Genomic DNA, 103,662 nt, shown 5'->3' with positions numbered 1-103,662 from the left:
GAACCTCATGAACAGTATGAAAAGGCAAAAAGATACAAAACTGAAAGATGAACTCCCCAGGTCAGTAGGTGCCCAATATGCTTCTAGAGAAGAGTAGAGAAATAACTCCAAAACCAATGAAGAGACAGAGCCAAAGCAAAAACAATGCCCAGTTGTTGATGTGAGTGGTGATGGAAGTAAAGTCTGATGTTATAAAGAACATTGCATAGGAATCTGGAATGTTAGGTCCATGAATCAAGGTAAATGGAAGTGGTCAAATAGGAGATAGAAAGAGTGAACATTGACATTTTAGGAATCAGTGAACTAAAATGACTGGAATGGGTGAATTTAACTCAGATGACCATGATATCTACTACTGTGGGCAAGAATCCCTTGGAAGAAATGGAGTAGTGCTCATAATCAACAGAAGAGTCTGAAATGCAGTTCTTGGGTGCAATCTCAAAAACTACAGAATGATCTCTGTCTGTTTGCAAGGCAAACCATTCAATATCACAGTAATCCAAGTCTATGCCCAACCAGTAATGCTGAAGAAGCTGAAGTTGAATGGTTCTATAGAGACCTACAGGACCTTCTAGAACTAAACCCAAAAAAGATGTCCTTTTCATCACAGGGGACTAGAATGCAAAAGTAGGAAGTCAAGAGATACCTGGAGTAACAGGCAAATTTGGCCTTGGAGTACAAAATGAACAAGTCAAAGGCTAATAGACTTTTGCCAAGAGAATGCACTGGTGATAGCAAACACCCTCTTCCAACAACACAAGAGAAGACTCTACACATGGACATCACTAGATGGTCAATACTGAAATCAGATTGATTATATTCTTTGCAGCCAAAGATGGAGAAGCTCTATACAGTCAGCAAAAACAAGATCAGGAGCTGACTGTGGCTCAGATCATGAACTCCTTATTGCCAAATTCAGACTTAAATTGAAGAAAGTAGGGAAAACCAGTAGAGCACTCAGGTATGACCTAAATCATATCCCTTATGATTATACAGTGGAAGTGGCAAATAAATTCAAGGGATTAGATGTGATAGTGTCTGAAGAACTATGGACTGGGGTTCGTTACATGTATGGGCAGCAATCAAGACAATCCCCAAGAAAAAGAAATTCAAATAGGCAAAATGGTTGTCTGAGGAGGCCTTACAAATAGTTGAGAAAAGAAGAGAAGCTAAGGGCAAAGGAGAAAAGAAAGATATACCTATTTGAATGCAGAGTTCCAAAGAACAGTAAGGAGAGATAAAAAAGCCTTCCTTAGTGATCAGTGCAAAGAAATAGAAGAAAACAATAGAAAAGGAAAGACTAAAGATCTCTTCAAGAAAATTAGAGATAACAAAGCAGCATTTCATGCAAAGATGGGCACAATAAAGAACAGAAATGGTATGGACCTAATAGAAACAAGATATTAAGAAGACATGGCAAGAATAGACAGAAGAAATATACAAAAAAGATCTTCATGATCCAGATCACCACGATGGCGTGATCACCCACTTAGAGCCACAGATACTGGAATGTGATGTCAAGTAGGCTGTAGGAAGCATTACTACGAACAAAGCTAGTGGAGGTGATGGAATTCCAGTTGAGCTATTTCAAATCCTAATAGATGATGCTGTGAAAGTGTTGCACTCAATGTGTCAGCAAATTTGGAAAACTCAGCAATGGCCACAGGTGTGGAAAAGGTCAGTTTTCATTCCAATCCCAAAGAAAAGCAATGCCAAAGAATACTCAAACTACCGCACAATTGCACTCATCTCATATGCTAGCAAAGAAATGCTCAAAATTCTCCAAGACAGGCTTCAACGGTACTTGACTCATGAACTTCCAGATGTTCAAGCTGGATTTAGAAAAGACAGAGGAACCAGAGATCAAATTGTCAGCATCCGTTGGATCTTTGAAAGAGCAGGAGAGTTCCAGAAAAACATCCACTTCTGCTTTATTGACTATGCCAAAGCTTTTGACTGTGTAGATCATGACAAACTGTGGAAAATTCTGAAAGAGATGGGAATACCAGACCACCTGACCTGCCTCCTGAGAAATCTGTACATAGGTCAAGAAGCAATAGTTAGAACTGGATGTGGAACAACAGACTGGTTCCAAATATGGAAAGGAGTATGTCAAGGCTGTATATTGTCACCCTGCTTATTTAACTTCTGTGCAGAGTACATCATGTGAAATGCCAGGCTGGAGGAAGCACATGCTGGAATTAAGATTGCTGGGAGAAATACCAATAACCTCAGATATGCAGAGAACACCACCCTTATGGCAGAAAGGGAAGAAGAACTAAAGAGCCTTTTGATGATAGTGAAAGAGGAGAGTGAAAAAGTTGGCTTAAAACTCAACATTCAGAAAATGAAGATCATGGCATCTGGTCCCATCACTTCATGGCAAATAATGGAAACAGTGAGAGATTTTATTTTCTTGGGCTCCAAAATCACGGCAGATGGTGACTGCAGCCATGAAATTAAAAGATGCTTGCTCCTTGGAAGAAAAGCTATGACCAACCTAGAGAGCATATTAAAAAGCAGAGACGTTACTTTGCCAGCCAAAGTCCATCTAGTCAAAGCTATGGTTTTTCCAGTCATCATATATGGATGTGAGAGTTGGAGTATAAAGAACACTGAGCACTAAAGAATTGATGCTTTTGAACTGTAGTGTTGGAGAAGACTCTTGAGGTTCCCTTGGATTGCAAAGAGATCCAACTAGTCCATCCTAAAGGAGATCAGTCCTGGGTGTTCATTGTAAGGACTCATGCTAAAGCTGAAACTCCACTACTTGGGTCACCTGCTGTGAAGAACTGACTCATTTGTAAAGACCCTGAAGCTGGGAAAGATTGAAGGCAGGAGGAGAAGGGGATGACAGAGGATGAGATGATTGGATGCATCACCAACTTGATGGACATGAGTTTGAGCAAGCTCCGGGAGTTGGTGATAGTAAAGCCTGACGTGCTGTAGTCCATGGGGTCCCAAGGAGTCGGGCACTACTGAAGGACTAAACTGAATTGAACTGGTATTTAAAAAATATATAAATATCAAATAGTATGTAACCTTTTGGGATTGGCTTTTTGTCACTTGGCATAATTCTGATCTAGGATCCATCGAGTATGTTGTTGCCTGTATTGTTCCTTTCTACTGCTCAGTAGAATTCCATGGTATAAATGTGCCAGATTGTTTAACCACTGTTTTCCAGAGAGGCTGTACCATTTTAAACTCCAGCCAATAATATATTAGTGATCCAGTTTCTCTGTATCCTCAGTAGCATTTAGTTGTGTTATACAAAGATACCGTATATATATATGTATATATGTGTGTATATATGTGTGTGTGTATATATATATATATATAATATATATATACAGTAGAGTGTTGGATACCAGTGAGGTTTTAAGATGAGAACTAAAACTGTCTCTTGCATATATCAAGTGCACATACCTTAGTAACTAAGGGATTAGTGTTCATTTTTTGTTGGCAGTTTTAGTGGTAGAAATGAAGGCAGAAGCCTTGGAATAACTGATTGAAGCAAAGTAAGGAAGCAGAGACGAGGAATGAATACCATTCTTTGGAAAAGGATGAACAACAGAGTATTACTGCAAAAAGACTATTTTTAACTGGGGGAAATATTTTTAGGCTGAGGTTGAATCAGTGGAGAGAAACAGGTTGAAAATAGAGGGAAAATGTTTCACAAATTGTCAACCATAAGTGTAATAATACTCAATTCATTTTAATGAAAAATACAGAGATTTGTGGAGCAAGGTCCCAGGGGAATGGGAGATTAGGTTCAGACTGGAGGCAAGGAGGTGTAAAGCAGGGTAAAGTGAAAGTGAAGTTGCTCAGTCATCTCTGACTGCGATCCCATGGACTGTACCCTGCCAGGCTCCTCCGTCCATGGCATTTTCCAGGCAAGAATACTGGAGTGGGTTGCCATTTCCTTCTCCAGGGGACCTTCCCCATCCAGGGACTGAACCTGGGTCTCCTGCACTGCAGGCAGACTCTTAACTGTTTTAGCTACCAGGGAAGCCTGGTAAACAGGCTTAAAGCAGAGTAAACAGATTAATTTTTGTTTCAGTGATTAAGCCTGCTGATTTTGTTCATCTTTGCAGGACTCTGTGGAAAGAGAGGGAATTTGAAAAGAGTCTTGAGGGTTGGAACAGTTGCTGAAGTGATGCTGAGCAAAGGAAAGGAACAGGATTTTGGGGCCTAAGGAAAGAACACACATTTGTAACGGTATCAGTTTTCACATTGGGTCAAGGGTAGACTTGAGAAAGGACTGAAAAGTGATTGAGTTGGAAAATAGGTGTAAAGTAATTAAGGGAGACAGAGACGGAAGACAAGGTCTTAAACTGAAAAGAAGATATTGGAGTTAAGATTCCAGAGGTCAAGGAGTTTTAGATTCATGAAGTCCAAGAAAGTAGGATAAGGAAATAGTGTGAAGATGAAAGGCACCATGTTTCATAAAACCTTGAGTTAGTAAGGAGTTTGTAGTTTGTATTTTATCTTGATAATTGATGAGAAATCATCAAGGAAGGAACATGACAGTATTAATCTGTAAGAAACACTACTCTATGGAAATTCAGAGAATGGGCAAAACTGGAAGCAACCAGAGACATATTAGGCACTTTTGCACCTAGCTGAAGGACGTGATCCCATTTACAGCCCCTGTAGAGGGGAGAGTGATCAGGCTGCTAAGTTTTCTACCACAAAATTTCTACCTTCTTGATTGAACCCAGTTAACTGAACCATTGTTTCAATTATCTGCTCTGGGAAAGATCACACCTCTTCACATGTATTTTGCCCACAATCTTTACAAGTGTAATTAAACTTTTTCAGAGTAACCTCAGGGACAACTAGCTCCTTAATATTTTTATGCCATTGAAATTTAGGGGCCGGATATGGCCACAATGGGTGGAGACAGCATGCCCTTTCTTGCCTTTCACTACTTTTCTGAGACGATTTGGAAATTTTTCAGAAACTTTAGGCCTATAGTTTCTCTGATCTGGAACAGTTACTTTATATATTTTTGTTTATATTTGTCTCTTCTATCACACTGTGAGTTCCTTCTTAGTAACCTGCATTGAATTAATTTTGTTATAATGTGGTACCTAAGTATCTCGGTACTCTAGCTGAAAAATACATGTTTAAAAAACATTCAGGATATGAGTGAGTAACTGAATGAACGAACGATGGCTCCCACAGAGACAGCTTTGCGCTAGTGGTAAAGCACCCGCCTGCCAATATAGGAGACACAGATGAGGGGTCAGTCCCTGGGAAGGGAAGATTCCCTTGGAGGAGGGCGTGGCAACCCACGCCAGTATTCTTGCCTGGAGAAAACCAATGGACAGAGGAGCCTTGTGGGTACAGTCCATAGCGTCGCACAGAGTCGGACACGACTGAAGCGACTTAGCACGCACGCAGATCATCTCAGTTGTAATACCCAAAGAATTTTCAGACTAATAAAAAGTGCCATTCCACCCATATATGCTTAATTTGGAAGCAACTGTAAAGAGACACCTTGCGAGCTTGATTCTCCCAAAGGAAAATGGCAGGAAGTTCTTTTCCGTAGGGCAGCACGACGACCGCCTGTTGGAGCTAGTGAGCAGGTTTCCCTTCTGGAAAGAAGCCGAGACCACTTTCCGTACAGCAGCATGGTGGCCGCCAGAGGGAGCGGCCATAGCAGCATGCCCGGGGGAAGAGGCCGCCGTAAAGGAGGCGCCGTTTCCTCTTCTTACTTCTCCCGCCTCCCACCGGTGTCGTAAAAGGGTGAATGGAGAGCGAGTTGTGGGGGGTAGAAAGGGAGGACAAGGGGCGCGGAGTCAGAGTGGCGCAGCAAGTGGCTGCAGGTGGCGACGGTGGCGGGGGGTGAGGAGTGAGGTAGTTCAGGGGTCGCGGAGGAGGAAGCTGAGAGGGTCAAAAGAATAACTAAAGCGGCAGTCTGGCCTACTGGTCCGGGGGCCGCGGAGCCCCCACCTGGGGAGATGGACCTCAACCGGATCATCCAGGCGCTGAAGGGCACCATCGACCCGAAGCTGCGGATTGCGGCCGAGAATGAACTCAACCAGGTGAGGAGCGGGCCCTCCGCCGCCTCGCCGGGCTCTCCCTCTTCAGCGCCCCTGATCTCCACCCCCACCCGGGCCCCGACCCGGGACCCCGGACCGCGGACCTCAACGTGTCTCTCGGCCGGTTCCGTCCCCGCCCCCGCCCCCGGGTCCGGTGGTACCGTACTCCCCGGATCTTTTCTCAACGGCTCACGCACCTGTTGGCCGCCTTTGCATCTTTTCTGTCGTTTTTCTTCCCGGTGCAGTTTGTTCGGCTCGCCTGGTCCGCAGAAAGAAGCTTTAGCAAGCTTTGCTAGTGTTTTCGGGACGTGATTTCTTTTCCTTAAGTACGCCGAGTTGGTGGGAAAATTGACTTAAAATGCAAATCTGATTTCTTTTTTTCTGCAGACCCAGACCTTTTTAGGTGTTGCTGTAGGAAACCCTGTCCATTCGCCTGCTTCTGTGGGGTTTGGCAGGACCGATTACACTGAGTGGCAGAGTTTGTTGGAGCGCTGGGGAAATGCTGCCGGAAGAGTGCTTTGGGAAGAATAGGCAGTTTTTATGGTGGTAGTTCTTTGCGAAAGCCACGCCGAATAGTAAGAGTTGGTAGAGGTTTTTTAAAAAACGGTAAAATGTGTGAGACTTTCTTTTATCCCCTTTCCTTTATTCTTGCCAACTAGCTTTGACCTTGTTCCAGAGATGTCACCGACATTGGCAGATTTAATGATCCCAAACTCTAGATTGTATTTTCTTCCTCACCTGTAAGAATGAATCATAAACTGATCACTACAAAGTATGAATTAAGGTCTGCCCCTAGGATAGAGTGACAGGTTTGAGGTTGCAGTAATCCTTAAAATGTAAAGGAATATACCTGAATTAGTGGTTCTCAAAGTGCTGCCCAGAATGGGCAACGTCAACATCGTTTGGGAACTTGATGGAAATGCAAATTATGGGGCTTCACTCTAGACTTAAGGAGTTAGAACTTCTGGGGATGGGGCCCAGTTGTGTTTTAATTAACTAGCTAGGTGATTCTGTGCTTCCTAAAGTGTGAGAATGACTGTCTTAAGTAAATGTCCATGGATGGAATTGACTTTGAAGTGCAGATATCTCTTGTGAATCTTTGAAAGGGATTGTTTTAATGGGAAATCTGGGTGGAGTTAAGTGTGAATCCAGGATGAGAGAGTGAAAATAACTGACTCTGGAGAGAAGGTTGAGTTCAACTGACGCCTAAAGGGAGTGTATTAGTGCTTCAAAGAGAAAAGGACTCTCTCTCAGAATAGGGGAAAGTTAAGGTCAGTACCTGTCTCAGGCTTTGCAGAGTAAAAGTACTGCGTGTTGCTTAGTTGGAAGAGTAGTAATCCAGGCGTTGGTTAGGAGGAACAAAGCAAGAGCTGAACTTGCATTCTGCTAGTATGAACAGGGGAGTTGGCCTGTTGATGACCCCCTTCTCTTCACAATGTGGCCAGATGTTATTTTGATAGTGTGGACAGGGATCGTATCTTTTCTCTCTTGTTGTACTGCTCTGCCTCTGTTAGCCTATGCTTGTGTTGTTTCTGAGTCATCAGTATGTTAAGTGCAGCTGACTTTATAGAAGTGGAAAGGGAAGGTGGAAAACCTGCACACCTGGGAGAGATATTTAGGACCCCATCCCCTTTTCTTCGTGGCGTGTGCATGCTTAGTTGGCTCAGTCCTGTCCAACTCTTTGCCACCCAATGGACTGTAACCCACCAGGCTCCTCTGTCCATGGGATTCTCCAGGCAAGAATACTGGAATGGGTTGCCATGCCCTCCTCCAGGGGATCTTCCCAGGGATCAAAACAGTGTCTCTTAGGTCTCCTGCATTGGCAGGTCGGTTCTTCACCACTAGTGCCGCCTGGGAAGCCCCTTTGTTCCTGATATTTCAATCCAAATCCATACCAACCTAACTCTGCCCTGCCTCATATCCACCCAACTCATTACAGACAACAACTATGTCTGCAACTTCTAAAAGTAGGTTATTGCTGTGTCACTCATTTAGCATTTATATTTAGTATAATATAATGCTTTGGATTGTAATATGCTCTAAGTATTCTTTTGAATTGTAAGTAGAAGACCAAAGTATAATGTCGCATAACCTTCTAATAAATATGGTTTTAATGTCGCGTTTTGTATGCTTTATCCTTTACCACCACTGTAACATCCTTCTTTGTTGGATAAACCAGTGGGTAACCTACCACAGGGATTAGGGTCCCTCATTTATTTTAGTGACTGAACAACAAGCGTAATTTTTGAATTATCTTGTAATTGTTGTTCCTTTCATTCTCTATAAACTGCAGAATCTTAAATTTTTGTATATGAAGTAAATTCTTTATCTATAATTGAAACCACTGAGTTGTGTCTGACTCTTTGTGACCCCAAGGACTGCAGCATGCCAGGCTTCCTGTCCTTCACTGTTTCCCAGAGTTGCCCAAATTCATGTCCATTGAGTCAGTGATACCGTCTGACCATCTCATTCTCTGCCACCCTCTTCTCCTTTTACCTTCTTCAGTCTTTTCCAGTGAGTCTCTTGAGGCTCTTCTCATCAGGTGGCCAAAGTATTGGAGCTTCAGCTTCAGTCCTTCCAATGAATATGAAAAGAGTCAATATTTTAAAGATGTCAATTTTCTCCATTTTTTTGGTTAAACATTTTATCTCAGTGAATGTTATCATAAATAATAGGAAAGGTGATAAATTTAAAAAAAGGAGTAGTGTGCATAAACCTAGTGGTGCACCGAAAGGGATGCCACCATAGATCCAGGTTCTAGGGAGGAAGTAAGCAGAACAGACTCCTTGTGACATCGTCTGGCTTAGTCTCACTGAGAGTTTATGAGTCTTTTCTGGGAATGTCAGCAGGCATGGCCAAGCGTAAGCTCTGGGAATGTGGCAGGCCTGTAATGTGGTCCAGGTACTGGACATCTGGAGGGAATATGGTCAGAAGGAATAGGCTGCTTGCTCTCTCTGTTTTTTTTTGCATCTATAGTCATCCATGGCCACACTCAGGAGTAGGTCAGAGTAAAACATGTCTATGGGGAGAAATGGCCCAGGCAGTAGGCACTTCATCAGTGCAGGCTCACTTGGACACTGCTAAGTTTAAAAGATGCTCTGGCAGCAGAGGGCAGCTGGTGAAAGAGCTCTCAACCCTGTCTCTTGAGGTACATACACTGTTGCAATCTGGACTGGCATATGCAGAGCCATTGTTCATTTTCTCTGTTGGACCTTCCATTTTCTGTAGCCCATGTTTTCTTTTCATCAAAAGTACTAACAAAATTGAAGCACAAATAAGCTGGAAAGAAACACTTGTATAAGTCACTCGCCTGGAAAACTGCATTAACAGAGGAGCCTGGCAGGCTACAGTCTATGGGGTTGCAAAGAGTCAGACATGTCTTAGCGACTGAGCACAATGTATGAGTCAAATAAAAATTTGAAGTTTTGAATTCATAAAATAGCTCCTAGAATTTATTAAGAATAAAACAAATATTCCTTTTACAGAAGAGTGAGGGGAATAAAGATTTTGTGGAAGAAAACAAATAGCCAACCGACAGGAAAAAAAATTCAAGCTAGAATAAGTGTAATTTAAAATATGAATAAGGATGAAAAATTTTGAAGGAATGATAATGCTAACTAATCTCTATATTAGATAGATGGGCACACATATAATCTACTGTGGGAAGCATAAATTGCCACACCCTTTCTGGAGAACATTTTGACAATATATATCTAAAAAAACATGAAAGTGTTCTTACTCTTTTATTCATCGATTTATTCTAAGTAATTTTTTTTTGTATTGTAGTAATCTTTATTTTGCTTTGGTGAGTTTCTTTTCCTTTAAAAGTTTTTCTTTTGTTTGGACAGGAATGTATTCATAAGTGCTGACAGTTATTCACTTGTATTACCCTATTTTTAATAAAATATTTCTTTGTAATTTCAGTCTTACAAGATTATCAATTTTGCCCCCAGTCTACTTCGGATTATAGTGTCTGAGCATGTGGAATTCCCAGTGCGCCAGGCAGGTGAGTTGGTTTTTTCAGTCCTGTCTAAGATTATTTATGGGTAAAACTAGAACTAGAGTTTTATTTCATTTCTAAATATTTGCTTTCTTTGAAAACATAGGAAAAATACATGAGGTATTTCTCATGGCTTGAAAACTGACTCTTTTTTTCACTGGAAATTTAGAGGTTCATATGGAGCTCTTAAATCTCCCATAGCTTTTTCTGTCCTCTTCTCCCTTCTAGCTATTAATACAGTTCCTTTTCTCTATAACTTTGGCATTTTTCCTCTTAGTTTATTCAGTTTTAATAGCTTTATCTCCCTAATTTTTAATGATTCCTGGTGGCTTTGTGTTTAGACCCGTAGATTAACATCATGAATTTGTGTATATGAATTTGGCTCCATTCCATGTGTCAGATCATGGAGGAGGAAGGTTTGCACAGGTGTTCCTAACCACATGATGGGAAGCAGAACTTTTGTTATAAATGTGAACCTTGCTTTTGGGTCTGTGGATCTTAGGGTAGTTCCTTGATTTTTTTTATTGTTCTTCTTCCTTTTTTAAATGAACTGGTCATTACAAACCAGAAGGTTAAAAATGGAGCATGAAGAGTCCTGGAAAGAAAATAATTTCAAGTGAAGGGGATAAAATGACAGTAGCTAATTTATATGATTGAAGAGACTTTAAAAAAATTATGTGACTAAAGTAAAATAAAGTAAAAATAAAAATAAAAAAAATTATGTGACATACACTCATAAATAAATTTGGCAATATAGAAAAATACACAGAAAAAAGTAAAAAAATTACCCTACATTCATTACTCAAAAATGACCCATTATTAACATTAGGTGTCCATTACTCTGTGCATGTGTTCAGATAGAAGGATAGATGAACAATTTTATAGAAATGGAATTACACACTACATGCTGATAAAAGTAGTTTTACTTGAACATAACAGAATAAAGTAGGGAATCATTAAATTTTGGAAAAATATGTATGATTTCCTAAATGATCCCTTTGTGGTTAAATTATCTTATGGAAAAGATAAGTTTCTTATGAAAAAACTACAGAAAAACATTCATGCTGTAATTATTTTTACTTTAATAAGGTTTATGAGACTTCAGTGTAAGTTTTTTGAAATCACAATTCTTAGTTTAATTTTTGTTTTATAAAATAGGGCTGTTTTGAAACCACATTTTGCTAAATGGAACTTACTTTAATAACCTAAGTGTTTATAGGGCCATTGTGAATTTGCTATAAAGCTTTGCAATAGAAATAGTATTTTTAAGAATCTTAAAGCAGTTTATTAAATTAGTAAGTCTTATTTATATGACATACAACTGTTTCAAAAAAACAGAATTTATATTATTAGATTGCTCTTGAACCTACCCCAAGAGATAGCTACTACCAACTTTGGTGCATGGTTCTCTAATTCTTTTTCTTTTTCTGTAGATATGCTGATTTTAAAAAGTAATAAAAATCTGTTTGTACTACACATGCTATTTTGTAATTTTCTTTTTTTTTTTTTTCATTTAACCATATACCCTTGGGAGATCATTCCATATCAGTGCACATAGATACACTTCATTCTTTGTACAATTATTTAGTATTTCTTTTTTTTAAAAGAGACAGTATATTTCTGAGATTTCCATACTCCCATTCCTCTATATATTCTTTTTTAAAAAATGTTTATTTTTGTTTGGAGGATAATTGCTTTACAATGTTGTGTTGGTTTCTGTGGTACAATAACATGAGTCAACTGTAAGTATACATATAATATTCTCTTGAACCTCCTTCCCACCCCTTTACCATCCGACCCTTCTACGGAGCACTGGGCTGAGCTTCCCGTGTTATATGGCAGCTTCCCACTAGCTATCTGCTTTATACATGGTAATGTATATATTTCAGTGCGACTCTCAGTTTGTCCTATCCTCTCTTTCTGTATTTCTTTGAATTAGAACTACCATAGTGTATTTAAGCCATCTGATACTGGTGGGCATGTCCCTTATTGCCCCTTTTTATTGTTTTTCTTAGAGGCAATGCTAAAATGAACATCTTTGAACACATATCTCTGGATACTAGTGGAGATATTTTCACAGGATGAAACAAATGGAAATGCTAGGTTAATGATATTAACAATATTAACTTTTACAATTTTGAATCTTATCACCAAGTTGCATTTGCTTACTTTTTCTATCAACGGTGCATTAGAATGCTGGGTTTCCCATATCCTCACCAATTCTATACAACTTTGAATCTTAATAACTTAGGTAATTAAGTTTTAATATAAAATGTAATTAGCATTTAAAAGCAATTTTTATTTATAGTTTATGTAGATTTTAAATCTGTTAGCCACAGGACAGAGTTTCTCTTGGTTATTCATCATGTCCTAATTCATTAGGACAACTTTTTACTTTAGAGCATCCATTTTATTATACAGTCTGTGTATATACTGTGTAGAAGTCTACATTATAACTATCCTAAATTTAAGTGCCATTTATAAATTTTCTCTTCTGTTTAACCTATTATTAGAATACAAAGGTACCCCAAGAATCATGGTGATAAATTTATCATTTTAGCATGACATTTAAAACAGAATGTTGTGATCTTTGATTTTAAAAAATCAGCCTGTTCGTAAAAGTTATGCTATAATATTAAGTGGAAAGACATGGTTCTGTGAAATATTCAGTTTTTGATTTTTTTTTTTTTTGCTTGTGGGCAATTAATATTCTTGCTATTATCAATAAAGCTTGTTAGTAAGGGTCCTTTATTACTTTACTGGTAAGAAATGGGAAATATTTTAAATATTTTAAATATAATAGGAAAAATTCTTAATATTTTGATATTGGCAAGCTAAACAAGATAAATTTGTATGTTTGCTCCACTGTTTCCCTTTTGATTGGTAAGCTTAGTAGCATTATCAAGGTGGTAACTTCAGTGTTTCAGATTACAGAACCTAGAAATTAACAGGAAGTTGCTTGATTAGTCCAGAAGCCCTTCAAGATTCTCTTTTGTTAAAATTCATGTGTCTTATTTGTATGAAACTCTATGGCTCTTACTCAGAATCTATTTAATCTTGTTTTAGATATAATTTACACACTTCAGGACCTTATTTCTTAGCCTTTAACAGATTAATAACAAGAGACAGAAGGGGACAAGGGCTACCAAATTACTATGAAAAATAGAAAAACTTAGAAATATCGACTCAAAAAGCATAGCATTCCGCTTCACTAAGTTTGATTGCATCCTTTCCACTTTGATATTATAGAACTCAGTTGATCTGTGTGGTGGTGGTGGCTCTGGGTCCAGAACATAGAGCATACGTGATGATTCATTGTGTTTCAAAAGGGGAGAAATGCGTGTATGTTTTAAAGTTAATTTCAAACTTAAGATGCTGAAGTTATTTTTGCAGAAAAATTTTAATACTTAATTTCTTTATGAATGAGTTAAGATATTTGTTTTTACTTAGCTCTGGCATATGGTTAGATAGACATTTGAATTAAATGATTAAAGGGATATTTTTAGATTATTGGTAGAGTTTCAGTTATTTTTGGTACTTTCCCTTTATTATCTTTAGTAATCCATGATCATAAGCATAATTAATATTCTATTTTCAAATTATTACATTAAGTTCAGTTTTATTTTAACTAAGTGCATGTTTCTTGCAACCTATACAGTTTGTCAGTGTCTTTTATATAGTCCATCTCTTGTGGTGTCCCAGAATAAAAATATTTTTAGTTATAAAATTAATAGCATTTAATGAATAAATTATGAATAGGTCCATGATTTTACCATGTCTGTATCTTTGCTGACTGAAAATTGCTTTTTATTTTCAAGACTAGTTCTGTAGGGATTAAAATGGCATTGTGATTTTTCTTTTTGCAAAGATTAATCTCATGAAATCGGTCTGAACTGCTGACAGGTTGGACCATATTCTTAGATCATTTATTCATTTTTTCCAACAGTTTGTGTATTTTTATTGCCGATGACGGTTACATAATAAAATAAGTATACTGGGGTAAATGATGGTACTTAGTCCAGAGCCTGTGTGGTCTGACTTAAAAAAAGATAAAAACCCAAACTCTCACACATAGACACATTTCTCTCTCTCTCTCTCCTGCCTCCCTCCCTTCCCTTTTCTCTCCCTTCCCACCCCCCCACTTGCCCCCCCGCTTTCTCCTTTTCCCTCTTTCTTTCACTGTCTCAAATAATTTTTGTTTTTATTCTAAAAAATGAAAGTCTTAGGTGAAATTGTCTTTTTCAGACCTTTGTTGAATCAAAACTAATGAAAGAGGAGCTTATAGGATATCAGGTTCATAATTTCACTGGATTTCTGTTGTATTACAGCCAATGTAGAACATGTTTTGATTTAGTCTTTGTGGTATAATGCTTTTATGAGCCAGTTTAGCTTATGTTAAAATTGAGATGAAGGGAGGAATGGGGAAGAAGGGAGAGGAGAAACTTAAGGGAAGATAGTTATAATGCTTTGCAGGTCATCTCTCTTTATTTTTATATTTTATGTATAGGTAAGAATATGACATTATAAAAACATATGTATTCCCAGTGCTCAGCTGGGTTAGTGAGAAAGCTTTGCATTCCCTGTCAGAACTCTGTAGCAGTATATTAGCTTCTTTCAGAAGTCTTTTGTTAAATGTTACTGCTGCTGCTGCTAAGTCGCTTCAGTCGTGTCCGACTCTGTGTGACCCCATAGATGGCAACCCACCAGGCTCTGCCGTCCCTGGGATTCTCCAGGCAAGAACACTGGAGTGGGTTGCCATGTCCTTCTCTAATGCATGAAAGTGAAAAGTGAAAGTGAAGACGCTCAGTCATGTCCGACTCTTAGCAACCCCATGGACCGCAGTCTACCAGGTTCCTCCGTCCATGGGATTTTCCAGGCAAGAGTACTAGAGTGGGGTGCCATTGCCTTCTCCCTGTTAAATGTTGAAGGTAATTAAAAAAAATAGGAACCAAATCATTGATGATTGTACTTTGATAGAAATAAACAGATAAGAGATTTCCCGAGATTTTCCAAAAATGTTTGAAAGCTAATGTTCTTTTGTCTATTGTTATATTTGCAAGTGGCAAATATTTCCAAAGGGTTAGATAATAATTACCAATACTATAAAAAGCATACAAATTTCAAAATGGTAGTGTGGGATAATAATACTCAGTGAAAGAAAGAGAAAAGGCAATCTATGTGAAGGGCTGTAGAATTTCACCTGTTGTCAGTTCAGTATTGGACATTATGAACAGTATGACGCTCATGATCTGAAAATTTTTTAGTAGAGTTGCATTTAGACCATTTTGTATTTAGTATATAGGTACATACTTGAGTTCCTAGGTCATTTTTCTGTCATGTAAACTCTGGAGCTATATTTAATGAGATGTTTTCTGCTTAGATTTACTTTACTAGCTAAAGAGAAACTTTAAATTCTTATTCATTTTCCCTTCTCCATTTGGCTATTTATAAGATTTTCCATTTTTGCTGGGTGTCATATTTAGCATTGAAGGGTTTAGCCTTTCATGCTGTGCAAGGCTAAATGAAAGCCATCTTTTCACTACTGCTACATTAGCTTTTATTTTTCCTCTAATTTAGCTGCCATTTACTTGAAGAACATGGTGACACAATACTGGCCGGACCGAGAACCTCCGCCCGGAGAAGCAATATTTCCATTCAATATTCATGAAAACGATCGCCAGCAAATACGTGATAATATTGTGGAAGGAATAATTCGGTCTCCAGATTTAGTGAGGTACATTATACTATATCTGTGTGCTTTGTGGGAAGCACAGACTATGTGGATGGGGGAAATTAGTTTAATCATCAGCCTCAAGTTTGTTTTTTAAAAGAGATCCAAAGTAATGAAGATGGTCGCTCAATACAGTTTTAATTATTTGTTTTTGCATTTGTAATTCTTTGCTTTTATATGTATATATATAGAGAGAGTTGTTTTTTTGGCTGCATCATGTGGCATGTGGGATCTTAGTTCCCCAACCAAGGATCAAACCCGTGCCCCCTGCAGTGGGAAAGGAGGAATCTTAACCACTGGACCACCAGAAAGTCCCTGCCTCAAAATATTTTGGAAAGGATTTAGTTGCTATCAGTAGCCATAAAAAGAGTTAAAGCAAACATGTAACTAAAATTGTTGTGTAGATCCCTGTATGTAAATAACCTATGTTCTCAGTTAGAGCCTTTGACTTTTCACTATTTGCTTTTCTTTTCCCTGATACAGGGAAATTGACTTCTGGGGGTTTTAACTTACCACTTTTGTAATACTCTACCTATCTTTTTATTCATTTTTGTGAGCTGAGCATCTGTTCCTTTGAAGAAGATAGGATGGAGAAAGTATAAACTAGAAGTATCTCTGGTTTTTTAAATTTAGATTAGCTGCTGTAGAGTCCCGTCGACTTTCTCCGGTGATGGAAATCTTCTGTATCCATACTGTCTGATCCTTAGTCGTGTGGCTTAGAAGCCAGTGGTGTACTTGAAATATGGCTAGTGTACCTAAGGAACTGAATTTCTAATTTAATTATATAACTGGTGGCTGCCCTTGTTGGATAGCACAACTATAGAGTCAAAAAAATTATGCAGTCTTAAAATAGGAAAAACAAATTCTTTTCAACATGAGAGAGTGATTAGATTTCTTTAGAAAAGGCAGGAGGGAAACAGATGAATCCGAGGTAGGGAAACAGATGAATCCGAGGTAGGGAAACGAAATTAAATTCAAGAGATTAGATATAACTTTATCCCTGAGTGTGACAAGCATTGAACTCCTCTTTGTGCAGTTGTTTCATTAAGAGGAGAAAGGAGTTGTACTGATGAAAGAAAATAGTCTTTATTCTTGTTGGTTGCCCACATGCCCGTCTGGCACTGGCTTCCCTGTGGTACCATCATGTGTCCATTTCTTGGCAAAATCTTTACATTTTAAATCTCTCTGAATCTTGCAAGCAATGCTTCTACACAGTAATATATGAAAGGATGGCTGTTCATAGACATCCTTTGCTTGGCTTGGAATGAGAAAGGATTAAGATGGTCAACCTGAAGATGAAATTAAAAAAATGAAGCTTTTCATTTTTATTGAATACATATATGATCTGTTGGTTGTTTAGGAACAGCTGCTGGTGGCATAGGAGGTTATCTTTATCTTTATTATGAGACAGTTCTTTGTGGCTTTGCTTCTTTTATGTCCTGAAGGCTTAACTGTAACCACTCTTAAATAAATATTCTCAAAGTTTATTTAAAAGTACTGCAAAGGATCTTTTGCAGATAGATTTGGAGACACAAGGAAAAGGCATTATTTTGTTTGTTTCATTTCAGTGAATTCAAGTTTTTGGCTGTTGAACTGAATACGTATCTTTTTCTTGGCATAGTGGAATCCTATTTTAGCTTGATTCACTTTCTGACCATTTGCAAGTGACCATGTAAGGACACACTGAGAGTTTGTAGGAGAGAAATTTTTTCCCCTCACTTTCTTTTCAGTTGTGACTGGGATCCAGTTGAGGAAATGATTACTGACCTAAGTGTTATGAGATCACATCTTTTATCACTTAACTTCGTGGTTTTATTGAAGATATTTCTTTTTTTTTTTTTTTTCTGTTTAATGTCTTGCCTGTTGATTTTTTCCTATGTTTCTTTGGAAATAGCTCTTAACATTCCACTTCAGGAATTTCCAGCTAGTACTTGGTACTTCGTATAAAATTTAGGATCTAAGGAAGCTTTGATAGGTGCAAAATACTGCGTGGCTGGAATTGCTGATGACTGATTCATGGAGATGCTTCCCACTGTTATGTAGGCTTCCATTTTACTTACTGTGACCATTTTTAGGTTAAGTTTGTCTAGTTGAAATAATAAAATACTTTGTTTTTTTTTCCCTGTAGGATATGATAACCAAAATACAAAATATGACAAGGTGGGAAATTTTATAAGAGCTGGGGTTGATTCATTGTCTTTTGTTTTCTGGAGACTTTTTTATGAATTTATTAAATTTTTTTTTTTTTTTTTTACAAAGCTTATCTTTAGGATAAGACCATTTGAAAGATTTGATACATTTTCGGCAATCACTCATTCTGTTTATTTTCATTAAGTTTGAGTTACTGAGGAGGTGTTTTTTTTAATAGGACCACTCTTTTTCTTATCACCCTAGATAAATAACTATATAATGTAGACAAATAGGAATCAAAGTGCTTTTGTGTACAGTACTAGAGGTCTTTGAAGCCTGATATTTATAACTACTTAGATTGTGGACTTTTTCCCCCCACCTTATAGAGTCCAGTTAACAATGTGTCTCCGTGCCATCATTAAATACGATTTCCCTGGTCACTGGCCAGCGGTAGTCGACAAGATAGACTATTACTTGCAATCACAGAGCAGTGGAAGCTGGCTTGGCAGTTTGTTATGTCTGTATCAACTGGTGAAGACATATGAGTAAGTTGATTTCTATTGGCTGAAGATACCAGCCTTGTGTTACTTAGAAAGAATTACATTGCATAGAGGGGTCTGCTGTGGGTGTTGTGCAGAATCAGGTTAGTTTGGGAAATGTTGGATTAAACACAAATGTGGTAATTTACTACAGTTTTTCAAAGAATCTTTAATCTGCTAATGTGTTAATCTTTCAGGCAGTGCTTCTCAAACTTATTTATTAGTTTCAGAGGACCATTTATTTAACAGCTTTCCTTGGAAATTTTGATGGAGAGGTACCTTAACATTTGTCTTCAAGTGAGCACATTATTAAGTAGACCAAACATTTACCTTTTTGGATGCAAGGTAGAAAGTGTTCACGTTTCTTTGCTAATGAGCTTCGTTTCTATAAGAATTGCTTGGGAAGTGTGGGAGTAGTGTCACGTTCAATAGCATTGCTTTCTAGTTTCGAACTGCTGCTCTGCACACAGAGTTCTGTAGTCCTCCTTTTAAAGTGATTTTTAGAGGATATTTTAGACTTACACCTATTAAAGTGATCTAAGAGCACATACATTTGTAAACTATTTTAACTTCTCAATATACAGTAGAGACAACTGTTTTTTTCCACCATTATTTGTTATATAATAGGAATATCTATTTAAGCTGGCATATCAGCCTGTATTTTGTGGCAAGAATTGTGGTATGATGAAAATTAATCTAAGTACTAGAAAAATTGATTTAGAAAAGTTGCAAAGCTGTTTTTGATTATTTTGAATTAGTCCAACTCTTTCTAAAAAGATTTTAGGTATTCTGCCTGAAACAGGGATGTGCTCTTTTAAAGTCTGTCTCAGGTTTATTCTAACAATCCAAAGTGAAATGTAATACAGTGTTTGGAAAGTTATTGTTTTAGTTTTATATAGTTTAGAAATACTGTTTTTCATTCATTGCTTATAGCTCTTTTGTGGGGGGAGAAATTATTGTTCTCTTGTTTTGTCTTTGCTCATGTAGATATAAGAAAGCAGAGGAAAGAGAACCTCTTATAGCAGCAATGCAAATATTTCTGCCTCGTATTCAGCAACAAATCATGCAGCTCCTTCCTGATTCCTCACATTATTCTGTATTAATACAGAAACAGATTCTGAAAATCTTTTATGCACTTGTGCAGGTAAGTTTCTATAGCAGAAGACAAATTTGATGCCATGTGTTTCTGCCTGGCACATTGAAAGTGCTCATAAGTGTCAGTTATTGTTTATTGTTGAAAACTACATATTATATATTCTCACATGTATTTCTTAAAAAAAAATAATCCTTATGAGAGAACAGACTCAGAGAGGTCAACTTAATTGTCCAAGGTTATCTGAGTGGCAGAGCTGAGATTCAGTGGCCATATGTCTTTCACCCCAGTGTCTGAAGTCTGAGTATGGAAGAAACAAGGCAGTTAACTGTCCTAAAACCTGATGATTTGACTAATCTGTCCATAGCATTCTGCCTGTAGATTAGTTATAATTATAGGAGAAGAGAAAGGAAGAGAGTTATTTTTTTATTGAGAAATCATGTTGATGGCAGTTTGTTTGCATTTGACCCAATTTAAAGCTAACAAATGAGATTGAGTGACTCATTTACCTTCATTTAAAAATTTCCTTTTTCTTAATTGAAAGCTATAATGAACATTAATATGGAATGTTTTAAATATAAAAATATTTAAAATTTAATCCTTGAAAGGCTTGGGTAAGATATTTAGATCTGAGTGGAGAAAGAATAATTGCTGTCAGTTTAAACTATTTGAGTGATGAGTGGATTAAAGCTTTATTTCATGCTTTTCTTTTAACTTAGTCATGGCAAGAGGGTAGTTTCATCAAGGTAGAGAGTCAGGATAGTTTGGTTTTGTTCTTGGCTTCTATCTGACTGAAGTACTTTTATATTGTTCTAGAATATTTCTCTTTAATAAGGATTTATATTTTTAGCCTCACCTTTTAAACATTTAATAGAGACAGTCCAGGGAGGATATTTGTGTTTTTTTCAGCTTTGCCTTTTTGAGGGGAGTGGGAAGGGGAAAGGAGGCACCTCTGAGAAAAGAGAAGAAACTAGAATACTAAGAAAACATATCCCTTCACCTTTTTTTCCTTTTTTAAAAAGTAATAAACTAGGAAGATGTATGATGCTTTTGGTTTTTTCTGTTCAGAAATCTTTCTCAGGAGCATCACTTTGGGGCAAACATTTTTTATTCAGTGAGATGTCTTACCATTAGACATAGTAATATCCCATTTATTCAGAGCCAGACTTCCCTTTCCCACTGGGAGAAGCATAGCCAGGAACTGTAAGTAAGACAGAGGATGATGAAATAGTTTTCTTAAAGTCTCTACTTCTACTTGGTTTGCTAAGAGAGAAAAATCTAATTTTTTTTTCTTAACATGTATGTGCTAAAAACCTGAAAAATCTGGGGAAAAAAACCCTCGTCATTTTAAACCATTTCAGTAATTATTATGTGCTGATATAATAATATTCTTCAGTGAGGAATCCTGGAAGCAAAAATTTAGAAGGCTTTAAGTGGCATAGTTCCAGTGTTTATGTAAGTAAAGAATGATTATCTATAAAGGAAAAGGCAGAAAAATTTTTGTTATAAAAAGTATGATATAATGAAATTGATTTTGTGTAAGCATTTATTAAATATTTATTGTGTACAGGGCTCTTGAATATTTCATACATATTTCAGAACTCATTTGTCCAGAAGTGAACTCATTATTATCTTCCCCCTAACCCTGAGCCTGCTGTTCCTCTTTGCTCCATCTTACAACCAACTGACTGCCCACTGCATTTAGAATAAAGTGTTAATTTCTTCACCTGGCCTATAAAACCTTTCATCTCTCACCTCATCTTATGCTGTATTTAGCTTTAGCTTTGTTCTTTACACTCCAGCCATATGGAAATTCTTTTAGCTTCATGAGCAGGTCATGCCCTCTTGTCACTGCTGAGCCTCTAAGGCACCGTGCAGCCTGGAGCACCCTCCTTCCCCTTTCTGCCCTGGTCCATTTGTGCTCCTTCTCTGTGTCTCGGCTTGCACATCACTTCTTCCAGAGATTGTCTCTTCTATTAGCAGGCTGCGTTACATGGTCCTCATGGGTGCTCTTATCAACATTGTAATGCTTTTATCTGTTCTGTTTATCACACCATATTGTAATTTCTTATTTAAATGTTTCTCCCCCCTCAATTAGAATGAAGCTTTACTTATTATATCCTTAGCATGTAGCAGGTTTTGGAATGCATGGATGCAGAGGTGCTACCCTCATCTGTAGCTCAAGGTGTAGTTGGGAGGGGAGTTGTACACTGTAATATAGTGTAGCGGACTGTGATATCATGCCACAGTGTAGACAAAATTAATTGAAAAAAGTGTTTCTTGAAGGAAAGATTTTCATTAAAGTCATTAAAATGAGTTTGCATCACAAAAAAGATAATTATGGGAGGAGAAATTAAGGAAACATCCCTATTTACAACTGCATCAGAAATAATAAAATGCCTTGGAATAAACTTATCCAAGGATGTAAAAGACCTATATTCTGAAAGCTATAAACACTGATGAAGGAGTTTGAAAACAGTACAAAGAAATGGAAAGATATTTTGTGTTCTTGGATTGGAATAAGTAATACTGTTAAAACGTCCATACTATCCAAAGCAGTCTATAGATTTACTGAAATCTCTATCAAAATATTGATGACATTTTTCACAGAAGTAGAACAGATAATTTACCCAAAACCCTCAATTGCCAAAGCAACCTTGAGAAAAAAGAACAAACTTGGAGATATCACACTCCCTGACTTCAGACTACACTACAAATACACAGTAATCAAAACAGTATCATACTGGCACAAAAATAAGCGTATAGATCAGTGGAACAGAGCAGAGAACTCAGAAGTAAACCCATGCACATATAGTCAGTTAATCCACAACAAAGGAAGCAACAATATACAGTGGAGAAAAGACAGTCCCTTCAGTAAGTGGTGTTGGGAAAACTGGACAGTCATATGTAAATGAATGAGGACATTTCCTCATAGCATATACAAAAATGAAATCATAACGGATTAAAAACCTAAATGTGAGACCTGGAAACCATAAAACTAAAAGAGAAAACAGGTAGCACATTTTGACATGAATCATAGCAATATTTTTTTGGATTTGTTTCCTAAGACAAGGAAATAAAAACAAATGGGACCTAATTAAGCTTAAAAGCTTTTGCACAGCAGAGGAAACCATTGACAAAACAAAAAATATCTTCTCCCCTAAGTGGGAGAAGATATTTGCAAATGATATTAGCAATAAGGGGTTAATATCCAAAATATATTAACAGCTCATATAGCTCAATAACAACAACAAAAACCCAATTAAAAAATGGGCAGAAGACTTGAATAGACATTTATCCAAACAAGAAATATAGATAGTCAACAAGCACTTGAAAAGATGCTCAACATTGCTTACCACCAGAGAAATGTAAATCAAAGCCACAATGAGATACCACCTCATTTCAGAATACCTATCATGAAAAAATCTTCAAATAACAAATGTTGACAAGGATGTGGAGAAAGGGGAATCTTCATACACTGTTAGTGGGAATGTAAATTGGTACAGCCATTATGAAAAAGTATATGGCATTTCCTCAAAGAACAAAAAATAGGACTACCATATGGTCAGCAATTCTACTGCTAGGTATATATCTGGAAAAAATGAAAACACTAATTCAAAAGATATATACACCCCAGTGTTCGTAACAGTATTATTCACAACAGCCGTATTATGGAAGCAACTTAAGTGTCCGTCAATAGATTAATGAATGAAGATATTGTATGTTTATGTACATGCATATACATACAATGGAATATTACTCAGCCATAAAAAGAATGAAATTCTGCCATTTGCAGCAATGTGGATGGACCTAGAGTGTTTTACACTTAGCGAAATGTCAGGCAAAGAAACACAAATACTGTTATCACTTACATGTGGAATCTAAAAAATAAACAAGTGTTTGTAACAAAACAGAAACATACATAGATACAGAGAATAAACTAGTGATTAACAGGAGAGGGCAGTGGGGAGGATCAAGATGCATATGGGATTAAGAGATATTAACTACTGTGTATAAAATAAATGAGTAACAATGATGTATTGTACAGGGAAATACAGCCATTATTTTGTAATAACTTTAAATGGAATATAAGTCTATAAAAATAGTGAAGTCACTTGTATACCTGAAAATAATATAATATTTTAAATGAACTACATTTCAAAAATAAAAGGATAATTATATGAGGTAATGGAAGTATTGACTAACGTTGTTGTAATTTAACAATATATATGTGTATCAAATGATCATGTTGTGTACCTTAAACTTACATAGTGTTATATATCGATTCTATCTCAATAAAGCTGGAAAGATAAAGTTTGACACCTAAAGTGGTAAATGGTAAAAAATCACTTATCTAGAGTCTCATGCTGAATAAATGACCTCTTTCTGTATTATTTTTATTATTTTTTACCTAAAAATGTACCAGGGACTTCGTTGGAGGTCCAGTGGTTAACACTTCATGCTCCCAATGCAGGGGGCATGGGTTTGATCCCTAGTTGGGGAACTAAAATCCCGGATGATGCACAGCATGGCTGAAAAAAAAGGAGGAGCTCAGAGAAATAATTTATAGCATGTATATTTTCTAGATTTAAAAAATTTAACTTACACACATATGCTTATAGAGCTGTTTTAAGTTAAATTTTAGGTTGAATCATCTGAAAATACTATTTTCATGGTCAAGTGTTAGCTGTTCCATGTTTTTCAATCTTTCTATATAGATGAGTTGCAGATTTTTTAGAGGGGAGGAATTATTGTCTGATATTGTTGTCTTTTGTTTTCAGTATGCATTGCCTCTTCAACTGGTGAATAACCAAACCATGACAGCGTGGATGGAGATCTTCCGAACTATTATTGACAGGACTGTTCCTCCTGTAAGAAAGGGCTTCTGTTTCTAAGAAGAATTGGGAAAAGTTGGATTTGGGTTATTTGTGGTAGACTGATTATTATCCCAGACTGGTATTTGGGGAAAAAAAAATTACTGTAATAAAAATAATTTATGATACATACTCAGCTACAGAAAATTCAGATAAACAAAATTAATAAAATAACTGTTTAATCCTACTAAAAATAGATAGCCATTTTTAAAACTTGATAATCATTCTCTTTTTTTCTCTGCATTCATATACAACATTTTTTCCTACAGAAAATACTATAAAATCTTTAAGGAAGAAGTGATTAAAAAGGCTCTACTGACAAAATCCTATTAAAAAGTGATTAAAAAGGGTATACAGGAAAAGAAGCATTAACGAAATCTGTCAGGAAGAACAGCTATATTTTACGATGAGTGTAAAAGCGACATATATACATATAGACAGTTGTGTGCATGCGTGCGTGCTCAGTCACGCCTGCCTCTCGTGACCCATGGACTGTAGTCCACCAGGCTTCTCTGTCCATGGCATTTCCCAGGCAAGAATACTGGAGTGGGTACTGTTTTGATATTAATTTTCACTTAAAATTTCTTAGAAATATTTTGGACGATTTTGAATTTTTTTGTATGGTACATTTTTGCTTAATGCTTCATTTGCTAGATATTTAGCTTGTTATAGGTTTAACTGTAAGGATGTAGTTAGATTTCTATGCACATATATGATTATTTTGTCTGGGTAACCTCCTTGCTGTGTTAAGGCTTTGACAGATCTTTAGCTAATTAGTAAATTAATTAATTGAAGTAGAGTTGATTCACAATCTTATATTAGTTTCAGGTGTTTGGCATAGTGATTCAGTATTTTTATAGATTATAGTTTATTAAAAGTTAGTAGAAAGTAATGGCTATAATTTTCTATTTTGACAGATCTTGAAAACAGCTTTCTAGAAACATTGTATTGGCTTATACTTTAATAAACAGTGACTGATACTGTTTTGTTAAATTCTAAGTTTGCCAGTTTGATAGGTGAAAGATGGTGTCTCATTTTTATCTGCAATAAATGTGATACTATATTTCATCTATCAGATTAACTCAGATAACTAATCAGATTAACTAACTTAAAATATATTAAAATTTAAAAATTATGTATAAAATTATATTAAATATATTAAACATTATATTAAAATATAAAATTATAAAAATTATAAAATATTTTAAGTTTTGAGTTTGTCTCCAGATGTTGTCTCCACATGTCTCAATATTCCTTCCTTTGTCTATATCTTGGGACAAATTATGTTGAGGTTTAGTTTATACACATTAATGCACAGAAATTAATGAACAGTTCAGTGAATTTTGACAGACTGACACTTGTGTTACTGTCTCCCAGATCAAGATATAGAACTTTTTGGTATCCCAGAGAGTTTCCTTGAGGGATGTGATGTTTTGTATTTTGTTTTCTACTTATTTGGGCCTTTTAAAGATAGGAGATAAATGTGAACAATAGCACTAGTTAGTTGAAGTTTTGTTTGTTTAATTCCTACCTAGCAATCTGTAAAGTAAGAACTTGCATTTGTATGGCAATCTGAATTCATATTTAATATTGCTTAATTTATAACAACATTTATTCTGCCTTTGTTAGTCACATAAACCCTTTCATTGTAGGAGTTTTATCTGGGTGTTTTGTCCTCCTAGGAGACTCTGCAGATTGATGAGGATGATAGACCAGAACTAGTCTGGTGGAAATGTAAGAAGTGGGCACTACACATTGTAGCTCGACTCTTTGAACGGTAATTCTGGTTATTTGATTTACCATCTGTGCTTAGCATCTCAGTATTGGATATAATAAAATTGAATAGGTCCCCTTGATGCTATATGGTATTTGGTTATTTTTCTTTAGAGGGCAAAAAGTTACCCTGTGCTTGTTTTAAAGCAGGCTTCACTGTGATCATAGGCTTTGAGATCGTAATGAGGTGAATGGTCTTCGCTGGGTCTTTCTAGTCTCTTTAAAAAAGGATGGAGAGATGATATTTCTGTCTGAAATTTTAAGTATGGCCTGGAGTCCAAGTGCTGCTTGTCATAATTTCATTTCGGGGCTTTTAAATAAAAGGGAAAGTGTTAGTTTTCTGCCCCAGTAGAATGTATCTATCAAAAAGTATTTAAACTAATGAGCATGTTTTGTTTACAAAATTCTCAATATTTAAACATTTTCTCTTTGTGTTTCAAGATATGGAAGCCCAGGAAATGTCACAAAAGAATACTTTGAATTTTCTGAATTCTTTTTGAAAACTTATGCAGTGGGAATTCAACAGGTAATAAACTTAACATTTTTAAAATAAAAGGATGATTACTACTGAAAGTAGTTAAAGTCACTTTTGTCATTTAAAAGTAGATTATAAAATATTAATTAATACATTACCTATTTTTAAGGATGAAATGGCAGCTCTGGGAATCTAATGCAATGCTGTCAGTTTTAGAAGCAAATGTACTAGGGTAGCTACTGCAAGAATTCCCCTCCCAAACAAACAAACAAAAAAAAGAATACCCCTCCTTGATGCTGGACTCAGCCCTTTCAAGTATGTTGATTGATACTTGTACAGCAGTCACCAGTATTAGATCATGTTCTTCAGGTAACTTTCTGACCTCATGTCAGGAAACAAAGATTAATCAGACATAGTAAAAGGCTTTAATGATAAAGAAAGTGTTTCTAGATTTTTATCAGTCTCTGCATATTAGTCTTCTTTATTGTCAGTGATAGAAAGTTAAATACTTAAAACCTGACATCTTAGATGGAGTAATTCCTTTTATGGATTATCATTTCTAAAAATTACCTTGCAGTGTTTCAGGAAAGCTATGGCTATAATTTTCTCACAAATTACTTTATTGGCCCATTAAGTTCAGTTCAGTACCTCAGTTGTGTCCAACTCTTTGTGACCCCCACAGTCTGGAGCATGCCAGGCCTCCTTGTGTATCACTAACTCCTGGAGCTTGTTCAAACTCCATGTCCATTGAGTCAATGATGCCATCCAACCATCTCATCCTCTATCATCCCCTTCTCCTCTCGCCTTCAATCTTTCCCAGCATCAGGGTCTTTTCCATTGACTCAGTTCTTCGCATCAGGTGGCCAAAATATTGGAGTTTCAGCTTCAGCATCAGTCCTTCAATGAATATTCAGGACTGATTTCCTCTAGGATTGACTGGTTTGATCTCCTTGCTGTCCAAGGGACTCTCTAGAGTCTTCTCTGACAACACAGTTTAAAAGCATCAGTTCTTCAGTGCTCAGCTTTCTTTATGGTCCAACTCTCACATCCTTATATGACTACTGGAAAAACCATAGCTTTGACTAGATGGGACCTTTGTTGGCAAAGTAATGTCTCTGCTTTTCAATATGCTGTCTAGGTTTGTCATAGCTTTTCTTCCAAGGAGTGTGCCTGCGTGCTAAGTTGCTTCAGTCATGTCTGACTCTTTGTGACCCTATGGGCCATAATCCACCAGGCTCCTCTGTCCAAGGGATTCTCCAGAAAGAAAACTGGAGTGAGTTGCCATGCCCTGCTCCAGGTGATCTTCCCAATACAGGGACTGAACCTGAATCTTTTATGTCTCCTGCATTGGCAAGCAGGTTCTTTACCACTTGAGCCACCTGGAAAGTCCTTCCAAGGAGGAAGTGTCTTTTAATTTCATGTCTGCAGTCACCATCTGCAGTGATTTTGGAGCCCAAGAAAATACAGTCTGTCACTGTTTTCATTGTTTCCCCATCTGTTTCATGAAGTGATGGGACTGGATATCATGATGTTAGTTTTTTGAATCTTGAGTTTTAAGCCAGATTTTTCACCTCTTCCTTCACCCTCCTCAAGAGGCTCTTTAGTTCCTCTTTGCTTTCTGCCTTAAGGCCCATTAGACAGTTTGCATTTCAAATCCTGAAAGATGATGCTGTTAAAGTGCTGCACTCAGTATATCAGCAAATTTGGAAAACAGCAGTGGCCACAGGACAGGAACAGGTCAATTTTCATTCCAATCCCAAAGTAAGGCAGTGCCAAAGAATGTTCAAAGTACTGGACAACTGCACTCATTTTGCATGCTAGCAAAGTAATGCTCAAAATTCTCCAAGTGAGGCTTCAGCAGTACGTGAACCGAGAACTTCCAGATGTTCAAACTGGATTTAGAAAAGACAGGGAACCAGAGATCAAATTGCCAACATCTGTTGGATCATCTTAAAAGCAAGAGAATTCCAGAAAAACATCTACTTCTGCTTTATTGACTACACCAAAGTTTTGACTGTGTGGATCACAATAAACTGGAAAACTCTTTAAGAGATGGGAATACCAGACCACCTTACCTGCCCCCTGAGAAACCTGTATGCAGGTAAAGAAGCAACAGATGTGCAGGCTTCAACATGGAACAGTGGACTGGTTCCAGGTGGGAAAGAGTATGTCACGGCTGTATGTTGTCAACTGCTTATTTAACTTATACGTAGAGTACATCATGTGAAATGCCAGGCAGGATGAAGCACAAGCTGGAAACAAGATTGCTGGGAGAAATATCAATAACCTCAGATACACAGATGACACCACCCTTATGGCAGAAAGTTAAGAAGAACTAAAGAGCCTCTTGATGAAAGTGAAGGAGAGAGTGAAAAAGCTGGCTTAAAACTCAAAGGTCAAAAAATGAAGATCATGGCATCCTGTCCCATCACTTCATGGCAAATAGAGTGGGGAGAAATGGAAACAGCACCAGACTTTATTTTCTTGGGCTCCAGAATCACTGCAAATGGTGATTGCAGCCATGAAATTAAAAGACACTTGCTCCTTGGAAGAAAAGCTGTGATGAACCTAGACAGCATATCAAAAAGCAGAGACATTACTTTGCCAACAATGTTCCATATAGTCAAAGTTATGGTTTTTCCAGTAGTCATGTAAGGATGTGAGAGTTTGACCATAAGAAAACTGAGCACTGAAGAATTGATGCTTTTGAACTGTGGTGTTGGAGAAGACTCTTGAGAGTCCCTATGACTGCAAGGAGATCCAACCAGTCAATCCTAAAGGAAATCAGTCCTGAATATTCATTGGAAGGACTGATGCTGAAGCTGAAACTCCAACACTTTGGCCACGTGATAGGAAGAACTGACTTCTTGGGAAAGACCCTGGTGCTGGGAAAGATTAAAGCTGGGAGAAGAAGGGGATGACAGAGGATGAGATGGTTGGATGGCATCACCAACTCGATGGATATGAGTATGAGCAAGCTCCAGAAGTTGGTGATGGACAGGGAAGCCTGGAGTGCTGCAGTCCATGGGGTTGCAAGGAGTCAGACATGACTGAGTGACTGAACTGAACTGAAACATATACTTCGTTGTGGATACCAGGATAATCAGGGAGCTGGTCAGCTCTCTTCTCTGCTCTTTCCACTGCTATTAAAGCCTCAGTAAGCATCCTGAAATTGATGCCTTCTTATAGTGTGTTCAGTAGAGGTTTTCCAGTGTCACATAAACATGTGTAAATACACACACATTTAAATTTCATGCGGTTGCATCCATGCCGTGGAAGCCGTTCACAAAATGGTGCTCATGACTGAACAACTAAACTGAACTGCATCCATGCCATAAACTGAACCTTGATTATTTAAGGTATATATTCCTGACATTTTTTAATGTTTTTTTTTTAAATCAAAAGCTGTTCCTTTCGTTAGTGTTGTGGCTCACCTGCTACCACCCGCACTTCGCGTGAACCACAGCCATATTAGGGAGAACTGTGTTCAGTAGTGTCCCTTTTTAGTCTGAATTCCAGAAAGAGTTTCTTGGTGATAAGACTTCTGACAAATTTTATAAGCCTGAATTTTATGTGACTTGAACTGAATTCATGTTCTGAATTTATAAATTTTGTACGTGTTTTAAAAGAACACTTATAAGTTTATGCATCAGTTGAGAGTTAAGCTTGCTTGTAGTGAAGGACTCTGGAGATCAGGAACCAGAATACTTGGGCTATGTGGTAGTGCAGCCTCCTGCATGGGTCATGGCAGTGGCTTTGGGCATGGTTCCTTCCTTAGAAACAATCTTTAAAAAAAAATAAAATTTAAAAACTCAGTTTTGTGTTATTTCTACAAAGACTTTCCATGGTCTGAGATTATAAAATAAAAAATTTCCACACTCTTTTAGTTATTCTATGGTTTCATTTTTTTGTTGCTGTTGAAATATTTTCCCCATCTAGAATTTATTTTGGTGTGAAGTTTAGTTAGGGAGCTACATTAATTTTTTAGGAGCTACCTAGTCAACTATCCCAGTACTGTTTTGTTTTGAATGACCTTGTTTCTCTTCCAGTTGAAATGCACCTTTGTCAAATATTAAAAATCTGTTTATGGTGTCTCTCACTATATGGATATAGTGTTTTCAGTGTTCATTTAGTCAAGTCTATTATTTTACAGTAGTTTTAATTTATTTGAAGAGCTAGTATGTGGAATAGAATATAGGCTTATTTTGAATACTTCCACAGGTTAGAAGTAGGGTAAATGGCAGAAAATCACAGTGAGATATCTTTCAGTTCAGTCTAACAAGGACCTATCTAAGCTCATGTGATTTCTCACAAAATATTTATTTTTCTAAAAATCTGTTAGTTTTTTATTTATCTCTGTAACCTCTGACTTGATTTTATGTCATGCCTAAAATGCCCCTCCTGTTAACTTTAAAATTATTTTTTCTCCTATGTTTTCTCTTCCTATTTTCCTGTAGGTACTACTAAAAATTTTAGACCAGTATAGGCAGAAAGAGTATGTAGCTCCCCGTGTTCTTCAGCAAGCTTTCAACTATCTCAACCAAGGAGTTGTTCATTCTGTGACCTGGAAGCAGATGAAGCCGCATATACAGGTTAGTGTCAGTGAGCAGGTCTCCGAAATTATCCTCTGGTTAAAAATTTTCAAGAGAAGGTCAGTGTTAACTAATCCAGTATTTTATATTTAACATATTTTTGTTTTCATTAATAATTTCAGAAGAGTATCTGATGTTTCATATAAAGAGTTTAGAAGTTTAAATATTTGAGAAGAATGAGGCCTTCAAGTTAAATGAATTGATCTTGGTTGGAATCTCATTTAGCCTCTGTTTTTCCTCTGATACGTCAGATAGTATTTTTCTCCCCTCCTTACCTGCAAGTTGCTAGGATCAAATGAGGTATTTTGTATAACAGCATTTTGAAACCGGTCGCCAGGGCTGTAGTTAAGGTAGTGTTCTTTTGTAGGAAATGCAGCCTGATACATGATCGTTTTCTTTCGTAGGTTTTTATTTCTTTTTTTAGGTTGTTAAATTCTACAGCAAAAGTTAAAGTTTTCTGTTTGTATCAATTTTACTTAAAGGTAGAATTCAGCATTGTTAAGCATTGATTAATTCAGCATTGATAAGGAACAAATCAATGAAAAGTTATGGACCATTGATAAATAAAATAACTGGATAATTTGAAGATGTTAGGAACTAAATTTTTTCCTCTTAAAGTATGCATTCTTTAATTCTGTAATCTCTAAGATGGTAGCTGAAAGGTAAAGCAAATTCTTTTATCTTTGGTGTCTAGGATAGATTTTGTTTAGTGTTATCTTATTATAGATCTTAAAGATCTGTTAGAAACATTAATATGACAGTTTGGAAAAATGACTTCGTAAAGCCTTTCATATTCCCCAAATGTGAATACTCTATATCCATTTATTGGTTTGTTTTTTCTCTTAGAATATCTCTGAAGATGTGATTTTTTCTGTCATGTGCTATAAAGATGAGGATGAAGAACTGTGGCAGGAAGATCCATATGAGTATATAAGGATGAAATTTGGTAATTGAAATTATTTTATTCCTCATCAGTTCCTGGTTATATGAAGTAGTATAACTAAATTTATACTTTTGAGTAGATTTATTACTTTGTGAAATTCCCAGAGTTTTGCTTTGCATGATAAATTCCAAAACTCGTGAAAGTTTGGTGTTCTGCTGAGCCAGTGGTCTTGAGATGAGAAGCTACTTTATTTATCTAACCCTCTCAAGGACGCTGAAGCAGTATCAACTCTATGCAACTCTTGCTATTGTGATGCTGATCTGCAGAGTCCATTCCTTTCTATGACTTTTGGGCTACACATTTGGGTTTGTTCTTGGTCTGGGAGATCCTTTGCATTTCTGCATATTTTAGGAATGCTGCAATATAGTTTGTGTCCTTATCCTAGGGACTGAATATTCCTCAGGGGAATGAAATTACTTTTGTTGACACCAGTGTGTGGCTCTGTTCTCTGTGGGTCCTTTTAACCTTGGGTCTTCCTGGAGGCTGCTGAACTCTGTAGGTTGCCCAAATTCATTCCTCTTTATTCCCAGTATGAATTAATCACTTCATGTGTACTCAGGCAGTTAGTATAGGAAGATGTTAACTTGTGTACCACTGTTTCTTCCACAGTGAATAAGCTATCTGGGGGCAGGGACTATCTTCAGTTCAGTCCAGTTCAGCTGCTCAGTCGTGTCCGACTCTTTGCGACTCCATGAATTGCAGCACGCCAGGCCTCCCTGTCCATCACCAACTCCTGGAGTTCACCCAAACTCATGTCCATTGAGTTGGTGATGCCATCCAGCCATCTCATCCTCTGTCGTCCCCTTCTCCTCCTGCCTTCAATCTTTCTTAGGATCAGGGTTTTTTCCAGAGAGTCAGTTCTTTGCATCAGGTGGCCAAAATATTGCAATTTCAGCTTCAGCATCAGTCCTTCCAATGAATACTCAGGACTGACTTCCTCTAGGATTGACTGGTTTGATCTCCTTGCAGTCGTAGGGACTCTCAAGAGTCTTCTCCAACACCACAGTTCAAAAGCATCAATTCTTCAGTGCTCAACTTTCTTATGGTCCAACTCTCACATCCTTACATGACTACTGGAAAAACCATGGCTTTGACTATATGGAACATTGTTGGCAAAGTAATGTCTCTGCTTTTTGATATGCTGTCTAGGTTCGTCATAACATTTCTTCCAAGGAGCAAGTACCTTTTAATTTCATGGCTGCAGTCACCATCTGCAGTGATCTTGGAGTTGAAGAAAATAAAGTCTGGTGCTGTTTCCGTGTTTTCCCACTCTTATTTGCCATGAAGTGATGGGACTGGATGCCATGATCTTATTTTCTGAATGCTGAGTTTTAAGCCAGCTTTTTCACTTTTTCCTTCACTTTTATCAAGAGGCTCTTTAGTCTTTCTTCCCTTTCTGCCATAAGGGTGGTGTCATCTGTGTATTGGAGGTTATAGATATTTCTCCCGGCAGTCTTGATTCCAGCTTGTGCTTCATCCAGCCTGGCATTTCGCGTGATGTACTCTGAATAAAAGTTAAATAAGCAGGTTGACAATATATAGTCTTGATGTACTCCCTTCCCAATTTGGAACCAGTCTGTTGCTCCATGTCTGGTTCTAACTGTTGCTTTTACCTGCATACATATTTCTCAGGGGGCAGGTAAGGTGCTCTGGTATTCCCATCTCTTGAAGAATTTTCCAGTTTGTTGTGATCTACACAGGCAGAGGTTTTGGCATAATCAATAAAGCAGAAGTAGATGTTTTTCTGGAACTCTCTTGCTTTTAAGATGATCCAGTGGATGTTGGCAATTTGATCTCTGGTTCCTCTGTCTTTCTAAATCCAGCTTGACCATCTGGAAGTTCTCGGTTCACGTACTGCTGAAGCCTCACTTGGAGAATTTTGAGCATTACTTTGCTAGCATGTGAATGAGTGCAATTGTGCAGTAGTTTGAACATTGTTTGACATTGCCTTTCTTTGAGATTGAAACAAAAACTGACCTTTTCCAGTCCTGTGGTCACTGCTGAGTTTTCCAGATTTGCTGACATATTGAGTGCAGCACTTTCTTGGCATCATCTTTTAGGATTTGAAATAGCTCAACTGGAATTCCATTACCTCCAGTCACTTTGTAGTGATGCTTCCTAAGGCCCATTTGACTTCACATTCCAGGATGTTTGGCTCTAGGTGAGTGATCATACCATCATGATAATCTGGGTCATGAAGATCTTTTTTGTATAGTTTTCCTGTGTTTCTTGCCACCTCTTCTTAATACCTTCTGCTTCTGTTAGGTCCATACCATTTCTGTCCTTTATTGTGCCTGGCTTTGCATGAAATGTTCCCCTGGTACCTCTGATTTTCTTAAAGAGATCTCTAGTCTTTCCCATTCCAATGTTTTCCTCTATTTCTTTGCATTGATTACTGAGGAAGGCTTTCTTATCTCTCCTTGCTGTCCTTTGGAACTCTGCATTCAAATGGATATATCTTTCCTTTTCTCCTTTGCCTTTAGCTTTCTTCTTTTCACAGCTATTTGTAAGGGCTTCTTAGACAACCATTTTGCCTTTTCCATTTCTTTTTCTTGAGGATTTTCTTGATCACTGCCTCCTGTACAGTGTCACAAACCTCTGTCCGTAGTTCTTCAGCCTCTCTATCAGATCTAATCCCGTGAATCTATTTGTCACTTCCACTGTATAATCGTAAGGATTTGATTTAGGTCATACTTGAATGGTCTAGTAGTTTTATCTATTTTCTTCAATTTAAATCTGAATTTGGCAATAAGGAGTTCATGATCTGAGCCACAGACAGCTCCTACTCTTGTTTTTGCTGACTGTATAGAGCTTCTCCATCTTTGGTTGCAAAGAATCAGCCAATCTAATTTCAGTATTGACCACCTGGTGGTCTGTCTTGCTTTATTTTGCATTCTCCATTCCTCTGCAGCTCTACACTACTTTGCAAGTTCTTGGCACTAGTCTGCATTCAGTGAAATGTTTAAATAAATAATGATAAGACTAGCATTACCTAAGGCATGCTGACGGGACTGTGACCACAGTGCTTCCCTCTTCTTGGGACGTGTGTTTCTGGTTACCTGAATTAAGCCTACTAGCATAGATGCCAGATTATTGGTCCATGTTGTTTTCACAGTGCTTTATGTTTAGTATTATTTGATTCGGTAAGTGAGGAAGTGCCTCTTTCCCTTGGAGACAAAGTACAGGAAAAGCAGAAGTGTGAGAAAAGTAAATGCAAAAGTATTTACCACTGGTTTATCCTTCCATTCTATCATTTCCTTTTCAAAATCATGATACATAATGCAGGATTTATTAATTCCCCTTCCTAATGCTTTAATGGGCTTCCCAGGTGGCGCTAGTGGTAAAGAACCTACCTGCTAATGCAGGAGACTTAAGAGATGTCAGTTCGATCCCTGTGCCGGTTGATCCCCTGGGGGAGGGCATGGCAACCCACTCCAGTATTCTTGCCTGGTGAATCCCTTGGACAGAGGAGCCTGGTGGGCTTCAGTCCATAGCACCGCACAGTTGGACACGACTGAAGTGACTCGGCACATGCACAGTGCTTTAAATAGCACAGAATTACTTGCCAATCTTTCTTCTGTCTTATTTAAGGCATTCTTTTTAGTGTTTGGCTTTTCTATACCTGTGAACTTTTATAAGTGCAGGGTATTTGTTTAGCTTTCTGAAAACTACTGTTACTTTACTTACTCTTTATATTAAATAAGAAAGTACTTAAGGTTTTGGAAAATATAATAGTCAAGAGCTCTGTGTGTTACGTTTTATTGATTAAAAGAGAATATGGATAACTCAAGACTAGGTTGTCTTTTTTTCCTTAATAGTTTCCTTCTGTGGACTAGAATGCAGTGGCTAGTGTGTGTATTTTACTTTTAGAAAGCTATTGGGGAAAACAATTACTACTCTCTTTTTTATATTTTTGTCATGTGCAGTTATTTATATGAACAAAATACTTCTAAGTATAGACTGATATTAATAATGGTGTTTTTAGATTTGGTAAAAACTGAAGGAGAGGGACTTATTTGCCAGTCCAGTGGCTAAGACTTCATGCTCCCAATGCAGGGGGGGCCTGGTTATGATCCCAGGTCAGAAAACTAGATCCTGCATGCCATAATTAGAATATCCCACATGCCCCAACTGAGACCCAGCACCGCCAGAGAAATAAATATTTAAAAAAAGAACAGACTGAAGGAGCTCAGGCCTTGATGTTAAGACAGTCTGGATGTGAATACTGGCCTAGTTGCTTACTGTGTAATTGTGGACAAATTACTTAACCTCTCTGAGATGCGGTGTTTTCAGCTGTACTGTCTTGTGTGCATTTGTGTGTAATCAGTTTGTTTCTTTCTCTTACTGTGTAAGCAAGATGAGAACCTTTTTTTGATATTTGTATATCCAGAGCTTAGAACAGAGCCTGCACACAGTAAACAGTAAATACATTTTTATTGTTTTCTGATAGAGGTAAAGCATTTTTCCTGTCCTCAGTGGAACTGTATTGTTTGTTTTAATATGATTATTTAAAAGGACAGCCTATAGAGTTTGATAAATATTGTTGTGTATGAGAGCAGTCATGATATGTTCTTAGCTTATAACCAGTGTTATATATGGACTGTTTTATTTCTGTGTTCTGGAATAGTGGTCAGTCAGGTTTAAACTATAATAAGTAGTTGTATTTTTGCTAACATGGTTTAAACTTTTAAAATCTAAAATCTTAGATATTTTCGAAGATTATGCTTCTCCTACCACAGCAGCCCAGACTCTCTTATATACTGCTGCAAAGAAAAGAAAAGAGGTATGTAGTTATTCTTTTTAAATACAAAACTGAAAGGTGACCTGTGTTGATTTGACATTCTAATGAATGCCCCTTGTAATTGAAAAATTATGTTAGTAGTTATAATCTGTAACTTAAAAAAATTTTTGTATCCTCATAAGGGAAAAGAAATATTTTTTCTTAATTGTAGTTGCTTGATAGAACACAATAAAATGTCTTTATTTTTGAAAATTTGTACATTATTTTTAATATGATAGTAAAGCAGTGAAAGCTCATGTAGACTAAAGTGGATTCTTCTGTTTCTTTAGGTGTTGCCAAAAATGATGGCATTCTGTTATCAAATCCTAACAGACCCGAACTTTGATCCTAGGAAGAAAGATGGAGCCCTGCATGTGATTGGTTCCCTAGCTGATATTTTACTGAAGGTTACGCTACTCAAATTTACTTTACTTAATAACACTGTGAAGCATAGGCAGATGAGATAATATGAGAATTATGGATAATTTAAAACTGCTGACTCTGCATAATTGAGTTGACTAAAATTTTTCTGTCATTTTAATTTTTTAAATTTAAATGGCTTTTTATTTACTTTTTCAGTATGAAACTGTTGTTATATAAAAAAGATGATACAAAATAACTTTAGGGTTGTTTCTAGAAAGATCAGTTGATACCAAGTTTCTATCTAAAGACTATTTCTCTCTTGTTTTAAAACATGCATTATGTAGGTCAATAATTTTACAAAATTTAAATAGAAGTATATTAAGTGTTTCATAAGAAACAAGCTTTATTAGGAAGTGATTTTTACATATGAAAAAGACATTAATAAGTTAAACTCAATTTCTATTTCCTAACAGAAGAGTTTATTCAAGGACCAAATGGAATTATTGTTGCAGAATCACGTATTTCCATTACTATTGTCTAACCTGGGATACCTTCGAGCCAGAGTAGGTTTTTCCATATTTCATTATAGTGTCTCGAAATCTTCATTTGTAAGTTAATTATTGAACTAAATACTTTTGGACAAATTTATCTTTTACCACTCTGGGACAAAATGAAGTCAGTGAGAATATCTTTTATAGTCATAAAAGCTGAATAAAGAGCAAATTAGTAAATAAAGGGATGTATAGATTTTAACTCCAGCTGCCCCCCCTTGCCTCACTTGTGCATATGCAGAACATACTGTGAGAGGGATGGTGCTGCAGCAGTGGTACCATGTAAATTCATAAGCTGATTAATTTTTAGTGTCCAAAGCAGCATGAAAATTATATTTTGGCTAAACTCTTGATTATGATTTCCAGTATAATAGTTAGAGACACTTTAATAACATGGAGAAAATAATAATCCATGTAAATTTATTTGTATTCTAAGTATATATTATTTATAAAAGCAATATATTTTATGGAGAAATAAAAATAGAATTTTTAACAGCCTCGTGCTTACTTTTGTAACTATATCAGCACATGCTAAAACCAATATATGTTAACAATGCCTTGTACACACCAAGGCATTTTATAAATAGAAGACAGGGACTTTTCTTTTGGTCCCACTGGAGGACCACTGTGCTCCCAATGCAGGGGGCCTGGGTTCAATCTCCGATCAGGGAACTAAGACCTGGAGCAATCAAATAAAGAAAGAAATAAAAATATTTTAAAAGAGATAATAGTCACTAGAGAAATATTTGTGTGAATATAGGTTAGAAATGTAGAGGGTGCACAAGTATTTCTATAAGTAGGTTACTGTTTGTACAGACTATTAATTGTATTTCTCTTGCAAGTCGTTAGTCATTCAAATTAATTACTGTCAATTGTATTTTATGCAATAGAGATTTAAAAAAAATAATATGATTTAGTGGTCTAATAGTTTAAAGTTTGGTAATTTATACAAGGTTAATTTTTTTTTTTATCTTCTGTGACTGAAAAAGTCAAGTTTCTTAAGCTGATTAGTGTAAGGGAAAATAATATTTTATTCATTTTTGCTATGAAGACCAGTAAATGAATGTCAACACTGGCTTGTAGTGCTTTTACATATAAATAATAAGTTGTGACTCATAATATTTATTAAAGCATTGACAGGATTTTTTTTTTTAGAGACACTTAAGTTGGGCTCTGTTTAATCTTTCTTATGAATAATGATATTGCATAAAGGTAATTTAGAAGTAATAAAATTGCCTTTCTTATAAGAAGTATGGAATCGTGAAGTCAGCAACTGAGACTAATATGTTTCCCTCCAAAAAACAAATAAATAAATAGTACATGGTAGGATTAATGATGTTTTACTTAGAAGTTTTTATATTCATTATTACATAAAACCATAATCCTAATAGTTTCCTACTAACTTTTTCCTTATAACATAGTCCTGTTGGGTACTTCATGCATTCAGTTCTTTGAAATTTCATAATGAGCTCAACCTAAGAAATGCAGTTGATCTAGCAAAGAAGAGCCTGATTGAGGATAAGGAGATGCCTGTCAAGGTTGAAGCTGCCCTTGCTCTTCAGTCATTAATTTCTAACCAGACACAAGGTAAAGCCAAAATTATTACTAAATTAACAAAATTTAAAATTTAGAATAAAAATACATTTTTAGAGGGTATTTTAAATTAAAGAATAATTTTGATGTTGTCTTCTCAAATAGTTTTGTTTACTTCCTTGTCTTAAAGTTCAGAGTTTGGGTTTTTGAGCTTTTGCCCCCTCAGAATTTTATAAGAGTTTATTCCTGCCACTTTTAGGAATGTCTGTTAACTGTGGTTTCCAGAAGAATTTGAGATTAGGAAACAAGTTGATGATCGTTAAACATTAGGGTAGATGGGGAATCGAGAGACCTAGGAGTCTAGTTTTGACTGAGCTCCTGCCTTGCCGTCTAGACCTGGGCAAGATATGTGATCTGTAAAGGCTTAGATTGCCATATATTTAAATTTAGGGGGATTGGACTAGATGGCTTCAAGATTCCTTTTAGCTCTAGGATTCTGTGATTCTGCCAGTTCTGAAAGCAGCAAGTTGCATTTCTAGTGAGTGATAACATATATCTCCTTTGTTTGTTTAGAAGAATGCTCTGTTCAAAATTCAAATAAACCTTTAAAAGTAAATTCTGCATTATGAAGAACATTAGCCTTTATCCCTATACAGCAGTGTTCCAATGGAAGGCAATATTAGATAAACACATGTGGGGAGAAGGATGGTTGGAGATTGGGGTGAAAGAGTGAATGAGCGTCATCAATGTCGGGCATAGTCTTTATGTAAATGGTTTTTACACTTGTATCATGCTGTCATATTCATGTTTGATAAGTCATGCTGATGACAGAGGATACATGTGATTCAAATTTCTCAAGGGAGCTATTGGCATTTGGGGCAGGAGAGTTCTTTACTGTGCAGGACTGATTGTCCATATGTTACTCATGGGAAAATGGATACATTGGTGAACATTATTTTGGTACAACTTTATAACTTACTTACCATCAGGCACATATGTATCTGGAACCTATTACCCTGTGTTATTTACTTTGTGACCAAGTAAGTTTCACTTGTGAATCACTAATATTTTTTACTGAGTTTGTTTTTTATTGCATTAGCCAAGGAATATATGAAGCCACATGTAAGGCCTATTATGCAGGAGCTGTTGCACATTGTTAGAGAGACAGAAAATGATGATGTTACTAATGTTATCCAGAAGATGATATGTGAATACAGCCAAGAGGTAGCCTCAATTGCTGTGGATATGACTCAGCATTTGGTAAGACTGGGCATAGTTTTATGTTAGTTTGGTATAAAGGCTTTAAATAATCTAAGTAAATTAAACTCCAAAATTTGAAGTTTAGTTTGTATGTAACTGAAATGCTAATGTAAAAGTATTTGCTCTAATAATTCTGATGGTTAATAATTTCAATGTATAGTTTTCAGTTTTCCCAGATTTTGGATTTATTCATTTAAAGACAACCAGAAGTTAATTATTTGCTGTTTGATTATAATAGCTAAAATATATTTCACTTTAGTGACCAGATAAGGGCAAAGTGGCTATATTTAAAACATGACAGTTTCTATCATCAGTATTCACTTGGCAAACTGCATATCTTAAAGTTTGAGCAGTGGTGGCATTTGGAGATGTGACACTGTCCTTTTGCTCACTTCTCATAGAGAAGTGTGAATGTAGCAGTACTAATTGTTGAATGTGTTTGCTGTTTTTGTAGGCTGAGATATTTGGCAAAGTTCTTCAAAGTGATGAATATGAAGAAGTTGAAGACAAGACTGTAATGGCTATGGGAATTTTACATACCATTGATACTATCCTGACAGTTGTAGAAGACCACAAAGAGGTAGGATTTCCTTGTGTTTTATGATGTCATTATAGTAACTGAAATTTGTATTATCATTGGTCATGAATTTTAAAGTCTTAACCTTTAAACTGCTGTTTATATTGCTGGATTTTAAAACTTACCCTCAAATTTTAAAGAAAAGTATTAAAATGATTGAAGGGAAATGTTACATGTGATTTTAAAGTACATCGTATATCTCTTTTGCTAAGCTTAGTTCAGTTCATCACATCTGCTATGTGCCAGGGTAGGCTTGGGGGAAAACCAAATTTAGTAGGACACAGCCCTGTTGTTTGGAATCCATAGTCTGGTCTTCTTGGTAGAGAGAGACTGCCATTCAGTTACAGAGGCAAATTTTAAATAATAGAACAAAATACTGATGTAACAAATACCCGAGAATGGAGGGGAAGAAGAGCTTAAAACGTCATCTTTCCTAGGCTGAATTCAAGAACAACATTGGATTAAGAATTTGCGCAGATGTTTGTCAAGCACTCTCATATCCGTTCAGTTCAGTTCAGGTGCTCAGTCAGGTCCAACTCTTTGCGACCGCGTGGACTGCGGCATGCCAGGCTTCCCTGTCCATCACCAGTTCCCGGAGCTTGCTCAGACTCATGTCCATTGAGTCAGTGATGCCATCAATCATCTCATCCTCTGTCTTCCCCTTATCCATTAGCTGATAGAATGTTACCATGTCCCCCTGCCATAGCGCGGGTAATGGTAATGCCCTTTTGCAGAAGAAGAGCACAAGGTTCAGGTAGTGTCTCATGTTTGCAGAGTTGGGAATTTGTAGATTTAGAGTTGCAGTCAACTGATATATCCTGATAATACATCAATTATTGCCTACCTAAAACCTGCTGCTCTCCTCCGCAAGTATTATATATTATATAGCCTTTACTTAAATTATATTTGTGTTCATTACTTCTGCCAGCACAGTTGACTTGTTTGGCAATGATGGCAGCTCTCGTTTTATACAGTGGGACTTAGGAAGCAGGTGCTGGTTCTTTAAATAGCATTGTTAAACCCTGTGGCTGTTGACTTATCGTGTGTTTATCACATACTAATGGATGCTTACCAGGTTCTTAAAAATGGTTCAATTTTCTTCTCCTGGGCAGGCCTTTCTTTGCCTAAAAGACTTAATGTAAATTTTTGTTTTCATATTCATTATTGTATGTCTGTGTCCTTGTTGAAAGTATATGGGCCTCTCTGTAATGGTGAGATTTTCAAGTTGAATTGCATGTGTACTTAAGGATTATTCTCTCTGTTTATATGTAGAACTTGTATTTTAAATTTGAAGAGAACTTAGAAATCGTCTTGTCAAGTTTTCCCAAATATGTTTGTCTGGAGGATGGGTAGTAGTAGGATAAGCATCAGGATTAGTTTGAAAAACAAAAACAAAACAACCCCACCATTTTATCTTTCTGTTTTAATTTTTTAATTCTTGATATTACTTTTATTTTGAATTTCAAATAAAGTTAAAGGAGCATGTGACCTTATTGTGATTATCAAAGGAGGAATGGGTTAAAGTTGAGATACACTAATCAAATCTAGCTTCCCTAACCTATAGATGAAAAACCTTAAAGCCTTTGGCTAGATGGCTTTGCCAAGGTCATAGGTAACTAGAGGCAAAACAAGGACTGGAATCTTGGTCTCCTGACTGCCAGTCGTATGATTTTGAACTTTGACTTACTAAAAGCAAGCTTTGAAAGCAAGATTTCCTTAAAAGAAATATTTACATGTGTACAAATACTTAATGTATGAAGAGTAAAATTAGAAATCTGAAAAAGATGGCTAGTATTTTTATGTCTTCACATAGAAGTCCTAGATATATTAGGAATTAAAATATTGGTATAAAATATGAGATAAGAAATTAATTTAACTTGTAATTTTATTATGATTTTAACCCAAATTTCTATCATTAGCCCACTTTTCAGAATATCCTGGTTATTCTTTGATGTTTAATTTTTCACATGGAATTTAGAATTAACTTCTTAATTTCTCTTCTCAAAAAGGTCCTATTGGAAAAAAAAATCCTATTGGTATTTTTATTGGGATAATATTAAATTTACAGATTAAATTAAGGGTTATGATGAATTTTAAACTAAATGTTTAAAATTTGTCTTTAGGTTACTCAGCAGTTAGAGAATATCTGTCTACGGATCATTGATCTTGTTTTACAGAAACATGTAATTGGTAAGTTCAAAGATAGAATAAAAAGGTAAACTGAGACTATTTTTAAATTTGATGAAAAATGCATTTTAGCCCTTCAAATTCAACAAGATGGACAGTTTTGAGAAAGAGAAGCTTGCCTTCTGTTCAATTTTTAGATATACTTTCTCATATTAGATTTCTAGATTTTCATTTAGAGGTAAGCTTAACATACCCAATTAAGAATTTTTGTTGTTGGAGTTTTTAAAGAACAGAGATTTTAAATGTTTTTTAGAAAGAAAGAACTAAGATGAGGTTCAAGTGAGGTTACTTTAGGATTGAAAAATGTGAGATGATAGGCATATATTCTATCAGAAGTGTGAATTAATTGTTATTCTGTTTATGTTATGGTACCTGAATTCTGAGTAGAGTCAGTAGTTAATGCTGGATGTTATAGATTGATTGGGATTTGTAGAAGAGGCAACTTTTCATAGTATCCAAGTATTTTGAAGATACTAGCCACAAGTCTTGTGGGTAGGAGAGAAATGTAGCCTGTATAGTGTAAGAGATAGAAAGATGGAACAAAAGCAGGTTACCACATTAGAGCAGCCGTCTCCAAACTTTTATCATTCACACCATTAGTAAAAAATTGAGCATGTACTTCTAATGTATATGAATTATAATTGAGGATATATTTATATGCAATATACATGTTACTGTGCTACATTTACATACATAAAGAGAAATGTAAAACATGAGATTGAATATAAATGAATATGTTTATCTCTACTAAGTGTTCTAATGCATTCTTCTCCCATTTTAGAGGATTATCCTCTACCCTGCCAACCTAGTCCTTACTTTTGAAATCATCACTATAAAGCAGTTGTTCTCAAACTTTGATGTGGATAAGAATCACTGAGGATCTAGTTAAAATGAAGCTTCCTGGACCATAACTTCAGAGATTCTGATACACTCAGAAAGAATATATTCACTTATGTCCTTTTTGTGAAGAGATGCAACTGAAAATTCTCCATTAAAAATTTTCTTTTAAGGACTTCAAACATGTGAAAACATTTGACTTACAATATTGTATTAGTTTCAGGCTTACAACATAGTAATTGGATATTTTTATAGAATATGCTATATACAAAGTTATAAAATACTGACTATATCCCTTGTGCTGTGCATTACATGCTTGTAACTATTTCAGGTCAAGGGGATTAAGAGGTACAAATCACTAGGTGTAAAATAAATAAGTCACAAGTATGTAATCTCCATTGAAATTTAAAGTAAGTAGTCTTGAGGAAAAACTGTGAAGTAAAGCAAAGTGAAGTGGTTTATACCAACTTTCTGTAATCTGCCTATACCAGATTTGTAATTTGGGCAATTACAACATCAGGATGTTAAGAAAAGAAAAGGGGCCTATTTCTTGAGTGCAGTGGGCCGAGGAGAAAAGTTTCAATTGCCTCTCTCCTCTAATCTCATCTCTAGTGCCAAGGTGATCTCTCTTGTGTTTTTAGCTGTGATGCATGAACTGTTAATGGCCCTTTTTTTTGAACCAATATTTAGTCATGTAAGATTTTAGGTTAAACAAAAAAAAACCTAATTCTGGAAGATATTGTGGGCTGTTAATGCAGGACCCCACCATAGCAGTCTGACCATGTTTATGTCCATGGTCCAGTCTTTTTCCACTGTCCCACTTTTGCCTTCTTCTTTTGCCTGTTTTTATTGCTAATTTACTCTTGAACTTCATGTATTATTAAAAGCTAGGCTTAGACATTACTGATTTAACTGCTCTATCTTATGCAATAAGTCAAAGTTAGTATAACCATCCTACCCTAATAGTCCGTTGTCTTGGCTGATACTAAATGAAAAAAACTTCTGGTTAATTTAAACATAAATGGAATTGGTGGAAGGGTATTGGTAGCTCACCAAAGCAGTGGGAAGGCTGGAGTTGGCCAGAGTCAGCCAAGATTCTGCGATAAAAATGGTCTGCTTAGAAGGCCTGTGCTGCCTTGCTCAACACTGGGTCCTACACTGCTGCCCACCATAGTCCAAACTCCCAACACAGACTGTGATCCTCCTAATTATTCCCCACCCCCACAAAAAAAACTGGAACAGCTTTCTGCCTTTTAGTTTCTCCCTCAGATTCATAGTCCTGGTCTTGAGCATCTTGAGTGGCCTGGTAAAGTACACAGGCTGTAGCCATCAAGAGCATGAAAGAAAATACTGGGCCTCTTTTCTTTCTTTTAGGCTTCATGTTAGGAAGAGGCATTTGCTTTCCTGAACAGAACTTTCAGAAATTTTTTATTCAGGCCATTGGTTGTATTTCAAGTGATTGTCTATCCTAAATTATTTCCCAATATCTATGATTTCTATCTTATTTTGCTTTTGGTAAGGCAAATATCTGTATTGCTAGCTTTTAAATATATTAAAATTTGAATAATGTTATAGAAAAAAATTTTATTCAAGCTTCCAGGGTGAATATTGGTTCCCTTGAATAAGAAGAAGGAAAAAAAAAAAAAAACCAAAACTTTGAAGTTAGACTTTTTTGTTCAGTGACATGGTAGGAAATTTTTGAAATTCTTGTGTTGAGGTTTGTGTTTTCTGATTGTATATTTAGATATAATTTCCTTCTGAATGAGGGTAAGAATAATAAGTATATGTACAAATGCAAGAATATTCCCTTTGGACTCTTTTAATAGTAAGTATAATTATCTTGAAGTAAGTTGAAAAGCATTGTACTAATTTTCCAAGCTTTGTAAATTGGCAAAATATATTCTGTATATAGTTTGTAAAAAATACATGCAGCAGATGGATATTTTCACCTAGATGAATTAAGTTCTCTGAAGAAGATTAATTGTTTGTAAATTTAAAATCCTGTGCATGAGACACATACAGTAATTGTTCCTTCTTGTATCCATTTCTAATAAGGGTTTATATATAAACTTTATTTTCTATATTACAAAACACAAAAAATACAACTTTTCAGTGTTACAAGTAAGTTTAGTCAAAACAAATCTTTTCCATATCTTATTGAGTAGGGAGCAGATCTTAGTGAGAAATGGAAGATGACAAATATTAATAGAGATAGCAAGAGATGGGAGCTGAGAAACAGATGCTCAAAAGTATGTTAGATATAAGATATGTGTGAGTATATAGCCTAAATCCTCTTCTGTGTGGTCTTTGTGTTTAATTTTTGCTATTTGCTAGGATTCTAACTAGAGATTTTCTTCTTTCTAGAATTCTATGAAGAAATTCTTTCACTGGCTTACAGTTTAACTTGCCACGGTATTTCTCCTCAGATGTGGCAGCTTCTAGGTATATTATATGAGGTTTTTCAGCAGGATTGTTTTGAATATTTTACAGGTATGACTTTGACCATGTAACATTTTTGTTGTTCTGTGTCTAGATAGGTATTATTTCCTTTGACACTTGACATAAAGACCTATGATTCCAGTACTAATCAGAAAATAATTATTCTTCCTTTCCTGTTGAGTGATGCTGTTGTAGAACTTTTAGCTCTAGGAGTAGAGGTCGTAGTAGGAAGGCTATATTTCCTACTGAATCTTAAATTACTTTGCAGTCAGAGTATATATCCATATATTAATTAATATTTTCTGAATGTCAACTATATTCTAAGCAATGTTCTAAGCTCAGCAGTACATCAGGGAACAAAATAGACAGCCCTTGCCCTTTTGACACCTCCATTCTAGTATGGGGTGGAAGAGGCTAGGAAACACACAGACGAATAAGCAAATAGAGTGTGTCAGAGGTAATGAGTGCTATGGGGAAAAAGAAAATTCATAACAATCATTACAGTGAATGATGAGAATTTTAATTTTTCTGATCCACATTTCCCTCATCAATAAATAGGACAGGTGTACCATTTTAGTTTCTAGTGTTTTGTGGTTGCAAGGGAAGATAGTAATGTATGGGTGCTATAGAAATGTGCTTTCAGTGGTAATAATTTGTTTCTACTTCTGTCACTCAGATCTCATTGAGCGTTTGAATTTTTTTCCAGACATGATGCCTCTTCTGCATAATTATGTGACAATAGATACAAATACTTTACTGTCAAATCCAAAGCATTTAGAAATACTTTTTACAATGTGTAGAAAGGTAAGCATGTCCTAATCATTTGTCATAGTGATTCTTACTAATGTTTACTGACTAGTGTTGTCTTGCACCTCAGGTACTCTCAATTTATTTCTTATATATTTAGTTGTATATTGCTCTTATGAACATATATTTGTCATTTTGTGTTTTCAAATGGAGTTTGGAATTATATTCTGAAAATTTCATATTGTGTGTTATACTTAATGTTTGCTACTTCTGTAGCTGTGTACTTCACAATGCTTAGGTAAATAAGTTTCCATGTATTTTTTCTTTCAAAAATATAGACTTACTACTTGATTAAAGAAGAGTTCTAGGAAAATATCACAGTTTGTCAATTAGTGATTTTTCTTTTAATTGAATGTATATATTGGAAAACACTAGGTATAGGTAATTTGAACATAAACAAGACAAAAAAAAATTGGAATAGTTGGAAAGATAGCATCATTTAACTCAATACAGGATAGTTTGTAAGCCACATAATGACTACTGTTGCATTCATGCACAAGCATGATTGTCTACTATGTTATCTTTGTCACAAATGCCCCCTCTTGGTTATATCTAGGAGTGATTCATGACTAATGCTTTCCTCCTCTTTTAGGTGAATATGTGTATATTCATAAATATAAAACTGTATTACATAGAGATGGCAGATTTTGGAAAGCTTAAATAGCCAGAAACCTAAGTTTGGCTTTGGAGTTGGGAGTAAGATAGCCAGTGTACAGCCTGCTTTCCTTGCTAGAAGAGATGTGTACCAGGCTCTGTTAAGAGTGCTGACCTCATAATCCGTTTATCTAATTTAGGTCTCAGTTCAGTTTTAAAGAGCCTTGGAGATTTGGGGAGGTCACTAAGTTACATCACATTTAAACTGCAGGAGTAGAATCATGATTTTTGAAGACTCATATAGCTCTATGGGAACCCAGCTTGTTAGGTCATAATTACCTGGCTGTCCTCAGGGTTTTCCTGTTACAGAGATAGCTGCTAGTGAGGAAAAGGGGCAGAGAAAGCAGCAAGTAGACAATTAACTCACAGCTGCTCTGTATTGTAGCGGATAGAGTAACAATGATGTCCTTCTTAGCAAGTAAATTTATTTCTTATTATCTTATTAGTGCACTCTTACTGTGTATCAGGTATTTCCTGAGCAGTTGTATACATTAATTTATTTAATCTTTTCAGCATTATATCACCTTTTTGTCAAAGAGGAGAGAGACATTTTGCATTGTGCTTGAGGTTTAGAAAAGTGACCTAGGTCATATAAGCAAAGAGGAACTAAAGAGCCTTTTAATAAAGGTAAAAGAGAAGAGTAAAAATGCTGGCTTAAAACTCAACATTCGAAAAACTAAGATCATGGCATCTGGTCCCATCACTTCCTGGCAAATAGACGAGAAAACAGTGGCAGTTTTTATTTTCTTGGGCTCCAAAATTGCTGGGGACAGTGACTGAAGCCATGAAATTAAAAGATGCTTGCTCCTTGGAAGAAAAGCTATGACAGACCTAGACAGTGTATTTAAAAGCAGAGACATCATTTTGCTGACAGATGTCTGTCTAGTCAAAGCTATGGTTTTTCCAGTAGTCATGTATGGATGTGAGAGTTGGGCTATAAAGAAGGCTGAGTGCTGAAGAATTGATGTTTTTGAATTGTGATGCTGGAAAAGACTCTTGAGAGTCCCTTGGACAGCAAGGAAATCAAACCAGTCCATCCTAAAGGAAATTAACCCTGAATATTCATTGGAAGGATTGATGCTGAAGCTGGCCACCTGATCTGAACAGCCGACTCATTGAAAAAGACCCTGATGCTGGGAAAAATTGAGGGCAGGAGAAGAAGGGGACAACAGATGATGAGATGGTTGGATGGCATCATAGACTCAGTTGACATGAATTGGGCAACTCTGGAAGACAGTGAAGGATGGGGAAGCCTGGTGTGTTGTAGTCCATGGGGTCACAAAGAGTTGCACACGACTGGGCAACTAAACAGCAAATCTAGTTCCAGAGCCCATTTTTAAACTATTGCACTATATTTTGCTTCCCTTCCTTTTGTGGAAGGAAGAGAAACAGAACCTCAAACCAGCAAACAGAGAAACCAAGTAAATGTAATTTGGGATAAAGGGACTGATTTTTTTTGTTCTTTCTGTACCATATAGTCCTATGACATAAATACATTATTATATTCCTTTTTACAGATGGGAACAGTAGGGCACAGAGGTGAAATAGCTTTTCTAAAAACACAGCTCATAAATAGCAGAGCTAGGATTTAGACCTAGGCATTCTGGTCCCAGAGTCCATTTATACTTAGAATCTAGATCTAGAAACACTGCCCTAGAGGTGGAATTTTGTTTATGTAAATAGGGTTGATTCTTGGTTTTGCTAGCTATCTGTTTACAGTTCAGCTCCCTGACCCATCTATTTTCCAGCTTCCACAGTTTTATAGCTGTCTCTTTTTCCTTTTATATGTCTTTGTGGATATATGCCTCTAAAATATCTTTATCTTCATTTTAATGGCCTTTGGGAAGGGATAGAATTGAACGGGGATGTTCATATCTGTCGTCTTTATCTGGAAAGATTCTCAGTTCAGCTTTCTTAAATCATATTTGTCTAGGAAATTATCCAATTCATCTGAGTTTAAAAAAATATAAAGAATATAATATTCTTCATAGTATTTTCATTTTTAATCTTTCCTTTATAGGTATTTGTACCTTTCATTCCTAACACTTTTTAAAATTTTGCTTTGCTTTTTAAAATAATTTTGAAAATAATACATTTGATAGAAGTTGTCAAATTATTAAAGTCTTTAAAAAATGAATCTAGTTTTGATTTCTCTTTGTTACCTCTTTTTGTCTATTATTCCTAATTTCTGTCTTACCTTTATTTCTTAAGTCTGTTCTTTTTCTTATGTGTTGTGTTTGAACACATTAATTTTTTCATATTTCCTAATTTCTAATATAAGTATGCCTGTTCTCTATAAATCTCTCTTCTGTGAACCTTATTATAAGGCTGTCATATTCTTTGTATGAACATGTGCTTTCTATAATTGTTCATTCAGTGAAAATACAGAATTGTCATTAGGGGAACAGTCTGGTAAGCTTTGTTATATTCATCTTCTATAATACTGTTTAGTCCTAAATGGTTTAACATCTTTGGAAAGTACTTCAAGTTATAAAGTCCATGTGAGAAAATTCAATGGTATGTAATATTATATTTATGGTTTCTTTATGAAAAACTGGGTGGATACAGACAGGAATTCAAAAAGAACAGAAAAATACGAAAATACAGGGTTTGTTTTGTTAAGAAGGTTTTTTTCTTTATTTTATTGTATCATTTTATTGTTTTTAGTGCCTTACTTAAAGGGAAGCTTTATTTGTCTTGACAGGTAACAGCCTATTTTTAATCCAGAGTTAAATAAAGTGAATTATTACTCATATAAGGAATTAGAGTAGATAAAAAAGATAGATGGACTTTATTTTGAACTTCCTTTTTTTGGGTTGGCAAGGTAAACTCATGATGCAAACACCATGATTCTAATGGCTGCTTTTTACATGATATTTACTTTATGTAAACTTGATTACAGTTTTACAGTGTCTGAGTGAAATTTTAATTACTGCAGGTACTATGTGGAGATGCAGGAGAAGATGCAGAATGTCATGCAGCCAAACTTCTTGAAGTCATCATTCTTCAGTGCAAAGGAAGGGGAATTGATCAGGTAATATATGTGTAGGAAATATCCTACTTGATGTTTAAAATTTACAATGCCTGCTTGACATTTTGTTTATATTATGATGAAAAATTATAAAGATAACCTATAGTTTGTATTTACTGGTACAAATCTTATAACAAAAATACCCATGCAATTTGAAAATTGTTCCTTGCATTCTAGATACACAGAAAAATATGTAATAACTTAAGAGACTAACAAGTAAATCATGAAGGAGATAAATGTACAAATCCTGCTCAATTTGATTCCCAGAGATTTCCTTTTTTCCTTTGTTTTTGTGTATGCTATTGAAATATTCCCAGATATCTTTTTAAACCAGAAATGAAGGTGCAAAAAGCAAAAATGTTTTTCTCTATTGATACAAGATTAATTCAGTTTTTGATACAACTGTGGTATGATATTCTGTTACTGAGAAAAGTGTTTAAGTGTAGAGTTTTTTTCCAATTCTGTAATATTTACTCCATGTATTTTTGTATAACAGCTTTGTTGAGATATAATTTATATACCATCCAGTCAGTCATTTAGAGTTTATGCGTCACTGGTTTTTAATATAGTCACCAAATTGTGCAACTATTATCACAGTCAGTTTTCAGAATATTTCATCACTACCCCTGAGAAAACTCTGTGCCCTTTAGTAGTTATTTCTCATTTCACCTAAATGACCCTCAACCCTAGGCAACCATTATTCTACTTTCTTTCTCTACAGATTTGCCTATTTTAGACATTTTATATAAATGAAATCATATGTGGTTCTTTGTGAATGACTTCTGTTACTTAGCACATAATATTTTAAAAGATACCTTCATGTTATAGCAGATATCAGTACTGTATTTCTTTTAATTGATAAATATTTCATTATATGATTATATTACATTTATTTTAGCTATTCGTCGATTGATGGACATTTTTCTTATTTCCACATTTTGGCTATTGTGAACAATGTTGACATGAACATTTGTATGCTGATTTTTGTGTGGACATGTCTTCATTTCTCTTGGTATATATATTTATATATGTGTATATATAGGAGTAGTAATTCTGTGTTTAACCACTGCCAAACTTTTCCAAAGCAGCTGCACCATTTCCTGTTCCTACCAGTACTGAATGAGAGTTCTGATTTCTCCATATCCTCACTAACACTTGGTTGGTCTTTTTGTTATAGCCATCCTAGTAGCGATATTTCATGGTTTTGGTTTGCATTTTCCCAGATGGCTTATGATAGTGAGCATCTTTTCATGTGGCTGTTTGTATTTTTTAAAGAATGTTTATTCAGATTTTTTGGCCTATTTTTAATTGGTTTATTTATTTTTGAGTTGTAGAGCTTCTTTGTATATATTCTAAACTCAAGTTCCTTATCAGATATGTACTTTGTAAAAATTTCCTCTCAATTTTTGTGTTATAACTTTCTTGATGATGTCCTTTGAAGCACAGGAAAGTTAATTTTGATGACATCTAATTTATTTTTTTGTTGTTGTGGTGGTTGTCATCATATTTAAGAAATCATTGCTAAATTCAAGTTTATAAAAAAATTCCATTTTCTTCTAAGAGATTTATGGTCTTAGCTGTAATATTTAAGTCTTTAATTCATTTTAGTTAATTTTTGTAGATGGTGTGAGGAAAAGGTACAAAGTCATCATTTTGCATGTAGATGTCAAGGTGTCTAGGAGCACTATTTCTTGAAAAACTATTCTTTCCCTGTTGAAATGTCCTGGCACACTTGTCAGATATATTCACTATAAATGGGAGGATGTATTTGTGGACTTTCATTCAGTTTTGATGAATTTTTTTGTCCTTAATCTAGGATTGCACTATTACTGTAGCTTTGTAGTAAGTTTTTGAAATTAGGAAGTTTAATTCCTCCAGTTTTCCTGTGTAAGATTCTTTTAGCTAATCTGGACCCTTGAATTTCCATATGAATTTTAGGACTGACTTTTCAGTTTATGGAAAGAAGATAGCTGGAATTGTGATAAGCATTGTGCTAAATCTTTAGATTACTTTAGGAAGTATTGTCACTTTGAGAATAAGTCAATCCCTGAACATAGGATGTCTTTCCTTTTCCTTTTATTTAGGGTGTCTTTAATTTTTTTCAAAAATGTTTTATAGTTTTCAAGTACATTTCTTTTGTTAAAATCTTCCTAAAATATTTTATCCTTTCTAATGCTGTTGTAAATGGTATTGTTTTCTTAATTTTATTTCCAAGTTGTTTATTGCCTGTGTTTAGAAATACATTTTTTTGGTATATTTTGTTTCTTGCAACCTTGCCAGAGTTGTTTATTAGTTTTAATAGAGTTTCAGAGAATTTCTTTGGATTTTCTGTATACCAGGTCATCTCATCTGCAGATAGAGTTTTGCCTTTCCAACCTGGGTGCTTTTTATTTTACTTTTCTTGCCTAGTTTCCTTGGCTAGAACCTTCAGTGCAATGGTGAATAGGTATGGTGACACCTTGTCTTGTTCTTAATCTTAGGTAGGGAAGCATTCCTTTCACCATTAAGTCTAGTGTTAGCTGTGGGTTTTTCATAGCTGTCTTTTATCAGATTGGGTGCGTTCCTGTTTACTCCTGGTTTGTTGAGTGTTTCAATCATGAAGGAGTGTCAGATGCTTTTTTGCCTCTCCTGAGATGATCATATGGTTTTTGTTCATTTAATATGGTGTATTGATTTTCAGATGTAAAATCAAGGTTGAATTCCTGGTGTAAATCCTACTTGATCATGGAATATGATCCTTTTTATATATTTCTAGATTCAGTTAGATGGTATTTTTTATAATATTTTTGTGTCTATATTTATAGGTGATATTGATCTGTAATTTTTTTTCTTGTGGTATCTTTGTCTGGATTTGGAATCAGTGTTATGCTGGGCTCGTGGAATGAGTTGGGAAGGGCTCCTTCCTCTTCTATTTTTTGGAAGAATTTATGAAGGTTGGTATTTTTTAAATGTTAGAATATAGCAGTGAAGCCATCTTTGCCTGAGGTTATTTTATGGGTAGTTTTAAAATTACCAGTTCAATCTCTTAGTTGTTATAGGTCTACTTGTATTTCTGTTTCTTTTTGAGTTAATACGGGAGTTTGCATCTTTCTTAGAAGTTGTCCATTTCATCTAATTAGTTGGCATGCAGTTCATAATATTTTGTTATCCTTTTGTAGGTCAGTGATAATGACCCTGTTTGTTATTGATTTTAGTAATTATCATCTTCTCTTTCTTTCTCTTTTTCCCCTTTTGTTATTTAAAGTAAAATTTGTCAATTTTGTTCATTTTTTCAATGAACCAATTTATGATTTTTCTCTCTTTGTTTTTCTGTTTGCTATTTCATTAGTTTTTGCTTTAATTCTAATAATTTATTCTTTTCTACTTTCTTTGAGTTTAGCTTGCTCTTCTTTTCCCAGAGTCTTGAGTTGGAAATTTAGGTTATTAGATTGAGATCTTTCTTGCTTTTTATTATAGAGATTGATAGCTATAAATTTCCCTCTAACTGCTGCTTTAACTACATTAATAAGTTTTGGTATATGTTCATATTCATTCATTCAAAATATGTTCTTATTTCCACCCTAGATAATGCTGATATAGAGATGCGTCTTGAGGTAGAAAGAAGGGATGTCAAAACTTAAGTCCAATGGCTTTATCTTCTTAGTTAGAATTGTTAAGAAATAAAGAAAGTTGAAATTTCAGTTTGGAGAAGTCTAGTAAGTCTAGTAGAGAAAAATTGAGTAAAGGAATTGCATTTGGTTGTATAGACTCATTTGAAGTTAGCAAATAAGAATTTCAGGTGTAATACTGTGGATTTCTAGTTCTAAAACTGGATTGTCAGAGGGATTGAAAAGTTGGTATCCAAGCATTTCTATGTCAGAAAGTTGAGTAAGCTCACTGTCTGTTAGTGAGGTTACCACTACTGTGCTGAAGGATTATAACATCTTGGAATGAAATTCCTCAGTATTTCCTATAAATTGGTAGTTATATCTAGATATTTTGGTAAGATTTATTTGTGATTTCTTTTGCAAGAATACTTCATAGGTGGTGGTATGTGTTCCTACCAGGAGGCACAGATGTCTGGTTGTCTCTCATCTTATGATCTTAGTGCTGATGGTGATGGTATTTTAATTCTGTCATTCTTTCATCATTTATGAGTAGTAAGATTTCTATGAAGAGAAGTGTTTTCTCATGAATTTATTAGGTTCCTCTGAGGAACAGTTTGAGTATTTCCCTTTATTTGTCATGACTGAGGCAATAAGTTTGTTTCCTAGCATCTTCCAAAGATGACCAGTGAGATGTTTTGGGAGTTTTTTTTTGGGGGGGGGTTTTAGTATTATTTGAACTTACATATTCAAATTTATTTGATGTGTTTCATTTAAATCTGTAAATTCAAATAATACTAAAATAATACTTCAGAATGTTTCAGGTACACAGAGTTCTTTCAGCCTTGGCTAGTGGGAGCCTCTTGAATTTGCCATTTGAGTGCTTTTGACCTGACTCTAGTAGTGTTTGGGAATTTTCTGCTATCTGGTGTGACTAGATGCTTCAGGTTCATCTTGTACATTTCCTGCCCTACCCTGGGAAATGGTATTCTAGGACTATAAGCAAAAGGGAGAGCCTCTGCTATTGAGTTGGTCATTATTTCCACAAAAGAGAACCAGAAAATACATATTATTTTAAGAGTAATGCATTAGAAGACATGGATATTTCCCATTCAAATTCAAGACTACATTATTTTTATTTAACCAAATTGATCCTAATCAATATCCGCTAAACCCAGAATCCTTGTTCTCATCATAATTACTCATTTACTTTATACCACTAATATGTATTAATATATAGAGTCTCATAAAGGATTAATCTCTGAAATATACAAGCAGTTCATGCAGCTCAATATCAGAAAAACAAACAACCCAATCAAAAAATGGGAAGAAGACCTAAATGGACATTCTCCAAAGAAGATATACAGATGGCAAATAGACACATGAAAAAATGCTCAACATTGCTTATTTTTAGAGAAATGCAAATTAAAACTGCAATGAGATATCACCTACACCAGTTAGAATGGCCGTCATCAAAGAATCTACAAACTGAATGCTGGAGACAATGTGGAGAAAAGGGAACCCTTTTGCACAGTTGGTAGAAATGTAAATTGATACAGCCACTATGGAGAGTATGGAAACTTCTTAAAAAACTGGGAATAAAACTGCCATATGACCAGCATCTCACTACTAGACATACCCTGTGAAACCCACAATTCTAAAAGATGTATGTACCACAGTGTTCATAGCAGCACTATTTACAATAGCCAGGACATCAAAGCAACCTAGATGTCCTTCAACAGATGAATGGATAAAGAAGTTGTGGTACATATATACGATGGACTATTTCTCAGCCATAAAAAGGAACAAATTTGAGGGAGTTCTAGTGTGGTAGATGAACCTAGAGCCTGTTATACAGAATGAAGAAGTCAGGAAGAGAAAAACAAATATTGAATATTAATGGATATATATGGAATATAGAAGGATGTACTGATGAGACTTTGCAGGGCAGCAGTAGAGACACAGAGAGAACAGACTTGTGGACACAGTGGGGGAAGTACAGGGTGGGATGAATTGAGAGGTAGTACGGAAACATATATATTACCATATGTAAAATAGATAACAAATGGGAAGTTGCTGTGTAACACAGGGAGATCAACCGGGTACTCTGTGACAATCTAGAGGGATTGGATAGACGGGAGATGGGAGGGAGGTTCGGAAGGGAGGGAACAATGTATACCCATGGCTGATTCATATTGATATATGACAGAAACCAACACAATATCATAAGATGATTATCCTCCACTTAAAAATAATAATAAAAAGTATATACACAGTGTCAGTGTAGTTATACCAGCATTGTAACAAACATGTGATTACATTGCCTTAAACATGTGTGTTTAAGATTTTTTAGTAGCTCTTTTTATCTCAAGGGTATATTCATATGCTAGGAATATTTATAGCCAAACATGTCAAGTCACAAATTTTAAAATAATTTTAAAATAATCCCTGTTTGATTATTCATTTTATTTTAACTCCTAGGGATTGCTTAAATTTTTTTATGAATAAATAAAACATAACACATACTCTCAAGTCTGGTTTACAAAAAACAAAGTATATTCAGAAAAATCTAGCTTCCATCCCTGTCCACTCTACCATTACTCTCTCTCCCTATTTCCATCTCCCCCAACCCCAGTTTTTAGTTCATACTTTCATTAAAAAAAATAAGCAAATAGTTAAATTCATTATCTCCTCACCTTCTTAAGTAGTAGTGTTGTTGTTGTTCTCTCGCTAAGTTGTGTCCAACTCTTTGTGACCCCATGGACTGCAGCATGCCAGTCTTCCTTGTTCTTCAGTATCTCCTGGGGTTTGCTTAAACTCATGTTTATTGAGTTGGTGACTCCAAATAATGGCCTCATCCTCTGTCTCCCCCTTCTCCTCCTGCCCTCAATCTTTCCCAGCATTGAGGTCTTTTCCAGTGAGTCTGCTCATTGCATCAAGTGGCTAAAGTATTGGAACTTCAACTTGAGTATCAGTCCTTCCAGCGAATATTCAGGACTGATTTCCTTTAGGATTGACTGGTTTGATCTCCTTGTTGTCCAAGGGACTCTCAAGAGTCTTCTCCAGCTCCACAGTTTGAAAGCATCAATTCTTCAGCACTCAGCCTTCTTTATGGACCAACTCTCACATCTGTACATGACTACTAGAAAAATATAACTTTAACTATGTGGGCCTTTGTTGGCAAAGTGATATCTCTAGTTTTTGATACACTGTCTAGGTTTGTCATGGGCTTCCCTGGTGGCGCAGACGGTAAAGTGTCTGCTTGCAATGCGGGAGACCCGGGTTTGATCCCTGGGTTGGGAAGATCCCCTGGAGAAGGAAATGGCAATCCACTCCAGCACTCTTGCCTGGAAAATCCCATGGATGGAGGAGCCTGATAGGCTTTTTCCCCAGGAAGGGAGTGTCTTAATTTTGTGGCTTCAGTCACTGTCTGCAGTGATTTTATAACCCAAGAAAATAAAATCTGTCACTGTTTCCACTTTTTCCCCATCTGTTTGCCAGGAAGTGATGGGACTACATGCCATGATCTTAGTTTTTTGAATGTTGGGTTTTAAGCCAGCTCTTTTACTCACCTCTTTGACCCAGATCAAGAGGCTCTTTAGTTCCTCTTCACTTTCTGCCATTAGAGTGGTATCATCTGCATAGCTGAGGTGGTTGATATTTATCCTGGCAATCTTGATTCTAGCTTGTGAGTCATTCAGCTCAGCATTTTGCTTGATGTAACCCAGACAGCATATTAGAAAGCAGAGATATCACTTTGCTGACAAAGGTCCATATAGTCAAAGCTATGGTTTTTCCAGTAGTCATGTACGGATGTGAGAGTTGGCCCATAAAGAAGACTGAGTGAGTGCTAAAGAATTGATGCTTTTGATTTGTGGTGCTGGAGAAGACTATTGAGGGTCACTTGGACAGCACAATCAAATCAGTCAGTCTTAAAGGAAATCAACCCTGAATATTCAACTGGAAGGACTGATGCTTAAGCTGAAGCTCCAATACTTTTGCCACCTGATGCAAAGAGCTGACTCATTGGAAAAGACCCTGATGCTGGGAAACACTGAGAGCAGGAATAAAAGGGGGTGACAGAATGAGATGGTTGGATTGCATCATTAACTCAATGGACATGAGTTCAGGCAAACTCTGGGTGATAGTGAAGGACAGGGAAGCCTGGGGTGTTGGAGTCCATGCAATTGCAAAGAGTCAGACACAGCTTAGTGGCTGAACAACAGCAAACCATGTTGTATGTTATATCCCTGTGACTTTTTTTAGGAATTTTTTTTCCTCAAGAGAAATTCTGATCACATCATGCTTATTCTAAGTTTCATTTTTTTTTTTTTTTTGCACTTGATTCTTGAACAATGCAGGAGTTAGAGGTGCTCACCCTCTGTGCAGTTAGAAATCTGTGTATAACTTCTAGTTGGCCCTCTGTGTACATGGTTTCTCCCTATCTGGATTTAATTAAACATGGATAGTGTGGAACTGTAGTATTAATTGTTGAAAAAAATCTGCATTTAAATGGATCCATATAGTTCAAACCCATTTTGTTGAAGGGTCAAGTATATTTCCAATTTGATTTATTAAAGAAAAACTCCATCCTAGTCATTTTAACTTAAAACATGGAAGTGACTGAGTCTATGTTTGGATTATTGCAGTTTTTTGATTGTGTACTCTTGTAGGACAACCTTCATCTAAGTGTAATCTTCAGTTAAAAGGAAAGGAGACATTTTGGTACTGCTCTAGGACCTTTTTTGGCCATTTAATCTCTCTGAGTTTAATAATTCTGAAAATGGTTTAAACTAGCAAGTTCTTCTGTCTTTAAGAGTATCTTATTTAATGATTACACTTTACCAGCATTCAACTTTCTGTAAAAGTTACTTGATTTCTGTTTTTCTTTTTTCCTCTAGTGCATTCCACTCTTTGTTCAACTTGTTTTGGAGCGATTAACCCGAGGGGTCAAAACTAGTGAGCTTCGTACTATGTGTCTTCAGGTTGCAATTGCTGCCTTGTACTACAACCCTGATTTGCTGCTACATACTTTAGAACGAATTCAGTTGCCTCACAACCCTGGACCTGTAACTGTACAATTTATAAATCAGTGGATGAATGATACAGATTGTTTTCTTGGGTCTGTGTCTTTTTCATTTTACACTGCATTTCTGTTCTTGGAAAGTTGACTTGTAATATGCATGTAAAATAGAATATTGAAAGATAGTTTTTATATCTAAGAATTTTTTAATGTACTGTTAATATAATATTAAATTTTTAGAGAATTAAGAATGTTTTTCAGGAGTATAATCTAGTGGAAAAGAACACAGACTCTGAAAATTAGGTTTATTACCCTTCCTCACTTGTTTTTGACTTATGTGTGTTGTTGTATGTCTTGGCAACAAGAATTAAGTGTCTACTTGGGTTCCTTGACATTAAGTGTCTGTAGGTAACAACATTCTAAATGGAGTCATGTTTCTAAGGAAAGTACTAGTCTGGTAAAAATATGAAAATCTCAAGGAAGCCTGTTCTCAAATGTGAAATCAGAGGATTGTTAGCATAGTCTTGGTCCTATCCTGGTAGGAGAGTTTGGCTTTGTGTGAAACACTCTCCTAGCTTTCTAACACAGGAAAAGTGAGATCCTAAGTCATAGTTATATACCCACCTCAGGTGACCCGACACATATAAGTGACCTTGTCGTGTTAGAATTTGAGAGACTGCTGATTAATTTAGAAATAACTAGTGTTCTTTCTACATCTTGCAAGATATCATTTAGAAAAATTTACTGAGGGGGAAATAATTCCAGCAGTAGTAGTTAGAATATTACCAAGTAGTGGGGAGATGGTGGAGGCTTGAATTAGGATGGTGGAAAAGGAATAGGGAACATACTTAAAAAGCTGCTATGTGTATTCTTATTTTTCTACATATAGGAGACTAGAATTTGTCCCAGATTTAGATTTCTTACTAATACTTTGAAAGGAAGAGCATACTTTAGGAAGAAATTGTACTTAGTTATATCTGACAAAGGTTTACAGAGTAGAGATTTAGTCATTCACAGTTATATAGTTTTTGTTGCTTAGTTGCTTAGTCATGTCCAACTCTTTTGCAACTCCATGGACTGTAGCCTGTCAGGCTCCTCTGTCCCTGGGATTTCCCAGACAAGAATATTGAAGTGGGTTGCCATTTCCTTCTCCAGGGGATCTTCCTGACCCAGGGGTTGAACCCACTTTTCCTGCATTGGCAGGCAGATTCTGTACCACTGAGCCACCAAGGAAGCCCAGTTATACAGTTAGTAGCATCTATAAGCAATTTTCCAAAAATAGAAGATGTCTCAGCAATTATATAGATTGGGCATGTGTGGATTGTGCTCCCTTGGATTCTTCAGAGCCCCACTCAATAATCATCTTTTGTACTGTAATCCATTTGACCCTTGACGTACACTACTAGGTAGAGGCTACATTAATGAGAAAGTCATCAGGTCAAGCACAGTACCTATTATAGTATACTACTTTGGCATTAGCAACTTGAATCAAGCAATGGAAATAATGAAGAATAACAGAAGCTATATTTGTTGTTAGGTTTGTTGTGTATTGAGGAGCACATGGTGTATATTGGAACTTTCTTGGTGGCTCAGACAGTAAAGAATCTGCCTGCAATATGGAAGACCGGCATTTGATCCCTGGATCAGGAAGTTCCCCTGGAAAAGGGAATGGCTACCCACTCCAGTATTCTTACCTGGAGAATCCCATGAACAGAGTAGCCTAGTGGGCTACAGTCCATGGGGTCTCAAAGAGTTGGACATGTTTGAGTGACTAACACTTTTTACTTTTTTTGTTGTATATTTTATTTTGAATTACTGCCATTAAATTTTTTTGTTCATGCCTGTGTGAATGTTACACTGATACAGTAATCTTTTCATTCTTAATATTTTTAGTTTTAAACAATTTAGAAGCATTCATGTAAAAATCTTTGTAATATATATTATGTATTTGCTAAATTGCTTCAGTTATGTCTGACTCTGTGCGACCCTATGGACTATAGCCTGCTAGGCTCCTCTGTTCATTGGATTCTCCAGGCAAGAATACTGGAAGGGGTTTCCATCCCCTCCTCCAGGTGATCTTCTGAACCAGGGACTGAACCCAGGTATCTTATGTCTCCTGCATTGGTAGGTGAGTTCTTTACCACTCGCTCCACCATTGGTCAAACTTTTTTTCCTTCAGAATTAAGTTTTCCTTATCTTGTTTTATTAGCACAGGACATTTAATAGATTTATTTGCAGCTATTAAGTTCAGCAGGGCTTTCCAGGTGGTGCAGTGGTAAAGAATCCACCTGCCCGTGCAGGAGGCACAGGAGACCTGGGTTCCATCTGGGGGTTGGGAACATCCTCTGAATCAGGAAATGGCTACCCACTCCAGTATTCTTGGCTAGAACGTTCCATGGACAGAGGAGCCTGGCAGGCTACAGTCATGGGATCTAAAAGAATAGGGCATGGCTGAGTAACTGAGCATGCCCACATTAAGTTCAGCTTATTAGACGGTGAGATTTTTAGACTAGCTTTTGGCACCTGGGGGGTTAGTATACAGTATAGTGTATAGATATATACACTATATAGACTAGTGTATAGTCTATACCTTGTAGACCAGTGCAATGGATCAAAGTCTAAGGGACTTCAATCTTTTTCACTGGATAGGAATTTTATGCTGTTATATACAGGTATTCTTACTTAATAAAACTTGTTTTATCAAGGCCCAGTTGCAGCATTTGTATTAATCATAAATTGATATTACAGCAAGATTCATCATATCAATTGCAGGCTCCCATAGGTCTTTGGTGATGATAATTGGTTTGCAAAACTTGATTTACATAGGAATTCATATAGTACAAAATAGTTTTACCTCTGTGTAGCTCCAGTGAATGAACCTTAGAGCAGAACTTGGATGTTCCTTTTTGTAATTTCTTCAGAAATTTTTCTTATTTCTCATGTGCACACTTTTTTCCCTTTTATGATTTGTAGGCATCATGATCGGAAGATGTGTATAATAGGACTGAGTATCCTTTTGGAATTGCAAAATCGACCTCCTGCAGTAGATGCTGTGGTGGGACAGATTGTGCCCTCAATTCTTTTCCTTTTCCTTGGATTAAAGCAGGTCTGTGCTACCAGACAACTGGTAAACCGGGAAGATCACTCAAAAGCAGATAAAGCCAATATAGAAGAAAATGGTAAAGTGTTCTAATTGCAGTGAATGCTAGAACTGATTTTTTTGAGTATGTGTTTTCTTTGAGTTTTAGTCTATTTAGAAACATTAAATAGATTTACATTTCTTGGCCTGCTAGATGTGTAACAAATATTTTGAGTTTGATTGACTGAATTATAGTAGTCCCTTCTTACCACAATTTTGGTTTTATGATTTCAGTTGTCTAAAAATGTTAAACGAAAAATTCCAGAAATAAACAGTTCATAACTTTATTTATCTATTTCCCATTGAAGTATAGTTGATCTACAATATTATATTATTGGTTATACATTTAGGTCTTTAGTTTCAGATCTACAGCATGAACTATTTTTATAGATTACACTGTTTAAAGTTATTAACATATTCCCTGTGCTGTTCAGTATATCCTTGTAGCTTATTTTTTTAAAACTTAATAGTTTGTACCTCTTAATCTCCTACTCTTGGCCCTCCACTTCCCCCTTCCTAATGGTTAACTACTAGTTATTTCTCTGTATCTGTGAGTCTGTTTATATTCATTTGTTTCTTTCATCTTTTATATTCCACATTTAAATGTAACATATAGAACTTGTCTTTCTCTGTTTGACTTACTTCATTAAGCATAATATCCTTTAGATCTATCCCATTTTGTTCCAAATGGCAAGATGTCATTCTTTGTTTATAGCTGAGTACTAATCCACTGTATATCTCACCACATCTTCATTATCCATTCATTTGTTGATGGACATTTGCATTGCTTCCTTATATTGGCTATTGTAAATAAGCTGCTGTGAACATTGAGGGGTGTGTGTATCTTTTTGAGTTATTTTTTAATATATGTATATATACCCAGGAGTGAAATTGCTGGATCATATTTTTAGTTTTTTGAGAAACTTTTCATACAGTTTTCCATAATGGTTGTACCAGTTTACATTCCCACCAACAGTATGCAAGTGTTCCCTTTTCTTTATATCCTTGCCAATGTTTGTTATTTGTTGATAGCCATTCTTACTGAGAGGGGTGAGATGATATCTCATTGTGATTTTGAGTTGCATTTCTCTAGTGATTAGCCATGTTGAATATCTTTTATGCATATTCAGGTCTTCTGCTCATTTTTTAATTAGGTCAGTCGGCTTTTTGACATTGAGTTGTATGAGCTATTTATATATTTTGAGTATTAACCCCTATCATATTATATCATTTCTTGTACTTATTGGTTGTCTTTTCATTTTATCAATGATTTTCTTTGATGCCCCAAAACTTTTAAGTTTAATCAGGTTCCATTTGTTTTTGTTTTTGTGTCCTTTGCTTTAGGAGACAGAACCCCCCAAATATTTCTGCAATTTATATCAAAGAGTGTTCTATTTTTCTGCTAGTTAGTTTTATGGTTTCTGGTTATACATTTAGGTCTTTAATCCATTTTGAGTTTATTTTTATCTGTGATGTGAGAAAATGTTCTAATTTCATTCTTTTACATGTAGCTGTCCAGTTTTCCCAATATGCTTATTATTGAAGAAACTGATATTTTCCATTGTGTATTCTTGCTGCTTTTGTGGTAGGTGAATCAACTCCAAATCTAGAAGTCTATTTCTGGGCTTTTAATTCTTTCCCATTGATCTATGTGTCTGTTTTTGTGCCATTACCATACTGTTTTGATTACTGTAGCTTTATAGGATAGTCTGCAATTAAAGCACATGATACCTCCAACCCTGTTCTTTTTCATCAAGATTGCTTTGACAGTTCAGGGTTTTTTGTGGTTCCATATAAATTTTAGGACGATTTGTTCTAATTCTGTGGAGGGTGTCATGGGTATTTTGATAGGCATTAAATCTATGATTGCTTGGTAGTATGTTTAACAGTATTAACAGTATTAACTCTTCCAATCCATAAACACAGGATATCTTTCCATTTTTTGGTATTTTCTTCCATTCTGTCTTCAGTGTTTTATAATTTGTAGAATATAGGTCTTTTCACTTCCCTCAGTTAAGTTCATTCATAAGTATTTAATTTTCTTCAATACGATTTTAAATAGATTTGTTTTCTTGATTTCTCTTTCTTCAACTTTACTGAATTCATTTATTAGTTCTAAAAGCTTTTTGGTGGAGACTGTATGGTTTTCTATATATAGTATTATGGCATATGAAAATAGTGACAGTTTTACTTCCCTTCCAATTTGGATTCCTTTATTTCTTATTTCGTTTTCTTATCTGATTGCCATGGCTCACCTCCCAATAGTATGTTAAATAGAAGTGGCAAGAGTGGGCATCCTTACCTTGTTCCTGAATTTAGAGGAAAATCTTTCCGCTTTCACTGTAGCATATGGTGTTAGTTGTGGGTTGGCCATAAACAGCCTTTATTATGTTGAGGGATGTTCTCTCTATACCTACTTCGATGGGAATTTTTGTCATGAATGGATGTTGAATTTTGTCAAGTGCTTTTTGGTAGGTATTATGATCATCATGTGATTTTATTCTTTTTTTATGTGGTGTATCACATTGATTGGTGGGTATTGAATCATCTTTGCATTCCTGGAATAAATCCCACTGGATTGTTGTGTATGATCCTTTTTATAAGTGTTGAATTTGGTTTGTTAATAATTCTGTTGAGGATTTTTGCATTGATATTCATCAGAAATATTAGCCTATAATTCTCTTTCTCTTTTTTTTGGTAGTGTCTTTGCTTTTGGTGGCCCCATGGAATGAGTTTGGGAGTGTTCTCCCTTCTTCAGCTTTTTGGAATAGTTTGAGGACAGGTATTAGCTTTTCTTTATACATTTGGAGGAATTTTCATGTTAAGCCATCCAGTCATGGACTTCTGTTTGCTGGGATTTTTTTTGATTATGAATTCAATATACTAGAGTGATCTCTTTATTCAGATTGTCTATTTCTTCCTTGTTCAATTTTGGAAGGCTGTATATCTCTAGAAATGTTTCCATTCCTTCTTGGTTGTTCAGTTTGTTGGCTTATAACTATTTGTAGCATTTACTTATGATTTTTTTGGTATCTCTGTGATATCAGTTGCAATTTCTTTTATTTCTTGTTTTATTTATTTGAGTCCTCTTTTTTTTTACCCCACTACAGGCTTATACATTTTGCTTATTTTTCAAAAAACAGTTCTTGATTTTTTCTACTATTTTTTTTTGGTCTATTTTATTTATTTCCCCTCTAAACTTTATTATTTCTTTCTTCTGACTTTGGGCCTTGTTTGTTCTTTTTTTATTCTTTTAGATGGTAGGTTAGGCTGTTTATTTGATATTTTTCTTGTTTCTTGAGGTAAACCTAAATTTTGCAGTGTTTGTAAATTTGGAAAGTTGTGTTTTTGTTTTCATTTGTCTCAAGGTATTTTCTGTTTTCTTTTATGATTTTTTTCATTCATCAATTGGTGTTTTAGTAGCATGTTGTTTAGTCTTCATGTGTTTATATTTTTCATTTTTCTACCTGTGATTGATTTCTAGTTTCATAGTGTAGTCTGAAAAAATGCTTAATATAATTTCTATCCTTTTACATTTGGTGAGACTTATTTTGTGGCCTAGCATGTATTCTGTCCTGGAGAACGTTCCACATGCATTTGGAAAAAACTTGTATTCTGCCATTTTGGGATGTAATATCCTGTAGATATATGTTAAGTTCAACTGGTCTAATGTTTACTTAGACACATTAGAAAAACCACCAAACTACGTTTCCGTCTGTGTGTGTCTTTAACCCTGAAATTAGTTTCTTCAAGCAATCAGAATTCTTTTTTTCCAGTATGTTGCACTCTAATTTCTTACGTTGGTCTCTCTTGGCTTATAATTATTAAGACTTGAGGGAAGATGTTTTAGTAATATCCAGACTTTCTTATTGAATTTCCTACTTAAGTGTATGACGATTAACCAACAAAGGTTTCTCTTGCTGTCTTGTTATTATCCTTTATATATAGTTTTTTTTTGTGTGTGTGTGTGTGTATGTGGTAAAAACTATGGTTTCTTGCCTTATCCCTAAAATTATTTTGCAGCTTAATCCAAGTGCTTCAGTATGGTATGTTTTATAGAACCAGATTTAGATTAATAATGCCTGGTTTAAGTTTACTCCAGGTTTTTCCTCTTAGATTGATTTTTGCCCTGCATTTACTATCTTCCAGTTATTTACAGTATTGGCCTGTCTGGAACAGACTGGCCCTGAAAATAGAAACTCAATCTATGGAGATACACAGTTCAGCTGTCTACTTTTTAACCCATGTGTAGCTGATTATTTTTCCTTAATATTTCTAAACTTTTCTGTTTCTGTTAGCAGAAATGACCTCTTCATTTGAGTATTTCCAAGCAATTGGTAATTATTAATATCTTAGTTAATTGTTAAGAGACTCACATTCTCAATGGGAGGTCATTGTTGTTTAAAACACATGCACTGAGTACACAATCATTTTATGTCTTTTTTTTTTTTACAAAAAAGGTTAATTTGGGAATCTGTGGCTAAATAGTATTTTTATGTTAATGGATATGAAGCTGCCATTGTTAAACAATAATAACAGTTCATCTAGATCACAGATTTAGAGATAGTTAGAAATTGTTTTAAATGAGGAAGATAAAGTCATTTTCAATTTAGCAAGCTATAGTAAAGGTAAGGTTTATTTTATTTTGCATAAAATATTTGGTAGTTTTTCCATTTCTAGAATGTCACTTTATAATTTTTGTTTTCATTTGGATTTATCTTTTGTCCTTATGTGATTTGATTACTTTTGAATGAATAATGGATTCACAGAAGAGATTTCAAGTGATGAAGAGGAGACTAATGTAACTGCTCAAGCAATGCAGTCAAATAATGGAAGAGGTGAAGATGAGGAGGAAGATGACGATGACTGGGATGAAGAAGTGTTGGAAGAAACTGCTCTTGAGGGATTCAGTACTCCGCTGGACCTTGACAATAGTGTGGATGAATATCAATTTTTTACACAAGCTTTGCTGAGTATGTTGTTACTCCCTGAATCGTCAGATATGTTTTTCATTTCCATCTTTTAGATGTTGTTTTGGGGTCTACCCCAAATTAGTTTGGAATTCCCTGTAAAAATTGTATTTATTTTTAATTATAGAAATCTCCAAACATACATAAAATGAGAGCAGATAGCATACTGTCAGGGTAAGATTGCAGGATATCCTCATAAAAGTAATTTAAGGCAAGAATATCTGTATATATTGTTCATCCTCTAGGTATAAACAAAGATTTTTACAGAATGGAGTATCTCACATATTTTGCTTAAAAATTGTGGCCATAAACTTATCAGCAATTCACAATCCCCTTGGGAAGGAATGGAGTCCATAAGAGAGTAAATTTTTAACTATATAAGCAATATACCAGTTTTGTACAGGAAAGGACACTAGAAATACAGTTAAAGTACTCATAAAAGATTGGAAGAAAATACTGTCATGTAAAATCCACAGATTACAGAAACCTTCTATAAATGAATAAGACCAATAACCTAGTATAAGAATGAGATATATAAATAGAAAACTTATATAATTAAAAATAAGTAATAAACCAATGAGAATATTTGGAAAATTATTATAAACAAGTTATAATGAAAAGAAATCCCACTTTATAGGTTGCTTGATAGTTACATTGTATTTCTATGGCAGTATCATAATTTAGCTTATTTCCACTGATGGACATACAGGATATTTCCAGTTTTTTGTTTCTTTGCTGTTGTAAAGAATATTAAATTGAACATCCTTGTTCAATTTGAACACCAACCCTAAAATATTGTTGTTAATACTAACAAGGTAGTGATAGCCTAATATACTGACATTATGTAGTATGCCAATGTATTGTTTATTACAAATACCATTAATGAATCACCTCTGTGTTTTATTGAAATTTAGCAGGAACAAGAGGTAGAGAGTCCAGGGAATGATATTCCAAAACATGTGGAAGATAAAGAGCATAAAGGTGGAAATTGGAATGCAGAGGGTGTGCTCTAAGGCAGTTGCTACTGGACCTGGGTGTCCACCATAAGCAACAAAGAAGCTCTTTGGTCTTGGGTGGGATATCAGGATGTGTATTTTGAAAAAGCTCCTCAAGAGATAGGCAACCAACTTTGGCTCAGTCAGCATATAGGGGCCACTGCTTAAGTCTCTGTGAAGTGTTAAAATTGTACCAAATTGTACCAGCCTTGGATTCTGGACTGAGGTTGTCTTTATCCCATTGCCCATTAGAGTGTTGTTGAATGTTTTTGTATAAAGAGGTGATCTTGGGGATGTGGTAGTTTCTTTCAGGGGTATTATCTATTGATAATGTCCAAAAAGAACTGAAGTGGGCTAGACTTGGGAACCAAGTGTTAGGAAATTGCTTTATGTAAGTAAAGCCCTTGAGAGAAAGGGTGGCATTTGATGAAAAAAAAGCATATAGGTGAAAACCATCAAGAAAGAAGCACAGAATTGGATGTGAAGAGGGTATGATAGTGGTTGACTAGGAGACTGATAGAACTAGTGATGGAAATGGGGAGATCCAAAGAGAGTTTGAGAGGTAAAATGTTAACTTTGGTTATAGTTGTGCTGAATTTCAGGTGACCTATCCAATGTAAAAGTCCAGGAAGTTTAGTGAACAGTTTTACCTAAAGGTACAAATTCGAGTTTTTGGTGTAGATGCAGGTAGCATGTGGCATGTGCCGGCAGCATGAGAATTCCTGAGGAAAATGATAACGAGTGAGTAAAGTGTTTCCCATGATCTGGATTTTAGGGAGCTTTCATAGTTAGTGAAACCCCAAGAAGTGGAGGAGATGGCAAAGGAGGCAGAGAACTAGGCAAGGGAGAGATTTGTGGTGTTCCAACCCTTCTACAAGGGGCTTCCCTCATGGCCCAGCTGGTAAAGAATCCACCTGCAATGCGAAGACCTGGGTTCGATCCTTGGGTTGGGAAGATCCCCTGGAGAAGTGAAAGGCTACCCACACCAGTATTCTGGCCTGGAGAATTCCATGGACTATGTATAGTCCATGAGGTCGCAAAGAGTCGGGCATGACTGGGCGACTTTCACTTCACTTCAGCCTTCCTTTGTAGCCCCACATAAGTTGAGTACTAAAGTGAGTACTCCAGGAGTCATCCTTTGTTGGAATAAGTTTTATCACCTATTGTCTGTTATCATTTTATTGTAATTTGGTTATATCATTAGTTATTATCTGAAATAATAATTGTCACTGGACTCCCTTATCATTCCTTCTCCCCTGAAACACCCCTGCATTACAACAGCTGTGCAGAATCGGGATGCTGCATGGTATCAACTGCTGATGGCACCGCTCAGTGAGGATCAGAGGAGGGCGCTGCAGGAGGTGTACACATTGGCCGAGCACCGGAGGACAGTGGCAGGTCAGCCAGCATGATTTTTTGATCAGAGCGCATGTGTTGGTAGTTAGCCTTTATTTTTACCAGCCTCTAAAATTTGTTTTTAGAGGCCAACCTTTCAAGATAATAAAAAATTATCATTATTTTATGATCTTTTTAATCACTTACGATAGCTTTGCAAAACACTCTTTGTTAATAACTGTCTTTAGTAGTGTTCTTATTCACACCTTTATCCTATTTTGGAGCCAAAGGTAAGACATAAAGGTGGGATGAATCTTGCTGAAGGAGAGTTAACCAGTTGGGTCACCCACCTAACCATCTAAACAGTGAATCAAAGGCATTTTATGAGTTCCTATAAGGACCTTATATTTCTAGAAATGAAATACTGTGCATTTCTTTTTGTTGGGCTTTATGTAGAAGTTGGTGATTCTTGTTGATTTTCAGTTTTTGAGATGGAGAAATTATTTTACGCAGATATTATTATGGCCACTTCTGGAGAAGTAATGGAAGATTTTGTAATTACAGAAGTATTTTAGTGGAAGACAATATGGAATAGGAATCTAGAGTTTAGAGCCCAGCTTCTTCTGCATGGACTTTAGACTTTAGTCCTGTCCAGATTCTGTGTTGCCTCTCCTGATGGGAGAAGTGAGTGTGCCCTTTTAGGGGTAGACACTATGACTTTGAGCCTTGTTATTATATTGCTCAGTTTTAGCAAACAGTTTTTCCAAAATAGGAATTATAATTGCAGTCATCCCTCAGTATCTTCAGAGGGGATTGGTTCCTAGGCTCCCCTCAAATACCAAAATCCTAGGATGCTCAAGTTCCTTGTTAAAATGGTGTGGTACAGTGGGCCCTCTATATCCTGTGTATCTGTGGGTTACACATCCCCAGACACCTGGACGATGGTACTTACTGACATGGGTTTGTTAAAGGCTAGTGTTCAATTGGGCAGAATAATTAATACCACGACTCACATTCCTTCACAGTGCTAACTCTAAAGAATCTAGCTCCTTTGAGGATATTTCCAACTTTGTTACCTTAGATACTCTTCTCTTCTCCCTGCTTTCTCTTGCAAATTCTAGAGGCAAAGAAGAAGATTGAACAACAGGGAGGCTTCACCTTTGAAAACAAAGGAGTCCTCTCTGCATTTAATTTTGGGACTATGCCTACCAACAACTGAAAGAAGGAACATCAACTGACTAAACATCATTGTTATATTGAAAGTCAGAGGAAGGAGAGGGTCAGCAGAGCTGGGGAGGGGCTGCTGTTTGTGCCGCCTGCTGTGCCAGTTACTGCTTGGCATCCAGCAGCACCTTTCCCTGCCCCTGTGTCCCCTTTGATCTTTCTCACCCTGAAATATATATTTTAAGCAGCTACTGTAATGTATGGAGTTAAAGAAAAACAAAATCATAGGACTGAAAAGGACAAAGCATATGCTCCAAAGGATGAACGACCAAGGTGGATTTAGAGGATTGGATGGAATTGCACGTCTCAGGTTTTGCCATGCAGAATCAATGGATTTATGCGAATAACAGTGCCTTCTGTTGTACATGAATTATCTGAAAAAAAATTTTTTTGGAGTGTGTTGCAATTTTTTTTAAAGCATAAAACATATTTCTAGATAAATGTAAACCTTGGCTATATGTTGATTTATTCTGTATTTTACTATGTGAATTTCCTGTTAGACAGTTAGCTACAAGTCACTCTGGTTTCAAAATCATCACTGCTCCCCTTGACCCCCTGCTGCTGGGGGCTTTCTTCAGGGGTCGTACAATATGCACTGGCTCTGGTTTTTCATAATGTGTTTTTTTCCTAAAGATGTGGCTTTCCTAAGAAGTGTCTTATTCTCTCTTCTGTCATATTTTTCAGCCCTGAAAGGGGTAGTATTTCTTTCGAATCAGTCTATATGAGTATTGATTTCATTCATAACCTGGTAAGTTCAGGACTCAAAAATTTCTTGGCAGCAAGTGGCAGGGACTCCTTAGTCACTGGAATTAACAATAAGTCCGAGTATTTTCTGAATCATGTACTTAATTATGCAGTTAATTGATAATTATGCTAAAGCACATTGAACTTCTAAGAGAGAGGTGCTGCATAAGTATGCTGTCTTTCTGGATGGGGGTTTGCATTGTCAATAACTTATCATTCCAGCTGTGTTGGACCTGGGTCCAAAACATTTTGTAACAGTATTTTTTATCTAGGAAAAAGACCCAAGTAAATCTAACATCTTGCTTTCTCACACATCTGACTTGTCTCCTATCTAATCTGAACTGAATCTGTTTTTATTTTAGCTCAGATTGGCTTCTTCTATTTTTCAGGGGTCGGGATATTGGTCACTGCACTCTTACATTGTAATGATGCAAGATAGCCCATGAGAAATATTACAGATATAGGCTACAGCTGTTTTTCTGAACTGATTCAGTGCCAGAACATGGGTCATAGTGTTTTCATTCTGTAAAGTGAAAATGGATTTTCAGAACTTAATATATTTCTGGATATGATACAGTTATCCTTTTTTATGAAATGTTTGCAGCTTATATTTTCCATCAGTGACTGGAGGAATTTCCTCCAGGTGCTTTCTAGATTACCATCCCTTGTTAATATGAACTCTTTTTAGAATTTTAGGTTATTTAAGTAGATTTTACAGAAGTAGCCCAAGAAGCCATGAGTTTCAGTTAAATGATCCCCTGCTTTCCTCTGCCCTATTCTTCCCAAGGCACTGATGCTGAGTGTGCCAACTGGGAGTTAGAAGAGAAAGATGGCATTGGGGGAAATTGTTAACATCTTAAGCTTTGAATCTCTTCTTATTCTCCTTATGTCCCAAATGATTTAATTTTAACATAATATGCCTTCACACTGGATTGTAAAAGGCATGTGATTTTATTTTTGTGATGTATTGTCTCCTGCAGTATTAAAGGGAAAGAAGTGTTAATGTGTATCATCCTATCTTGTTTTTGAAGCCAGGGTAGTTGTACAATTTTGTTACCAGCAGTGCTAACCTGAATGTGATCTGATAACCTTGGAAGTGCAGGAACTCATATGAATGTAAAATAAAATGTGGGCTTATTGCCAGGATCCTGAACTCCTCTGTGTGAAATATTTTCTGAAACACCCATCAGGATGTTTTCCTGACTCCTGGGGACCTGAAGGAAGGTGGGCATAGGTTGGGGAGGATAACAAGGGCTCATCAGAAACAGCTAAAGAGTGGGGAGTGTTTGGGGACAAGAGCCCATCTTATAAACCAAGGTGTCCAAATGAGAACTGCAGATGCTCTGAAAAAGCAAGACCATTCAACCACATTAGGACCCTGAAGAAAAGGAAAAGATGCCTGTGGTGGAGCCATTTTCTGATGTATATGTGCATGCTTAGTCGTGTCTGACTCTTTGCAATGCCGTGGACTGTCGCCCAGGTTCCTCTGTCCATGGGATTTTTCAGGCAAGAATACTGGAGTGAGTTACCATTTCCTCCTCTAGGGGATCTTTCTGACTCAGGGATCAAACCCAAGTCTCTTGTGTCTCCTGCATTGGCAGGTGGATACTTTGCCACTGTGCCACCTGGGAAGCCCCAGTTTCTTGATGGGTGGCCAAATTAGGAGCAGTTGAAACAGTGGAATGGTAAGTGCTGGCCTTTTGATTCTCAAATATTTACCTAGCATGACAGTAAACTTTTCCTCCCTACCTTTGATTTATGTTAAGACTGCACTGAACCAGTAAATTGTTAATCTGTGAAGATTACAAAGAAAGAAAACAAATTAGGTTATTTGTTTAATATAGTGAGAGTCCAGTTTTCTGTTCAACAGTGGAGGTTGAAAATTGCAGTACATTTATGGAGGAAATCAAAGGAAACTTCTCCATGTGATCAGAGGCTGCCAGTTTTGTGTGTGTGTGCGTGTACGCACGCACGTTTCATCTGTTAAAAAAAATCAGTTCAGATAAGCCTTAAATGGAAATCTGTCCTGCTCCTGTTTCACTCTCTCCAATGAGATCAGTGTACAAGTGGGTTGGAAACATCTCAGGCAGTCCATTGTGTGACTAAGACCACAAAGTCAGTGAATGAAGGGTTGGGCTGTATTTTTAAGAAGAAGCACAAACAGCAGTGCAGCCATGGCCAGTTCTGTAGCCAGGAGAGAGGTTGTGTATGCAGTGGTGGGTTGAGTGGCAGGAGAGTCTGGGGCAGACAGCAGTGCTGGCAGAGAGAAGAGAGGGCTGTGTTGTGAGAGGGTCTGCAAGACTCATCCATCAAGGGGGAAGGTGAGTGAAGGCAAATGCTCCCTGCAGAGCACCTGAGAGGAAGTTCACCTTGGAGATCATCCAGTTTGAAAAAAAGATTCAAGCAGTCTGTGGATGCCTCTCAAGAGCTAAGAATCAGAGGCTTCACAAAGGGTCTGGAATATACCTGGAGCTAAGAGTAATTCAGGCAGGAGTGACCTTAGCGTGCGTGCTTAGTTGCTAAATTGTGTCCAACTCTTTGTGATCCCATGGACTGTAGCCCACCAGGCTCTCTGTCCATGGAATTTTCAGGCAAAAATATTGGAGTGGGTTGCCACTTCCTATTCCAGGGATCTTCCTGACCTGGGGTTCTAACCTGCATCTCTTGAGTCTCCTGCGTTGGCAGGCGGATTCTTTACCAGCTGAGCCACTGGAGAAGTCCATCACTGGTACCAAGTCCCCACAAAGAAGACTAATAGCTAGACTGGAGAATTCAGGGGGACTTGAAACATCCCACCTCACATTGAATCATCTCTGTGCCTGGCTGCAGTGCAACAAATATTTATTTGTCATACCTCTCAGCTTCTTGGATCTTATTTCTTTGACCAGAGATTGAACCCAGGCCATGTCAGTGAAAGCACCATGTCCTAACCACTGGACCACCAGTGAATTCTCAAGCAATTATTTAAATAAGTTTAATAATTTGATCTCCCTTTTAACCTAGTACTGTTTACGTGTTCACTCAATATTTATTTGGTGAAGTTGGGGAGAAATTTTTTATTAATAGATATTGTATACAAATATTTTCAAAATAAGAGACTTCTATACATTTATTACACACAGTTTTCCAAGCCAGGTAACCCAATATTGTTCCAATATTGGTTATTCCCAATAACCAAAACTACAAACTCAATTTCTCAATATTTAGCTTCCTGCAGCTGCTGATATAAGACAACCCTCAGCTCAGTTCAGTTCAGTTCAGTCACTCAGTCGTGTCCAACTCTTAGCGACCCCATGAATTGCAGCACGCCAGGCCTCCCTGTCCATCACCAACTCCCAGAGTTCACTCAGACTCACGTCCATTGAGTCAGTGATGCCATCCAGCCATCTTATCTTCTGTTGTCCCCTTCTTCTCCTGCCCCCAATCCCTCCCAGCATCAAAGTCTTTTCCAGTGAGTCAACTCTTCTAATGAGGTGGCCAAAGTACTGGAGTTTCAGCTTTAACATCAGTCCTTCCAAAGAAATCCCAGGGCTGATCTCCTTCAGAATGGACTGGTTGGATCTCCTTGCAGTCCAAGGAACTCTCAAGAGTCTTCTCCAACACCACAGTTCAAAAGCATCAATTCTTCGGTGCTCAGTTTTCTTCACAGTCCAACTCTCACATCCATACATGACCACAGGAAAAACCATAGCCTTGACTAGACGGACCTTAGTCGGCAAAGTGATGTCTCTGCTTTTGAATATGCTATCTAGGTTGCTCATAACTTTTCTTCCAAGGAGCAAGTGTCTTTTAATTTCATGGCTGCAATCACCAAAATTAGGGGCATTTTCCACATAAAACAGTGTTTGACATCAGTAGGTACCAGCAGAAAGGGTTTATCTTTTCTACTTTGGTGGGAACAAGAAAACTGGTTTTCATTTCACTAGTTGGTAAATGAGGAGCTGTATTTGGAAACCGTCATCAGCTGGTGCCATTTCCTGGGCGTCCCAGTGAGGTCAGCCCTCCCGACAGCGGGAGTTCCAGGACGCACCCTCTGGCCAGCCCCTTCGTGGGGTTGTGGTTGGGCACTTTCACCAGAGATTCCCTGAGGCAGTGACAAGTTAAATAAGCAGATTGTTTACTCTATCAACATGCCAGCGTCTGACAAGCCTTCATCCTTTCCTTCCAATCAAGTTTTGATGAATATGGTACAGCCCAGACTTTGGATCTAGAGAGTTGTGTGACTCCAGATGGAGTCTACTTGCTGTGGTAGCCAGATTCCACGATGGCCCACAACGAGCTTTGATAGCTCTTGGGTTGCTCCCTCTCAGATGGTTCTACAGTTAAGCTGTGAGAGCTATAGCATGTAGAAGTTATGGTGTGTCACTTCCAAGATTAGGTTATAAAAGTCTGTGGCTTACATCTTGGGTGTGTTTTCTCTCTCCCTCTCCCCATGTGCTCTGGTGGGAGCCATGTCGTGAGTAGCCCTATGGTGAGGACCATATGGTGAGGAGCTGAATGAAGCCTGCCAGGAGACACAGGCGTGAATTAGGAAGTAGATCCTTCAAGCTTGTCAAGCGATCACAGGCCTGGCTGACAGCTTGACTGTGATAACCTTATGAGGGACCCTAAATCATAAGCATCCAACCAAGCCACTCCTAGATTCCTGATTCTCAGACACTGAGACAATAAATGACTGTTGATTTTAGCTGTTAAGTTTGGTGATATTTTGTTATGCTGCTGCTGCTGCTGCTACTAAGTCACTTCAGTCGTGTCCGACTCTGTGCAACCCCATAAACGGCAGCCTACCAGGCTCCGTCCCTGGGATTCTCCAGGCAAGAACACGAGTGGGTTGCTATTTCCTTCTCCAATGCATGAAAGTGAAAAGTGAAAGTGAAGCCGCTCAGTTGGGCCTGACCCTCAGCGACCCCATGGACTGCAGCCTTCCCTCTGTCCATAGGATTTTCCAGGCAAGAGTACTGGAGTCAGGTGCCATTGCCTTCTCTGTGTTATGCTGCTATAAATAACTAATACACTTCACAAAAACTCTCCTATACTTTCTACTATGAATAAATAATACACCTTGGATTGCCAGGAAATAGAATGCTGACATCTGATATGAGGCAGCACTAAATATTTCCCAAGATTTCTCCCCACCCCAAGATTCTACAATAGTTTGAAACTGAAGACTGACTATAATAACTGAATTTTCCTAAAATAATCTAGATTTTCTACTTTCAAACTGAACTGTATCTACAAGCAGATATGACAGAACCTGCCCATTAGATTCAGTTTACATCTTGTTTATGGATGTTAGGCGTTTGTTCTCAAGTATTATCATTTACTTTAATTTTTAGTCAGCTTTATTGTTTAACATGTGAAACTTTCTATAAATAAAAAGGCATGGTGCAGTTTATAGGCTATGTTTTTATTGTCATGAAGTATCATTTGAAACCATGACCGAATTAATTTTTTTTTGTATTCAGATATTATCTTGAGTTACACTGACCCCGTGGGTCAGCTGTACAAACTCATGCAGTCCAGGTAGTTTGTCAGCAGATCACTAACGTGCGTGATGATCTTGCATTGCTGTAAAGCTACTTCTCAGTCTCTTTCAAAAAGATTCACAAGTTTAGATGTGTGTCTCTGCCCTTGGGCTCTATTTTTACTGTGTCTTGTTTATATTCAACTTGGAAATTTGATTTTGAGAGACATCTGTGTTTAGAATTGACTGTGGGGCTTAAACACTAGAACAGAATTGCTCTTGTGATATAATAACACAGGCATTTGCCTCCCTAGGTCTTTTGTTGAGCTGTCACTTGCTGATGGTTATTTGGTGACATTGTTATTTTATTCTGCCTTGTGGAGAACCACTAAATTAGGGTAATGGATTATGCTGTCAATCAAGTTTGACAGACCCTCTATGAGAAATTGTAATGGAATGAAAGCAACATGGTCCAGTTGTCCTGTGATTAGCAGTGCACCTTAATAATTGAAGTAGCCCTTCAGTTACTGAATGCTGTAAAGTGCATTTCGGTATGGTGGATCTAGCTTCCCACTGCATGCTTCTATAAGATTATGTGTGGTACTCAAGGCAGTTTTAAACCTGTGACTCTTTCAAAACAAAGTTTAGACATGATGTTTAAAAGCATTTGATTATATGTACATATATATATATATAATATGTGTGTGTGTGTATGTATGTAAATGTCATTGGAGTGACATTTATGGCATAACAATGTATTGAGGAAAGACTTTTCCTCTGCTCTCTTAGGTTCAGTAACTGTGGTCTTGAGAATTAACCTAAGAAAAGAAAACAGAAAAAATACAGTTTTTTATTCATATTCATGTGCATAAGATTTCACAGAAGCAAAACTCAAAGAAGTGGTTAGAAATTTAGAATAACTTCTAAAAGTCAACAAACAAGAATATGGGAGTGAGCTGGACCATATGGCCAGCTTCTGCTTTGCCCACGCACACTGGACAAGCAAGTGACAGGCCGTCAAACCATCCACCTTCAGCCTGGGGCCACCTTCATTCTCTATCACCAATACCAGGCAGTGAAAGGGTGACTTTTCTTGTTCCTAGAATTCTAAAAGCTATTTTTGCCCACACAAATTTCTTTCTTTTTCTCTTTCTTTTCTTTTTTGGGTCATGCTGAGTGGCTTGAAGGATATCAGTTCCCCGACCAGGGATTGAACTCAGGTCACGGCAGTGGGAATCTGGAGTCCCAACCACTAGGCCACCAACACCCACCCCCCTGTCCCCCCCGCCCACACACAAATTTCTTGGTACTCTGTAAAACACTCTAGAATTCTTGATGCTTGGTACAGATTTTCTTGCCTTTAGAAAAAACATTTATGGGCCAATATTCTGTATAATGGTCATTGACTACTTTTGGCACACTTTTATGCCTCATCTTTCTTCCCCTCTGGCTTCTAATTTTTCTTTAGATTCTTTTTCATTTCACTGTACTCTTATCTGAAAATTTAGTTTGTATTAGGAAACCTGGGAAGTCTATATGCCAAGTTCATTAAATACCTACTAGGGTTTTAGAGGGGAGAAGGCAATGGCACCCCACTCCAGTACTCTTGCCTGGAAAATCCCATGGACGGAGGCGCCTGGAAGGCTGCAGTCCATGGGGTCGCTGAGGGTCGGATACGACTGAGAGACTTCACTTTCACTTTTCGCTTTCATGCACTGGAGAAAGAAATGGCAACCCACTCCAGTGTTCTTGCCTGGAGAATCCCAGGGACGGGGGAGCCTGATGGGCTGCTGTCTCTGGGGTCGCACAGAGTTGGACACGACTGAAGTGACTTAGCAGCAGCAGCAGCAGCAGCAGCAGCAGGGTTTTAGAGATGGAGTGATTTTTCAGGCTGGTTCACACTGAATTTTTTTTTTTTTTTTTTTTGCCATGCCTCATGGTATGGGATCTCAGTTCCCCTACCAGGGATTGACCTTGAGCCCCAGCAGTGAACCCAGGCCCCTCCCTCTTAGACCTCCCCCCTTTCCATCCCATCCATCTAAGTTAATCACAGAGCACTGAGTTGAGCTCCCTGTGCTATGCAGTGCTCCCTGTGCTATGCAGTAGGTTCTCACTAGCTGTTTATTTTACACAGGGTAGTGAAATATATTTATGTCAAACCTAATTTCCTAATTCATCCTACCCTCCCCTTCCCCACCCTGTGTCCACATGTCCATGTTCTAGATCTTCATTTCTATTCCTGCCCTGCAAATAGATTCATCTGAACCATTTTTCTAGATTCCATATATATGCATTAACATAGATATTTGTTTTTCTTTTTCTGTCTTCACTCTGTATGATTCTAGGTTCATCCAGATTGCTACAAATGATCCAATTTCACTTCTTTTTTTATGGCCAAGTAGAAGAGTTGACTCATTGGAAAAGACTCTGAGGCTAGGAGGGATTGGGGACAGGAGGAGAAGGGGACGACAGAGGATAAGATGGCTGGATGGCATTACTGACTCGATGGACGTGAGTCTGAGTGAACTCTGGGAGTTTGTGGTGGACAGGAAGGCTGGCGTGCTGCGAATCATGGGGTCGCAAAGAGTCGGACACGACTGAGCAACTGAACTGAACTGAACTGAGCTGAATAGTCCATTATATATATGTACCACAGCTTCTTTACCTATTCAAGTAGATGCTTCTTTAAGAAGAAAAATAAGATGAAATTTTGAAAGTAGTTGCCTTAGAAACTGCTGACTTGTTCTTGGGGTGGAGATGGCCATTACTGTGATTTTTGATTAGGTTTTTATGTTCCTAAATCTCTATCATCTCTTTTTAAGAATATAATCCCCCCCCCCCCCCTTATGCTAAGCTATGTAGAGAGAAAGGAACTTGGAAGGGTAAAGTGAGCCTTGTACCTGAGGCAGGGGGAAGTTAAAAGTTGCAAGAATTCTAGGTAATTGGTATGTTATAGGATGGCAGCTGGGAGATTGGGATGAGGGAAATTGACTGTTTCCTCTGCCCCTAGTTCTAAAATGCACTTAGGGAAAACTCTGTATAGATCCTTTCCTTACCATGCTCCTTTGTTTGTTTCTCTTGATAATTAGTCATATTTTTTGCATATCTTTGCATGCTGAGGACTTATTTAATACTGGAAACTTAAAAAAAAAAGAGTCTTGGGACTTCCCTGGTGGTCCAGTGGTTAAGACTCCATGGGGGGCAGGCGTTTCATTCCTGATGAGAGAACTAAGATCCTCCAAGGCCAAAAATAAAAGAGGCTCCACATGATGATGTCTTTCCATGGAGAAAGTTCAAAAATTTCCCTAAGAAAACAGAGTTGGAAGAAGGGGAAACATTTTAATACTATCAGCAACTGGGCTGTTTTGAGGTTAGATTGCAGTTATGCTAAGATTCAGTCTACTCCTTGTCCCTTGTACCTAGGGCTTGCCCTTCAGGATTTCAGTTAAGAGACTGGTAGGTCTGGGTCTCCTTAGCTCCAAGAACTATGGGAATTTTTGCCCTGCTTTTCAGTGGTTTTCAGAAATGCTCTTTAATCTTCCATTCGCACATCTTTGGAATTAGCTAAATGCCTTGATGGTGGAGACCAGGTCTCAGATCTTTTTCAGTCCTGAATGCCCACACAAAGCTCTATGAGTTTCTTTTGTCTTCCCAGAAGAGACCTGTCTGGACCAAGCTCAGATCCTCAGTCTCCAGCCCATGCCCAGAATTGGCAGATACCTCCTGGAAAAGTCAACTGCCAATTCTCAACAGCTTTACAGAAGGTTCTGTCTGTTAGTCTTTGGAATTTTAGTCCCTCTAGTACTATTTGCTTTTGTATCTCTCTGTTACCTTAGAAAATTTTAAAGGTTTAAAAAGTTTATCTGGGTTTTGTAGTTCTCAGTAGGAGCATTTTCCTGCCATGAATTCCATCATATCCAGATGCAGAAATATGCCTTTTATTTTTTGTGGTTTGATCTGATGTGAACTGAGAGAAATGAAGTAGCCTTCCACTACTGTTTCCATCTGTTTCTCTTTGTGCTTGCAATAGTTTCTGTTTTTATCAACATTGTTGCTACATTGTTTAGTACAGAGCTATTCATAGCTGTTACATTTTCATTTTGGTTTGTATGGTTTGACCCTGTGAAGTGCCCTTATTATTGCTTTTTGGCTTGATTTCTACCTTCTCTAATATTTTATTACACTAGCCGCTTTCTTTTTGTTTTGCTTTTTCTGGTATCTGTTGTTGTTGTTCATCTTTTTAGCTTTTCTGAATAATTTTGTTTTCAGTGTTACTCTGTATTATAGCCTAGAAATTGGGTTTGTGACCTAGATCTGTGAGTCAACCTGAAAATCAATCGTTTTCTTTTATAAGGTAAATTAAACCTACACATATTGGTATGATTAATTTTAGACCTACGATATGTGTAACATTTTAAAAGTCTCTTCTATGTAGCCTCTTTCTTTCTGATAGTGGCTACATAGTTGTATCTTTATTTAATACTTTTATTCTCTTTGTTCCTTTAGAATAATATGTAAAATTTTCCTAACATAAGCAGCAATAAAGTTGCTTATATTCTCTTCTTCCCCTTCATTCCTCCCTCTCCATCCCACAGTTCTGATAAATAATGTTATCTTTCTTGGTGTTGACTTTTGTACTGTCAAATATGTTTTACTTCTAAAACTTGAATTTTCAACTTTAAATATCTCTTGGTTTCTTGGTATTATAGATGAAGCAATCAATGAGTTTATTCTTTTTTCTGCTTTCCCTCTTTCCATAAAAAAAATTTGTTTTTAAGTTGTCAGGTCATATACCACATATATTCTATTCTGTCACTCTATTTTCCTCCTTCTAAAATTTTATATCTGTTGGTAGATATATTTACTGCCATTGAGAAGTCTTTTAACTGAGGCTTCCTCAGTCATCCCTTGGCTGATTACAGTTTTTCCTCTAGCAGTTTCCTTTGGAAGAACATACATGAACATTATTCCCTGAATTCTGGAATGTTCAAGGCAATTTGATAGTATTAACCATTGGAAGGAGTGTGACTTAAAGCTCTGTTTCTGGCAAGAGTATAAATTGGTACAACCACTGGGAAGCAGGTTTGCAACAACTTATCAAGTTAAACATTCACTACTCTATGACTCAGAAATTTCATGTCTACTCGGACAACTCATGCACAGGTTTTCAGAAGTCACATAGAGGACTGTTCATAACAAGATTCTTTATAACAGTAAAAATTGAATGACCACCAAAAAGCAAATGATAAGTAAATCAAGGTATATTTGTCAAATTTTATACATCAGTCAAAATGAATAATCTATAGTCACATTCAACAGTATAGACAAAATCTTAGCAATGTGCTATATTTTACTAATTCTCATCCTTGTCATTTTAATACTTGTAAAATTGTGATATATATTACAATTAATGGTATGCCATTGTTTAATTAAAAGATATTTTTTCTTATTATATAAAATAACACTGTATCTTACATTTCATGGGGACTTGTATTCAAGGACATATGGTAATAATATGTGACATATGGTAATAATATGTGACATAATGTAGTGTAGTCGCTCAGTGTCACATTCAATATGGTGGCCTTTGTGTAAGGTTGAAACCACTAAAACTGAGCAATTTTATTTATGAACATGTATATATAACAATACTATGTGTGTCCAAGGGGATAATAAAAAAGTCAGGATGGTGATTCCTTCTGGTGGGGGAAGTCAAATTGATGAGATACGAAAGAAAGGTTGATGAAATTTACTGTTTGAGTTCTCATGTTGGTTTCATGGATATTTAGATTATTATTTAACATTTCTTATTTTAATAATGATTAACATAAATTATCATAAATCAAATAAATATATGTATAATACATAAATGACATGTATGGACTAAGAATGAAAATATGCTTTGAGCCAAGAATTCTGACTAGTTTTATACACCCTGAGGTTGAAACTTTATATTAGAAGTAAAATTTGGCTGGTTCATGCTGACCTTGAGTTTAAGTGTTAAAACTACCTTCTGACATTGAAAGTTATTTTTGAGTAACCTGACATCTACCATCATCTACATTTTTTTTTCTTTTTCATAAATGATGTCATATTTTTGCTTGGATTTCCAAATGATTTTCTGACTGTTTAAAGACAGTGGATTTACTAAGATATGTCTGTTTTGTTGGAGGTGGATTAAATTTTCCTAATATACAGTGTGCTTTTTCAATAGGTAGGCTTAGATCATGTATTTCAGAAATACTTTCTAATAGTTATATTTTCAAATATGCATTCTATTCTACCATCTTGACTTTCTTCTTTTGGACTCTGTATGTCTAAGATACACTTTACTTGTCTTCTGAATCTATGATTTTATCTCTAATCCTGTTGATATTTTTCTCTATTTTGGCTTAATTTTGCTTGCTTTTCTCACTTCTTTCCTGCCTATCTCTTATTGTGCTTTCCATAATATCTATTTTATATATATATATATACATTTTGCTTCAACATACCTCTCTTTCCTTCCTCCTCCACTGCGTTATTATTAATCATGTATAATGGACTATTATAATGAAGTGTAGTGAAGTGAAGTGAATTGAAGTCGCTCAGTCGTGTCCGACTCTTTGCGACCCCATGGACTGTAACTTATCAGGCTCATCTGTCCATGGGATTTTCCAGGCAATAGTACTGGAGTGGATTGCCATTTCCTTCTCCAGCGGATCTTCTCTACCCGGGATCGAACCTAGGTCTCCTGCATTGTAGACAGACGCTTTACTGTCTGAACCACCAGGGAAGTCCAATGAAGTGTAAGTGAAGTGAAAGTCGCTCAGTCATGTCCAGCTTTTTGCGACCTGCTTAGACTATACAGTCCATGGAATTCTCCAGTCCAAAATACTGGCGTGGGTAACCTTTCCCTTCTTCAGGGGATCATTCCAACGCAGGGATCGAACCCAGGTCTCCGGCATTGTAGGCAGATTCTTTACTAGCTGAGCCACCAGGGAGGTCCATTATCATAGTGATTATATCTTTGTTAGTTAGAAGTTCATCAGTATAGCTATATCATTATTATTTTATACAGTTGTCTTTTAAATCAAGTAAGAGAAGAAATAAGTAAAAAATGCATGTATATTATGTTATACATTTACCTATGTGTGTAGACAGAATAATGACTCCTCAAAGATGTTCATGTCTTAATCCTCAAAACCTGTGATTATGTTAGGTTATATAACAAAGAAAAATTAAGGTTCTAGATAGAATTAAGACTGTTTAGCTGCTGACTTTAAGAGAGGGGAGACTATTCTGCATTAGCCCAGTGGATACAATATAATCCCAGTGTTTTTAAAAGTAGGAAAGGGAAGCAGAAGAGAAAATCAGAATGATATGAGAAGGACCCAGCCCACCATTTCTGTCTCTTAAGATGTAGGAAGAGAACCACAAGTCAAGGAATGCAGATAGCTTACAGAAGCTGAGTGAGAGAACTTAGTGGATTTTCCCCTAGAACTACCAGGAAAGCATGTAGACCAGCTGACACCTTGATTTTAGCCCAGTGAGATCTGTTTTGGACTTCTAAACTTATGAGATAGTATTTTTGCATCATTTTAGGCTGCTAAGTCTTTGGTAATCTGTTAACTAAAGCCATGCCTTCCCTGGTGGCTCAGACAGTAAGACGTCTGCCTACAATGTAGGAGACCTGGGTTCAATCCCTGGGTCGGGAAGATCTCCTGGAGTAGGAAATGGCAACCCACTCCAGTGTTCTTGCCTGGAAAATCCCTTGGACGGAGGAACCTGGTAGGCTACAGTCCATGGGGTTGCAAAGAGTCGGATACGACTGAGTGACTTCACTTTCCAACTAATGCCATAAAAAACTAACAAACTATGTAATTATCTTTACCATGTTCTTTGCTTTTTCATGTGAATTTAGTTATTTATTTATTTTTTCAGCCAGGGGGGTGTCTTTTAGAATTTATTGTAAAAGTAGATCTGCAAGCAACAGTTTCTCTGTCTTTAAAAAATCTGAAAAAAAAAAAAAAATCTGGGTATGTCTTTATTTCACCTTCATTTTTGGATAGTTTTACTAGATATGTACTTTTTAGTTGACTTTTTTTTTTTTATCTCAGCATTTTGAATATATCGTACCACTTTCTTCCGGCCTCCATTGTTGTGATGAAGCTGTTAATCTTACTGAGGGTCCTTTATGGTGAATCGCTTTTCTCTTGCTATGTGGAAAAACTTCTTTTTGTCCCTTGGCAGTTTGAATATGATGTATCTAGGTATAGATCTGTTTGAATTTATCCTACTTAAGGCTTGTTGAGCTTCTTGGCTGTGTGGATTAATGTTGTTCATCAAATGTGGGAAGTTTTCGGTCATTACTGTGTGTGTGTGCTAAGTTGCTTCAGTTGTGTCTGACTGTTTGTGACCCCATGAACTGTAGCCTGCCAGGCTCTTCTGTCCATGGGATTCTCCAGGCATGAATACTGAAGTGGGTCGCCATGCCCTCATTCAGGGGATCTTTCTGACCCAGGGACTGAATGCATGTCTCTTATATCTCCTGCATTGGCAGATGGGTTCTTTACCGCTAGGATCACTTGGGCAACCTCGTCATTACTATTTAAAATCTTTTTCTGTGCCCCGCTACACTGCCTTTTTCTCTTTAAAAATGGCACCTCTGTGTATGCCCCTCTGAACTTCACCTGTTTCAGGATGGTGTCTTCAGCCTTCTTTTGCACGCCCCTGGTTTCTTCATCCAATGCTGTACCTCCTTGGAAGGTGATCCCTTCATTTTGGCTGATGCTTTTGATATTTGCTACTCCAGATACCCACAGGCACCTTCCATCTTTTTCTCTCTCTCTTCCCTAGCACGTGTGTCTATTCAAAGTCAGTCCTGTCTACAGCAGGTCTTATTCAGGGTGAGGTCCTCACCTGCTGGGGGAGTATTTGCTGGTGATTTCTGAGGTCTTTCACTGCTACATCCCTCTGTGTACTCCTTTGCTCTCTCATTTCTACATTCTGCTCAGCTGTTTTTTTAAAAACACTTCTATTTCAGTTTAGACTTTGTGGGATTTTTGTTTTTCCCAGTTGCATGAAAACTGAGTTTGTGGCTTTAAAAACTCTGTTTTTTTTTCTCTTGTGTTTTTTCAAGAGAAGTCATGGGAATATTCATTAAATGAACACTATAGCTGTACCAAATAGCCCCCATATATGTTAAAACTTTTTCTAGTGTATTTTTAAAATCTATTTACAATTTCAGAAGAAAGACAAGACAAAAACAAAGTTGGCCCAGAGTTTTAGTTAGATGTTGTGTCTGTCATTTTGTTCACTTCAGTGTACAACATTCAAGGGGGTTGGACTGTGATGTTACAAGAGATTGGTCACATGTCTAAGGTGAATTTTGAGCAGGTTGAGGAAAACCCCTTAACAGGACCTACATCAAATATGAAACTGTTATCATTTCTTGGTGAATTCTTCAGTTAATCTTAGAGAAATAAGTCAAAGATGCAAAGAAAGAGAAAAGGCAATGGAATTCTGCAAACAGAATAGAAGATGCAAGTGGAGATGATGTTTTGGGCTAATGAGTAGGACAGAAAAAAAATGATCTTTCTCTGATTAGACAAGCAAGCTCACAGAAGTGAACAAATGGGTTTTTGATGTAAAACATAGTTTCAGGGACTTCCCTGTGGCTCAGTGGTGAAAAATCCATGGGCCAATTCAAGAGATACAGGTTCCGTCCCTGTTCCTGGAAGATCCTGCAGGCCATGGAGCAACTAAGCGTGTGCACCACAACTGCTGAGCCTGTGCTCTGGAGCTCATGTGCTGCAGCTGCTGAAGACCACATGCCCTAGATCCCATGCTCCACAAAAGAGGCCACCACAATGGGAAACCCCAGCACTGCATCTAGGGAGTAGCGCCCACTCGCTGCAACCAGGGAAAAGCCCACATGGCAGTGAAGGCCCAGCACAGCCAAAAATAAATAAGTAAATACAATGATTAAAAAATCAGTTTCAGAGCCTTGTGATATTTCCAGAAAACTTTCATTTTACATTTGTAAACCAAGAGCAAGTTGTTTCAATTGATATACTTCAGTTTAAGTGGTAGCATGTAATTTTTAAAAGTCTTGCTATGTATGTTATACTGTGTATTTAGCTACTACTCATTTTAACAGGAACTTCCCAGGTGCTGCTAGTGGTAAAGAACCTGCCTGCCAATGCAGAAGATATAAGAGACTCAGGTTCAATCCCTGGGTCTGTAAGATCCCATGGGGAAGGAAACAGCAACGCACTCCAGTATTCTTGCTTGGAGAATCCCATGGACAGAGAAGCCTGGTGGGCTACAGTCCATAGGATCACAAAGAGTCAGACATGACTGAAGTGACTAAGCACGCATGCACATTTTAACAGAAAAACCATCAATGACTGGATTATCAACCTCATCATATGTCTGTTATCTGTTCCAAACTCGTTGCATTTCTAGTGTTGTATGCATCACCATCCATCAGAAGACAAGGTCAGCTCTGCAAGTCTTGTGTTTTGAAGAAAGAACCAACCAGCCTCTTTAGCAACAAAAATGTCAGGAAGACTTAAAGAGCTTGATATCAGATATACTAATAGAAGCTAGAGGAGATCTGTTTGTGGAAAGGGATCTTCTCCATTATCTCCAAATCCCAGCATAGATGGGCATAGATAAGCATTAGATGCTTACTAATTTTTGACTGCTGAGTCTAGACGTAATAACTCCTGATGAACTCACCCAGGGAAGGCCTACCATGGAATGTTGGGATGGGATACAAGAGAGTGACAGCAAAGGCTGTTTCTGTAATGTGATCTTTCCAGATGGAGTGTTTCATCCTAGGTTAAAAGGTCAGTGCTATGATCTCATTCTTTTTTTGCAAACATTGTAATGATTGACTTTATTATAGGGATTAAGATCTATGATTAAAGTGATGTAATGTCAACAATCCTTTTTTAATCCCATATTGATTCAACAACTGCTTTGTATATGCTTTGGTTTAGTTAAATATGATGGAATAGTTTGTAGACCTCTGAATTCCAACAACAACAACGGACATATTTACAGTGCAGCTGTGGAACTGATAATCTTTCTTTATGACAGTGTTATAGAATGGAGTTATATTGTTACTCTGAATACAACAGGCATGTCTCTTCATCTGTCTACTATATTAAAATATATTTATATTTAAAAATCATGTATTTTTTGTTTTGAAAACACTCAAACTTTGAATCACAGACCAGATTGTTTCATAAATTTTTTTTAGGAAACTTTATATAATGAATAATACAACCCACTGATAATTTGTATCAGTATTAAAAAATGATTATTTGGGGGAATTTTATAATCCCTTATGATAACTGATGCCTGCACATGAATACTGCTCTTGAAATGGGTTCAGGTCATTTAAAAAATAATAGCATGGGTGTTTCTCTTCACTTACTGGCTAAATTCTGGATCAACACATTCTGAGTGGCAAAGCTGAGAGAATATACTGGAGAAATGGTGAGTGGGTGAGAAATAGGGGGAACTGAGATAGATACTCTGAAGTCCTGTGATACCTGAAAGGATTTTAGAACAAAAATGTAAAAGCACACGAGGTTGCTAAGTTTACATTGTGCCACACCCTCCTCCCATCCCCAACACAAAACACAAGCCTATATATTTATTACTTCAGGGAGCAGCACAATAGCAGGGCTACCTGTATCATCTGCCTTGAAGTCACAGTCTGTCTGCCTCATCCCCCTCCCACACCTACAGTCCCTTCTGATAAAAATGAGGGAGGCCAGATTCCTTTGTGGGGTTTTGGGCAAAAGCAATGTTCTATAGAGGAACTCCATAGGGAATGGTGACAAACTGATCAATTTGACCCTTTATAATACATATGGATTCCATGAGACATGCAGAAATGGAAATTGCATCCCAATGTTTGCTGAGACGTGGGCTGCTGCTCCATGGGACCTGCCCTCTACTCAAGTCTTTGGGATCAAGAGCGACTGAACAGTCAAGAGGAAGAGGATTACTTGTGAAAATTAACATGCTCCTGAATCTCTGTGAGAGACCCTTGTCGCTGAAGGTCACCAGACTTGTCTCTTGTAACCCTGAAAACCACTCTGTACACCAGCAACTAGGTATCTGCTTTAGGGTCTCTGTCTGTATTCCATGTTTCTTCCCAGACCAGAGAGAGCAAGAAGTTGCAGAAAGAAAAAAGAGGACACACTTTGGACTCCCTGGGTTCAGATTCTTGCCCTTGAGCTCCATATCAGCCACCGTCAGATCATTTAGTTCAGATAATTCAATTACAGTCTTTCCAGGTTACCCCACAGAGTTCTTACAAGGGTTCAATAAAACCAGAGCATATCAAACATTAATGTATCAAATGAAGATTTTTGAAAGTTATAAATGATTGTAAATTTCATTTCTTAGCTCACCAAATGTCTTCAATATTGTCTTTTATATATTTTGCATCCTCTGAGCTGCACAATAAGATGAGGGATCACCAGAAGGTGCTTAATAAATGCTTGTTCCATGTATGACCACACTAAAATCATGACCCTTGTAATTCGTTCAGGACTGGAGCCATGTTTAGAGAACAGAACAAAGAAAAATTCAAATCACTAACAAATCAAATGCAGAACTCTAAGGCAGCTCTTACCAAAATCGCTTTCGCCTCCTGTTCTCTCAGTTCAGTTCAGTCGCTCAGTCGTGTCCGACTCTTTGCGACCCCAAAAAACACAGCACGCCAGACCTCCCTGTCCATCACCAATTCCCGGAGTTCACTCAAACTCACGTCCATCGAGTCGGTGATGCCATCCAGCCATCTCATCCTTTGTTGTCCCTTTCTCCTCCTTTGTTGTCCCTTTCTCCTCCTGCCCCCAATCCCTCCCAGCATCAGAGTCTTTTCCAGTGAGTCAACTCTTCACATGAGGTGGCCAAAGTATTGGAGTCTCAGCTTCATCATCAGTCCTTCCAATGAACACCCAGGGCTGATCTCCTTTAGAATGAACTGGTTGGATCTCCTTGCAGTCCAACAGACTCTCAAGTCTTCTCCAACACCACAGTTCAAAAGCGTCAATTCTTTGGCGCTCAGCTTTCTTCACAGTCCAACTTTCACATCCATACATGACCAATGGAAAAACCATAGCCTTGACTAGATGGACCTTTTTTGGCAAAGTAATGTCTCTGCTTTTGAATATGCTATCTAGGTTGGTCATAACTTTCCTTCCAAGGAGTAAGCGTCTTTTAATTTCATGGCTGCAATCACCATCTGCAGTGATTTTGGAGCCCCCCAAAATAAAGTCTGACACTGTTTCCACTGTTTCCCCATCTATTTGTCATGAAGTGATGGGACTGGATGCCATGATCTTCATTTTCTGAGTGTTGAACTTTAAGCCAACTTTTTCACTCTCCTCTTTCACTTTCATCAAGAGGCTTTTCAGTTCCTCTTCACTTTCTGCCATAAGGGTGATGTCATCTGCATATCTGAGGTTACTGATATTTCTCCTGGCAATCTTGATTCCAGCTTGTGCTTCCTCCAGTCCAGCATTTCTCATCATGTAGTCTGCATATAAGTTAAATAAGCAGGGTGACAGTATACAGCCTTGACACACTCCTTTTCCTATTTGGAACCAGTCTGTTGTTCCATGTCCAGTTCTAACTGTTGCTTCCTGACCTGCATATAGGTTTCTCAAGAGGCAGGTCAGGTGGTCTGGTATTCCCATCTCTTTCAGAATTTTCCACAGTTTATTGTGATCCACACAGTCAAAGGCTTTGGCATAGTCAATAAAGCAGAAGTAGATGTTTTTCTCCAACTCTCTTGCTTTTTCCATGATCCAGCGGATGTTGGCAATTTGATCTCTGGTTCCTCTGCCTTTTCTAAAACCAGCTGGAACATCTGGAAGTTCACAGTTCACATATTGATGAACTTGGAGAATTTTGAGCATTACTTTACTAGCGTGTGAGATGAGTGCAATTGTGCGGTAGTTTGAGCATTCTTTGGCACTGCCTTTCTTTGGGATTGGAATGAAAACTGACTGCTTCCAGTCCTGGGGCCGCTGCTGAGTTTCCTATTCTCTAGCAGCCTGCAACTCTCAAGCCTGTCAATGTCACCCTTCTCCCACAGAAAACCCTCTTGCTCACCCTCCCTGGCCCATCCGTTACTCTTTCTGGTGGTGGTTTAGTTGGTAAGTCATGTCTGGCTCTGTGCAACCCCATCGACTGTAGCCCATCAGGCTCCTCTGTCCATGTGATTTCCCAGGCAAGAGTATAGCAGTGGCTTGCCACTCCCTTCTCCAGGGGATCTTCTTGAACCAGGGATTAAACCCACATCTCCTGCTTGGCGGGCAGATTCTTTATTTCCAACCCACCAAGAAAGCCTTGTATTCTCTCTAACCCACCACAAACCTATCTCTCCCAGCATTGCACTGGGCCCTCCACACCTGCACATGTGAGATTCCCTAGGGATAGAGGCTCCTTTTTACTCTCATTCTTGTTTTCACTAGACTAAGCCTTTTATCCTCAACTCTTTTTCCTAATTCTGCTTCCAAGAGACTGAATGTTCTTAATCCTGTTCAGAGGAAGAAGTGGGAAAGAACTAAGCTGTGGATGGAATCAGAACCCAATTTATTTGGCAGAAAGGAGTTGAAACATTCACCATTTTTATCTGACTTTGAAACAGAGCAGGACCCTATGGTCCTTCCCCACATGTCCTCTGTCTGCCTTTTGTCTGTGGAAACCTTTGGCCAAATAGTAAGTTTAATCAGAGATATGAGAAATGCTGAAACAAGAGAAAATAGAAAAAGGAGACCAAATAATAATGTAGTCATTAAGCATAGTGAACGACCATTAGTTTCTTCTCAAGGACTATAGATAATGTTCTGAGCCATATCCTGTGAACTGTCTTATAGATACAGAAACCCCAGGTGGAAAATTAATTACATGATCACTAGACTGTACCCAAGACATGACCTATCAATTCCGAGAACTGACCTCAAAGAAATAGGAACAAGTGGACCCTGGAACTGAAGATTGTTGTTGTTCAGTTGTGAAGTCATGTCTGACTCTTTGTAACCCCATGGACTACAGCACACCATGCTTCCCTGTCCTTCACTATCTCCCAGAGTTTGCACAAACTCATATCCACTGAGTGAATGATGCCATCCAATCATTTCATCCTCTGTGGCCCTCCTCTCCTCCAGCTCTCAGTCTTTCCCAGCATCACAGTCTTTTCCAGTGAGTCAGTTCTTCAGATGGTGGCCAAAGAATTGGAGCTTCAGCATCAGTCTTTCCAATGAATAGTCAGGGTTGATTTCCTTTAGGGTTGATTGATTTGATTTCCTTGCAACCATGGAACTCTCAACAGTCTTCTCTAGTACCACAATTCAAAGGCATCAGTTCTTCAGCGCTCAGCCTTTTTTATGGTCCAACTCTCACATTCATACATGACTACTGGAAAAACCATAGCTTTGACTATATAGACCTTTGTCAGCAAAGTGATTTCTATGCTTTTTAATACAGTGTCTAGGCTTGTCATTATTTTCGTTTCAAGGACCAAGTATCTTTTAATTTCATGGCTGCATTCACCATCCACAGTGATTGTAGAGCCTAAGAAAATTTGTCACTGTTTCCACTTTCCCCCCAGTTATTTGCCATGAAATGATGGGACTGAATGCTATGAGTTAGTGTTTTGAATGTTGAATTTTGAGCCAGCATTTTCACTATCCTCTTTCACTCTCCTCAAGAGTCTCTTTAGCTTTCCGAGGTTGTTGATATTTCTCCCAGCAATCTTAATTCTAGCTTCTGATTCAGCTAGCCTGGCATTTCACATGGTGTACTCTGTGTATAAGTTAAATAATCAGGGTTACAATATACAACCTTGATGTAGTCCTTTCCCAATTTTCATTGTTTCTTCTGCTATTCTAACTGTCGTTGCTTCTTGACTTACATACAGGTTTCTCAGGAGGCAGGTAAAGTGGTCCGGTATTTCCATCTCTTGAAGAATTTTCCACAGTTTGTTGTGGTCCACACAGTCAAAGGCTTTAGCATAGTCTACAAAGCAGAAATAGATGTTTTTCTGGAATTCCCTTGCTTTTTCTAAGATCTAGTGGTTGTTGGCAATTTAATTTCTGATTCCTCTGCCTTTTCTAAGGACAGCTTATTCATCTGAGGTTCTTAGTTTGCATACTGCTAAAGCCTAGTTTGAAGAATTTTGAGCATTATCCTGCTAGCATGTGAAGTGAAAGCAATTGTACCATGTTTTGAACATTCTTTCACATTTCCTTTCTTTGGAATTAGAATGAAAACTGACCTTTTCCAGTCCCATGGCCACTGCTAAGTTTTCCAAATTTGCTGACATATTGAGTACAGCACTTTAACATCATCATCTTTTGGGATGTTAAATAGCTTAGCTGGAATTCCATCGTGTCTACCAGCCTTGTTGATAGTAATGCTTCCCAAGGCCCACTTGACTTCACCCTCCAGCATGTCTGGTTCTAGGTGAATGGCCACACCGTCATCATTATCTGGATCATTAAGATCTTTTTTATATGATTTTTTGTGTATTCTTGCCACCTCTTCTTAATCTCTTCTGCTTCTGTTAGGTCCATACCATTTCTGTCCTTGATTGTGCCCATCTTTGCATGAAATATTCCCTTGATATCACCAATTTTATTGAATAGATCTCTAGTCTTTCCCATTCTATTATTTTCCTCTGTTTCTTTGCATTGTTCATTGAAGAAGGCTTTCTTATCTCTCCTTGCTATTCTCTGGAACTTTGCCTTCATTTGGGTATATCTTGTCCTTTCTCCTTTGCCTTTCACTTCTGTTCTCAGCTATTTGTAAGGCCTCCTCAGACAACCACTTTTCCTTTTTGAATTTCTTTTCATTGGGAATGGTTTTGGTCACTACCTCCTATACCGTGTTATGAACCTTTGTCCATAGTTCTTCAGGCACTCTGTTTACTGGATCTAATCACTTGAATCTATTCTTCACCTCCACTGTATAATCATAAGTGATTTGATTAAGGTCATATCTGAATGACCTAGTGATTTTCCCTACTTTCTTCAAATTAAGTCTGAATTTGGCAAAAATGAACTGATAATCTGAGCCACAATCAGCTCCAGGTCTTGTTTTTGCTGACTGTATAGAGCTTCTCCATCTTTGGCTGCAAAAAATATAATCAATCTGATTTCAGTATTGACCATCTGGTGATGTCCATGTGTAACATTGTCTTTCGTGTTGTTAGAAGAGGGTGTTTGCTATGACCAGTGCGTTTTCTTGGCAAAACTCTGTTAGCCATTGCCTTGCTTCATTTTGTACTCTAAGGCCAAACTTGTCTGTTACTTGAGGTATCTCTTGACTTCCTACTTTTGCATTCCAGTCCCCTATGATGAAAAAGATATCTTATTTTGGTGTTATTTCTGGATGGTCCTATAGGTCTTCATAGAACCATTCAACTTCAGCTTCTTTGACATTAGTGTTTGGGGTATAGGCTTGGATTACTGTGATATTGAATAGTTTTCCTTGGAAATGAACCAAGATCATTCTGTTGTTTCTGAGATTGCACCCAAGTACTGCATTTTGAACTCTTTTGTTGACTATGAGGGCTACTCCATTTCTTCTAAGGGATTCTTGCCAATAGCAATAGATATAATGGTTATCTAATTAAATTTGCCCATTCCCACCCATTTTAGTTCACTGATTCCTAAAATGTCGATGTTCTCTTGCCATCTCCTGCTTGATCACTTTCAATTTACCTTGACTTATGTATCTAACACTCCAGGTTCCTATGCAATATTGTTTTTCACAGCACTGGACTTTACTCTCACCAACAGACACAACCACAACTGGGTGTTGTTCCTGCTTTGGCCCAGCCTCTTCATTTTTCTTGAGTGAATTCTCTACTCTTCCCCAGTAACTTATTGGACACCGAGTGACCTGGGGCACTCATCTTTCAGTGTCATTTCATTTTGCCTTTTCATACTATTCATGGGGTTCTCAAGGCAAGAATACTGGAGTGGTTTTCCATCCCCTAGTTCAATGGACTACATTTTGTCAGAACTGTCCACCATGACCCATCCATCTTGTGTGTCCCTGCATGACATGGCTCATAATTTTATTGAGTTACACAAGGCTGTGATCCATGTGATTATTTTAGTTAGCTTTCTGTGATTGTGGTTTTCATTCTGGAGGCTGTGGGAATGTTTCTTCTGTCTTCCCTCTGACAGATGAGGATAAGAAGCTTGTGTAAGCTTCCTGATGGAAGGGACTGGCTTTGGGAAAACTGAATATTGCTCTAGTGGGCAGGGATATGCTCAGTACATCTTTAACCCTATTGTCTGCTAATAGGTGGGGCTGTGCTCCCTCCCTGCTAGTTGTTTGGCCTGTGGTCACCCAATCCTTGAGTCTGCATTCTCTATGGTAGGGTTAGTGGTGATCTCCAAGAAGACTTATGCCAGCACGTGCCTCCCAGGACTGCTGCTGCTAGTGCCCCTGTCCCCATGGCAGGCCACTGCCAACCCACACCTCAGCAGGAGACCCTCAAACACTCACAGGGAGTTCTGGCTCAGTGTCCTCTAGGGTCACTGCTCCTTTTGCCTGGGTCCTGGTGCGTGCAAGGTTTTGTTTGTGCCCTCCAATAGTCTCTGTTTCCTCCAGTCCTGTGGAAATTCTGTAATTAAATTCCACTGACCTTCAAAATAAGACTCCCTTGGGATTCCCAGGCCCTTTTCTGTATCCCCAGGTTTGGTAATCTGATGTGGGGTCTAGAGACTTTGCAACTGTGGGAGAACTTCCTTGGTATAATTGCTCTCAGTTTGGGTCACCAATCTGGCAGGTATAAAATTTGATTTTAATGTGATTGCACTCCACCTGCCATCTCATTGCAGCTTCTCCTTTGTCCTTGGACATGGGTTATCTTTTTAAGTAAGTTTCAATATCCTCCTGTCGATGGTTCTTCAGCAGTACAGTTCAGTCACTCAGTCGTGTCTGACTCTTTGCAACCCCATGAACCACAGCACTCCAGGCCTCCCTGTCCATCACCAACTCCTGGAGTCCACCCAAACCCATGTCCATTGAGTTGGTAATGCCATCCAACCATCTCATCCTCTATCATCCCCTTCTCCTCCTGCCTTCAATCTTCCCCAGCATCAGGGCCTTTTCAAATGGGTCAGCTCTTCACATCAGGTGGCCAAAGTATTGGAGTCTCAGCTTCAACATCAGTCCTTCCAATGAACACCCAGGACTGATCTCCTTTAGGATGGACTGGTTGGATCTCCTTGCAGTCCAAGGGACTCTCAAGAGTCTTCTCCAACAACACAGTTCAAAAGCATCAATTCTTCTGCTTTCAGCTTTCTTTATAGTCCAACTCTCACATCCATACATGACCACTGGAAAAACCATAGCCTTGACTAGACGGACCTTTGTTGACAAAGCAGTCTCTACTTTTTAGTATGCTGTCTAGTTTGGTCATAACTTTCCTTCCAAGGAGCAAGCATCTTATAATTTCATGGCTGCAATCACCATCTGCAGTGATTTTGGAGCCCAGAAAAATAAAGTCAGCCACTGTTTCCGCTGTTTCCCCATCTATTTGCCATGAAGTGATAGGACCAGATGCTGTGATCTTAGTTTTCTGAATGTTGAGTTTTAAGCCAGCCTTTTCACTCTCCTCTTTCACTTTCATCAAGAGGCTCTAGTTCTTCTTCACTTTCTGCCATAAGGATGCTGTCATCTGCATATCTGAGGTTACTGATATTTCTCCTGGCAATGTTGATTCCAGTTTGTGCTTCTTCCAGCCCAGTGTCTCTCATGATGTACTCTGCATATAAGTTAAATAAGCAGGGTGACAATATACAGCCTTGACGTACTCCTTTTCCTATTTGGAACCAGTCTGTTGTTCCATGTCCAGTTCTAACTGTTGCTTCCTGATCTGCATACAGATTTCGCTAGAGGCAGGTCAGGTGGTCTGGTATTCCCATCTCTTTCAGAATTTTCCACAGTTGTTGGTGATCCACACAGTCAAAGGTTTTGACATAGTCAATAAAGCAAAATACATGTTTTTCTGGAACTCTCTTGCTTTTTCCATGATCCAGTGGATGTTGGCAATCTGATCTCTGGTTCCTCTGCCTTTTTAAAATCCAGCTTGAACATCTGGAAGTTCATGGTTCATGTATTGCTGAAACCTGGCTTGGAGAATTTTAAGCATTACTTCACTAGTGTGTGAGATGAGTGCAATTGTGCAGTAGTTTGAGCATTCTTTGGCATTGCCTTTCTTTGTGATTGGAATAAAAGCTGACCTTTTCCAGTCCTGTGGCCACTGCTGAGTTTTCCAGATTTGCTGGCATATTGAGAGCAGCATTTTCCCGACATCATCTTCAGGATTTGAAATAGCTCAACTGGAATTCCATCACCTCCACTCGCTTTGTTCATAGTGATGCTTCCTAAGGCCCACTTGACTTCACATTCCAGGATGTCTGGCTCTAGGTGAGTGATCACACCATCGTGATTATCTGGGTTGTGAAGATCTTTTTTGGTACAGTTCTTCTGTGTATTCTTGCCACCTCTCTTCTTAAAATATTCTGCTTCTGTTAGGTCCATACCATTTCTGTCCTTTATTGAGCCCATCTTTGCATAAAATGTTCCCTTGGTATCTCTAAGTTTCTTGAGGAGATCTCTAGTCTTTCCCATTCTATTGTTTTCCTCTGTTTCTTTGCATTGATTGCTGAGGAAGGTTTTCTTATCTCTCTTTGCTATTCTTTGGAACTCTGCATTCAAATGGGTATATCTTTCTTTTTCCTCTTTGCTTTTCAATTCCCTTCTTTTCGCAGCTATTTGTAAGGCCTCCTCAGACAGCCATTTTGCTTTTTTGCATTTCTTTTTCTTGGGGATGGTCTTGATTCTTGTGTCCTGTACAATGTCATGAACCTCTGTCCTTAGTTCATCAGGTACTCTGTCTATCAGATCTAGGCCCTTAAATCTATTTCTCACTTCTACTGTATAGTCATAAGGGATTTGATTTAGGATAGACCTCTAGTTAAAAAGTAGTGACTACATTAGTCTTGTAGCATATTTCTAAGATTAATACAGCAGAGATATGAAAAATTTCCTGAGATCAAAATGACTTCAGAATGAGTTTAAAGAGTTGGATGATGCTTGTAGCAATAAAATTTTTATAGAAATAAAGAAATTTTGCCTTAGTTTTGGCAAGCAGAGAGAAGTGGATTTCATTTTTGTGAAAACTAATTTCACTGAAGCCATAAAATTTGGGCACTGTCTCACTATAATTTAATGAATTGGAAATACAATTTTGGGGGACCAAAAGCTTCAGTTTGCTGAACCATCATTCTTTCATTCCATTCTGAGGAAATTCACTGCTTCTTCATAGGTAGTGTCCAAATATAAGGTTTTGGAATTAAGGAGCAAAGTGTTGAATGGAGTGTTTAGTAGCTAGATAGCAATGAGCTTGTGTTAGATTTTTCACAAAAGCCACTCACTGAATGGAGTTTCAGATCTCAGCAGTGTTTGGTTACTTAATCTAACTGCCTACAAACATAGGAAATTCAAGAAATTCAACTAGCAATTATGACTCACTCACCATATACTCAGCATTGTCAAAATAAGCAGAAGGTCAAAATGTGAAGACGTAGTGCTTCAGAAACCTGCAGTACATTGGATTTCAGCCATTGTGTTTATTAAGGACACCACTCCTCCATCTTCCGGGGTTTCTATGGTTGTTTTGAGAGATCAGTGCTCATGTTGGGATCTTAGGAAAGGTTTAGAAGCATGCTGGATGGCAGAAGATGCCAATTATTATTCAAAGAAGTGCTTCAGGGTTCAAAAAAAAAAGATACATCAATAAGGATGATGATATCTCATTTCTGTGAGTTGAATGGAAGGAAGTATTGTAATTGTGTTTTACTAATGAGGAAACAGAAATAGAGGAATCTATAAGGACATATTCAGAAATACCAGCAATATTTAGCCAAAGCTTTCAATTAAAGTTTTTACTGTATTATTTTGGTCAGAAGTATCTTTTTCACTATTACAGAATCTTTGTTTATCCGGATATATGGAGAACTATTGTTCTGCAAAATTCCAATCCCTCTCTTCCCCCAACCTCCTTGGGTGCTGCGCCTGCCTTCATATCCTGCTGGGCTTGACTCTGACTCAGTCACCTGATTGCTTTAGGCAATGGGATGTCAATGGAGGTGAGCAAAGTCTTGAAATGTGCTTGCACACATGGTTTAGGTCTCCAGAGTTCCTGACTTTCACCATGAGAAGAACATGATGTGGACCCTGCTCATGTAAGGATGAAAGGCATGGAGCATACCTGGATGCAGCCTGCAGCTGGGAGTCAGGCCCAGGTTAGCCAGGCCACATCGGCCGAGTCCACAGATGTGTGAGGGAGCAGCATGCTTCTGCAAGCCACTGAAGTGTCCAGGTTACTTGTCAGGTATCTTTGTTTAGGTAGTACTGCCTTAATACGTACTTTTGTAAAATGCAAAATAGTTATAGATAATACAGTGTAGTCCTCAGTGCTAATGTGCTGTATGTGTTGTGCTGTGCTCGGTTGCTCAGTCATGTCTGACTCTTTATGACTCCATTCTGTAGCCCACCAGACTCCTCTGTCCATGGAATTTTCCAGGCAAGAATACTGGAGTTGGTTGCCATTTCCTACTCCAAGGGATCTTCCCAACCCAGGGATTGAACTTGTGTCTCTTATGTCTTCTGCATTGGCAGGCGAATTCTTTACCACTACGTAGACTGGAAACAATGAGGATGGAGGCTGAATGGTCTGAAGAACTGGCACAGAACTAGAATTCAGAAAACCTGGGTGCAGTGGTTTTTCTATGTTTAATGATAATAGCTTAGCTTATGATATGCTGACCACATGCCAGGCATTTTTTTCTAGCAGTTTTATTAACTCATTTAATTCTCACAACAACTCTATGAGGCACATTTATTGATATCCCCAGCTTAGAAATGAGGAAACTGAGGCACAGAGAAATTAAAAGTCAACTGAGGTCTCACAGTAAGTGGCTGGACTGAGATTGGCACCCGGACAGGCGTAATGGATGCTGTCATGCACCACCCAGATGCCTGGTCACAACTGAGGCTCTCATTTTCCCAGCTGCTGGGAGAGCAGGATCTTGATGCCTCTCAGCTGAGTCCCTCTCTGGAAGTTGGCCAAAGGAAGTTGCCTCTCTCAAATTACATTCTTTCTTGGGGATAGTACATCAAATGTCTGGTCAATATGTGGCCAAAACCCTGGTCAAAACTTCTTTGTCCACATTAAGGATGACGTGAACTCCTTTCCAACTCAAGAACTCTCAGCAAGATCAGACTAGTCCTTTCATCAACTCTGCCCAATCCTGCTTCCTTCATTTCCTAAAAGGTGTTTTTGACAATGTTCCTTAACAAGCCTACATACTCACCTCAGTCTAATTCAAGGAACTCAGTCTGAGATAGCTGCATTCCTGAGTCTGAGTTTCTAGCTGTTACACAGTATTGCAAGCCACCACTTGGAGTTTCATTATAAAGGAGGGACAATAATACCCATCTTATTGAGAGGGTTGAAAATGGTAGTATTTTACATTCATTTTTCACTCTGGAGAAAGTGGCGATCTGGCTTCTGTCCCCAACCTGTTTTCTCACTCTTTGAAAGCTCTTACCGCTAAGGTCATCAATGGCTTTTAATGACAAAACCCAATTGATATTGTTTACTCTGGACTCTACTGCATTTGATTTTATCATCACTTGTGAACTTGGTCTTTTGATGATTGTTTTTCACAAGATTCCAATTCTTCTCTTATTCAACTACCGCCTGCATATTCGTGACTCCCTACTCCAACTTTCCCAAGCTTTGGAATAATTGTTCCACAAGCAGTTGATCATGTGTTGCTACTTGTCTTCCAAGTTCTTCAAACTCAGCATTTCCAAAGTGAAATCACCATTTTCTCCAGCAAACTTGTTCCTCCTTCTGTATTTTGTTTTCATCAGTGAGGTCATCCTTCCAGGCGACCATTCAAACACAAGAATGTTTTTCTTGAATATTTCCTCCTCCTCGCCCCCACACTAAATAAGTCTGACTAATTTTCTCTTTATCCCCAAACTCCTCCACCATGTCCCTCACGCCAGTCCTTCTGTCATTGCCTTCCCTGAGGCTTCATCAGCTCTGGTTTGAGCAATTGCAATAACTTCCTAAGTGGTCTTCTTGCTTCCAGTCTTGCTTTTTCAAATTCATCATCCAAACCACAGCACATGTGATCTACCTAAAAGGAGAATATGATCATGCCATTCTTCTGCTTAAAGCTCCTCAGTAGCCCCCATTTTCTATAAGATTTTGCCGAACTTCTTACAATAAAATTTTTTTCATGATCTGAATCAGTGCAGTACAGTGCAGTGGCTAAGATGTGGATTTAGAACCAGACAATAGGATAAAATCCTTTGCTTATGAGTGGTGTGGCCTTGGGCAATACAGTTAACCTCACTAAGAGAGTAGGATATAATAAAGGCATCTACCTGAGGCAGTTATTCACCAAATTTTCCATGCACTAACTGATGTTTTCCAGCCTTTTGTGAAGTCAGGTTGGGACCATGTGATAATCAAGTGGGAGTGGGGCTGATGTAAGTCCTGTGACTGGCCTCCTTTTTCCCTCTTTTCCTGCTGTGATGGCTTTGGAGGCCACATATTCATGGAGGTACTGGATCATGTGCTCCCTAAGGACACAAGACGCTTCCCTGTGGACACATGGCATTTCCCTGTGGCACCTCCAGCACTAGAACAGCACCCTGTACATATCAGGTGGTCAACAAATGTTTGCTGAATAAATCAGCACCCACTAGGAAGGTTGGAAAATGGAGTATCTTTCTCTTAAAAATATGCAGAATAGATTTAAACCCTTGTACTATACTGATCTGCTGGGGCCACCATAACAAAATACCACAGACTGGATGGCTTAAACAACAACGATTAATTTTCTCTGTTTTGTAGGCTAGAAAGCCAAGACCAAGGTGTTAGCAGGTTTTATTCTGAGGCTGCTCTCCCTGGCTGGCAGATGGCTGCCTTCTTGCTGTGTCCTCCCATGGTCTTTCTACAGTATATGCAAGTGTCTGGTGTTGCACTGTGTCTAAATCTGTTCTTTTTATGAGGATACCAGTCATGTTGGATTACGGCCCAAATGAACTGAATTACCTCTTTAAAGTATTTATGGTTACAATCTGAGATTCTAGGGATTAGGACTTCAACACAGGAATTATTAGGACCCAATACAGTCCATAACAACCCTCATCCGGGGACTACCCTGTTCACTTCAACAGATAGGGGCCCACGTCTACTGTCTACGCACTGTGTACAAGATCTTATGCTAAATTCTGAAAGTGCATTGTCTCCTTCAACCTCAAAATTGAAGTACAGGAAAGTAGAAGAAATTGTTCTAGGACACACAGCTAATGAGTGGTAGAGCTAGGATTTAGTATTTGAATCTATTTATATTGCCCTACTCCCCATCACAAGTGCCCTGGGAGAGAGCATATACTTTTATTTTTTAAAAAATAAAACTGGTGATAGAACAGCAAACATTTTATACACTGTTCTCTGCATGGCAGTACTCTCTTAAGTACTTGGTGAAAGCTAACTCATTTATAACCTCACAATAATACCATGAGTTGGGTGCTGTGTTGTCACTGTCCCATGGCCAGGAGTCCCAGCAAGGAGGAGGCACAAGAAGATTTGAACCTAAGAAAGTCCACCTGCCACACTAAACCAACGCTTGAGATGCAGGTTTAGTAACTTGGCCAAGGGCATGGCTCTTAGAAGGAACATGACTGGGTCTTGAACCTTGGCATCTCTGCAGAACCTGCACTCCCTTCATCACTCCAAAATGTGCCTATCTGCACGCTGGGTTTTTCTCCACATCTTTCATGATGTGAAGAGCTCTACTGACTCTTATTTCAAGGAAAGGGCTTTAATGCTGAAGAAACCAGAGT

The 103,662-nt window shown here is 37.4% G+C and overlaps 1 protein-coding gene across 2 annotated transcripts; it reads left to right on the top strand.

Annotated features, from left to right (window-relative positions):
* Positions 1–5,740: 5,740 nt before the first annotated feature.
* Positions 5,741–73,383, top strand: LOC120861146 (importin-8). Of its 2 annotated transcripts, XM_040236783.1 has the most exons (25): positions 5,744–6,050; positions 9,972–10,053; positions 15,625–15,781; positions 18,295–18,453; positions 19,435–19,591; positions 24,322–24,411; positions 26,097–26,191; positions 26,629–26,713; positions 31,120–31,254; positions 32,101–32,200; positions 36,904–36,980; positions 37,268–37,384; positions 37,814–37,903; positions 39,313–39,478; positions 40,524–40,684; positions 41,139–41,264; positions 43,385–43,451; positions 46,650–46,775; positions 47,431–47,528; positions 51,124–51,219; positions 59,702–59,922; positions 62,797–63,002; positions 67,732–67,935; positions 70,209–70,325; positions 71,384–73,383. In XM_040236783.1, exons 1-25 carry the CDS (start codon positions 5,967–5,969, stop codon positions 71,479–71,481), a joined length of 3,114 nt encoding a protein of 1,037 aa, XP_040092717.1. In that variant the 5' UTR covers positions 5,744–5,966; the 3' UTR covers positions 71,482–73,383. The 2 variants fall into 2 exon arrangements, with proteins under 2 accessions (XP_040092718.1, XP_040092717.1); XM_040236784.1 differs by lacking the exon at positions 18,295–18,453 and having other exon boundaries at positions 5,741–6,050.
* The last annotated feature ends 30,279 nt before the right edge of the window (positions 73,384–103,662 follow it).

Source organism: Oryx dammah, unplaced genomic scaffold, assembly GCF_014754425.2.
Source record: "Oryx dammah isolate SB20612 unplaced genomic scaffold, SCBI_Odam_1.1 HiC_scaffold_11229, whole genome shotgun sequence".
Lineage (NCBI taxonomy): Eukaryota > Metazoa > Chordata > Mammalia > Artiodactyla > Bovidae > Oryx > Oryx dammah.
Note: the sequence above shows the minus strand (reverse complement) of the source record. Positions and strands in the feature narration are given on the sequence as shown.

Excerpts from the sequence above, each read along its gene's own strand:
- LOC120861146 (XM_040236783.1), top strand. The coding sequence starts at position 5,967 with ATGGACCTCAACCGGATCATCCAGGCGCTGAAGGGCACCATCGACCCG. Across the intron at positions 43,452-46,649 it reads TTTACAGAAACATGTAATTG|AATTCTATGAAGAAATTCTT; the intron begins GTAAGTTCAAAG and ends TCTTCTTTCTAG. Across the intron at positions 63,003-67,731 it reads AGCCAATATAGAAGAAAATG|AAGAGATTTCAAGTGATGAA; the intron begins GTAAAGTGTTCT and ends ATGGATTCACAG.